The sequence below is a fragment of the Macrosteles quadrilineatus genome, unplaced genomic scaffold (assembly GCF_028750875.1).
Source record: "Macrosteles quadrilineatus isolate MER2022 unplaced genomic scaffold, UCM_ALF_1.0 Scaffold_3__2_contigs__length_128488019, whole genome shotgun sequence".
NCBI classification, from domain to species: domain Eukaryota; kingdom Metazoa; phylum Arthropoda; class Insecta; order Hemiptera; family Cicadellidae; genus Macrosteles; species Macrosteles quadrilineatus.
Window position 1 is genome coordinate 65,116,470 of NW_026542596.1, and position 144,179 is coordinate 65,260,648.

Sequence of the window (144,179 nt, forward strand, 5' to 3'; positions counted from 1 at the left end):
GTTATTTGTATATACATCTTTAAGAAAATGTAATACAAATTTAGTGGAACGCTGCAATCTTTATGACAGAAGTTTTATTTTGTTTTTTTTTCAAAAATAAAAATGTTGATTGTTACTGAAAAGACGATTTTTATACTATAACAAAAAGTAATAAACACAATTATTAAAAGTTATTGAATATAAATTACAGAACGTAACCAAATGTTATGTAAACCATTACTTTTATGAACACACAAATATGGATATAGCCCTTTCTTCTGCAGATTAAGCCTACCACAAACAAAACGGATGAAGAAACCCCTTTAGCTTCATGAAAATGATTAGCAAGCGTGAAGAAATCGAGTTTCGTTTCTAGTATTAAGACAAGCAGTAACACAAGTGTATGAATTACGTAAAACGGGATTTCTTGTCATAAGAGTCTTGTAGTGTTAGAATACACTCATTAATCAAAGATTGCACGATTTCTTCATAAGGAAAAGTACGTGCTAATAATATTTACTTGTGGCTCAAAGCAAATGTTTAGTACCTAAAATGCATTAAATACATAAAACGCAAGATACAACCGTTCAACTAAGGTTTACAATAATTCAAACCCAAAGCATGAGTAGTATATATATCGTAGCTAACAATATGCACTCTAAACAATCGTCAAATGAAATGTGCAAAGAATGGGAAAACGAAGGAACAAAAAATAAGCAAGATATCAGCAGTTGTTTTCTCGAAGATGAATGGCGTATTTAAAAAGTGTCATCAAGACGATTTACAGGGGTCGGTTTTGGCGCGAAAAGAATGGGTCTCAGTCAGACTCATTTCCGGGCATTTCCCGCCAAAAGGCAATCCAATCATAGCCCTCTGTTGGCTGTACTTCGCCGATCTGGCTCCTACATCAATAACGGCATTTCCTCGATTGTATCTATATTTTAAAACAAAAATAGAAACTTATTATGGTAGTTCGTCCCATTATTGGTATTCTTTTAGAAAATGTTTGGAAGCAAAACTTTTAGTTTAGTTTCCAGTTTTGAGTTTTTAATCAGCAGAAGAGCCCAATTAAATGAATAAACTGTTTAAATGATGTAAACGTATTAATATAAATAGAGAAAATATAAATAAAGTGGGTTATCTTACCATAGGTACCAATACATATTTACTTCGTTAAGTTTCACCGCAGTTGGTTAGGTAATTTTAGTTTTTACACGTAAAAATCACTTCACAAGTTTATCAGACAGAGACCACCTCTATTTTATAATAAACTCATCAAGTGAGAAAAGTAATAAAAACTATACGTTTAAATATTGGACCTAGGCTTACTTGTCGAAATTTATTATACAGAGTGAGGCAATGAGAACGCTACAATTAGTTTTACCAGTCACATGTTAATTGTTGCAACAATGAATGATCAGCTGTGCTTAAAACATCAATTAAACTATGCCATTTTAGTAAATATTATGCCTGAGGCTATTAACACTGAGATTTTGATGTGGAAACCTATTTATAAAATAGTGGTTCTTGTGCAAAAAACCAGAGATTGTTTGGACCATATTCCATCCTTGGTCAACATGGCGCTGTTCCAGATTGGAAAACAATGTTTAACTGGGTAAAATTATTTAGGATAATCGCTTAAACAAAAAAAAAATCGGTGGGTGCCGCAAAACTCTTTGTACACCAGCAAATGTTAAAAGAATATGAGTCCAAGTAACTCAAAGTCCGAAGAGATTTGCCAGGAAGCTTTTGTTGTTGAAAGCTTTACGTTGGCTAATTTGTTTGTGAGGGGGGGGGGGGGGGGTTGTTCTAATAAGCTACTTTTCAAAGTTACCCCACAGATTTGCTTGAACCGAAGCTAAGGATAGTCCAAAAACTAAAGTGATTCCTGAAGAAGTGCTGGAGGAGTATTTGATGGAGTTTCAAGTGGCTAAAAAGGAATGTCAAGTAGGACAATGAAGTCACTTGTAGGATTTTGTTCTCAAGAAATGGAAAAAATGACTTTGTTAAGTTAAAATGGCAAAAGATAAGCTGTGTTTTGGTGTGCTATTTATATTCATAGGGTGAATATTATTGAGTTTGTACTGTTTATAAATTGGGGCGCTTTCATTGCCCCACCCTGTACTTTAAAAGAATATCATCTTTCCTAACAGGAAATTATTCTATTGTAGTATTCAATTAGATCTAATCAATGGTTTTCAAAACTGACCATTGGCATGATATAGGAAAAAATAGTACTCATAAACCATAAAGCTAAGATGCTACATCACCTCATCATACCAGCTGAGCTGAGAGTATATAAATCAACGGATGTGGGGGACGAGAGACCAAAGAAAATTAACAGCTTTCTGGATCTCACATTTTCTACTTGAGAAGGCAACACACTCCATCCAATCTGGGGTCTGATGATATATAAGTCTACAGAACTTGTGAAGGGTCAACACAACAAATGTAGAGTAATAATTGGTCTGATTTAGTGTCTGCTCAGGGCTGCAGCTGATGAAATAAAATGATTTGGTATAACGGGCGGGTATTAATTGCGCCAACTGACCTAAGTCAGGTAGTCTGGTATTCCTGAGTTGCGCCAACAAGGTTAGGTTAGGTTAGGCCTAGATTAGGTTAGGTCAAGTTAGGTTAGGTTAGGTTAGGTTGGATTAGGTTAGGTTAGGACATGTTAGGATAACATGTAAACGATATTCCTTCTGCTGGCAACACATGAACCCCTACCTGATCGGGCTTGGCGCAACTAAGGAACATTTTCTGGGACCCTTTGAGGGTTTGGTACAATTAACAACATATTTGGCATAACAACACAAAATAACACTTGGTTTCTTCCCTAAAAAAAAAAACCGCCCTAATTCAAACTGCAGATATACATAATACACTGCCTAGCATCACATCCACACTATAACAATATAAATCAAAATATATTTTCAAACCAATAATATCTTACTGGTGATATCACTTTAGACTAGCTAGCGCTTTTAGGATAGAGAAACATACATTTACACTTAACACATTTTTGTATACATTTACATCTCACATCGACACATCGACACAATCCACACTTATAACACGCCCTCGCCAAATCTTGTTGAAACCAACAGCTCCCCATACAGCAGGAGTTTACTTATGCTTCAATCACAGAGCTAAAGTCTCACAGAAGGTGTTTTGAAGTGGAAATGTCTCCCCAAAGGTCCATATCTACCCGGGTATGACGAATGCATGCTGCATCAATTATGCAGTCCCAGACAGATACGGAGGTAAGCCTGCCCTTCTGCATCTACAATTAAATGACATGTTTACATGCCGACATAGAGGGGAGTCTTAGGTTTAAAAATTCATTTCATTCACTTTTATATGTGCTGCTGGGGTAGGGATTTCGATTGATTTTTTTTTTATTCTAATGGTTTAACTTTAGGTTGTATATGAGATTGTTGACGGAAAGAGGTCTACTTAATAATAGGTTTGGCATAAGGAGAATATAATTAGCACGTTGCACGTTGGACTTGTTGCTAGCGACTAGGATTTCGGTGCGGGAAGGACGGGTTCAATTTCCGACACATCCACAAAACTTTATTCTCACGATGACCTCTTGTAAAATACCACTGGCGTAGGAAAATTACGCATGTATTAAAATACAACATAAATAAAATACAGATCAATTAATTAGTCTGAGGAATACATTATTTTATAGTAATCGAAGTCTGCAGACACACAAGTCTGTTTGTGTCTGTTTGTTTGCTTAAGACCAGAGACTTTTTGTGATTGAGATAACTAAAAGTTTTATAGGATACCCGTCCAAACCTTAAAATGTTGTGGAATAAAACCCATCCCTCTACACCGAAGCCCAAGACGCTTACACCAGGTCATAAAAATATCCCAAATATTTTTTTGTATGATTATTTAAAGATTTATGGTTTTGCTAACGACCACAGAGCTCTAAGTTCAATGCGATTTATAGCAAACTTAACGCTAAACTCTATCTGTAACATAAAAACTTTGTAATTTAATTTTTATTTACTTTTTCTGTTTTATTTTTTACCTTTGTATTTGTTTTATATCCCATGTTGGTGATTAAAATGGTGCAGTGATAAACAAGCAAGAAAATCTTGATGTTTTCTTTCCTTTTTATTTAGATATTGCATTATACCTTTTAATACTCCATAGCTTAAACTGCACACCATCTGTACATGTATACATTACTCTTCAAAAAAGAGTTACATATTAGAAATGTACGTTCTTCCTCTAGCCTCTAACCCAGACTTCAAAGTAATCCGTTGGATGTAATTCTTCCAACAAGTGACAGACGAGTAATCCATCTGATGGAAACAGCTGATCACAGAAAAGCTCTCCGTCTTATCTTACTTCTATGAGAAACAAAGAACTTTCTTGTAATCATCTTAAATATACATAAGGAATATTAGATACTGTGACCTTGGAGCCAAAGAGTGTATGCGTCATAAAAAATATGAAAATGTAACACAATTACTTTGCTGATAGTTCTAAACACTGAAAATTATGTATGCAAACTTTATTTTCACTGGCTTCTGCTTGGCTTTTAAAAGGGCATTTTGTCATTGACAAGGCCTGTATAACTCTAAAAGAAGTATTTTAAATCATAGCTGAGACATATAAACATTATGATGGCTTGTTTTTATATAAAACCAGATGAATGTTATTTCGTGTATTTATACACACGTATACTTAAACGACAATATAGTTTTTAACATATTTAGAAATAATAGTACACATCTTGTGATTATGTTTCAGGTCAACCCATTAATAGAAAGCATAATTTACGGTACTATTCATTATTATTGGCAATTAAAGTTTGAAGGTATGAACGTGAACTCTTTAACCTCGCATTCACACGGGCAATAATACAAAAAACTAGTTTGTACAATTGAACAATCTCTATGTATTTCATACTAACTACTTTAGTATAATTCAGTTATGTATTTTCATTCTCGTATTTAAGTGAAGTCCTCATCTCGATTACCATGATGTCAAATTGGTTGAGTCTATTTTTTTTATTTCACATTTAATACAAAACTAATAACCAATAAAATAATTCGAAAAATTACATAATTTGCATTTTAAAACACATAGAAGTAGGAAACAGTTTTTGTTTCTGAGTAAACTTCATTTTAAGCACGAAAATTAGCACATATCACAAACAATATCTTCAATAAAAAACTTTTAGAATTTAATTGAGAAGAGGGACAAAGTTCAAGAAAAACTCAAAGAGCCAGGTGCCCGGACCCTCCCTGTCTAAGTAGTTTGCGATCTTAAGGGAGCGCCCTTGGTATAATTGGGGTTCCCTGGGGGCCAATTGTGTTAATTAATACGATCACTAAGGTAACGGAGTATTAGAAATGGTGATTAATTTAATTAGCGGCTCAGAGTGCGGGAAAAATCAAGAAGCACAAGGGAAGTTCTCCGCCAGTGGGGAGGAGAACTTTAGTACCAGAGGTGATCTTTAAGAGTAAAAAAGTTCGATGAAACAGTTGTTTGTAGAATGCATGCTCTTGGTACAATTCATCAATTCGTGTTCGTGTCGTTTAATTAAACTGATATAAGGGATAGCTAAGGGATTTAGTTTAAATAAAATCAGATTTTGACTTTTTGGGACTTTTATTTATAAGTAGCCGATAAAAAGATAACTCTTCCCAATGGCGTGGACCTTTAGGTGTGTATTTTTACTCACTGACTCACTGGATAGTCATTACATTATCTCATGGTGATTTTCCAATTAATTGACGGGAATGAAACCTGGACTTTGTAGACAGAAGTCCAAACTCTAACTGCTAAACTAGTAGTAAAAATAATTTTTAAGCTACTCAAACGTGATTATTCATCAATTGGTCAGTAATTTTACACATTTTGATGATACAACAAAATTTACCCTAATGATTCTTAAATATTTACCATTAAGTACACCAACCTTCATAAGCAAAACTTAGATTTTAACCCATAAATTACTACTAAAATTCAAGTGATTATATTGTTCATTCAATAATTCATAATCGAAGTTTACAACAGAGGAAAAATTAAATTCTGATACTCTCCTTTAATCAGTTACATTTTGCATACAACTAAACATTCCATGTTCAAGCTGACACTAGTTTTTGAACCAAAGTAGACGTAGTTGACATGAGTTGCCAACAGACTGAACTAATGTAAATAACTGGTTTATGTTGAATAAGGTAACTGTTAGTCTAAATCAAGCTGAGAGTATAGCTTCTGGTAACCTCTACTATCTTTTAAGTCACATAACCAAATCAATAACACAAACTAAGAAAATATATTTATATTTTGGACTGTAGCATACTCTATGAGTAGGACATTGATCCATGTATTTTTTAAATAAAAAAGTTGTACACCTGGACCAAATCAATTACATGTTTCAGTATCCAAAAGGACAATGATTTTACCCTAGGAATTAAAAAGGGAACAATTTAAGCCCCTTCAGTTGTTTTCGCTGCTGACGAAATATTGCTTTATTTTAATCATATATGTCCAAGAAAACACATTTTCTGTAATCATAAGTAGTGTGTAATTCTAGATAGTTTTGTCACCCATACAAACCTCTATTGAATGCTGGGCCAATGATAACCCAGCCCTGTACTGTAAGTTGCAGTTTCCACATCTCTATCGTTAGCAAAGACTTGTTATTACTTAAAGCAGTCCGGATTAAAGAAGCATCCGGCAGAGCTACTTATCTCTAGGGCTCCATCCTCATCCCCCCCTCACCACCCCCCCTCATCCCAACTGGGCTCTTATATAATGCCCCAGTTTAACCGCCCCAATGCTTTTAGCAAGCTTTAATATTGCACGCACTCCGCTCTGGCTAATTTTTCTCAACATTTATAATAAACAGAAGAAAAGAACCCGGGAGATTTTGTTTTCTTTCGCTTCAACGCTGTTTATTTATTTAACGTCCGGGGGTAGTTAACCAAATTGATCGAGACTTGGGCTTCGGGAAGTAAGCATGGGAAAATATTTATGATATTATTACTGTAATTGTTATGGGTTTTAATGTCCCTTCACATCCTACGACGCTAGAACTAGCCTGGAACTGTTTTACTCATTATTTCAAGCTAATCCTAGAGGGTTGCGGCATTATCACATAGAATCCATTAGTGATTGGCGGGATTTGAGCCCAGGACCTCAGAGACCGAAGTCCCGAGCTCTACCACTAGACAAGCTCACTCCCAAGAGTAATTAATTGTGATTGTAGAAAGTGAAGAACTCTAATGAATATGAGACGGCTTTTTCAACAACAATGATAAAATAACTAAATTAAAAATACTGAGTTGTAAGTCATTTATTTACAGACATCTAAGACTTCACTGAGTCGAAATCATTTTATTTTAAACCAGTAATACTGGTGTCAGTAATACTGGTGTCATGTTACCACTGAACAGTTTCTTAGGCATTTGTGTTAAACGTAGATTCTAGATGATTTAAACAAGTTTACTTATTCTTGTAATTAAAAAAATGTTTCATCGTCAATGTTAAAAAATGCTTTTGCTCTGAATACAATAGTTCTTGTTTATTTATTTGACCTTTACAAACTCTTTTCTTTAAATGGGTCGTTATTCTTGTTTTGCTGAAGTCTCTACATAACGTCAAACTAGGTCAAGGGATAGGTTGCACTTAGGGTTAGACATTTCAAAAATATTTAATAGTAGGCAATTTAATAAACGTGTTTAGTCAAATTTAGAGCTAAAATAAATTAACTAGACAGATAGGCTAGTTTAAATATTTATGGGTTATATACCATTAGTAAATGGTCCACTAGTTGTGTAATAAGAATAATAATAACAAAACTTATTTAAATTAATGCTTTAGATCTCTTCATTATCCGGAAGAAGTCGGATTATCCGACTTTAAATAATTCATTTGTGCGTAGCGTTTTTTACATTTAATAATGTTCAATCTGTTGTTTTTTTTTGTATAATGTTTTATTGTTTTTCGTACTATTTTAAGATAAAATAGTTGTTTAGCACAATGCAGCAACTATTTAAGCCAATTTTTTGTTTCATCTTATATTTTGACAAAATAAAAAACTACCATATCAATGCTAAATGATTATTCTGAAGGTGAAAAAGTGGATGTAGTAGAACTAAGCAAACTCACTGATACAATTTGATCCTTGTGGATCAGTGATGGAAATTTTACGCTACGTGTCTGTTTAGTATATCCACTTTAATTTTCTCCTTGTATTTCTCTTTACTTTACAACCATGGAAAATGTTTTAACAAATAAAAATACATGTTCATAAAGTTTTGCAATTTTTATTGCCAAGAGGAAAGCACGCGTTGTTAAATCAACCTTTAAATGAGACCAAAACAATCAGTTTACAAACATTAATCTAAATATTCTTCAATTGCGTAACTAACAGTCAAATCTCGTAACAAAGAGCACAATATGCAATGGTACATAAACTGATAAAATATATAAACAGGTTTATAGACAAATATCAAAGATTCCAGAGTTGAATCTTCTTCCAGAAATATTATGACTTTTCCTGATTTTTTAGCTTTCAGATTGCATTTAAGTACTAAAAGATTTGTGTAAATACCTGCGTGTATGCAATCCACAATGTTTTGCCTACGCCAAGTAGGCCTAGTCATTTTCAAGAATATTATTATTGTAAGCCTTGCCGTTTCGTTTGAAAGACGTCATCATGGTTGGTAAGTAATAAATAAATTCGTATTCATTCTCATTATAGAAGAATCAGTCAAAAGCATGTCCGTGTAAAGTATTTCAAGAGTACAGACTATCAAAAATATAGTCTAAGTCGGATATAATCGTAATTTCCCAATTCTATGTTACTTAAAACTCACAATAACCCTCAATCTCATACCCGACGATTTGGAAAACTACCATCTGAGTTCCTTAGTTATATTAGATTCCCAAAAGCCTACTCCCTCTGACGAAACCCTTCACTACTATTCACCGCTTGCAGTTCCCAATGTTCCTTACACCCCTTAGTATGACCAATATACTAAATCTCAAGTTCCCGCGGTTTTGTAGATTCTTCCCCGCGTTTTCGTGTATCTCGCGGTCTATCGACCGTCACCTGGCCTTGCGCCTCGTCCGCCAATCAGCGGCGTTGATTCTTTCCGCCCACAATCCGACCGCAACGCGACCACAAGATCGTGCGCTAAACCGCAAGTCTCCTTGGCTCTGATGATCGACCAACCACAAGCGTCTCCCCTCCACCGGGCCAGGTTGTATCGCGATATAAATACTGTAGTCGCTCAAAATCCACATTCCACACTGAAGAAACAAAGATTCGAGGGAATGTTTAGCTGATAGCAACGGTAAATAATCGGGGAAACGTAGAACCGGCCACCTCTGGCCCTAATACGCATATAAAAGTTTGGCTAGGTTAGGTTAGGTTAGATTATATAAATACGGCCCCTGAATTGACGACCGGTGGCCGGGAGCCCTACTCTCGAAAAATATACATTCCTTCTTTAATAGACCAGCTTTAGTCAATTTTCATCCAAATAGAATATATTTGTATGCATGTCTCACTGAGTATGTGTCATTTGTATGAATTACAAGAGGCCACCCTATCATCGCCGTAGCTAGAATGATAAAAATACATGGCTAAAAATACGCTTTGAAGAAATAGTAAGATTGTTCAGCTTAGTAACAATTGGTGCATCCGTTAACAAACAAATAAATAAATAAATAAACAAGTAACATGAAAGTATATACTGTACTAACCGATAAGGAGACACACCTTCTATAGACCAGGTTTAACCCATTTTTATCTAAATTGAAAATAGCTATATGTGAGCTTCTCACGGAGACTGTAAAAATACTAATTTCTCTTTCTGTCTCCTTTTCATCGCCGTCCACGGGGATTGAACGTTACAGTGTGGATGAGAATACAGCTGGAGCTCGACAGGACAAGAAGGATTTTCCTGATTGTTTAGATGGAAACAACAATTCAAAACAGTTCTAGAAAATAAACAGTCTGTCTGTGATAAGGAATCTTTTCAATACGTAGGTGTTACACTACTCCCATTGTTTCGTTGTTGGTTTCGTATAAATAATTAGATTAAAGACACTATCTTGTAGATGACCTTGAATCATCTAAATACTACTATAGGTTTGCTTGTTTCTAGGTTATGTAGTAGTCATTTCCCGTCAATTTTTCGTTCACCTGCCGATATTTGTTAGGTCCAAATAGTTATCCAATAATTAAATAATGGTTAGCGTTTGAGTAAAAGGTTCGTAGGCTAACCTAGTTCAAACACAAATCTAAAATAGGCAGCATTAAAGTATGAATATTATTGTTTTTTTTTCATGTAGCTTAACTTTAGCTCTCCATGTTAACATTGAATATACGTGTCCGGGAATTATTGCTTGCTCGGACCACATGATAAAAATGCACGTGTTTTTATACGGAAAAGCTCCAATTTCTCGACTTTATTGTATTAGTCCAATTTATGCACTAATATTTTGTATTTATTTATGGGTTTTAAGATATTTAGCCTTAAAAACAAAAACAAACGGTCACCATTTTGAAATGGTACAGAGGGAAACGTGATACTCAATACTGAAATACATCTTTTTATTATACATGCACATACCAAGTTTGAATTCAATACCTCAGGAGGTTCATAAGATATGGTAAATTATGTAAAGAACAAAAACAGACACGCAAACGGAAACTAAGCACTTTGTTAACTATGATTTTATGATACATTATGATTGCAGCAATTGTGCTCATTTTCTATTCTAATGCGCAGTAACCTTAGATCAATTAATTGTGATACCTTAAGATAATATTTTATTAACACATAGCCTGTTTTAATAACGTAGCAGATGGTATAAGGAAACAAAAAAATTGCTCCAAAACAAAATAACCTTATTCTTTCTTTAGCATACATATAAAACTAATTCGATGTTTTACTTCGTAAAATACATCAATAATTTCGATTGTTTAATTTTTACTACGGGTCTTTTTGTGAATACCAAAATTCCATTTTCTACTAGTGAAATGGGTAAACATATTTCTACTGCTAAACATTTCACAATTTATACGTAAATATTCCAATGCAACCGCAACTTCATACAAAAATTTTTACTCCCTATAGACCTACACCTACATGTACCATTTTATCGAGGAACAATATTTCAACCAAACAAAGACACGAACACTGTTAATGTTAGGATATTGACATCCCAATAAGTTATATTTTTGTTCTGTTAGTGGGAAGGGTTTTCTTTGTTGCTTCTGAATCGCACAGACCCTTCAAGTATACATATCCACGTATATCAAGACAATATTAATTTGTATTGTAAATAGCTTACAATGAATTTCTGCAATTTCTGATCTGCATGAGTCATGAAACGATATTTACAGAATTAGATTCCATAAAGCGAGTTCTCTAATACCTACGGAGACATTTAAGCCCTTTGGACATACTGTGGACCTACAACCTAAAGTTTTCTCCAAGCTAGATCTAAACTAATTTGTAATTAGCGGGGTTTGAACCCACAAATTAAGGGCAAAACTGAGTTTTCAGATTGCAACGGTTAGGGAGGTACATCTTCTCTCAAGAACCAGGTGAGACATTTTCTTACAAGATATTGACACAAGTCAAGATGCTGATGCCAGCGCGCTCCCTCTGACTTTCTTTGAACTTGTTGACAAAAATAAACAAGAAAAAGCGGCGTCTTAAGAAACTTGCTGTGGCGCAGCTGCTCCCCCTCCCCGCCCCTCTGCGTCGCGACCGTGACGTCATCGTCTTCTGAGTACCCAAGAGATGGCGTTGGGGCGCCAAAAAAGGGTGGTAAGAAATCTAAAGAGAGAAGGCGGGAAGAGGATGTAGTTTAAACCTCTTAGGGTCTAATTATAGTTTCAGAAAAGACAAACAAGGTGATTCCAAGATATTTTTTGGTAATTCTTTTTAATTTTTAAATATACCCTACGATATTTTTATTATACAAATTTGAAGGTGGAAGGTAAACAAAAATATGTCCGATAACAGTTGAAAACAATGTCAACAATTTTACGGTTTTAGCAATATGGCAAAATATATGGTACTTATGATCGACTTCGAATGGACATTTGGCTCCAATGATTATGCAATCCAATAGGCGTACCAATTCACCTATACATAAATCAGATGGTAATCGACCTATTTTTACTTACTTTAAGTAAAATTATAACGCGTAATATGCTGATTAATAAGTTATTTAAATGTGAAGGTGTTAAGCGTAATATTTCTGATTAGTGATTAACTTTACCAAATGTTTACGACCATACAGTGTGAAAAGACGTATAGCGCTGTATAAGTGAATGTTTCAAATGCATGTTTGAAAGTTCATCCGGTTCTGTTTGACAGTTTAAATCCAAACTAGGAGGTGCAATATTGATTAATTTGTATTGTTCTAAGTAAAACGTGTTTCGTACTTATTTGACTTATTTTCAAACAATATAACAAGAATCACCAAATTAAACCATGTAAATAAACTAAACTTCTATATTAAAAACTTTCAATTGCCAACCGCTTACTTCGTTCACTCGTATTTCATGTGCATTTATGTTTAGGTACCACCAGTTCATAAACTTGAAATTTTTGAACAAATTCCTTGTCTATCTTTCAAGTAAAGTTAGTTGTTTTAAACTTCACTTCAATATTGATGTCGAATTGAAAATCTAAATAAAAGTAAATTCAAAGCATAAGTAATTGAATATAATTTTAGTATAGGTTACTTATATGTGTTCATAAAACAGTTAAAAAATCATATAAATGCGGTCTAATTATTAGTATGATCATAAAGATTCTCTTATGTTGTATAATGTATACTTTGTATATTAAAATTTGGCATTCCAATTTTTTCGGTTACAGAGAGGTGAATCGCAAAGGTTTTCAATCATAGCATAGAGGTGAATAATCATAGAGGTGGACATTAAAAGTACTTAAGGTAATACCTTACAGTTTAAGAAATTCACGTAAATTTCACAGCGGATTAGGAACATTCTATTACAACAAAAAGTCGATCTCAGCGCACTCCGTCGTGTTTTCTTGGAACTTTCAGTAAGGAAATATAAGAAGAAAAGTGGCGTCTTGAGAAAGCTCTAAGAAGGCGTCGTGTCGCGTGGGAGGGTAAAGGGGGGGGGGCGACGACGTCGTCGATTTTCTTTCACTCTACTTCTAAGAGATGGCGTTGGCGGCCTCTTTCTAAGATGGGGAAAGAAGATGAAGAGTTTGAAAAGACGGCTGAGCGCGGGAAGTCATCAAGTTTGAAACTTCCAAAAACTTAAACGAAGCTCAAAAATAATATATTTGTGGTTATTAAACACTTGAATAGGTATTTCATTGTGTTTAATGGCACAGTTCTTAGATATGTTACGAATTTCTGCACTGGCAAATCAATTATTTTTTAAATTACTGTATATCCCTTCAGCTGGTTTTCAATGTGATGTACCAGTGTTATGATTTTTTATGGAATAGCAGATTCTACTCTCTGATTATTATACATTTTTAAGTTTATGTTTGGATTACAGTAGTAGGGCTAGTTAACTTTGTATAATATTAATATCCATTGGGGTTTAAATCAATGATAATATTTTAGAGGCTTCTACTTCAGATCAGACAGACAATCAGAGACAAGTGGTAAAGCAACCGAAAAAATATTTTAATTTTACGTTATCTGGAATCTGGTTTCCGTGATGTTTACTTTTGGCATCATTCTGTAAAGTACAAGTAAAGAGATAAATTTACCACTCCATATATATAATGTCATAATTAATAATTTGTAATTAAAAATTTGCACAAAGTATTGGGATAAATCGCTTCGTTAATCAGATATCCGCCATAATATATGTGTTACATCAACATATCTTTAGATTGTTACTACCAATCTTTAAAATACCTAGCATGTGTGTTCAACATAAATTAATGATTTGTTTAAGATTATTAAAAGATTTATTTGAAAGATTATTGTTTAAGAAATTATTTGTTATCTGGTCCAAGTGTCTGGCCTTGTGGCCCTAAATTTGCCTGTATAAATAAATAATTTCATTTGATTTATTTTATTTTACTAAACAAAACTACTTCGATGAGAAATCAGTAAGTATGTAATTTAAACATATCACTAAAATTAATTTAAAAATTTTCCCACTAGTTTCAGATTGATGAATAATGTTGATTTTTGAGATTAATGGATACAATTTTAAAAAGGATATTGGTTTATAAAACACTATAATACGGACTAGAGTACGGACTAGGTATTAGGACTAGGTAGTAGGACTAGGTATAGGGATAATATTTAATTTTAATTGTAAAGAACAGTAATTATAAATTAGTTCGGTACAGGAATACTCACAAACCCTCATTCTCATCAAATAAATCCGATATTTTCAATGTCTACAAGTAAAAAAGTGGGAAATTAAAATATTCTGTGAAGGAATCTAAAGAAATGTTAAAAAAATAGGATTATATCTTATTTATTCAATTAAATAGGTAAACACCATATTATATGTTTTTGGATTTATAACTTAACCCTCATGAACAACTGTTATCCTATTTTTAACCCATATTCTATATAATTGATCTAAAGTATTCCCTCACAGATATTTTAACGATGATATCAGGAAGTGACAAATTAAAAGTATATAGTAACGCCTAGCTACTTTCTTTTACTCTGCTTTGAAACGTTTTCTTTTACGGCATATAAGTAATTGTTTTTTGCTTTGATTTTCCCAAAATTGAGCAATCTATCTTTTATAACAATTTTTACAAAGTGTACAAAAAGTCCTGGGTTTGTTATCATTTTTTTAAATATCTCAAATGGAGCTTCAAAACCTTGCACAATGTTACTGGAATGAAAAATCCATTTTATCAGATATTTAGTGATCCACTACTTCCTCAGGGTGACGCCACTAGGAGTAAGAAGAAATTTTAAACGTAGGCCTAGGTTGATATGCGTATCAAATAAAAGGTCTTCATTAGTAGAATACAATGCCACAATCCCGAACTCAAACGGACGACCGAGTCCAAAATGATAGCTATTCAAAGATGCTGTAAATTTATACGCTACCTCCTCCGGGGAGCGCCCGCTAGGTGCCGCTTGTCGGAAGAAAATCAAAGCCGTATGCACCTATGGTCCATTATTATGTGCTCGTTGGTCCATATGCCCATCAAGTTAAAGGGCTTTATTAGTAGAATAAAATGCCGCAAATTCTGACTCAAAATAACAACATAGTAAAAAATGGCAGTCGTCTAATGATTAAAAATGGCGGATTCAAGAAATGTTTAAATATATGTCATTTTTGACTCGGTAGTCCATTTGTATTCAAGTTTGTGGCATTGTATTCTACTAAAAAGATCTTTGATTTGATATGCATATCAACCTATGCTTACGTTTAATATTTTCTTCTGACTCCTAGCGGAATCCCCCCTGAGGAATTAGCGGATCACTGAATATGGCATAAAATGTCCAGTAACTTTGTGCACAGTTTTGTAGCTCTTTTTGAAATATTTAAAAAAAATATTTAATCAACCCGAGACTTTTTGCTCGCCCTTTGTAGTTTTTGATTAGTTAACCACGCCAGTCTTTTCATACTTATTGATTGGTAGGACGGCCAATGTTAATCTATTGGACTACAAATAGGTAGGGAATGAAACAGCATTTTTTATGGACAGAAAGACGTGTTAAAGGACACAAACAAACTTTAACAGCTAATTTTATTATACTATATGTGGCTGAATGATCAGTGATAATTTGTATATCCAATATATTGTACGATATATTTATTTTTGTTTACTTATAACTAAAACCTTAATTTGTGTTATTTATATCATAAAAATAGTTAAGGAAATACTTATGCATCATTACCAAATTACATAAATATACCAATGACGCACCAATGGCGTCATCATCAGCGAACACAAAACTCCTGGGTAAAATCTTTCACTTAACAATGTCAAACACAATTTGTAAGAGCATAATTGTTAAAGGAGTGGCATGACAATTGAATAACAATATTTTTAAAAATGTATAATAAATTATATCAGGAGAAGTGATTTTAAAATACAAGTTTATTTTGAAATTTGCTGATATCTATAGTTTATTGTTCTAATGAGGAGGTGTAGTATCATAATCATAGAAGGACTGGGCAGTGGTTATAGTCCTCGAAGACGTGGGATAAAATCTTATAAATCATTAAAACCAATGAGCTATTTAAGAAAACAGCGAGGTTCAAAACCACTAAAAACTCTATGGGGGAACAGCTATCAGAAAAAAAACTATATTGAAAACAAAAAATGATTAACGAGCATGAGAACCTCACTCTGTACATTAAACAATCCCCTCACTAAATACCACTTTATCAGAACTATACGCAATGGTACCATACAATTAAAATACCAAACAAAGATAAATTTAACCAAGGTTGAGATTTAAGTGTAAAAATGCTAACACTATAAATTATTTTAAAAAACAACTAAATAGGCGAGTATGTGTAACAAATTCAAAAAGGTTATAAGTAAAAAAAATACTTTAAAATTAGTATTTTTAACTTTTGTTCCGCTGTTGAATACGAATGTCTTCACATCACTTTCGTTCTGGGGATCAGCCGGTAGATTTTGGGACCGGCCGAAACATCGCTTTTGTTCCACGGACATCTCTCTTGTTCCGCGTGAGAGGGGGCTGCACTCTCCTACCCCCAAATCCTCTCTTTCGCCCACCTCCTATTTCTTTTTTTAATGCTAGCTTTAAAACTTGTTAAATTGTAATTTTCTCCTTAGCAAAAAATCAATATTTTAAATAATTTAACCTAGCCTTACGTAATCTAACCTTACCTAACCTAACCTAAAGAGAGAAAGAATTTGGAGCAGAGCGAAAGAGAGGATTTAGGGGAGGGAGAGTACAGCCCCATCTCTCGCGGAACAAGAGAGATGTCCGCGGAACAATATCAATGTTTTGGCTGGCCCCGAAATCCACCCGCTGACCCCCGGAACAAAAGTGATGTGAAGAAATTAGCCTTCAACCGTGGAACAAAAGTGACACAAGCGGAAAATCTCTGAAAAATTTAGATTCCGTCTAAAATCCATATTTCGCAAAAAAAAAGAATATAGTATTAAAGACTTTTGTACTCAAACAAATCTAAAAAAAAAATAATTACAGTTTATCGTGCTTACTTAACTAACTTAGCTTAAAAGTTATTTTGAAAGCGATAAACTGGTAATACCCCAACGTAAACACTGGCAAGTTACTTGCCCTTCGTAGACTCACATGCATTCTTATATGGATTAATTATTAAAGGAAATACCGGAGTAATACTAACAGTCGTGAATAATACAGCGGCCGTTATGAGGCGCTGAAGATGAATTATAATTAAGAACATTGTCTTGAGACGGAATATAGGATGAAGCAAAGTTTGCGATGGTAACCTCAAAACTGGTCCCACGAGGGCGGTTTGCGCCGCTCCCCCCGTCCCTTCCATGTTCGATGCCTTTAATTGAATCTTTTCAGAATTCCGGAGCTGCTTACAAAGTTCATCTGCCTTAGTTTGTATAATTAAAAGCGCCTGTTACACCCTGCCGGGATTCTCTCCGTGTAAATACTGTTGATAGCTTTACATAGTGTTTATATTCTGTTGCTGTTTTTGTAATTTGTATGTATCGGAGGAAATTTAAATTTTATTTATGAGTTGCAGATTTTAAGCTAGCGAGATTATTTTCATGTTAAAGTACGATTTATTTTATAACACTGTCTATGTCTATAGTTGAAGACAACGTAATTTATATGGGTACTTTCCTTCTACACTATTACAATGATTTAATCCTTGAAAAGTAGACTAAACACAGATATTTAAAATGCAATTTCAACAAAATAAACTTCCTGCAATAATTACTATTGCATATCCCATAGGTAAAAGAAATTATGTTATCATTTTCATTATGTGTTTTTGTTATTGTCGTTATTTTAAATACTAAGTTTAACTCGGTTTTAGCTATGCAAAAGCATGCACAACTTTTAACAAAATTGTTTATGAGGTGTAGGTCAATAGAGTGTTAGGTCAATGTAGAGTATTTCTGTTTTTTTTTTTTTTTTTTTTTTTTTTTTTTTTATATATATTATTAGCTGATTCTAGATATCGTTTTGAACTACTAATGTACTAAAATATTATTTTGTTTATGCACACTTTTATTATTTTTTCAAAGAGGTAGACACACGTCAAGCAGTTTTACACTAAAATTAAGGATACAACTACATAGACATTCCATTTGCATTATAAAGTTGTAGCCAGATTTAAAAACCTAACGTACCGGTAGTCAAATTTGGACTTTGGCAAAATGATGTGTCAATAATTGTATATCACCAACCACTAAACCTTTTTATTTTAAAGTTCAATATGCCTATATTTCGTTCTATAAGATCAACATTACTATAAAAAATTAAGAGATAAACTTTAAAATTAACAATACTAGTGTACCTGTTGCTCGAATTCGAGCAATTGCGAAGCATTACAGGCGTTATTTTAAAACGAATAACAGTCATAATTTCCGATGACTTTATAAGAGTCGACTCAAAGATTATGGAAATACTTAAGATGTACACAGCAGTTAGATATAATCACAATTTTTTGTAAATATCTGATCTTTTTTCAAAAGCTGACCTTGTTTTTTAGTGTTTTCTAAAAATTTTCCCAACTCATAGCCGCATTAAGTTGTCTATAATAACGATTATAAATTAAAAAAAAAAAAACATTATTTCTATTTCTTCTACTGTACTTGGTTGTGTTCTATGACTTTCCTGTTTCCATTGTTTGCAAATCGGCTCTTTCAATTATTGCTCAAGAAATGTAGCACAGTGTTAATTCAGTTTTATTTCTAGTATATCAAATTGTCCAGTATTTCTAACTGTTTTCCATTGTAATTTTAAAAATTACACCAACCAAGTATCGTCTACTACAGATGCAATACGCCAAAGAATATCGTCTACGTGCAATCTCCAAGAAGTGGTAAAAGAGGCAGAAACCAACCCATACAATAGATTTAAGTTAACTCTAAAAGAAATAATTTTTAAGAGTTACTGTGATATTAGGATTGTCCACTGAATTGGTTATATTGCAAAACATGACACGATTCAGAAGAAAATCGATTTTAAAATCAGAAAAAAACTATTGCAAATAGGCTACTTCATTTTAACAAATTTAGTAAATCACAATTTAAATATTAACAGCTGTTTCATTCAAAAGTAGTGTAAATGTATGCATATGGTCGTAATGTAAACAAATCTGAAGAGGGAACTTTAAAGTCCTCTGGGGTAGAGCTCCAAGGGAATTTACCTTGTTTCTCTTTTGATGGCTCATCTACAGACCAGGGACCTTTCTTTAGAGACCCCTACCGAGTTTCTACACCGAGCCGTTCTCTCAAATTAGCTGTCACAAAGAAAAACAGTTTCAAATTAATATATAGATAACAACTATGTATTAGTTGAATATAAAATTGTCTGTAGCTGATCAATGTTAAGGGATTAAAACCCTAGTAGGTAACAATAATTACCCCTATAGGTAATTATATTATAATAATTTATAAAAGACAGTATATTTCAAATGATTTGATAGGAATGTAATGTTTTTTAAAATGTCGTTCTCTCCAAATATGTGGATAGTCAATGTCCATAATAACAATATTTTCCTTAAATTAATTGTAAAACATAATATCAAACATTTCTTTGACTTTATGAATACAAATTTTAGTGTATTCATCAGGAAAAATATAAATATTTGCCAATCAAATAAAGGATTATACTATGGTAGATACTACGTAGTAGTACTACGAGTTTGAAAGAAACATGTATTCCTAACCAATAGAAATTTACAAAGCAAAGTTAAAATTTGTTATAATTTAATCTGTTTTAATTAATTACATTATTAGTGTAGCCTTCTAAAATATAGTGAAAACAGCACTAAATTCTAAAGTATATCCTTGTAGCATGTTTAAACATGAAAAACATAGTTTACCAGCATTTCTGAAAGATTAATTTCAAAACGTAATATTTTCCAAGAGGAATAACTTACAACTCGATGAAACCGCATTATGTTAACAGCTGAGGAAGTTTCTCAATCTTTATCGCGTTTATTAACTGGAATACTTGGTAAATGCAAAGACGACGTGAAGGGAGCGAGCGGTCAGCGAGGCATCTCTGCATACTTGTAGCTTTGAAGGCGAACATATTTGCTTTGCGAATTAAAAGGCAGGAATCTGATATACAAACAGAGTCCGTCTTTGATTGGGGCGTCTGACCACGCGGTCCCTAAATTCCCCGATAAGTTCACTTTTGATAAACCGACGCTGTAGAATGTGTTCAATGACAGAAGAACCTCTCTTTGTAAACCTACACTGAGGCTTCCCCCCCCCCTTCACTTACGAACCCCCCCCCCCTCAACACATGAACACTTGGCTAAATGTTACTACAGCTACAAGACAGGAGTGACGTGTTTTTGCTTAAATGCTCCCCAGTGTATCCATTGTTTGTTTAGAACACCTAAAATGATTTCAAATTATATCCTTCATTTTGTTTCCATTTTGTTACTTATATCCCAACTACGTTTAGGTAAAAACCTAGTAGTAACGTTGTTAATGATTTGTACGTGATGTATTTACCATAACTGCTGGGTAAACGTTTAGAGTGATAGACCTACATTTTTAATCTATGTTTGGTCTCTAGACCTTCTCATACAAAACAGCTGGATAGTTGCTGGATTGTAGAATACAGCTGATTTGGTTGCCAATTCAGTCCTAAGAAAACTCTGTAATGTGTTGATGGTGCAGAACTAATACAGCTGCCTACAACCAGTTGTATTAATAGTCAAAGCTACAACTTAATTGTGCCTAATGCCTGTGATCATGGGTCTATAATTAAACAGTCCTTAGTGGGGTCTAGTTATATCGCTTCTTTCATTTGATTTATTCAACACTAGCTGATGTACCCGTGCTTCGCAACGGAGAGGACTCCGAAGAGAAAAGATTTGATGTTTAAAGTTGTTATATGAAATAGTTACACATCCGTCTATGGTTTCAAAAACAAATTTCTATTGGACCTCTTAGTAAAAAATATATCCTTCTTGAAATCTAGGCTAACTTATAAGGCTACCTAGTACGAATTATATGAGGTGCTGATGCATGTATAAAAATACTCTGTACTCATACAATTTATTTTTTAAATGATACGCATACTTAAATAAAAACAGTTTATATTGATTTCACTTAAAGTTGACATGTTTTACCCTGACTACTGAACTTTTCTCATGAATCTTTACCCGCAGCTCATCATGTAAATATCACTGTAAGCAAAACTAAAACTATGGAAAACTTTTATAACTTTTTGTTGGAAAGCCAACCCCTATTATTGTTAGTCAGAGCACAAATTTCATTAATGTAATTATAAATCAACAAAATATAATACACAACAGTTCTTATTTTTACTTGTGTTATATTTCATTGAATTTATATTAATTTACACAAAAAGTGGGTTGTAAATAAAAAAAAAGTTTTAAAATACATTTGTATCTGTACTCACTCAGGTGTTTCATGAGCTAGTAATTCAAAGTAATAGAAGTATAATACAGTATAATAGTATTTAATTACTAGTTACGTGTTGGCAAAGTTCTGTTTAGTATTGAAATGTATTGTTATTAGTAATCTATATTGAATACCAAATACAACGTTAAATACATAGTTCACTAGACAAAATTCAGTGTCTCTCTTATATTAGTTAAATTTTAGAAAAATATAAATGTTGGTACAATTACTGTTATAAATAAACCAATTTGTCAGATTTTTTTAAATTTTAACAACAGCTACAGTAATATTATCCTCTGTATATTTCAGTCTATCTACGTCATCAAAAAGGTTAAAGCTATACACAAACAGGGTTTGAATGAATACCAACTACGAAAAATTGTAAACATAATTTATTCTCACTTTTATACAATATTACACATCGCGTATTGCACATAGGGTTTATCATCAGAAGCAACTTATATACAACGAATAAACATAACAAAACAAACTTAACAATTAATTAAAACAATTACAGGCGTATAAATTAATTAATAACAAGTTAAACAAATTATCGTTTCGAAGAATGAGAAAATAAAGATATATCATGTTAAAGTACAACTTAAATATTACAATAAATCTAGTTTTTTTTATATATATAACAAAATATAAACTTAAACTTGCAGCTTACTTTTAGGATGCATTATAAATATTCGCCATGGATGTTAAACAAACTGTGGAATTCTGGTAACTTAAGTAAATGCATTTGTAATTATTTTATATTTCACGAAAGTGTGTTTTTTACTCTACATCAATGAACTAAGAATATGGAAATTTAAATTTTCAATAGAAATTTTAATATTTTCTTCGAGTTTAAATAAACATACCTTTGTGTTTTAACGAAAGCTTTTCTAAAACGATCTGCAGACATCTTGGCTTCGTATACATTTGTTTAATTTCGAAGTAAGAATGTTGTGGTATGATTTTTAACACGCCAAATGAGCCTAGACATGTTTATATGAAAACTTGTAGCAAAACAAATACTTTGGAATACGTATACACCAGGCCCATATTAGTTTAAAGCAACATAAAATTATAGATTAAACTTTAACCAAATACAAATATTGTTATTAAAAACTAAATTTGGCAGTATTATGTAGTGTTGCTATACATTTCGAACGAATCTCCGTTATTAGGCCAGAGTTTAAGCACAGACAAAACTAATTAAATATATACTGTCAGCCGTGCTGCGGTTACCATGGTTATCATAGGTTCTGGCGCACACCACTGGGAGCTCCGTGATGTTACAGCGTACGCGCTATGTAACTACACTGTGCTCCCAGTGGTGGACGCCAGAACCTATGTTAATCGCAGCAGGGCTGGTGGTCTATATTTCATTCTTTTTGTCTATGGTTTAAATAAACAATGTACAGAGTCAGGCATAACAGAAAGCAGTTATCTCGTGTAGAAGTCCGGCTGTGTAGCTGATAGGGTGACCAACCTGTGGTCCTGTTGTCATCGGTTACTCATAACATTTCTGGTTTAGACCAATGTGCCTAACATTGAGGATTTGCAGGGTAAACAAAATGTTTAAACAATTCAGTGAATGTGACGCAACGAGCCATCCGCCGATTGTTTTTGTTTCTCTCTTAACGACTATGTCCCTAGTGTGGACACAATGCAGTTGTTGGTCAAAAAGCTGGAAGAGAGTACCACTCTTAAAACTGAGAATCACAGACGGCTAAGATTTTTGAGAACACTGAAAATGTTAGTATTGGTTGGGGTAGTTAAGCTGTAACCAAGAAGCTTTAAGAAGAGGTATGGTTATTGCATTAGGAATGTTGGATCAAAGTTTGAGAATAATTCTCAAACTGTAAATGCATTTTAATCGATACAAAATAGTTTTTGCCTAAGAATTTAGAGAACCTTATTGTGATTAACACAGAAACTTTTTCGGGATTGATTTGCGCAAGCATTCAGTGATCTTGCCACTCAACCAACTCTGCTAATCTAACGAACTCAATATTTTCTGGTATTCTTGCTGATCTTCGTTTGTCCGTGTGGACCTTTTCCGTTAACTCACTGCCACTAGTCTTTAGAGTAATATATTATTAGCAATAGAAATAGTAGTAATTAAACGTTGGTTAGGTAAGGTTAGTATAGAGTTTGGCACAGAGTCAGAAAAACCTAACCTAACCTAACCACATTCCACTAGTGGTAGTGAATACGGAAAAGGCCCTTCCATGTTTCACAGTATTAAAAGTGATACCACTTCCTTCCAATTTTTGGCCTGTGAGTATATAGTAGTTCGGAACAAAGTCGTCGAGTAAAATAGAATAAAGACCCGCTGATGAAAAACCTCTTTGCTTCTAAAACCAGTGGCTTGTTGATTTGGAAATATGTAACCTACATAGCCTGAATATTGCCTGACCTAAATTATAATGTCTACTGAAATGGTAAGAGTGACTGATGACATCAAGCCCAAAAGCGCCCACATATCACCAACCAGAGTACCACAAAAAATAAAACTGCTTAATCCGTTTTGCCCACCCTGTCTTAAAAGAATATCGCAAGTATTAGATAAAACTCTACACGCCTCTGAAAAATTACAATAAACAATTACGGTTCACAATCGGATTGGATTTGGTTTAGAAGACGGGTCTATAACACTCATAATTTCCAAATTATCTATGGTTGTAACTTTGTACAAGCGGAAACAACATATTTTAATAACTTAAAACACTTTACAAAATTATTATCCAGACCATTTACGTGCCTGGGGTCCATTGTTTCTGGTAACGATAAAATTGACTGTGAAAAAGGTTTTAAATCCTTATCATGTATATTTACAAATGTATAACGAATTTTTTTCATGCCTTTAATATTTAACCGTGTTTCGACTTTAAATATTTTTTTGTAATTTGTATTTGAATATTTCTGTAGTTAAAAATTACCATAAATACCTTATGGTGCCATTCAGGTGCAAATAAAAAGTGAACAAAATAAAATGATGTAAAATTAAAGTGTGGAAGCAGAAAAAGGTTTATAAAACAAAACTTTGACAAATTATTGGATCGTATTTTACTTTCTAATTTTTGAATGACACTAAAGTCGAATCCACGATGGATGAAATGTATATATTACAGCAAGGATTTACAACCCCCTCAACAGTCTTTGGACAGGTCTAGGTCAGTTTTCACTGTTCCAATTGTCACTTTACTACACTGAACACTCTAGATGGCCAGAGGGTCACCCATGGTGTCCTGGGGTCAGTAGGGTCTCCAGACGTCCTGTCCTCGCCCGGAGGAGGGAGGGTCGTCCACTCTGGCTGGTAGTTGTGAGGAGGTGAGGAGGTCTGAGCCAGGCAGGGAGTGGTGAAGCTGGGAGTAGAAGAGGGAGGGAAGCACAGGATAGTGGGAGGGGTAGGTGGTGGCGGGGTTGTGATGATGGATGTGGTGGTGGTGGAAGGTGGTCGCCCCGTGGCCGTTGGTCTGGAGGTCGTCGTTCCCCACGGGTGATTCTGCGGTGGAGGAGTCGCTGAGTGACCGAGGGCCACTGAGGAAGTCTGAGGCGGAGTACCGAGGAAGGGTGGTGGAGTTGAGGTTGTTGTGGAGTTGCTGCTGCGGTCCGAGGAGGTGCTGGTCCAGGTCACCCACTGGGGCGGCGTCCCCCATCACTACAACATGAACAACTCAATATCAGAAACGACTACAGTTGGTTTCAGTTCAATTTCATAAAATGCGATGACCAATCAGCTCTTCACAACAATAGTTATCCTTGTATTTGAAAGTCCAAAAAATATTTGTTTTCAACCATCTCTTTTTTCATGTCCGTGAGACTACTGAAGCTTTGGATATTTTTAGCATTATTCAGGTCAGTTTACATCAATGTGTTTGATTCTGTGGTTTAGTCAACGTCTATAAAAGAATAATACTCTACTTGTTGTCAAACTAAAAAAATACTTACAATCTAATAAAAAGTATAAAACCAGCTATCGGTCCCTAAAAATGTAGTAATTCCATACACAACGCAATACGTAGAGCCCTTAAATATACGTCTGACTTATTTCAATTACTTCTTAAGTAGGCTATTTCACGATAGACATTGCTACTCACTGGACGATGTTGTGGAGGAGGTGTGGAAGGTGGTGTTGTTCTCGTGGTTGTTGTTTTCGGAGTGTTGCGTCGTAGAGAACCCTATAGCCGGCGTGTTGAAGCCCCCCGTGGCGGCACAGCTGCTGAGCGTCCCAGCGCCGAGGTAGGAGGAGTAGGGCGTCGTCGCGCCGTAGCCGAAACTGGAGTAGTGGTGCGAGTTGTTCAGCCCGAACTGACTCATGTCTGGAACAAATATGACCAGGTCATAAATGATTGATGAGTAAGCTTTGAAGCTGTAAAATCGAAATACTAAGGGTAAAGAGGCAGCGACAAGTGAAAAAAACTTTAAATGGTTGTGAATAAATGTAGTAACAGAATTATTGTGAAATGTATTTACAAATGCAATCAAAAGTCTCTCTGCATATCCAGTCCAATGCTCTATATCATTACCGACACTGCCTTACAAGTGTGAGACTATGGATTGATGGAGTTAACTGGAGCCAACCATTTAGTATCTCTTAGAAAATAAGTAGCACTTCACGATGTATAAATACTCTTTGAATATTTTGCAAATTTTAAGTTTATAATAATTGACAAAACTAAGATTTGATGTATTTTATAGAAGATAAGCTTTGTATACCTCTTGCGTATTTTTCGCACAGTAGGATTTAATAGTATTTAAAGGGAAAATTTAGTAATTAAGTAAATATAAAAGAGTGTACTCCGAAAACTAGTACGAGCCCTTCCCAAAGTATGAGCGCGTTGATTGTCAGTCGGCCCACCCACGTGACGTCACAGGATGTCATTTTAATCAACTCTGCAGGCCAGACCGACTGCGATGCATTTTTACCACGTTAAAAGCGCCGACCGTAGTTTTTAATATCAGCAAGAAATGGAATTTTCATATTGTCGTTGATCAGAATTCCGCTGATAAAATATAAGTGAAATTTTTAATCAGCGCCGGTGACATGTCCATCCGTTCACATCGGATTTTTCGCGTTTTTCCGTAACAGTTTTAATGAAAATATTCGGCGTCAGTGCAGTAAAGGATTTGGTAATTAATTGTTTTTCGCCCCCGGCGCTATCGACGCTGCAGTCTTTCTGCAACTCCTGACATTGATTTGTCCGCAGGCGTTCGTTCTGCTCGGGTTGTGTTGTTTATGTGCGGTTTCCATTGTTTGCATCCTGTTGTATATGTTCCAGTTTCGAATAAATCCACGGCCATTAGTTCCAAAATTAATCGCACGAGTGGTGTAACGGCTTATTTTAATGGCGCCTATCAAAGCCTTCTCGTGGTTGCGATTTGAAATGAAAATGAAATGAAAAATCCTTTATTTTTTCAGGCAAAGTTAGGGCCACATGGCCCTTTCTTACACTTAACCTGACATTAAAAATATAACATAAATAATGTAACATAGGGATAACTTAATCTAATTAAACATAAAATATTTAACAATTCAAGTACCTACATATCTAAAAAAAAACATAAAAATTTTACAAATAGAAAAACACATTCACACACTCTCGCATACACGCATCAGCAAACGCGCAAGGTAACAGTAGCCCTAGGACACGCCAGCCGAGACCATCTTCTCAAAATAGAGCTTTTTCAGTGCCGCCACAAACTGGGAACGTTTTTCAAGGGTCTTAATGCGTAGGGGTAGGCCGTTCCACAGACGACAAGCGGTAACAACAAAAGCCCTGCCATAAGCTGTGGTCACATGATGAGGTATCCGCAATGTAATCGAAGAATAACGAGACATTCGTGAACTACCCTGAGACACAAATTTAAAATCGGATTTGAAATATTTTGGGGAGCCTGTTTTCAAAATTGAAAAAACCAATGACAAAATTTTAATGAATCTTTGATCATTTAATTTCAGGATGTGTGCCTCAAGGTAGTATGGCGTGATATGCTCCATACGTCGCAGACCATAGACAAATCTCAAACAATAATTCTGTGACCGCTGGAGCATACCCGCCTGAGTCGCAGTCAAGTCATTGATCAATGAGTTGCAGTAACTGAAGTGGGGTAGTACAAGTGATTTGATCAAATGTAGTTTAGTGTGTTGTGGTAAAAAATTCTGTAATCTTTTCAATGAATGTATGGAGGCAAAAACCTTTTTTCGTGTGTCCGTAACTGCTATGTCCCAAGTAAGTGAAGAGTTGAAAGATATACCAAGATTCTTGACATTGTCGTAGTATGGAAGTGCTTTGCCATTAACTGTGATTGGGTTTATGGAGTCTAAGTCAATTGAAGGTCGAAGTCGAGAATGGCTAATGACAATCGGTTTCGTCTTTTCGTGATTTAGTCTCAGTCCATGATTCTCAGTCCAAGTAACAATTCGGTTGACATCTTCATTGATCCTTCTGACACAGTCGTTTTCGTTGTTTGCAGTAAAATGGTCATAGATTTGTAAGTCGTCAGCGTACATGTGGTGTTTACAGTTGACCAAGGTCGAGTTTATGTCATTGACGTACAGTACGAAGAGCAGAGGCCCAAGGATTGACCCTTGAGGCACACCGCATGTAACAGTCACCAAGTCTGATCTCGTGTCACCAATCTCCACACATTGCTGCCTATCTGACAGATAAGATCTCAGCCATTTAAGAGAATTCTGGGAAAACCCTATGGCCCGTAATTTCTGAACCAGCAGGTCATGATTAACACAGTCAAATGCTTTAGAAAAATCAAATAGAGTTAGAATCGTTCCTTGTCGACGCTCCATAGCAAGTTTTATGTCTTCAGTCACTCGAAGGAGTGCTGTCTCTGTACTGTGTGCTGTCCTAAAACCAGATTGATAGTCAGATAAAATGTTGTTTTCTGTGATGAATTCAGTGATTTGACAGTGAACGATTCTTTCTAGGCCTTTAGATAGAGCGGGCAAAATACTTATCGGCCTGAAATCCCCAACCAAGGTTGGGGCTGAGATCTTTTTTAGGGGACGGATAATGGCAGACTTCCAAGAAGAAGGGAAAGAATGGTGCCTTAAAGATGCATTAAAAATGAACGTGATAGTTGGAAGGATGGCATAGAGGATGTCTTTGATGAAACGAATAGGGATACCATCAGAACCGACAGCATTGCTTCGGATTCTGCGGATAGCCATCAAAACTTCGGACTGAATAACTGGTTTAAAATTAAACTCAGGATATCTCAGGTGTGGGGTTGGAGAGTTAACTAGTTCATTTAAGTAACTGTCAACTTGATGCTTGTTGGTATTTTGACTGCAAGAAGAAAAGTAAACGTTTAATTCATTTAGAGGAATGTGTACCGGTTGAGAATCAAATTGTTTCCCTAGCCCAAGACTTTTAACCTTGCGCCATAAAACATTTGATGGTTGCTTTTGATTTTCAAAAAGTTTCTGAATGTATCTGAGTTTTGAATTTCGTAGAAGCTGTTTAACTCGATTACGATGATTCCGATATTGTTGTTTTAGTTCTAAATTGCTGGAGCGTCTAGCTTTTCTAAATAAGCTATCACGTTGAGCCATCAAACTTTTAATTTCAGGGGTCATCCACGGAACAGGTCTTCGTTTTGTCACACGTTTTGAAACGATGGGAGCATGCTTGTCAAAGAGATTCAATATGGATGAATTTAGCTCATGAACCATTTCATCGACAGAATTTAAATTTTCAATGAAGTGCCACGGAGTTTGTTGAACATCTAACATGAACTGAGCGACATTCATATTTTTAAAATCCCGATATTTAATAAACTTTGCTTTGGGCTTGGGAGATTTGATTGAGTACACACAGAAAATGAGGTCATGTTTAGATATTGCAGGGATTGGAAGCTGCCCATGATGAATGATATCGTGGTCATTGGACACAACTATTAAATCTAAGAGGGTGTCAGAATTGGCAACATGATGTGTGGGATCGAGTGGTAGTACAGTTAAGTTGCACGATTCAAACATGGTAGTCAGCTGTCTGTGTTCAAAGTTATGAGTCAACGATAGTAAGTCAGTGTTAAAATCACCCATGATCAAAACATGACTGTATTTGAACATCTCGTTAAGCAGAGCATTTTCAAAATCAAGCAGATGCCCCGATCTTGGTGGGCGGTAGCACACTCCTAGTAACAGCGCATCTGCTCCAGGCAAACTGATCTCAATAAATAGGAATTCTGGCCCAGCCGAGTACTCCGATGGTGAAGAAAAGACTGTTTTAAACTTTAAATCCTCCCTGATATACACCGCAACGCCACCGCCCTGTTTACCAATCCTGTCATTACGTTGCAGCACATATCCAGGGAGGGACACCTCATTTTTATCGATTTGTATCTCTATCAGTTTACAGTTTTGAGAATCGTTAGCAATACTGTGTGGTTTGGTATTTTGGGAGTTTATAAAGTATAAAACACCGTAATGACTAATATTTATGGGTTGGATCATGCATATTGATATTTGTTACTAGAAAAAACTACACAACGTTAAAATAAATACAGTAGGCTACTTTAAACGTGTGATATTAATTTCTTAGCAAACCTGATCATTCAGACATTCTGTATTTTAGGACTGATTCCCTGTATGAGCTATAGTATTTCACTTAATTTAAATCATATCATAGCATTGGCCATAATATAATCTCATTGTAGTGAAACCCATACGTATATAGTACATTTAGCTAAATGTTCCCTCATCGTAATCTGATGGTGGAAGACACACGACAAACAAGCACACAAATCTTTATACATAATGAAATGAGGCTGAGTCAAATTCTCCATTTTAGAACGGCACAATCTAATGCTATTGACTGGGACGGTGGCGTCGTCTTGTGAGCCTACTACTAGGAGGTCACGAATTGTGGTTATTTATAGGCCTGCACTGTGGATGCGATACTTCTCGGTGTGGATTAACGTCCACTCTAGTGAGTACTACGACTATCCGTACTACTATCCTGATAGTTAGACCAATTTGATATTTACAAGGGAAAATGTGTTTCGGATTCCACTATAAACTGTAGGTTCCTTTAGTTGCAATTGGCTGTATGGGCTAAAAGCTGTGTCTAAGGATCATGGCCTTAGTCACTAACAAATCTACAAGATCGTTTCACTCATCCTTCACTCATATTTGGGTTAAAATACGCACATAGTGGCGTCCCCATCATAGATAGTTGATTGAATGATTGATTGACCTTATTATTGTTGCAAATATAAGTGCTATTTCCAGCTACTCACTCTGACAACTAGACATGGTGGGCATCCTGAATGCCAGGGAGTCCGTGGTCCTCTGCAGAGGGTCGAGAGCGCTGCCGAAGTGTCCGGAGAGGAACGGACGTTGGCCAAACGCGAAGTGGAACTGTTGTTGTTGTCCTAGAACAGAAAGCACTGCATCAGCCTTGCCAACTGTCCCCAGGTTACGTCACTAGGGGTGGATAGTGATACGTCCAGTGACGTCATCGATATACCAACTTACTACTTAGGATGAAAAAAAAACAATTATACCTGGATAACTGAGTGGTTAAGGTGTTTGCTTAACATTCAAAAGGTCACCACTTTGATCCTAGTTGTAGTAGTCCTCGAAATTTCATCATTACAGTGCGTTCAAACTGCCGTGGCACCTGAGGGATTAGGAAACCCCAAGGGGCAATCAATCATGGGGTCTCCTAATCCGTCAGGTGCCACGGCTGTTTGAACGCACGTAGTTCTTAATGGTTCGAAAGATGAGTGCATATAAATTTAAAATACACACCAAGATTGCGTTGCCATCTCAAGGGTAGGCCGGATTATAATAATGATGGTAAGATTTTCCAATTCAACATTATCAAGCTATGTCAATTTTGAGAACTGATAATAGTTCTCCAAAACATGATAAAAAATTGAAGAAATCTATGAAAATACGCAATACCTTACTGTATGCACCACGAAACCTTATTCCTAGCCCAGTAATTTGTTACAGTTTGTGTACCCGAATTTTTATGTTTCGAATCTGGACCTAGCTGACGTTGATCATTGGGCTTCCAAAAGATGGACATGACAAATTAAAGAGATGGTAGTCAGTAGCAAACCTAAACAAGGTATCTCACTCCATTCTACACCCCTCCTCGAGGCCCGTCCAAACCGAAGCGGGAAAGCGGCTGGAGAGGGAAGGTGGCGGAACGAATTCCCGCGCGGGATTTTAAAACACATGGTGTTAGATGTGAGCACCTACACTAGAGCGGTCCCGCAGCGTTTTTCGATCGTCCAGCTGGTTTGAAACATGTTGGATTTCCCCGCTCGTACCGCCGCGGGAACACATGGTTACATAGCTCATTTGGTGACGAGACGTTAGAGAAGATGCTTTTTTTGAATTTCCTCTTTTATGAAATCCAGCAGTCCATCAAAACATACGATGGTCATCCTCAAATAAATATAAAACCGCCTTTCGTCTTTCCTTAGATCCGGCATAAGGGTATGGTACTCGCCAGTCGCCAAATATATGTATATTTAGATTGATTTCATGAACCCAAACAGATCCCCGTCTTGAAGCTTCATCTTCATCTTCCGCTGTCGCTAGCAAGAGCACAGCTTCTTCTTTTACATTATTACGATTCATGACATGAACGCATAAAACACAAACATTCACTTAACACAACCACTCTGTAGCTAAGATGAAAATGAACTGAGAAGTCGTCCCGCTTCCCGCTGCCTGCAGCTTCGGTGTGGGCTACCTCTTTCCCGCCACGTATCGCTGCCGCTGGTTCCCGCCGGTCATTTACTCCCTTCCCGCTCCCGCACCGCTCCCGCCACTTTCCCGCTTCGGTTTGGACGAGCCTCTACTCGTATTTGGGTTAAAATACGCACATAGCCATCCATTCCATCCATTCCATCCATAGCCATCCATTCTTAAATGAATATGAAAATAATATGAATAATAATTTGATAAATTAAGGAAGTTTCTTCTTGTGATATAATTCTGCGTAATTCAGCACAATATTGATCTAGTCACAGAAATTGGATAGAGGACTAGAGTCTATCCTTAGAGACCAGGGTACGATTCACGCCAATCACCCACAAATGTCAATATTAGATGTATTAAAGCCGAGACCCAGTAGTTTGGAGACCATTCTCAGCTGTAGAAAGATATATCTATCATGTAGAAAAAATCAGTACTGTGAACGAGGATAACTGTCTAATATTGGATGAATCTAAATACGAGAAGCAATGCGATAACTCGATCAACTTAGTTGATAACCCGTGTGATGAAGCAGGTCCTCTAGAGAGGATAGAGGTAGAGTGGCTACTTGTAGCATCTGTAGCAGATCTCGGTAAACACTTGAACTAGCCAACCCAACTGTTGGACTGTAGCACACTCAAATCTCCGTTGGAGACAGTGAAATGATCGTCTAATAAATTCACACTTAATTAATTTTCGAGGAAGAAGTGAATTTTTTTTATCCAATGTTGTGATTGATAATCCGAAAATTGTTTAAAAAACATGTGTTGTGTATTAATACCTAAAGATTGTAGGGTATAATGTACGTAGATACAATAAATACGGCTGTAGGAGAAACGATTGTATCGTAGATGGGTCTTAAGAGCGAGACGAAAATATGGTGAGTCAGGTCTTGAGAGCCTTTTTAGTAAATGCATAGGAAAATGTGTCTATGGTAAATTTTAGGACTGTATGCATCTCAAATTCTTGTACAAATCATATTCTCTAGGTAGTGGACCTACCTTCCGTAACATCACAAAAGTCGCAAAAATACTTCAATAACGTCAACTTGTCATCACCTAATATAAACGTTACACAAGGGTCGTGGGTAAACCTATCCCGTGTATTTAGCAGCTACACATTTCCTCCCCCAGACAGGTACTCACGGCCAAGACAGAAGACCGAGCCAAGTCTCATAACTCACTCTCGCCGCATCATCTCACGTAAGCCGAGCTCATCTTACAAATGAGCCGTCGTGAGTGACGCGGATTACGTAGTCTAAGACTCGACACGCCGCCTCCGACACGCGCCCCACCACCCCCACCACTGCCTCCACCACCTCCACCACGGGATGTAACCGCTGACTGAAGGGTAACCTCTAACCCGAGGGGAGTTGGCGATCTCTTGTCATCGAGGTTCACCATGAAACACTATCATCAACTGACTAGAGGACCCCACCTCGTAGGAGGTCCCCCTTGGTTTGGGATCTGAGGAGGGAGGGACCTCTGCACTGACCAATTACTGGTATTTTCTAAAAAGTATTTTCCACTAATTTTTTATGATTACAGATGTATTCACATATTGCCAGCTTATGATATGATATGATATAGCGCACCTGAAAATGGCAATTATCTAAAAAGGGAATCCCCTTTAGGGCTTCGCCCCCTTCACGTGATTGGGTATTGCACGGGATTTATTTTGCCTGGGAAAGTTTTGGACCCAATTAAACTGCGCAATTTGTGCACTGGTCCTCTCCTATTAAACTTAAAATAATGGATATTATCTAATAGAAAATTAATGAGACGTTTCCCTCTGACGTTAGTGTATTGTATTATCTGGAATGTTTGTAAGTCTTCTAAAAATCGATCAATTAAAATTACATACTATTACACAGGGAAAGTTTTCGAAAAGAAATTATTTTAGGTAGGTGTATTATGCAGTACTTTTAAATCGAAACCGTTCAACGTATAGCCGACTGATAAAACTTATCATCAGTTTGTTCTAACATTATCTGTCATTGCATTTCACGCAATTTTTTCAAAGGTTGAGAGTATTGTTGTCTATAGGCTCAAGTGGTGTGATATAGTCTTGCAAAATTTGACATTAGCGTACCGGAAGCGATGTGAGTTCGAATCGTCACCTTTTATCTAAACGTGCGTTGTACCGTACACGTTGTGGTACATAAATACCTCACCCCTTAACACGTTTATTCCGAAACTGGGCTTGGGTAACCCACTGGTTTACTTCAAAGCTCTGTAGCAATCTCTTACGATGCATCCAAAAAAAGTCTTATTGCAATTAATTAAAAAAATTACGATTTGATAAATAATATAGACTATTTAAATTCATAAAACCTCCTGTTAAACGCACTCTGTCTCTATCCACCACCCGTTATGTGTAATCGTTGCGACAGCTGTTAATTTATCAGCAATGGCGAAGCTGGGGAGGTTCTCACAGAGGGAGGCGATTTCATTAGAAAGTTGTAGGCTTCAGAAAGTTGTGACGGGCCACCACAGCAACCAGCTGTTACTTCGCACCGCTCCTCTCCCTCTGTCTCTTCCGTAGTATCGAGCTGTTAATAATCGATATAGATACGAGACTGGACACCTTACTTGGAAACACCGAGAGTAGATATTGTGAGTAAAAGGCACCACACAAATCGGAGCTTCGACGGAGATGTTAGGGGTCGGATTGCTTAGGAAGATTTCGTTAAATCGATAAAACTTATTATAATCATATTTTACTGCACCAGGGTGTATTTTTGTAGTTTTTAAAGCTTATGAGAAACATTATTTTCCTGAAAACGTATTAAAAACCCCTGTTTCTATTATCAGTTGTGTCCAGATTCGAACCTCTAGTACATTTCCTATACAAAAATCACTTATTGTATACTTAGAGTAAGAAAAAACACCGTAAACAAAACCAGCAGTCTTCTATATGTATTTTTGAAGACCCAAAGAATATCTACATGAACGTAAAACGACTTGAGTGTTGAAATGTCCTCCAATCCTCGCAGCTCCTTTACAGCCGTAGCTCTAATCCTGCCTAATGCTGATCAAATCCGGTCAAGTCCGAGTGCTTTCTGCCGCCATTAATATTTAGCGTAAATCAGTCCCGCACTAAGACGGCTGCTTTGCATGCGCTCCAGCCTGAAGGTCCGGCCTAATTAATTAAACAAGCGATTCATTAGTGATTCACCCTTCACTCCAGCAGAGAACCTCACTTAATCCTTTCCTCCCTCCCCTCACGCGCCCTTAAACCTTAATAGTATTGCTAGCAACTGCTACCTTCAATTTGCTTACATTTCCTGAGCAAAGAGCCTTGAACCACCTTACTGCTTTGATAAGGAATTAATCCGCCTTTAACTCTACCAAAAAGATCCAGAGCGAGTGAATGCTTCAGATCGCACTTTAGGATTGAAATTGTGTAAACTATTTCAAATACACGTAAATATGAGCCGTTATTACACAAAGTATGTTTAAGCTTATTTTATTATTCGGTGGCTACCACATAGGGTTGATTTGTTAAACAAAAAAGATTTTCAGGTATGTATAATTTATTTTATCATTGGTCGGATAGACAAATGTTTTATCGAGGGATGACACTAATAATAATCGCAAAAAAAAGAGATATTTCAATTATTTTTTATAATAATATTTATGCAATATCGTTTTAATATAAGTTAAATACTATTTATTGCCAGTCAATATATATTTGGTTTTTTTATGATCGTTTACGTGTACTATTTTATTAGTTTTGATTTCTAACTCAGTTTGATCAAACGAAAGAATTGCGAAAATTAATTATTTGATCTTCTCCCAAAATATATCCTTTCACATTGGGATGTTTGAGGTTTTAATCACTAAATTGAATGTGCACGGCTACAGAGTCGTGCAGGTCTACTGTAGGTTTCACGATGTGGGTTAGAGGTTACCCTTCAGTCAGCGGTTACATCCGGCGGTGGAGGCGGTGGAGGCAGTGGTGGGGGTGGTGGGGCGCGTGTCGGAGGCGGCGTGTCGAGTCTTAGACTACGTAATCCACGTCACTCACGACGGCTCATTTGTAAGACGAGCTCGGCTTACGTGAGATGATGCGGCGAGAGTGAGTTATGAGACTTGGCTCGGTCTTGTGTCTTGGCCGTGAGTACCTGTCTGGGGGAGGAAATGTGCAAGGGTGGAAAGGGACCATATGTATTCAATGTTATATGTTCCCCAAGCACATTAAATAATCTAACACAGATTATTGCTGATAGCGAATTTCCCATATAGGGAATAAGCTATTAATGTACGTTTCATGGTGAGACCTAGGCCTGGGACCGGTTTACTTTTTCGTTTTGAGGTCCCCAGTGGCCAAAAACACCCTCCGCACAAATTCATAATGAAATGAAACATACTTCATTCCATCAAAAACACTATAATTTTGTTATACAAAGTTGTACAAACAGATATAGAAATTCTATTTTGACGTAACATTTTAAGCCTATTATATTATGGTATAAACGATCTTGTTTAATTCATACACCGATAGTATGCTGCTGTTGTAGCGTTATCTTTTTCCACACTTAAACTTTTAAACTATTAATAACTGGAAGGGAAAAATTTCGGAAACTACTGCGTATTTTATATCCTCATAGACTATTATCATAGTATGAGAACTTATAGATGAAATAGAACTTCAACAGCAGAATTATATACAATTCACTTCACTTCACTATTTTCTCCTATTAGCTGATCCATGTAGTTTTAGATTGAATATTTCAGTATCCAAATTTAAATATATACTTCACAACCAAAAACGAAAGATACTTTAGAGAACCGTACCAGTATCTTTGACAGGTAAATTAGCTTGCACACAATCACAACAAGTTCCACGAGATGTGCACGGAGTCAATCACAATAAGGTGGTACATATCTTCAAAGACCTTCCTTGTTGTTTACTAATTGGTTGACACACGCTGTGTATTAGTGTGTGTGTGTTAGTGAGCGTGTGTTGTATTGTCTGTGTGTTTCTGTGTGTTAGTGAGCGTGTGTTGTATTGTGTGTGTGTTAGTGTCGGCAACTCTCAAAGCACCATGTTTACTGTCGGTCTATTAATGTCTCTTTATTGCCTGTAGCCCCCGACAAGTGTGTTTCATTAGACTTACCCATCTCTATGAACGTACTTGCACTAGGGTAAATAGCCTAGTAACCAACATACTATCAATACTTATGGATCAATTGTATGAAAGCTTAAGTGGCGATCCAACTAATACCTAGTGGTAGTTGTGTATTTCTTTGTAAAATTTGTAATATTTTTACATTTAGTAAAGGGGTGCACAGATAGGTTTTGAAAAGGGTTACCAATTAATTTATATGCTTAAAATGGAACTCTTTCTACCTCCACGATACCAACTCAATGGAATTTAACTTGGAATGAAAACATAGACTGAATCTTCGATTTCAGATATGGAATTTTTTATACAAACGTAATTTACATTCCTATGTTAGAGCCTGAAAGAGTATATATCCTGAAATATAATTAGCAAGGTTCAAATATGCTGAATAAATAAACAAGGAAAATTGATTGAGAACGACTTCTATCCATTGTTCTAAGAGATATGCATAAAACACTGATTACAGCATCTTAGCAGAAGAGCATTCGGATATTGTTAGTTTAAATAATGTAAAATTGTTTAAGACATATCATTATGGTATTTCATACATAGAAATGTGCTGTATACAGACGTCAAACTTGTAGTGTAGAGCGTCATTCACTTTGAGTTTGTTAACAGTAGCTTTAAAAAAACGCCAGAATAATATTCCGCCACCTAGCTGTTAAGCTGGGTGGTGTGTTTACTGTATTTGTTTGGTATAGTGTTCAGTGAATAACATCTTCCCAATTATTGAAAAAACTATCTCGCCTATCAGGGAATAAAAATATGATTTTTTGAATGTGACACTCATGTACTTGAAGATCCTTTTTATCAACTGTTATCTAAAGTTTCTAAGTATAAGCAACCCATTTTCAGTCAAAATGTACCATGATTGATCCCAAAACAACTATTTTACAGTTACATTGTCATTCCAACTGCAATTTGAGTAATTCACCCAAGACGTATTTACTGTAGGAAATTAGTTTCTCTGGAATGGAGTATCTACCCTTCTAATGTCATTGGCGTATCTCGAAATGTTTAATAGCGGCCATCCCTCGAATCTGTGAATTACAAGGGTCTCCCTGCGTGTCGTGTATGTACGTGTGTGTGTGTGTGTGTGTACACGTTATACGCATGCAAGCGTGTTTGTATGTTTGTATGTGTGCGTGAGTGGCGGCGCGGCACTGTAGCCCTTGGGGCATGTTTGGAAACAAGCTGCAAGATTTACAAACATTCTTCTGTACAAGAATGTGCCGCTGTCCGCCCTCCTGCGTTGTAATAAATCCCCAGCTATTATAACAGCTAGGCTATTCTGTATGGTAAATAAAGGATTCAAATAAAATGAATTTATAGTGAGTTTTGTTAACTTTTTACTTTAGCACAACAAATACGTAAAATAACACTTGTAATAATAATATACAGTATAAGATGGTAAGTGGTGATCGATTTCGATTGGACACTCCGATTAAAACATTCCAATCGAAATCGATCACGACTTACTGGATTTTATTTATGTATTTACCGTCTTATGAGTAAACAGTATATTAATATATTATTAATATATTATAATAAGTAAGTATATTATTATTACTAGTGTGATGTGAATTATTTTTTTGTGCTTTCAGGTAATTTAATAACACGTACGATGCTGATAAAGAAGTTATTTAACTTGTTACTATTTTTCATTAACCTGGCAATATATTCCACTACATTTACTGAATTTTAACATCGCTTGGTTCAATAAAAGGAGGTGTTAACTCATAAAATAGATGCATAAAGTATTAGTTTAGCTAAGTATTATCCTAATATTTATAAGTAGCTGCAGCCATATAGAAAAATATGTTATGTTCACTATATACTAACATAGACTGAGCATACTCTCTTGAAAATGTACCATCCTTATGGATAAACTTAAGACAACTACAAGGTATGCTTATGTCTGGTATATATTGCATAGTCTTAAACCGATTTAGACTCTATTTAATTGAAAATCTTCTATATGTAAACAAAAATGCTTTGTGCAATGGTTGGCCAATTACAACCAAAAACTAAAAGGACTTCAAATATTGAAACCATTTTAGTGTGCATTAGCGAACTTAAATGTTGATACGAAACACCCAATAAAACATGGGCCAGACTTAACAATTGGATGAAAGGTCTGCTTACAAAATGCTATAATGATACCGAATTACAATTGAAATAAACACTACAAACGGATGTTGAGTAAATGCTATCAAACGTTGTAAGACTCGACGGGGAAGACATATAGTATTTCAGTAAGCAACTAACGTTTTACACTCTTCTAAGACTACTGTGTATACTGAGTATACTGTGTATACACCATGCACAATATCTGGCGCCAGATTACACTATAACAACAGCTGGACGATGAGGAATCAACGATGCAATTCTATTTTAAATGACACGCTGCACGCTGACGCCCCAAACAGCAATTTCAGAAGCTGAATATTTGTGTGTTGATTGTGCTGCAATTGGGTTTTCGCGGGAATCATCAGCTTCTTTGGCCGACCTCTAATATCCGGAAGGACCCGCAAACCCGGGTTATTTACCGACCGCGACGCCATATTGATAATTCGCGGCTTTTCGTCATCCACAAACCACGGTTTCCTAAATACTTTTCCCATTTTCTCGTTGGTTCGTTATTTGATTTTTTTCAATACAGAGAATCGTATCCTCACTTTGAAGTAGTGTATGTTTTTTTTACGTTATTGGTAGATGGACGTATTGTTGAAAAGGCTTGGGGTACTAAGTCGTGCAAACGTCACATTTATGAAAGTAATTGGCCATTGGGGGGGATTTGAACATGTGACTTCCAGTCATAAATCTCGCACTCTAACCACTACACTACGAATTCTCAGATTCAGTAGTGAATCCGTCCGGTAGACATGCGTAAAATATTTTTAATAAATTTTCATACTTAGGTATAGCTATTGTTTTAATCGGCAAAGGAAACAATTTCTCAACCAAATTTATGAATCCTGTATCGGCCTAAGCAACAACAAATAGGAACGAACACAATTCGTGGAGTTTTACTACTAAATACTTAAATTGTAGTGTTTTTTTTTTTTTTTTAATTTCTTTTATTCCCTGTTGGAACATTAACAATAATTAATTATTTAACATTTCATCCAATGGGGATTTTAGGCAAAGGACTGATAAGTATTGAATAATTCTAACGAAGCAAAAGTCAGTTAAATATTCTAGGCTATTTCCATAATTATTGTAAACTCACTGGTCTTGGACCTAGGTTCCCGGGGTCCGTCCACGGTGACCTTGATGGCCTTGTTGTAGGTCGTCACTTGAGGAGGGTTGGAGGATATCGTGATGGTCAACGTGAAGCTCTTCCCTGTAACACAAAACTTAAGTTTAAAAAAAAAATTAGAAAATTCAGTGACTATCTTCACTTTTCCAAAGGCGCTATGCGAAAATTTCAACGTGAAACCCATAAGACTAATATTAGCACAGAATTTAACAACATGTAGTCTAGGAAAGTACAAACTAAGGCTTGGAAAGTAGCCGAAATACTGTCGTTTCCTTATTTTGACTTGTTTCTTCTGTTCGTAATGAAAACGTTGTTTTAACGCTGCTATTTTCTGAGCAATGACTTATTGAAAGGTGGGCTGATATCAATATTCACCCTGACGGTAAGAACATGTACTCATAGTCCTACTCCACGAATAAAAATACCCCCGCCGCAGCAAACCTGCCGACTAAGCGAATTTCCATTTGTCTGAATTGATTTTCAGTTAAATATATTTTAACAACATTAGGTTTAACGAGTACCTAGGTTTGCTGCTACAAGGAAACTAATAAAGTGTGTTTTTGAGTAAAATATTGATAGCTTAGTACAAAATAAATAAATTTGCCAAGTTTGATCAAAATATATCCATAAACAAGCGAACTACAACATTTGACAATATTCTCCATAAGAATAACATGGGAATTTTAAATTTACAATTTTTTTAATTTTCTCCGTTACTAATAATTGAACAAAAATACTTTTATATACTAAATTATTTGTTTTTTTAAGCTCTTTAAAAAGGTCTAAAGAGAAATCGGGAAATTTTGTGTTTTGAGGGTCAAAAGTGAGAAAAACCAATTTTTACCCCATAAAACCCCCCGTAAAGCCCCGTTCCCATGGTCCGATTGTGCTGGTTCGCGAACTCATTCAAGTTTATCCGGCTTTACACCTTTAAACCAAATTTCATCAAAATCGGACAAAAATTACTCAAGTTATCGCGTTCACGGACGTATATATATATATATATATATATATATATATATGTCTATATATATATATATACATATATAAAAATTTGAACGAATGGTGTTTTTGGCCTCTGGGGACATCAAAATGAAAAAGTAAATCGGTCCCGGGTCTAGGTCTTACCGTGCCACCTACGGTAATAGCTACTTCCCTATAGGGAAATTCGCTAATAAAGTAAAGTACTTTTTACTTAACTTGAGGTAACCCGGAGTATCTACAAAGAACTTTTTAAAAAAGAACTTAAACAAACTTCAGTATATTTACTATCTTTTTAAAACTCACAACCCAAAAAGTGGCAAACCGTTCAATTCGGTGAAGGAACTTAAGTTCTCAGATGTTGTAATTAATTATTGTAGATCTTTGCTATGTTTTACGCAATTTTGTACTTTTTTCTTTGTGGCAGTAGTTAAATTCATCATTCTACAATGCATGCTAGTACAAAATAAGATTTTTCATATGTGGCAGGAAAAGCTTCTAAAATACTTGAAGCATGGCTGTCTTTTTATGACAAAAATTTCTCAGTAAAAAGTGGAAGAATGAAAATTAATGTTTTTTAATTAAAAATAGGCATTTACTTCCGTCCGTCCCTCTAAATGTATGATGATTTTTTTTACCTTTTTAGAGTTCCAATAATTTGCAGTTAGTACATTTTTTTCCCTAAATTACGTTAGAAAATGTAGACTACCTAGAATAATTCAATTTTGGTAGTATCTGAAAATAAATTTTAAAGCCGAACAAGAATTTTAATTTAAATACAACTGTTTCAAAGAGTTATCAAAAAAGAAATTCGTTTTCGTACCATTAAAATTTACACTTAAATATTTCAACAACAAAAAATATATATATATATATCTAGCAGCATTCATTTTAGATTTTTTAAAGTCAATTAGTTGTTAAAACATTTTTTCTTACTTTGTGTCAAAGAACTCTTTATTTTTCTATCTGTTTTTAAAAACAACGCGGGTGACACGAACCAATGACCCGCATTTTCACCCCCGATGCAGCCACAATAAACGATTGGGGTGCAATGTATTTGTTTGAAAAATGCTTGTTGGAATTCTTTCATCATTTCCTCTTTGTAAATTTGATTTATTCCGACTCGGATGTTCAAATTTCTTTCATACCCGAGTACTTCTGTATCAATTAATTATACTTGGGAACGGACTTACTTCACTCTATACTTATAATAATTTACTTTACTTAGTAGGCTACCATAAACATGTGTTCACCTGTTGACTGGCTCTAATTAAAAATATATGGAAATGATGGTTAGGATATAATTTTCTGGGATCTTTACCGATCAACAGGTAAACATATGAATGGAATTGTTTGGTTACTGTGTATGTTTTGGAGGTTGGTTCCGTTCGGATCATAATCCAACCGCGTATTAAATATCTACTATATGATTTACATAAGGAGTAAACATAATGTAAATGATTCAGTAGATGGTTTTAAATTAAAAATTGTGAACATAGTTAAAGTAACTTTAAGTCTAGTTAATTTTTTCATTATTTATTTATAGTGAGGTTTCGACAAAGGTTGATTGAGAGTTTACTACTTTTAAACATTATTTAATATTAAGCATTCTGATAATGTCTAATTATCTCTTATCTTAATACGTGAGGGCTGTTTTTTGTGAACAAAACTCCTGCGTTATTTCTGGACCGATTTGAAAGTTTGAAGTGTCAAATAATTCGTCTCAATTCGTAGTTTTGCATAAAGGTTTTAGAATTAAAAAAAAAACTCTTACCCTAAAAGGCAGGTTGTGTCCATTTTGTGGCCGTCCATTTACCGGTCAAGGGTAAAATCGTAAAGGGCACGAGACGCTCTCAAAGGTCGCATTTCCCCCATAAGAATTACATTGAAAATAAATTTAAAAAGAAAAACAGCTGTATATAAAAAGAAACTCACCAGCTTTATGGGAGTAAATATTGATGCGTGTAATATTTACGAGGTTATAGACAAATCTAAACAGTCAATCAGTTTTGTCTTGAAGAACAGGCAATTTCTTGAGTTTAAAGGAGAAATATTGAAAACAGGAGGATGATACAATTAATAGGAAATCTTATACGTATGAGAAGAGTAGGAGAGGCCTGGTCTCACAGTAAGGAATCCAGGTACACAATCACTTGGGGAGATGAATCATCTTTGCCAGTTATGCTAAGCAACTTATTTTGGAAGTAAAAAAAACCCATGAAGAATATACACATCATGTTGTCACAGTGGTAAAGTAAACCTACCTAAATTCAGATCAAAGAAATGCATGCAAGAAATGTTTACTGGTAACAGCTTTAAGTCGGGAAACATTTGTAGAAAAAAACCTAAAAAAACGCAAAAAATAAGGCCGGGTCCAAAAAAATCTAAAATATTTTTACAAGAAGCGTTTATTATTTCAAAGCGCTATTAAATAGCGTGAGTATTTCAATTAGTTACATAAGCATTTAGTCGGGTCTTTTAAACTTATCGAAAATTATGACTGTTATTACTGTAGTTTTAAAATAACTTCTCGGTACTTAACAATTGTAACAGGCACAGTATTATGTTTATCACAGAGTATGATCATTTCTTAACTATAACTATTTGTCTCATTCAACACTAGGTGGATTGTTCTGGTTTTAATACTCGATATTTATAACTTACCGCACCCAACAAACTGCACTTATTTTGAATGCTTTTTTTAATTTTTATAAATATATTTAAAAAATCCAATTCCAACTTTTAAAAGATAGTGTTTGAGTAAGGGCTATTCAGTTTCTTATGTCAAGTGTAGGCTACATGGTGTTTTTGCTTTCAAAAGATAAATTTCTGGCTATTTTTACTAAAGTAAAATCTTCAACACGTCCTATTTTTAAAACAAATCGGTGTAAATATTCGGCCTCCACAACGAACAAAACAAATAAATAATATTCAAAGCCTCATTAATACTAGATTGAGCGCAAAGTATTGACTGAATATTTCAATATTAAATTCAAATATTCAAAGTTTCGATTTTAGGTATGAGGTAAGATATTTTTGATCATGATTGTAGTATATATAATAGCAAACTAATACTAAACCAATTTTAAAGTTATTATAACTATTATAAATACTGTATTCATATTATAATCTTTAATCACTTTTAATGTAAGTATTTTTATTTTCATTTCAATTTACAAGAAGCAAACACTATTTTACATCAAGTGTATAACAAACTTTTCCACTTAGCCTCTACACAAAAAACATGACAATGTCCATTACCACTACATTTAAAAATATTTAATAACTGTACAAAACGTCAGCGAAAACCTCAAATAAAGTGCGAGCTGCGTTGATCTGTGCAGTCGGAGTTATTAAAAGAGTTAATCAATGGACGTTTTTCCATTAAAAGCCATTCGGCTCAATAAAAGTGTTTAGTGTTTTGTGTGAGAGTGTGGTCGGTGCAGTGTGGCGACGCTACGCTACACGTCACCATGGTTACCACCCCCTCCCCACCACTAGTAGGACATCACGAATGACACCGCTTTTCACACGGCCCCACTGTCGGTGTATTGGTGACACGGTTTATCAATTTTTGTTTGCCAATTTTTCACCGGTAACACAACCTTGTTTTTCAGTTGGTCAAATGGAAATAAAAATACTGGGGCCGTGGCGTCGTCCTCTAATCCAGCTACTAGGAGGTCACGAATTGTGGACATTTATAGGCATGCATTGTGGATGCGAAACTCCCTGGTGTGGATTAACGTTGCACTAGAGAGTACTACGACTATCCGCAGTACTATCCTGATAATTAGACTGATTCGTAAACTACAAGGAAAAAAATGTAGGATTCCACTATAAACTGTAGGTCCCTTAGTTGCCATTTTGGCAACTAGGGGTTTTTTGGCTGTATGGACTATCAAATAACAGCTCTGTCTTAAGGAAAAAATCGGTCTTAACAAGACTACAAGGTCGCACTGCTCTTCCTACACTCTTCTCAATTCGAACTTGGCTGAAAATATCTACATTCTTATGGTCGCCATTTCAGTTAAAAATATTAAAAAGTATTAAACTCATTATTGTATTAGCTAGTTGGTAAACTCCTATATTAATTGAAATGGAAAAATTAAAAGTGGTCAGAGCTCAATTTTGTAAGGTTATAAGCATAGTCTTAGTTTTGTTTTTGATAAGTTTTTGGTTTTATCCTTTTCCCAGAATCTAAGCTCGTAAAGCTTTAAATTAAATAATCACAATCGTGTTTAAGAAAATTTTGTCCTAATCCTCCTCCCATTTTATCATATTTCTTAATCATCATTATTATTTTACTTTTCCTTGTTACCTGAGATTGCCATCTTAAATATGAACCGCCCACTCAACACTCAAAACAAACAAAACAATCTTCCAAGTATATAAATTCTGTATTGTCATCACCTCACTTTTTTATTTATAAAAGTAATTTTATTTATAAAGGTAAAATGTTCATATTATTTAATTGATTTAAGTAAGTAAAATATTGACAAGACAGTTACTTTTTGATATAATTTTAGTCTAGATTAGAAACGTTACGTTAGAAGTTAAAAACTAAAACATTAAAGCACACATTCACTCTGAAAACAAATGACAGAAAACATGCCCTCTGAAAGACAATTTTCACAATAAAACAAACACCTGATAGACATGTGATTAAAGGTTTTCACCTCGATGAACACCTGTTGTCGCTCTTATCAGCTGTTATTAGACAAGCTCAGTGTAATATGTGCCCAGGGACAAAGGTGGCTGACACTGTGTCACCTGGCCGAACAAGCCCACTCGTTATCACCATTTTATATCTCCCCTTCCCCATAAAACCCCCATAGCCCTCCCCCCTGCTCGGTCAATCCCAGACTGCAGTTACTAACCGGCAACATCCACAAATTTCCACAAATGAAATTTCGTGGGTGACATTTTAGCGATTTCTTAAAACATTTGTTATTGTTCGTCGAATATAATCTCTTGAGCCTCTATAATTTTACAAAATCTTACTTCAAATATATTGTAAAATCATTTTCGCATTTGATACTGGTACCTGAAATTTGCGTTTTATTCTTAGTGATTTCTACACACAAACAAAAATTGTGTTGATCTTAATGTCGATGTCGTTCAATTTGAGCTGCACGTGTTATGCGTGCAGGTACATGTTGATTTAATCCTGTTTCCATAGCAACAAAGAGTTAAACATCTGCATTTTATTTTCATACTTTTATGAATTTAATTACTTTATGTATGCGAAAGATATACTAAATTCTCAAAATAGGGTCATGATAATCAACATCATGACTCTATATTTTGAACAAATGGCATCCCTTTCATCTTTGTTTCATGTTTCTCGTTTCATGTTTGTTTTCTGAAGTTCACCCAATACATGAGCTGTGTTTATTTTAACAGCTTACATGTTTATAAGCTATTGTTATAGGGGTCATCCAAGTCTCGTATTTAGTTTACGCAACGAAGGCTCGTAACTGAAATGTTCTACGAGTGTCGTCGACACTATTTACGCGAGTTGCGTACACTACTTTACCTACGTCAGTGTTTTAATTACTAAAAGTTACTACTAAAAGAGAGGTTATGTTTTCTTTTATAATCTCTCATTGCCACTGACAGTGATGCAACGAAGCATTGTATCAAACACTAACTGCACCACTCAACAATTGAATTGGCCTGAACAGCTGATTGGTAGAAATTTACAATTTTAATCCTTGAACCTCATTGGTCCGTTACCCGTGTTGTTATGAGTAAAACTATGCTGTTATGTGAATATTTCCAATCCTAAGAACTGAACTGAAACGGCTTCTTAAAAAAAAATGCTCGTAGGTAAAATGATTTGGACTAATTCAATTTTAGCAAAATGTTTACTTTATTATTTTATACAAGAAAAGTTTTTTTGCACTTGCAAATTATTTAATAACCTTAACCGAACACTCCATTATTACCTTTAAACACCCTGAATCCATCTCAATTACAAAAATGTTGACCGTTATAATTTACTGTGGCAGATTTTAATCTCCATTCACCCTGTTCGTCGCGTGTAACTCATGACACTGCGGAAGCTGGCGAGTGTAATGCTCTGTTTTTTACGCGAGCAAACAGGTCGGTTAAGTACACAGAGGGGAGGTAATCGAGGCTCTGACATTTTACTTTTGTTAAACGATTCCTGCACCGCGTCCACAAGTTAAACCGACGCTTTTAGTGTTTAGAATCGGGTAAACTGTTATGATTTGAAGCGTTTTTGTTTTTGCATACACAAACACACCCCTTAAACAAAGAGAAGATATCTATTAATAGGCAATCATGTTTCTTTGAAACCTTTAGATTGTGTCATCGCAGGAAAAATCTACGCATAATGTTAGAAAGACATTTTCCTGTAGATTTGCAGAAAATCTTTATAAATTAAAATAGGCTCAAAATAAAAAAAAATGAATTTAAAGTTAAAATAATATAACATTGACCTTTGGGTTACGAAATTACAACGAAATATAAACTGAAAATCAAAACAAATGGAAGAAATTCCAATCACATGTTTTATTTACAGCGTGGGGTGAAAATAGAGAAGTCTGTACATTACATATTTTTGGTAGAGTTTTCGACCACTGGACGACCTCCAATATATAATTATGCATTTAAAATTGGCACTGTACGAAGTTAGAATAAAAAACCGAATTACTTCTAAGTTTAAAATTTACTTTAAAACATATGTCAATACCGGTACTACCAATATTTTTCCATAAATAAAAAAAAAACGGTTTCGTTTTACGGACCAACTGCAGACCTTCTAGTGACCATTGTGTAACGCATTTTTAGTTTTTACTCTAATAGCAGCCAGTTGCAATAGACCTACTGTACTAAGTAGTATGTTCGGGAATTAAGGTATCGTAAACCGTTTAAGGATAGGTTACATAGACAAGCCAATGGTTTATAAGCCAAACACTAACACTACCCTACTGCATAATCCCTAGAATTTAAGTACCATATTAATAAGTGTGATAAAATTGAACAATTGCTTCAGCAAGATTTCAGATTGCATTGAATGATCTGACTCTTTACAAAATAATACATGCATGAACAAGCAGAATAAATAGTTACAGACTAACATTGCAAGAGACATCATATCATACTAATTAAAACGACAGAATAAATACTCAATACAAAATATTATTTAGGGTTATTTATAGTTATTTAGGGTAGTTTAGTTCAAGCGATGATTAATTAATTTGACTAAATCATAAAAGGCACTAATCCTGTTAGGAATCATGTATACATATGTTTAATAAAAAATGAATAAAGCACATTTAAATAAACTTGGCGTGGAAAACTTACATTTATTTGAGTACGGCAAAAGATTAACATGAAAGGAGGACATATACCCCGTTAGTATTGTTGACGCTGTTAGTGTTGGGGGGAGGGGGAGGGGGTGAAGTGTCTGTGATACATTGTTGATGTTGATCCCCTGATGATGATCACGGTGATGATGTTGTGATGTTTACCATGTCTGGACACATGTGGAAGGCTCATTGTCATTTCAAGGTTAATTGTGATACGCAAACATCCCTCTTATCACGATTCTCTGATTTAATGGTAAGGTTTATATTCCTTAATGACAGATTTTTCAAGTGACTTAAGCATAAAATAAAACTTACTATGAAAATATTCCACAGAATTTCGTCTACAGTGACACAATTATAAACGTTGTTGTAATGTATCCAAAAAGTACATTACCGATTAGTTAAATTTAAAATTACAATTCTAAATATCAGGATTAAGTAAAATATGGAAGTATAAACCAACCACTTTCTTATATTAATAATTTTTTTGTTATTTTGTCCATACTTCAAACAAATATTTTCAAATCAGCTGGTATTATAAGTTTTGGCAACACCGCACGGTCCTCATTGGCTCCTTCGAAGTGACATGGTAAATAGGCTCCTCCTTCAACTGCAGACTCTCGTGGACCGTACTTTAGGTAAACTTTATTACGTTTTTTCCGTCAATGGCCGAGACAACTACTAAAATTTTGGAAAGTTTTCGTTAAATGAAAAAAGTTCAACTTAGGCTACCGTTGTCAGTTGAATCTATTTTTTAAGTCTGCACGAAGCGCTAAGTAATTGTTAATTTGTTTTTATGTAAAAATCTTTTTTTACCCGAAAACTAATAAATCGGGCAAAAAAAAACATACAATCATAAAAGTAGGCTTTTGGATAATACATAAAAGTTAGAATGAACAGTGTATATTGCTTAGTTCTTTTTTAGTATACAGTATAAAATGAAATAAAATAATTAATTACGACAATCATATATGATATGGATAGGAAAAATAAAAAACTTCCAGTTATGTATAAAACTCCACTTATCGGAACTCATAAAATTATTTCATAGAATGCATTCATAATTAATTCATTTCGCACATTAATCAGTAGGCCTTTTTTAAATGAATTTAAATTTAAATTTACCATGAAATGAATTCAACTTAATGTAATTACATGTGATTCGTATATTAGCATAAAATGGAGTTATAACTATCGAATTTTACAGCGTTAACAAAACTAAAGTTGAAAAATGATGTAATTTGATAATGTCCTATTTAACACACAGCTGATCACATAGTTTGTCGGAGAGCTACAAAGCATTGCAAATCTCCAAATTATCGTCCACATCAGCTCTAACTATATTTTAATGCGCCACTTGTCATCGCGGCACGCAGCTCTGATTGTGTTCCACTCCGCAGTTCACAGCCCTGTTAACACCCGTCCACTGAAACACTATTCAACTATGTTGGTGAATGTTAGGGGATAATTATATAAAACTGAATTTATAACATTGACGATTGACAATTTATTGTACAAATGTATGTTTAAATAACTTCTTGGTCAGCACCGTACGACCGTACGTGTTGTTAAATTACCCGAAAGCATAAAATACGTCAAGTAACACTTGAAATAATAAATTTACACTTAAACTGTTTATCTTCAAGACGGTTATATAAAAGATTGTAAGTGGAGATTGATTTCGATTAGATAGATAGATTCGCCTGTTGGGTCTGATGATGATTGGAGTGTCCCAAGATAGATTCGCCTATCAGGTCTAATGATGATTGAAGCCCCAATCGAAATCGATCACCACTTACCATCTTTTTTTAGTATTTACCGTCTTGTGAGTAAACAGTATAAGTGTAAATATATTATTCCAAGTGTTATTTGAAGAATTTTTGTGCTTTCAGGTAATATGTGTTTGAATCCTGGAAGCCTGTTTATAGGGGACTCATTTAAATACCAAAAAAATTACGTTTGATACATTTTCTATTTTGAATTGAATTTCCAGCATATTTTGCTTCATCCTATAGTACATGGAGAAAGTATTATTTTCGTAGAAACATTTTCGATTTTTAGTTTTGAGGGGTAATATCCGTTTTGGTCCGGCTGAACCAAAAAGTGGTCCAATTTTAATGGAATTAGGTACATGGGTCCTAATCCATAGTATCTCTAGACTTTTTTGATTGTTTAAATTTTAAAGGTAATTTTCCCGTAAGATAACAGAAAATTGGATTTTTTTTAAAACGGCCCGAACGATTTTAGTATATTATGGTCTTTTTAACTTTCAACAAAATGGCACAAACTCAATTACTGTAAAAACTACGATAAAAAGGTTATTGCAATTTATGGTCTTCGCTAAATAATATCATATTTACTTCCATCGCTTGCTATTTGGCAAATAAAATACAATATGAACCGGTATGTAGCTTGGTACCCGGAATAAAATTACACCCACAATATTAAGTAGAGTTAAGTGTACACTCTAAATAGATTAAATAGAAGTTGACTTACATTAAAAAATCCACAATTTATTTATAGACTAGATATATATATATATATATATATTGTTATAACAGACATACTAACATACCTCATATTAACAAAACAAAGTTTACCATTTTTACAGTTATAGGTCAGTAAATGCCGGATGAACACATTGTTATGCATTGCTTCGTCTATATAACCTTACCACAGACAAATCCGTAAATACGCTGAGCTAATTTGCAATCATAAAATATTCAAACAAATTACCAGGATTGAATTAGTGAAATATACATGAAAATAACAAACGCGCGGAAAATATGTGGAGTTTTAGTTAACAATGTGGTTTCATTTATTATTCATAACGCGATGCAACTCTCCCAGTTGTGAGCGTTCGACAAACTATAATCATTATTGTGGATATACCGTTAAATAAATATTGGTTTGTATTGTAGTACCTTACATACATAATGTTGTAAGTATGTATGTATGTACATTGTAACTTTTATATTCATAGCTCAAGTTTAGTACCTGTATTGGTTCATATTGGGTTCTTTTTATACTTGGTGATAGTCAATAAGTGAATAAATAAAGAATTAAAAAATGATCAGAAAAAAATCAAACAGTTACATAAACCGTTGTAATTGTTGGATGAACGAAAAAATATTTGAGCAAAACAAAGAAAATGGTAAGAAAATAACGTTGATCCGAAATGGCATAAAATCATGCAAATATTCTACAGTTAACTACACATTACATTGTTTTTTTAATAACTCGTCTTTGAAACTGGGTAAAAAATAGAATGGAATGAAGTAATAAACCATAAGTAGCCTACCATAAGTAAGTAGGATAATTTTCCTGCGAATATTTATTTCTTATGCATTATGGACTTGAGTATTTTCTCCAATGACCCACCATTTATTTTGTGTTTAAGTAAAACGTTGTATTAATAGTCAAAGATGAAACATCAACGCAATAATATACAGTAATAAGAACTTTTTCTTCTATGTTTTTCCTACAACACGTTTAACGTGGAACACAGGATCATAGAACTGTAAAAAAAGTATAGCCAATGGCGTCGAACCACTTAAAAACGCCGCATTAGATAAAATGGTTAAGGAGTTTAACATTCAAACACTTAAGCAAAGAAGTTGTTTAGTTTTTGATAACCTTTTAATGTCTTTCCTTTAAAATTTACACTCCTCAGGAGATGTTATGGCACATGGAAGTTAATATTTTAGAACCAATGAAAATGTATTAAGTATGTACATAATTGATTTAAAAATTCAAATTTCTACAATATTAGAAAATAAACATACAAAATCAGCAAGAAAAAGGAAATGTATTAGGAACCTTACTACTTTTTAATACGTAAATATAAATATTGACTGTCATACATAAATATCTTGCTTTTAATAATTTATATTTTTGTATAACGGTCAGTAATAACGAGTAAGCGGCAACACAGCCAAAGTTACAGTCTGTTTTGCAAGTGTTTGAGGCGTCTGTCTGTTTGTGAGTCTGTCTGCGTCGTCAAACTTCGCCTAACAACAACAACCATTTACATTTAGAGTTATTACTCCAATAAAGGCTGGACCACCCGGCTGTTTCTATGTTTAGTATAGTTCTACGTATGAGACTCAGCCATGTTTATGTCATTTCAAAAAATAATTCAACATTTATGAACAAAAAATACAAATTATACACATTATTTCAACCCTGCTGTGTTTGTATATAACAGTTTCCCGAAAGTAAACTCAAGTTTGAACCTTGTTCGCCCAATCCGTTAGCAATTTCCTTCCATCTAACATTTCAGACCTGTTTGCGCTCCAAAAACTATAATAATGACTTTTAGATAGTACGGTAAACATTTCATCTATGTGACTCAGATGTAGCAAATTTTGCATTACATATCATCATCGTTAAGCTGATCAATTGTGTGCTACTTAAAATTAAACGTTTTTTCTTCTCGGGTTTTCTTACTATAAAAGTCAATCTGACATAAACGATGCTAGTTTCCAAATGTTCTTTTCCTATAGTCGCCTGACAAAGTGGGCTTCCTTGCACTGATTATAATACAGAAAGTTGCTAATTACTGCATTTGATTACTTTTTCCGCACTCCAGTATTCCAACCACACAACACAAAACAGCGGGCTTTTATTAGGCACGTATTATGTGTACGCTTGAAAATAAGCTGGCAACACTTCAAGATACGACTAGGATGGGCAGGGCCTCCCATTTCGTTCAACGCTTGGATTTAACCTAACCTAATAACGTGTTGTATAGTGTTTGAAGGCCTAATTATGTATATGCTTTATAATAACTGTAGGAAAAATATAATGTGTAACGCGAGTGCAAAGTACCTTTGCAGCACCCAGAAACTTTCAACACTCGCCTGGGGCTGGTGTGTAAACATTTCTCCAATGTGCAGCAAAGTGCCACTTCACCTACTAGTTACACAAATAAATATCTCGGTTTAGGTTGGATATAATGGTCATACAACAAAAGGTATACCACAGTAATCGGCATTTCTGCATTTTCTATCAATAGTTCTAATCACACATTTATTTCACACTAAAACCAGTGACGTCTTTGTTAGTGGGAAGTCTACCTGTCATAGTCAGAGCTATAAGGCAATTCCAAGTTTCATTAATGATTTTCAATCATGACCGGTTGTGGGGTTGCAGCGTGTATGAAGGTAGACTATGGCAGTGCAGGGCTCTCCCCCGTTGTTGATTGTAACAATGCTGTCTGGTCTATGTAGAGTGCATCCTGCTCCCTGCACTTGCATCCCCTATATGATAGGGGAGGCTACCCTCACAATAAAACCCATTACCCTTTCAAAGCGGTCATTACACTATTTGCAATCATTTCCACTGGTAGTTTCCGGGAAACGATGTGAATTCTAGTTTTTACTAGTTGTGATTAGGTTTTCTGTTTTCAAATGTGTATTTGGATGCGATTGATTGATTTGATGCAGGTTTTATGGGGATTAATAGAGAGTTGAATTTTCATTCTTCTTCTACCCTTTAACTAATTAATGGCTTTTGCGTTTCTTTTAGTTTCGATTTTTCATGGTTAAAAAAGTGATCAACGTAAAAACGATTGCACTGTTTTAGATTGATAATTAAAGAATGGAAAGTTCATAAAACTAAAATTTTATATATTTATGAAAGTCAAATGCCACTCACTTACTGATCAGTAACATCTAAAAAAACTACAAGCCATAAAAACTCAGGAATTGGCATCGAGGTTCCAATCAATCTCTAGGTGTGCAATAAGAAGCGTTTTCAAGAAATCCCACAGGGCTCTGCCCTAGTGGCTTTTAAAGTTCCCACGTTATCCTTCTGGGGAAAAGATATTGTTTACATTTGAACACATGAATACTTTTGAATCTGCACCATCAATTAAGGGGACAGCTGGTTATATTTTATTAAATTAAATTAAAACATTTACCGGTACAATGTGTTGTGGCTTGAAAAAGTGTTTTACTGCATAACAGATTTTTAATAGTTAAATAAAATCAAGAGGTGTAGGCCTCCTCAGGTTGAATATTTACCTTTTTAATTTTCGTGAGCACCACGACTGGTTTGCTAGTTAGTGGTCTAATGACTTGAGGACGTAAAAGACATCAACACAAAAACGAGTTGTCAGCAAGGTTTTTATCACCGGTTTTTTGTTAAACTGTTGATTAGAAACACCCCTGGCATTTTATTACTTCAAAATTGATCTATCGTGTGACTTTGGGCGAAAGGAGTTCCAATGCATCGCAGGTTGGGTCTCCTGAAAGACGTAGTCTATTATGTTTCATTTACTACGTGGACCTAAAGGTTAATCAAACTATCTGATCAATTATAGCTAAAAGGTCAATCTACCAATGAGGTTAGGGTTGCTCGGTAACGCAGTGAAAATGGGAAACGAAAGAATGCCTCTAAAACTATTAGATGGTCAAATGCACTGAACAAGAAATAGATCGTCCATGGAGAAAAAGGTTGCAGGATGTTGAAGATTTAAGAATTTTGATCATTGAGAATTGGACACAGAGAGCATGAAACAGATTTGAGACCAATCGTGCTGTAGACCAATGCTCGTCGTAGGCTGCAGCTCCAGAGGGTAAAGTAAGCTAAAAAAATGCTTAAAGCCGTTGGTTAATGGTGGGATCTTATACCGGGTAGTAGTAAATTGATTTGTTACTGTAGATGCATCTTGATCCAAGGTTGTATACTATAGGAACAGTATAAGACGGCCAAAATGATTATTATTGCCAAATTAAACAATACTTGGTGTCAGGAATGATTTTAGCAATATTTAATATACAGTATTTAAAAAAAAAATGTCAGTCTGATAATGATTCTGATTCTTATGAACCTGCATTTAATATTTCTCAGAAATAAATGACCTTTCATTACCCCAACGAAAAAACTAATGTCATACTAAAATAAAAAAATATAAAACACTTAGGTTTTTTTTACATTCAAAAACAAAATTGTACGATTGTTTACAAACTAAAATTTTGTTCTACATAAACGACGAATAAGTAGATTGATCACTACAATGAGAGTTTTAAACAATGCCATTGATTCTTGGATTGTGTAAACATTGTTCCCAACTACAATGGCATACAGAGAGTAGCTCGATAGACCCGGTGTTGAATACAGACCCAACGAGCCTGATCTACCAGTGGCTCTTTGATCTAAAAACAAACAGACCTTCCCTCTAAGCTGCCCGTATGGTCAACGTTAAGCATCAGGTCCTGGTAACTTTGTTGTTTTCTTATAGATTTATTTGTACTAGCTGTACTTCGTAAAAATATGAGGTACCTGTATGTTTTTTTTTTTTTATTTCTGTTGAGGGATAAATTAATTTAAACGGTGAGAAACATATTTTTGCTCTTAAGTTGAATGTCGATAAGCATTCAATGAACCTACTCTCTTGTGACTTAATTGGTGGCTGAAGTTACGTTTTGCTGGCCATACCAGCTGTCATCGTCATTTGGGGACCAAACAGGTTTTTACATCCCTACGGCCTTAAAATCAGCTGCCAGTTTACTTTCTTAAAACATGAATGAATATTAAATTCACAATCAGTATCCATATCATTGTAATAGAATTGTTTTATTGTCACCACTGCATAACAACTATTTATCATTATTTTTGCTGACTCCTCAAATTATTTCTTCACATAACCTTAAAGTTGTAATTTTGTTGACTGTCAGTGTGCATTATTATTGTGGTGAATAGTGGGAATAGGATATTGTGTGGTGGAAAATAGGGTTCGTACCACGAACCGAAATGGTTTTGCAGCTCTCGAAGGTTTTAAGTTCTCGACTTCGTCTCGAACTTAAAAAATATCTCGAGCCGACAACACCTCATTTTCGGCCCTAGGTACGAAATATACTTAACTACTTACAATACCACTCGAACGGTAAAAACATTCAACATAAATTAAATGCATGAAACAATAAATATTTGTACTATAACATAATGTTCATTAGGAGAGGACAAATCATTCAAAATCACTCAAATTCGTTTCAAAAGCAACACCTAATTTGTCCACAGTGATCTATTATCCGGGTTATATTGGTTAAAAACTTGTTTTCTAACGTTATCCCAAAATAATCTTTGTTTTTATACAACGACATTCGATATATTCAGTTTTACACGGAAACACCGTTATTAGTTGCGACTGACACTATCATGATGTTTGTACAGTGTACGTGACGGCCTGTGTGTTGTGAGAACTGAGCATTAGTCGGTGTGAACAATAGGGTGTTTGTGTGACACAATCAATAAAACACACACCTACACACGCACACGCACACGCACACAGCCTAATCGCAATCACAATAACTACTAGCGTCACCAATCACGAGCCGGATGTCGAGGCATAACTTTTGCAGCCCCTGGTGCATGCAGCGATGCACCCCTAGCTCCCGATTGCTTTTTAATATTTAATTTCCATTCTGTCACAAACACCCGAACACTGCAAAATAGAGATTGATGGTTCATATTTGCAAATTTTCGTTGGACTTGGTAGTGTGGCAATGGACTCACGAAGTTCAGTTTTTTGGCTAGACTAGAATTTGGGTGTGTGGTGTATAAAAAGATTCTATTCGAGTTCTACCATAGACAAAAAGAATTAAATATAGACAGTCAGCTGCGCTGTGGTTACCATAGGTTCTGTTGCACACCGCTGGGAGTGCCATGTAGTCGCGGCCTACGCGCTATGTAACTACACGGCGTGGCGCTCCAAGTGGTGTGCGCCAGAACATATGGTAACCATGGTAACCGTCTATAATTATCATGGCTGACAGTCTACAATTATTTCTTTTTGTCTATGCTTCTCCGAAGCTAGAACAGAGTGTGTATATTAAGCCGACGGTAAATAAACGTTGAGTGTTGAATGTATGGCAAATTTGTTACTAAAATCAGCTGTTTCCTGAATAAAACCTGCTGATAAAGTACAGCTGGGTCCGATTTGTACCACTACAAAGTTTTAAACTTATCTCAGAGTTGAAATATTCTATAGATGAGCTCAACATCTTCTCAGCTACAAAACTATATTTTATATATGACAGGACCCTTTCAGGAACATGTTTAATTCACACATCCATGACAATTCCTCCTTGTGATTTAAAATACTATAAAGGTTACTTGGCGTTTGTTGGTTGACACTTTTTAGATTTTTTAAAACAATTTCATAATACCATGGCTGAGTTAAGTTTTTAAAAAATAAGGTTTATTTTTAAGTACACACCAGTAAATTAATGTTAATCACCACACAGGTTTTAGTGAAGATATTTCCCAGTGCATAGAAACTTAGCCTCATTATATAGTAAACCTACTTTTGGTGGGCTCCGAAGAACTGTTTGATTGATATTTCATCTAAGTACGTGTTAGATCGTTCATAAAAAAAACCCTTCCACTTAAATCATCATCACATAATTTTTTTTTTAACCAGAGGAATATAAATAGTGATTATTTCCTAGTTATTCATACATGCGACTAAAACAAACCTCTTTATGCATACAAACACTATAGTCTCCAACATTTTACAGCGTCAAGTGCATAATTGAAATCGTAAAAACGCGTGAAAAAACAGTTTGTAAAGTGGCTATTCGGTAAATAAAGAGTGGCGGGCCACAGCACGCAGTATTAGCGTAATCACTAACAGGGGGGATCAGTCAAGGTGACGCGTTTTTTGCCGATCGTTTGCAGCTAATTCACCAGTTGATGACTCTCTCTTTCCCTCGTGTTTTTAATTGTTCCCTCTCTTTGTACGGCGCTGCGTTACACCATCAAGTTAGGATACTGAGATTTAGTGTACTAAAAACATTTGAATGAATTTAAATATCATGTTTGGTTATGTCTGAGTGTGCAAATGTAGATTTTTCTATTTGTATTGAATTTAAATTCATAAAACGTGGACGCTTGCAATTAATCCAAATGTTTAAGAAACTTTCAAATTCCACATATTTTTATTATGGGTTTGGTTTGCAAAGCACCACTGGTACAAGAAAGCATTCTTTACGTTATACACACAGCTCTAGGGACTAGATCGTACCGTTGACTTTGGAAACTGCAAAAAGACTTCACTATTTAACACAATTTGAAGACTATCTTATGTTGTTGAGTTTGTCAAGTTACGCTTAAGTGTGCTAAAAGTTATGATGACGATTAAATGTTTTCTCTTTTTATAAGGCAAATATTTACAGCGTAAACATTACTGTTTGGTTACAAAAAGACTATGTTAAGTGATAATGTACATACAAAAAAGTTGTTATAGTATTGGTAAAAAGTAATTTAAAGTTTTTGTATCAATGTATAAGAATTAAGCATCAACTATTATAGGTTTATTAGCCATAATTTATGATATTAACTAATCCTCAATGATGATAAATCCACAAGTGAGTATGTCACTCAAAGAACTCTTCTATTTACAATCCTATCAACCATAACTTCCAGAAACCTTTGAATAAAACACTTTATGGGATGGATTACAATTAATGCATTCCAAAATCTTTAGGCCTACCTAAAAACTTTGGAAGTCTACAGAAAGTAGCCCAAGAGAGATTGATAGGCCGATTTTCATTCGTATATAATTTTAGAACAGTAAAAATACCCCGAAAATAGTCTCACAGTTTGATATAACATATGTATAAAAACTAAATCTTCTTAGCAATACAATATACAATTATTTTCACTGTTCCTTATGTTTTTTACGATTCTGACAAATCTCTTCTCAGACACATTTAGTTCTGAAATTTTAAGTAATAATATCTTTGGTAACACTTTTCATTATAATATAAAAGCTAGACCACAATGGTATTCTTTAGTTTTAACGTTTCATCTTTTTAATGGGAGTTCTGATAGGCCTATTCTTAGTAATAACAATCTTAGGTAACCTTAGTAATCTTAGTAATCTTAGGCAACCCTTGTGCATTATAATATAGATAGATAAAAAGATAGACCACTATGCTATTCTTTAATGTCCTATCTCTTCATTGCTGTAAGATAAATCTAATGTTTACTGTAAAAACGGAGACTATACACTCATCTACACTTCAGGTACTAATCTAGCAAGTTACTAAATGGCGTTGAAGAGTTCTGATATTCTAAGAGAATATAACTAAGATCCACGAATATGACTCTTTCATAAAATAAAAAGATAGATTAAGGTCCTGCTCCTATTGTCAAGGTAATATTCCGACACTATGAGGTAATATACAGATTGTCCTCTCTTCTCCGTCAGACCCTGAGGAGTCAGATTCTAAGGGAGGAGGGTTCTGCTTCTGATGTTTACCACGTGTTGGAGTGCAGGAGTTCATGGCCTTATTGATCATCAAGTGTTGCGTTTAACGACGGTAATTAATAACTCCAGTAGTCCTAATTGTCGACATTATTCCAGTGTACAAATACAACGATAACCAAATAACCCTTTTTCTAAAGTTGCCTTCTTAGCAAATATCCACTTTTGTTTATTTTTGTTTTAGGTACCTTTGTACCTTCGCTGCCGCCACCCTTCACGCACTAATAACAACGTTTGAAGGTTGGTAACATTGGATTGGGGAGCTCATAGGGTCAGTTTTGGTTTTGAATACAACGCTAATCTATTTCCTGTATCAAAATATAGATTATTGAAAGTAACCGGTTTGTACAATGTATTTATAAAAGGTGTTAGGTTGAAGAAGGAAACTTTAGTATGTTTTAGTCGACATTTTCTCTATTTCATGGTTGAAAATGATCCCGAATACCTTTATGGGAGTCTTAGAACCCTAATTTTACCATGCCTTATACTTATAATAATTATAATAATTGTAGGAATTGTAATGTCTTGAAATGATGGTTAAATTATTATAGAAAATAAAATTGTACACTCTAAGTGTTTCTCATTGAGCTTTTCGTCCTATTCCGTTAATCCACTACCACTACTTTTTTATTGTAATTCCCATATTTATAAAAGATAGCCTATTCTTTGAATATATCAATTATAAAATGAAACTACTGTATTCGAAACTAGCCTCACCAACAAAAGTTGCTGATTATAAACAAATACTGGTAGTGAAAAAACTTAATTGCAATAACAAAATAGTGGTAGTGAATTAATGGAAAAGGGCCTGTCTCTTTTGATACTTGTCTTTCATTGAGTAATTTTTAATACACTTCCCATTATAGATATAACGATGTTGAAAATTCAGGTCGGTAATTTTTAGTGTGTGTACAAAGGGCAAGCTCTTCATATTCTTTTGTATATTTTTTGAGTATTTATAGCACAATCGAATTACATAATGGTTTACAGTTTGGAATCTAATCACACCATTGCAATGTTTACTTTAACTTTTAAAATGTTCGAAGGATATACATTTTTACGTGCCCATAGTTTCAATGTTTACATTATGTTATTTTAATGTTTTTTTTTGCAAAGGTTTATGAAAGGATATTGAGTTTTTACGGGGAAAAATAATTTAATTGCAATAAATATTTTTTTGTTTTGGTTAATTTTAAAGTAGTAAATGTAGTAAGTAGTAAAAAGTAGTCAATAGCACTTATCTAACTGGCAAATCAACTAAACTTGATTGCAAATATATGTATTAAATGATCTGATTGATGAATCAACTAAAATTGATTGAAAAGGTTCACCAAATGTTACGTATGTATAAAAAACAAACACACAAAATAACAAATTTTACATTTATTTATTGTGGAATATACGTAAGACTTTTTATATAATATTTCCACACAATATGGATAACTTACAGTTATCTTTAAATTGGCAACGTCACTAGGGACATTTTAACATAAGAATTTCCAACCATATTTCAAGTCGCATTCATATGTTAGTATAGCAGTTTATTAACATAAATAATGAATATACCACGATTGCGATTACTTAAAGGTCAATTAAATGTAATTATTATTCATTTCAGCAACAAGGTATTGTTAGATTATCTTTAGTGTATCAATAATAGATTATCATACCATTAAATTGTTATTCAATCGAGTTCTAAAAGAGCATTTAAATTGTTTAGTAAACTAAGTTAAAACTTTGGTATGCATTGTTACATGTTTAAGCTTGATGTATTTGGATTTCATTTTAAATTAATTAAAATTAAAAACTAAATGAATCATACCTATCTTAATAATCAATGGGTCTTGAAAGGTCATAATACAAAACAAATAAGATATTTGTGGCACGTAACTAATTTATTAGTCTAGCCTGCTAAGAAAACCAGAAACCATAGAATGATGAAAATGCTTACCTTGCGTAGATTATACAAGGTTTTCCATAATTAAGTACACAAGATCTATGAATAAGTTTATAGGGGCAAAATACAACGATAACCAAATAACCCTTTTTCTAAAGTTGCCTTCTTAGCAAATATCCACTTTTGTTTATTTTTGTTTTAAATTTATGTATGTCAAAACCTTTTAAAGATACCTTAACAAAATTCGGTAGACAATTCTATGAAGACAATATTAATAATAGTTAAAAATAATAGCTCTTTCTCTTGGTTTCACATTGGTGGCCATTTTAACTATCATAACTTAAATCACTAATAAATGGTTGATTTTATAAAAAAAATCCACAAACACTTTCATTTATTTAATGTTAAAACATTCTAATAATATATAGCTGAGAAATCAATATTCTTGTGCGCAAAATGAGTCGGGTCCTGACTGCTTGGTCTTTTTCCTGACCATTACAATTAAAAGATCTCTTACAGCTAGTAAAAATAACACCGCACAAGAAATAAACATCACTTAGTCGAATGCTTTGCTCATTTTGTGGAAAATGGTTTTATCAACTTACCAAACTGTTTATACTGGGTTTTCAGTTGTTCATTGTGTGGCAATAAGAAAAATAAATAATTTGATTGCTAAAGCATGTTTAGTGGCTTAAAGAAATCAAGTTTTTAAGTTTGTTTATTTAATTTTTAAGGATGAATACTACAACTGGTATAATATTTAGAGTTTATGATTATTCGAATCTTAAGGAGCTTAAAGACAAAAGAGATGACGATTACATTGTTTTAAAATGTGATAATGGCTGATATTTTCGTTTTATCATCGTGTTCTATTTCTTATAATTTAACGAATATTTAAAGACTAAAAAATAGAAGTATATATGATACAATGTGGGATTCAGATTAGGGAATTTTTCGCATAGCAAATAAATATATAGATAATATGCGGTACTCTAAGAAAACTCGGACAAACAACACAGATTTGAACAAAACCCATTAAAGTAAAATAATTAAGCAGCCCTTAATATAAGATTAATTCAAAATACATAGTAGTTTGAGCATAATTTTACTTAAACATTTATATACTTATATATTGGAAGTTCATAAATTCCAAATTTTATTTACTCAAACCAATTCTTTATTGCATCTAATGTTCGTGCAAATACTTTTGTTTTAAGTATTTCATTTACCTAAAAATTTAAATCACTGTTGAATATGGTATTGAAATAATTATTACCATACATGCGTTTATATTACAAGAATATAAATTAAAACCTTATTTGTAGAAATTAACTTTTAAATTTTAAATGATTAATAAGTTATAAATTCTATGAAATGTTTGATTATTATACCTACAATGATTCTTTTTGGTTTTGTATATAATCTTAATGCGTAAAATTGAACGAAATAGTTTTTAAACCATTTTATATTTTTTTTTAAATGTGTTAGAGATATTTTATGTGAAATCTGTTTTAACTAAGAAAAATACAAAATGAATTTGAAAAGCATTATTTCATAGTAACGTTAATCGGTTTTTGCACAGCTGCTCCATAATAAATTACACTACCCATGCAAACTTTAATCTTTTAGTTTCAATTAGTATTCCGCCACAAACGTTTAAACTGGTGGTATCATTCATTCTTGCAAAGCGTTTCATGTAGCATTTGAAGTGGCGACAAAACACAAATCCACCAATAAAATAAAAATAAAACTGACTGGCCGACGAAACTCAACGCTCAAAGATAAATCTATAGGCTAGATATAACTGTGTCTGCAAACATTAATATTTTTCGTCATCACAAAATTTTGTTTATGAGATCGATCTCAAATCTAACAATCTATCAACGGGCGGACCTTAAAAATTTCGGTGAATGCTTGTAATGATAGTATGGTATATTCTAATTTTTAAGCTTTTAACAATAGTACGGAATCCCTCGAATTTTATTCAATAAAATATTGTAAAAGGGAGGCTAAGTTTGCATTTATGATATTTTGCTATAATATAGGATTGAAATAACGTGTCTACAGCTTATTAGTCCAAGGTACAAAAATTAAGAGCAACAATCAAAATTGTGTTTCTAAGTACTGTATCCGTAATAAACTTTAGGAAAAGAAATGATTTTCAACAATAAGTCTTTAAAATCATGCTTTTAAACTAATTTTTGAATATAATATTTTTTATAGAAGCTATTTTATTTGAAAGACGTTTAAAGTATTTTTTTAAGTAGACACTTAAAACAGTTAACAACAAATATAAAAAATTTAATGTCTCTTAATATCAAGCAATTTGAAATCCTAAATTGATATCACTTAACGTGCTCGGTTTCAAAATGTGTTAGTTGGTTTCTAAGTCAATGGCAATTTTTTCACGAATAATCCTAATTCCCTATGTGGAGCTGCCCTAAACTATATCTTATCACATTTATAAATACTATATTTTCGGACATATTAGGTTAAAAGTGCCATTAAAAGTTAATGGTTTAATTATTAACGATTAAAACATACACTATCATCGAGTTAATCTTGAAATGGGTGTAAAAAATTAGGATTTCCAACAAAGTTGTCTTGCATCGATTGATAAAAAACCCATCGTTAAAAAGACACAGATTAAAACAACAATTACATTACGGCTGTATCCTATACTAATTGTTATTATACTTTTTATTCGCCGTAGCAACTCATTATTTATGTGACCTATACCATTTAAACCTATAAAAATGTAAAAAATGGGTTTAAAATAAAATGTTTTAGCATTCACATCTTACGGATGTATGCCCTTTTTAAATTATATACGCTTTTAGACTTCTACAAATTCTTTTTTTTTTTGCCCAGTGACGCCCAAGTTTATTTGTATACGATTTATTCTGGACTAGTTTATTCTATATTTTATAATTATAGATATTAGAGATAATTCAAAGTTTCTTTGACACGATTTTAAGGTTATTGATTTTGTATATTCTAAAGGAATCATCTATATATCTATACTGTATATGGAATAGACCATATGTAGCTTTTATCAATTCAAAACTAACATTGTTGAAAAGGTCACTGACAGTGTTTTTGCAGTCTAGAATTCTATTTCTCCCCTTGCTATTTTCTTATATCAGTTAAAGTAACATAAAATACATAACATAGTTCACAATTAATATTTAAGTTCGGTTTGGTCGTTGATTTTTCCGAAGCTTTCAGTATTTGTCATCAGTGCACTCTTTTTGCGGATATGATTATCCACGCTTATTTGATATAACCAAAGAGATGAATAAAACATATATACTTCGAAACCTCATGAGCTTAATTTGACACTAAACAATTTTAGCTCAAAACCTAACAAGTTTGACTTGGGCTATATTTGATCCCTAAGCGCGTATCCCCAAGTTGGATATAGATCAATACCCTGTTATCAGCTGATGTATTGAGCCTAGGGGAATCCCTGCGTGCGTGACAACCCTTCTACGTTGCAAATAATTAAAATAACCCCTTCCAAGCAACGTAGCAACTACAGTAGCAGCCGCGCGCTGTCTGTCTTGCGGGTATCTGCACTTGCCATAGGGGGGTGTTGGAATATTATAGGGTTCACTTATTGATTCAGTACACACTTTGGACATTGTTTAATGTAGGGGATGATGGATTTGTTTTCACAATAATAAAACTATGATAAAATGGTACCATTAACTCGGAGAGTAAAGTGTTTAAATTATGTAATACAGTGTTAATAATATTTGTAATTAATTCTTGTACCAAATTAGATCTAACTATTTTTTTAATAACAGAATTGGATATTTTATGTATGTATCTATTAAATGCATTATATAGGGAATATTACTTAGTTATGGGTAAAATATAAGAAAAAATATTCCGTAATACTAGCGTAGAAGATTTACTAGCTATTCTTACTTTTAACACAGGTTTAAAATGGACTAAGTGTTTTGAGTTTTCATGGGTTATTATTACCAGCTCCTGTTTTACCAAAATAACATAATTATACATATAAGAATTGTCGGTACAATCATACAAGCTTATTGACAGTCCCCTTTAAATAAAATAAAAAAAAAATAAAAAAAATTAAATTAAATCTTTAATGCTAGAAAACTAATATTTTATGAGTTTGAAAATGTTGAACCCTTTCTATATGGTATGTTAAAAAGCGTATAAAGGATTAATGAACTTTTCTGGAGTTTTAATTGTCGTATTCGTTCAAAATAATAATTTTTTGCATTTGTTTAGAAAAAGAAAATTTTTAAACTAGCTAACCCTAAAATTTCCAAAGATTAGGCAATTCAATTCAATGAATATTTATAAATTCTGAGGCAGCCCAAAAGTGATGATACACTTAACGTTTTATCATGTACAAATATTTTTATTCCATCAAAATAAACATTAAATATTTTAACTGATATTTGTTTGACGGAAATAAATTGCAGTACTACTACTGCATTAAACTACTGTTATTCAAAAATATTCATTGTAAAGATATTTTTATTGCAATACAATTTACGTCAAATTACGATATTCAGGACGATTGATATTTTTTAAGCCTAAAGTTTACATCTAGCATAGATCAAAAAATTAATGTTGGACATTATCCTACCTTTTTCATGAATTAGTTTTCTATTAGTTTTCTGATTTTAACATGGTTTCTTCAGCTGAATACAAATCAAGAAAGGTTCTATGATTTTATTTTAAAACAATGAAAATGACAATCAAAGCACATTCATGTATTTAAATGAATAGTTTTATTATTTGATGGTAGTTTTAGTTTGCTCTCAAAATATTTAAACAAATATTTAACTAGAAAATGGTTGATTACGCTTGAACAAATTTGAAAACACAGAAAAGACCATTTCTGCTTGACTTTTTTACATATATATATAACGTCTTCGCTAATCAGGACGATACTTAGGTTTATTTGAAAGAAATATAAACTGACAATTTGTTGACCATGGAGTTTTTAAACCCTAATAAATAAATTATTCACACCCTAATGTTCGCTGAATTCGTTATAAAGTGATTATTTTTTTATAGAGAAAGTGCTTAAGGGCATTTTTTCTTTTAATTTCCTTAGAGGAATCGTTCTATAAAACTAAACTACATTTTTATCCACATAAAGTAATTAGTATAATCGAAATACTCAAAATCATAAAGCAGAAAATTACCCCTAAATAAGTATTCCCTAACCCCTCACAGTGTATTAAAGGTGTCATAACCGTTTGACGCCCACAAAACACAATTTCTCCGAGCGGAAGCCGCCGCCGCGAGTTACCGGGGGCTGGAGACATCTGTTAGGGGCTGTTAAAAGTTTAGTGTCACATAAAGTTTGAGCGACTACCCCAACGTCTTGGACCGCGTTAAAAATGTGTCATGCGCGAAAAACTTTGCACGAAGTTTTGGGTGGCGGGAGGGCAAGAAAGGAAAAGTTTGTCGTCTTAAAACGTCGCGAGGCGGCCGTGCGACGCGTCTCCATCGCGCCTACGCGGGGATCAGCGCGCCTTTCTTTTACTTATTTCTCGGCTTTTTTGGGTCTAATGGCAGTTTGTCGATTAGAGAAAATCTTGGGGTGTATGTATGATATTTTTAGAGTTTTGCTGAGTGTAAATTTTGCTTTGGCTTTCCGTTTGTATGTGAACCAAGGTGTCGCAAACATTTATTTGGTAAAAGGGTATGGTTGCTGATGCGTTCTTACCTTGTGTTTTAGTTGTGCTGTTAGTTATCCGCAATTCAAGCGTACATTTGAAATTTTATGAAAGAATATTGTACAACGATCGAACTCTAAACAATTTAAAACCAAAGTAAGTATTTGGTTTTGTTACATGGAATCAAATATGTCCCTTTACATTTTTTGAATGTAAATTTGTAATGATTAGTTTCTGTCTTTTACACAGTAGGCTGCAATTTCTTTGTATGTGTTGTGACGAGTTTATTTGGACATTAATTTAACCATGATAATTAATATCTGTGGGCAATTTTAGGGTTGTAAGTGAGTGATGACAAATTTTTTCGGACTTTTAATGCTGTTGACGGGGTTCATTATTTTGATTTGGAATAAATTGGTTGTTTATTGTGTTATTTTAACTGTGAATTTTTATTAATATTTGTTTTTTACCATTATTATAAAAAATAACATTTTGCTAAGAAATCGCCGACATTCTATCGCGTTATTGTGAAAGTATTAAATTCAGGTCGAAGTAATATTTGGACACATTTTCTTGTTTACACCACTCTACATTACAACTCACTTTCCACCTCAACTTGCCTCACAACCTCGTCACAGGGAACATCCTTACCTCTGCCACTTCTGCCGACGAACCTGAGGTCGTTGAACTTGGCCACTTGGTTCTTCATGACGGCGGTGCAGTTCCTCAGCTCGGCGCAGTAGTTCTCATCGTTGCCCGCCTTGACGGTGACCACGGTGCCGTCCACCACGTCTCCTAGAGCCACCACCTTGAAGGCCACGGGCAACGTCTTGTTGGACCGCCAGTGGGGCGGAAGCTCTGTGCAGACGAACAGCGGACTCCCCGTCCTCGTAAGGCCTCCGTGGTGTTCCGAGAGGAAGTCCCCCATGGTTCTCTCGGTCAGGATGTCCGTGGTCATCTTGGTGTAGGTGTCGTTGATCATCGCCGTCCCGCCATCCTGTGGGGACACCGTGCCTCCCGTCAGATGCATTGTCCGCACTATCGCACAACCGCACTCCTCATAATACAGCCATCCTCCACCGCACTGTTATAACGCAGAAAAGGGGTTTCACTCCACACAATTTTATTCATCAATGAGTAGCGACGGGTGTCAACAATGATGGACAACAATGCGGTCTATTGTTGACAATGAATGTTTTTTTCACCTCGCGTGTGGTCGCCGTCGCGGTCGCGCGTGTTGTGGAACCACGCGTCCGCACAGAAACACTAGACACGCGGCCGTTTACAGTTTACAGTTTTCGAGCGAATGAGGGCTTTTTGAATGAGGGGGGGAGGGGCGGCGCGGGAGGGCGGGGAATCGACGACGCAAACTCTAAACGTGGACACACATGTTCCGCCGCCCCGCCGCCCCCGACGCCGCCAACTTTTTTAAACCGAAGGGCGCCCGAGTGATACCGAGCGCCTTATCACGCTGACCCTGCCTTGGCTTCCCCAAGAGCTTTGTCCGGTCCCCTCATTGTCCCTTATTTCAACCCTTTGTTTCCTACCCTTCACCCTTCCTAACGTCCTTTGACACCGAGTTTTTACCCGCGTAAATCTCCCTCGGCTCCAGAAAGTTATTATATTTTCTGGACCTTCTCCCGGTCTCGGTGAATAACGTGACGACAGCGACTCTGCTTCCTCCTTCTGAATTATATCCTTTTATATTGGAGATGAAACGATCTGTTTAAAGTGATATTTTATACACTGCGAAACCCGGACATTTTAAAGCTTTGAGCTAAGTTATGAGGGTAAATGTTTAAAGGTCCGTTAAGTTTCATCACCAGTACTTTATGAGAAAGGTTCGCGATGTCTTGTATGTGTTCAAAACAAGGACTTATTCGGGAATAATGTTTTACAATGTTAGTGGATAAACAATATTAAGATTCATTTGAAAGTATTTGATGACTTTCTCATCAGTATTATAAATCGTTATTATTAGTGCAACAGTTGTTAATTGTGCAAACAATATACGAGCAATATGCCATAGTAAATCGCATCAAGTTTCTTTTTCCTTGACATGAAACGTATATGCTAACACATTTGTAAGTGGTTGCGCTATGAAATCCTCTATCAGAATATAATCAAATTTAGGTCTGCAATAATCCTCGTAAGCTTAAAAAAATTTTACATTCACTTAAAATAATTTTGTATGTCCCTAAAAAGGGATGTATAGTACTAAAAGTAGTATTTAGTTAAAGTAATTATTGCTCCTAGTACAGTTGTAGTAATGTTGTGTAGATATACGAGACATAAAGGATTGTGTCTCGGACTTCAGACTTTGGATTGAGGGCGTAAGGATCAATTTATGGCATGTCTAGTTTAAGGGGTATTGGACCGACTTTCAAGTGTTAATCTTATTTACAAAAAGCCTCTGGGGTAGACAATATAAAAATAACAATCAATATAATTGCAGTATGTTATGTGTACTTCACCCTACACACATTCCAGTTTCAAGACTGTATTTATCAACATTATCCTATCCCGTAGCCTGTAGCCCAGTATCAGTGGTGGTTATCAAGCCATTGTCTAATCTTGAATGCGGCAGTCTTGCCGGAAGAAAGGGGTAGAACAATAGCGGAGCCCTGTAACGTATGGGGTCCGCCGTCCAAACTGGACTTTACTCCCCCGTAAATCCCAGCCTTCTAATCCAATTCATTTCTATATAACAGACATTTTTAGCTCTACCCTCCAAAGGGCTAGTTTAATTACACAAGACAGGGGTTGCGTTCATCAAGGGTGCTCGCATCATTTGTCCGCACCCAACTTTGGTCGTCACTCCCGCTAAACTAATCTATTAATCCGCATTGCTTCTCGGGTAACTTTCCCTCTGTGGTATGGACGGACCGTGAGAAACGATTTGTTATCGATAAATGTTTCTCAAGTAACTAAGAGTTATGGAGGTATGGATGGTCTTGAGAAAGGTTTTTTTTGTAGAGATCTGAAAGGGTGGCTAAGAATAAGTTTTTTAAACTAAAGAGATGTGTCGTAGGAAAATGGTCGTGAAGATTTGTGAAAAACTTCTTTTTGGTGCAATTTCAATTATTCGGTCTCGTCCTCATCTTTATAACAAAACCATTTTCTTTGTCCACAACGTGTGTTTATTTAGCTAGTTTTTATTTATTTAGTCCAATTAAATATATCAAATCAATATCTTCCTCTCGGTAATGTTATCTCACTGATGCTTATCAACACACTTTATCAATATTATTTCGTTTTGTTTAAGAGAAATGCCAAGATCTGTTTGATCGAAACCCCAGTTTTCTTGTTATTTATTATTGTTTTTATCTTTGCACAACTAAAATATTCAATTTTTAATCTCAACCAACATTAAAAATATTTGCATAAACCTTTTGTTTACCCATGTCAAAATAAGATACAGTTTTCTATAACTTTATAGAGCTATATTGTACCAGAGACTGAATCTTTAACAGTAGCTAAAGCCACTACTAACTACCACCATTAACACCACCACTACTATTAAACCACTACTAACCTATTCATCGTCGATGAATAGTTTTGTTTTAATAGTGGTTATCCATAGAAGCATTTAGTTCCTGGACTATAGAGGCCTGGAGCATAGAGGCCTCGACTATGTTGCATGAACAGTAAATGATGGCTTTGAATAAAGTTTCTTTGTGCAGCCAAAAATTTATTAACACTACTATACTACTTAGAAATGATAACAATAGAACATAAAAGTACATACATATATGTACTACTTTGAGGCGAGGGTATACAAAACTTATCAGTTATTCTTCGTGACTGACCAAAAAAGTCGTTGAAAAAGTTCGTGATTGAGTAAAAGTTCAGCCCAGTTGGTTCAATATTTGCATTACCCTGAAACAAACGCACAGGTATACAGAACCACAACTTCTATCATCATAGATCTTAGATGGATGAGTAGTAATTAAACAATCGTCCAATTAAACTAACCGCAAATTGACCCTACTGCTAGCAAACTACACTTATAATAAATTATAAATGTAGCTATCACAAAACCAAATGTATAAAGCAGAACAAAGACGAAACAAACAGCTCCAAAACCAGGTCATCAAGAGGCCTGGGATCTAGGAACATTCAACATTTGCCATTTGCCAAAGATAAAGGCTGTCAGGGACAAATGAGGATCCAAGGAGGCATTTCGACCCAAAAACAAATAACGATGAGGGTCAATGCCGGTGTCACGTATATTTATGGGGGGCGGAAGTATGTTGGACACGTGCGCTCCCAATTTGTCTCAGTCGGGGCGAAACCGTGAACATGCGGACAGGCGTCGCCAAAATGTGGGGCTGCGGCGCGGAAGTGGCCTACCCGGGCCGCAGTGGACCACCTACCACCCCTACACTGGCAATCTTCTATAGTATCAGATGTTTTAACTACCTTATCTAAATATCTTCATCGAACTTTGTGGACAATAAGGCTTTTTATTTTAAGATTTAACCCCACATTTTTATGTATACACAGTACTTTAGAAGTGGTAATTTTATAAAGGGTGTTTAAAAAAAGACATGAAAACAAGGCCGAAGTACAGCTTGTACACAAGAAATGTATACAGGATTTTATGTTTATGTACATACAACCAATGTAGTTTTCAAAGATAATTTATGTGCTGTGAATTTTAAATTAATCACACAAGTGTTCTATTACTGACTTACCTGATTATTTTACGAGCTTAATGGTTTCATTCATACAAGAAGAATGAGCAATCTTATTTTTCTGCGAAATAACACAGGTTTCCCTTTATACAATACCATTTATTTTACTAACAAAAACAAAAAGAACAATGGAATTTCAATATTAGTGCCTTCTAAAAGCGGCTCATTCAAATATTTACTTTCAAATTTTTAATACATAAAACTGGCTACGGGTTGTCTATCTAGATCGGGTGCTTACTTCTTAATTCAATGCTACTAATAGATTCTCAAAAGGACGACCGATTTTCTGAACTTAATAACGTGCTTGGATGTGAAGATAAACAAAAATCAACCAAAGTATGACACAGCCATATTTGCCTGCATAACTGGAAATAGAATATAGTATTTTGTATTTCACTTAATTTTTTTTTCGGCAAAATAAATAAAAGTGTTTACCAATCTGTATCAGATGGTTTAGCTAAATCAAAAACACATATAATTTATAAAGTATTAAAAAAATGTTGATAATAAGAAAGAATGAAAATATTTGTTCAATGCAATCTCCTTTGTGGATTACCAAAACCAAAATAAATATGTTTTTAATGTTATCTCCCAAAATACATTATTAGTGCAAATGCTCACATGATGGGATTTGTTTTGCCATGAAACAAGTCAAAATGTGCAAGAGCTCCATTTCGATAATGTATTTAGGAGACTTAAACCTAGTTGGTAAAACCTGAACAAACCCGCTGAGCCGGACTGTACATACAGAAATCACATTATTCGTTATTAAAATAATGCTCCGTAACTACTAAGCTATGAATTTAGAGTTAACTCATTTAACTCTAAAATTACAAGATTCGTTCCAGGTTAAAAAATAAAAGTGTAACCTGTCACTGGTATATCATATTTTGAACAACAACAAATAAACAAGGACGGAAAACAATGTAGTATAGTTAGCGTTAATCAGATGCTCACTTTTCGCAGCATTTGGCACCAGCTGATGTTTGCGCGGCATGAGGCGGCAATGCATAATGTAACAGCTGGGGAATTTGTAAACATGGCTAGTGAATATCTGATTTAAAAAAAATGTAATTTGTCAGTATACAATTTTATTTTAATAAAAAAAAGTAGAAAATAATTAATAGGTCTTTTTACGACAGACAAATATCAGATATTTTGTATACTAAGTTCACCATAAAATGGGATCGTTTTAGGAATGGCATTTTATTTGGTTATATTTAAGAGATGAAGACCTTTCATTCCTATGTTAAGGTTCTACGCAGTATTACGACAAAAATAAACCTATAGTTGAGCTACGTTAATACCTCATAAACATTAACAAAGACACAGCATAAACTATAAGTTTATAAGTTTATTTAGCATAAGTTTATTGTAGTAAAATAAATGAGCATGGTTAAGTTTGTATGTACTATCTACAACTTTACAGTTGTATTAACGCCAACAGTTGTATTAACACAGTTGTATTAATTCCAAATGAAAGCACACCATATTATAAAATTCAACATCTTCAATTATGCTATGAACATTATTTAGTTGGATATACGAGTACATGTTTTTTCATCAACTATCGTAGCGTCTAACTTTAACAAGGTTGCAATTTTTTTTTAAAATCATCCAAATAAAGGCGGTATATTTATCCTGTTATATTCTATAACATAGCATAAACAGGTAAAAGGTAATATAAAGTATTTCTCTTTACAAAATAACAGATTAATAAACTAGTGAAGCTTGCGCACGTAATCGTGTGCAATCTAGACATAGGAGAAGAAGGATTTGTATTGATCTTTATTATTTGGCGTTCCCAAGTTTCTTGTTTTTGTTGTTACAGCCCAATTATTGAATACAAAACATTGACTCAGAATCTAAGTTTTCTATTTTTCTTTAATAAACATGAATTTTGGGGAAAGAGCTGATCAAATGGTTGAACACAGAAAACCAAAATAAATAGAATAAAACCCCTGTGAATTGGTTCCCTAGAGCGCTTCCTAGAATGCCAATGAAAGACAACTTATATATAAATAATTATACAGTTTAAAGACTTAGAGCAAAAAGCATACTACATCATAAGAGAAAGGTACAAAAATGTACAAAATGTTTACTCAGGAAACTGACATATTCTTCTCCTATTAGTATGTCAACAACGTTTATAATGCTTAAACTGTTGGAATAACTATGATATTCAATTGGTAAAATCACTAAAACTGCAATAACTTTTCAATTGTAGTCTTTATAGCATTGATGGTCGAACCTTTTTGTTCAGAGTTAATCCATATCATACTATAAATATATATAAATCTATATATATAAATCTATAAATATATATATATATATATATATATATATATAAATATATATAAATCTTAATCGTTCAAGCCATCATTTTAAAATTAGATTTTATTGATATTTGAATGGAAATCACCATTAAAAATCCAAATTTCAAATAAATGAAAACAAATTATAGAGATACCATGCAACATGGCGTGTATGTACTATTTAAGGGAACTTAGCCAAGTTTACTTCTATTGTACGTATATACTCGCTGTGTCGTCACTGTGTGCTAATTTATTATGCGTGGTGTTGTCCTTCTTAAGCTTAACTTAACTTTTAGGGACAACAAGTTGAGGTTTTTTTCTTTTTTTAATTGTTTCATTATTTATGCAAAACGACAAAACAGCTACTACAAGTACACAGAATCATTTGACTAAAGCAAAAGTAAAAATGAAATTATGATTTTTACTTAACCAGGGGCTATTCACTGAAGGAACTTGCCAATGTGCTTGAAACTGTTTTATAACATTTGAAATATATTAATTTTAGTAACTTTAAATCTTTTTCCCCACAAAAAAGCCAGTCTTATTATTAAACCCGATTTATCGAAGCACAATCCCAAACATTACGCATAAACAATTCAATTGCCCCTATTTTCCATTTGGCGGCCCGCTTTGCAACTCAAATATCACTACTATTTTATATTGGAAAAGTGCAGCTTTTAATGCACTCGCGCATAGAATTTTAATGAACGAGGAGTTTTTCGCCCTCCCAAAACTGAGCGCGACTATGGGTTATAACATTTTAACAAATTGATTGTTTATGCAATATCCATTTACATGCTTGTGAATAACGATTTCGCCTCGTTCGTTTTCCCGTATTATTTGTGGTCGACGCGTTTTGCCGGCAAACTGGCCATATGCCTAACAATAAATAATGATTAATATTTAGTAGTGGAAAAATACTAATGGCCTTTTGGTTTTAGTTGCCCCGCAGATGTTTGCTGATTTTCACTTTGCTAATTTTAATGGGTTCGCCACAAAGTGAGTAAGTGTTCGGTTGACTTTCAATTAATACTTTTTACCTCTGGTCGCATTTTACCAAAATGGATTTACAGACCGGTAACGTTTGTGGTGACTGTTTGTTTTAGTGGTGCTTTGCGTTTTGGCTATTAGTGCACGGGACAGCTTTTATATTGCATGCGAGCAGTTTTACGAGTAGGAAATGTATTTCGATATCAGAGTAAATGTTTTGTGGTTGGCAATTGTTTTAAATTATTTTATGTATTTAATCAAACAAATTTGACATGCCGTGAAAAATATTCAGAGTACTTTATGTATAAGACATTTGTAAGGTGTCAAAAACAAAGAGAATGACTGTATATTCTATAACTTTATTGAATGTATATTGTAAATTCGATTTCAATTTGAAATTAATTGTTAGAATCTTTACTAGACTTTTTAAGAATACCCTCTTATATAAGAGTAATGTTGTATTCATAAACACTTGGATGTTATTAATTAAACATGAAAAGATTTTACACAATTAATTTAGATAGTTTATTGAACTATTGTTATTTTTTTTCTAAACGAAATAAATCATAAAAAAAACTTTGACAATGAATAGTACCAGTAAGTTTGTAATCCTATTTTAAACATTCAGCCCTGTAATTGAAACCATGTGTTTAAGTTTTTATTCGTGTGTATGAAGTTTAGAATGAGCTTGTCATCTATAAGTAAATGGTATATTTTAGCATATATACTGTATTTTACAATTTGCGCTTTATTGTTTGACTAATAACCAGCCATGTTTATTATTGTATCGTATTATTTGGTTAAAATAATTTAAATAACAAAAAATAAAAATACTAAAAAAGAAACTTCTCTCTGCATAACCCCGACTAGACTATAAATCCTTAAATTTGTCTTTAGCCATTCAATAAGGACGATTAAAAAATAAGGGAAAATACTAAGCCTTAATAATCCTGGATATATAATAATCACTATTTTAACGAAATTTTATAATATATTCGTCAACTAGTGCTAGTGCCTAAATTCAGGTCTCTATAGAAAAAAAAAAACATTAGTGGAATCAATCATCACCATCATTAACTCATATTGAAATTGTCTTCAGATTATACAGTAGATATGTGGTTTATGTTAGCAGAGTTTTATATCAATTACGTAGCTTATTAATTGAGATATAATCTAGGGATGAAATATCAGCTAGTTACTTGCTCAACACCTTTATTATCAATGGCCATTAATAATTAAAAATAAAAATATAAAAATTATACGCAGTTTTTTAAAAAATGGGAAGAAATTACGCAAGAGGCAACAAAACACTTTGTCTCATTTTATTGTTATAATTTAAATGTTGATTTATGTAATGCATGTCTCGTCAATCTGTTGTACATAACTGATAAAAGGAATCCTAATTGAAATCAAACTTAAAAATTATTGTATGCGGGATATTTTTTAACATACAAATACGAAGGCAAATTAACAATAAGGTAGCCGACCAACCAATTTTAGTGTCAGGACAAGAGCAGTGTTACCTTTCTATTCAAATACATTTTATATATTTATACATTTATATATGCACCTTCATGTAAATTCAAACTTTAAATGCTTTTTTCAAATAAGGTAAAGACAAACATGTTGGAAAAGTTGGGCAATAATAAGATAAGCTTGAGAAAACAACTTTACTGAACAGATTTGACGGCACTGACTTAAGAAGTAAAGTCTTTATAAAGATTTAATATGCAGAATCATACGTATCGGGTTTTTCATACGTAAGAAAGGTAAACACAAAAACGTCTAAGTGTGACGTATTTCCCAATGATCATGCATCTCTGAAAAATAGAACTTGATTTAACGAAAATTCAAAACAGCTCTGTAACTACATGCGCGTTTGACAGAATATCAGTAAACGTTGAGAGCTGCGAAGGGACAAAAGAGACTGAAAGCTCAGGGTGTCCATTAAGAGCAAGGAAGGATTAAGCAGGGCTAAGGGCTCTCGACCTAACTAATGTATAAGGGCTTTTGACCCTCACTATGGCTAATTTATCTGGTAAAGTGAAGTGGACGAGTGAAGAGCAATCTTGGTATATTCATAATGTGTGGCTATTTCCAAAGTTGTCCACTTGTTTCGCTTGTTTTAGCAATGAGGCATTAAATAGTTTTGGGAACCTATAGTGTTTAATTTCAACTTTAAATGGATATTGAACTTTTGCCGATTGTAATGAGTACTGCATATCTACCTAATATTTTATTTCTTGAAAATACTTTGTAATGAGAACATAGCCAAGATGATGAAATCTGTTTAGGTACTTTGCAAGAGTAGACCTCAAGCTATATCATTGTTAATTAAAACTACAATCTATCTATATCATCGGTAGAATGTTGACTAATGTTAAAATCAAGATGAATATACTGTAATTTATTGAAATTATTACAGTAAATTCAAAGTATTTTATAAAACCAATACATTGTTACTATACTGATTTTGTAGTTGTTGTATTTTTATAACAAATTAAATTACATTGAACCGATTTAAATAATTTACATTCATACTTTTCTAAAGTATTTGACCTACTAATATTTAATTCTATAGTATTTAATTCTACTATTTTAGTAATTTAGATGAACAACCTAGACAGTGACATATTCAAATAAAGGTACTTGAGTAGGGAAGTGCAAACGAGTCTGACAATGTTGAACACTAAAATAAGTTTTTTGCGTGTTATAATCAGTTCAATATAAGTTTTACTTTCTCCCCCTAGACCATGCCATAGTATATGGAGAAAGTATTTTTTTTTTTGTAAAAAAACAAAAAAAATCGTTTTGGGTCCCCCTGGACCCAAAATATGGTTTTCGAAGTGATGTCTGTGTGTGTGTGACTGGATGTGTACAGAGCTACAGAATACACCTGTGGTCAGATTTTGATGAAACTTGGCATGTAGGTACTAACCATGACATCTCCAGGTATTTTTATGAAATTTTTATTTTTAAATGTTGATTTTCCCATAAAAACCCTTAAAATAACGGAAAAATCTGATTTTCTCAAAAATGGCCCGAACGGTTTTGATAAAAATGTATTATGTTGTAGCCCTTTAAATTTTGAACAAATCGGTACTCCTATTTCTGTAAAAAATACGGTTCAAAAGTTATTGTAAATTATGTTATTTCCCCATAGCAACCCATAAAGTAAGAGAAAATCGTATTTTAAAAGAAAAGGCCGGTTTAGGTTCTAATTCGTACGTGATAATCATTATCATTCTTAACAACATAGTGCAACGCCCAATTGCTGTAAAAATTGTGGTTCAAAAGATATTGTAGCTTATGTTATTTTCCCATAAAATCCCATAAAAAATAATAATAATATAATTTTGATTTAAATTTGTCTGTTATGGTCCTTATGATTGTAAACAAAACAGGGCAACCCCCCATTCTTGTAAAAATTACGGTTCAAAAGCTAATGAAATGAAATTATTTAAACTCGGTTCTCCAAAACTTAAATCCCGCGCTCCAACCGCTGGACCACCTGCACGGAGGCCTGTGAAGTGCATTTCTAAATACTTAACACTTCAAACTGTTAGCACCCATGGATCTAATTGAATGTTTTCTTTATAAGGTTTCAAGCAGAGAAGGCGTTTTAGACTCCCGTGGGGCAAAGGCAGGTGATTGAGTGTTTCTATTCAACTACTAGGTGTTTCCAGACCAACACCCAAGAGTAAGGTCCCATAGGGTGTCATTTCAAAGAGCTTTTCAAAATAGCATAACGTACTTGGTGATGTGAGTATCAAAATGTGCATCTAACTTAAGATCGGATAGTTTTTTCATAAGGGTAGGGTATGTAGTTAGCACACTCTTTAGCTTACTGAACACCTGGTGATCACTCACTCATATCTTTACTTCCATTTATTCACACCGGCGTTCAGTATACACAATGGTACCGGTTTTTATTACGAATGCACTTCATGCTTAGAGTCGCTGTGCAAGGAACGATTATGAAATCAGCAGTTGTTTCCATGAATACTAGAATAGACACGGTATGGATCATAAACATAAACAAATTATGTTAATTGTCCGAAAGTAAAAGCTATTTAACATTGCCTAGATGGAACTGTCTAAACCAAGGTAATGTTATTCGTATAGAATTCGGGTCAGTTACGTCGTTTGTTTATGTTTATGATATATCAAGTGTCTGTTCTAATATTCGTGGTTGTTTCCATAGAACGTATTTGCAAACAATTTAACTTATTTTTGTACACATAGCACCGGCAGTTAGTTATGTGCAAGTAATGAGAATGATCCATAACTAAGTAGTTGAGTTGTTACACTATTAGCTTAGGTTGGCCGGTTTGATCCTGATTAATTAGTTGGTTTTTTGGTTAAAAACTTAAACATTGACCTTTTATTAAATGAACCTGGCTAAAGAAAATGTTGATCTTAGTTTGTGAACCAAGCTGCACTAGTCATCTTACTTTTACCTACCACTCACATTGCACAATCCGTTCAAAACAAACACCTCATGTTCGCTTGGTGGTAACAACTCTTAGATATAAAAAAAAACTTAGCTTGTAATTTATTTATTTAGTAAAAATCATTTACATTACTTCCTTATTCTCATACTCTCTTATTTTTGCAGAGTAAAAAATAAAAAATAAATCAAAAACATTCATTTTACGACCTTACTACTCTGTAACTGTTATAGGTTTCTATTATTTTCATGTATTTGGAGAGGGTAAAGAGTGTTAAGCTCAAATTATGTTTAATGAATAATAATGTGAATATCATTTTAAGTATGCTGTAATCGTTTTAATGTATATTTTAAATGTATGTCCACTATCATTATTCTACCTATTAGGATAGAACAGCACTTTCGTGTTAAATTTAATTATTAGTGCAATACAGTATCAACATATTCTTTTAAGCTTAGTTCATTTTTCTTTTGTTGGGCATTTAAGCAGCAGATGCAATTCTGTAATAATGTATACATTTTTGTCAGCATATCGTAGGATTTTAGTAACAAAGTCTTGAATCTTTAATGTTATTGATCAAATTTATAATAAGCCGGAATTTTAAAAGGATTTTATATTGTAATTTTTATCATATTTTATTAATGTTAAGGTTTATGTATTATATAAATACATGGAAGTAGGGATTAGTGATTAAATATATAAGCATTGACCTGGTGAAAATCACAATTTCAATTTAATAGCGTTTCTAAAATAAAATACCGAAAAAAGTTTGAAAGGCTTTTCTAAATTGGTTCTTGTAGAATTCATGTTATTTGTGTGTAACTAGAAGGAACAGTTCTTGAACTAAATAGTTATAAATAGTTTCTTTAAATAGTTTTGAGGATTTGTAAATACTTTTAAATTATTTTTAAATCTACTATATATGAAAAATATAAATCATAAGGGGAGTCGCTACTGAAATCGCTAAAAAAATTATTATAACAAATTTTTGTAACTGGCTCCTATACCTAAGAAAGACCTAAAACCACAATAAAAATTTCATAAAAAAGTTTTATGCCTTAAAATTGAGTTTCATCATTTTTTTATTTTCAAAGAAAACTATAAAACTTACAAAATGGAAGCGGTATAGTTTTGTTCAGCATGAAATTCACTTTAATATCACGTATTTTTATGGCATTAAAGAAACATTTACTATTTTTTAAATCAAAGCAAATTTGAAGAATTTATTTACATTTTTTGTAAAATTTATTTATAAAAATATATTTTCCAAATAGATTTAAAATACGCGTATTTTTAAGTTTTTTTTTATGAAAAGCCATGTTCAAAATTTCAGAACAGAAGCTCAAGTAGTTTTTTTGGTATATCAAATTTTGTAGGCTGAAACATGGAAAAACACAACTTTCGGGAAGCTGAGGTTTTCCGGCAGGTCCTTGGATTCGAGGACTTGTAAGAAATATACAGGGTGTTCATAAAAAACGTTTCAGGACATTAGGAAATGAATACTCATACTAAAAGGAAGAAAAAAGTTTATGTAAAGGTATGTCCAAAAATTCATATTTACCCAGATATCTGCCATTTTGTTTTTTATACAACTATTTTTATCTGTCAAGTTTTTCATTCGATGATTATGAAATTTGGTAAGCATGTTAAAATACACAAAATAAAAAAAAAATAATAAAGTTGGTTCGATTGTGAATTTAAATAATGCGGCCGTTTGAATTTTTATAACTTAACACAAAAACAGCTAAATCTATGAAAAAATGTCAAGTATAGTTTTTTTTAGCATTTAAATTTTCCTACCAAATGATACCAAGATCAAAAAGATCGGACTGAAATAGAATAACTGAAATAGAAAATTTTTAATTGTAAAACTAGTATATAAGATTAAAAATTAAATGTTTCCCGACTAAATTTGCCCTACACCAAAAATTTTATATTCCAATTATTTGTTGTATGATCTTTTTTATCTTGGTATTGTTTGTTAGGGAATCAAAAATGAAAAAAAGTAATCTTGATATTTTTCATAGAAAAAAAATAAAGAGTTTCAGGACTTTAGGAAATGAATACTCATACAGTACTAAAAGGAAGAAAAAAGAGTATGTAAAGGTATGTCCAAAAATTCATATTTACCCAGATATCCACCATATAGTTTTGTATGCAAAAATAGTTTTATCTGTAAAGTTTTTCATTCGATGATTATGAAATTTGGTAAGCATGTAAGCATACAAGACCTATTATAGAAAAAATAATAAAGTCGGTCCGATTGCAAATTTCAAAATGGCTGCCGTTTGAATCTTTGTAACATAAATAACTCAAAAATGGCTGATTCTATGAAAAATATCAAGATTACTTTTTTCATTTTTGATTCCCTAACAAACAACACCAAGATCAAAAAGATCATACAACAAATAATTGAAATATACAATTTTTGGTGTAGGGCAAAATTAGTCGGGAAACACTTAATTTTGCCTTATCCAAAGGCATATGATTAATACTAGTTTTACAATTACAAATTTTCTATTTCAGTTATTTGTCGTCCGATCTTTTTGATCTTGGTATCATTTGGTAGGAAAATATAAATGCTAAAAAAACTACACTTGAAATTTTTTTATAGATTTAGCTGTTTTTGTGTTAAGTTATAAAAATTCAAACGGCCGCCATATTTAATTTTACAATCGAACCAACTTTATTATTTTTTATTATTTTGTGTATTTTAACATGCTTAAAAAATTTCATAATCATCGAATGAAAAACTTGACAGATAAAAATAGTTTTGTATAAAAAACAAAATGGCAGATATCTGGGTAAATATGAATTTTTGGACATACCTTCACATAAATGTTTTTCTTCCTTTTAGTATGAGGATTAATTTCCCAAAGTCCAGAAACGTTTTTTATGGACACTCTGTATATACCTATATATATTTTCTCATATGCACATGTATGTAAAAATGTTTCCGGGCGGTTTTTAACATGTTAAAAGATATATATATTAATTTACAAACAAAAATTATTTTTGAATTTTTAATGATTTTTCACTATTTTAGTAACGACTCCCCTTAAAGATATTTCGAAGGTTTAAAATCATTTAGCCTAATTCCAAATCTATTTAAATACCTGACTTTTCGATTAGAAGTATATAAGGCAAACAAATAATGGTTTAAACAACGTTACCTATTTATTAGTTTTGCTTTGACTGTAAATGTGTGTCATTCTTTAGGGCTTACCAGTTGCATTTTGCTTAAAAATATTAATAAGTTTTAAAAAGTCGTTGCAAAGTGTAAACCCCGTTTTCAGAGTGTCTTATAACACAGTATGATTTGCACACTGCAATTAAAATTCGATTTAACAGATCCAACAGCATTTTTTTCGCCCAAGGTGCGTAAACTACTTTCTCACACTATACAATCGACATTAAGAAATAGGGACAAAGGTAACATTCAATGATTTTATCCAACGTTTAAGGTTACTTAGCAAAAATGTTGAGCTATGTTTATTATTTTAACACTGTATAGCTAATGTTATTACTATGACTTTTAGCTTCGCCCTAGATGATATGACTACTTTTTACCAACACATAACGTCCCGAAAATGATTTAAAACATTAAATAGTGTGATAACAACAATTTTTAATTTTGCTCCAACTACCCAATCTTATCTTATTGACTGGGACGGTGGCGTCGTCCTGTAATCCAGCTACTAGGAGATCAGGAATTGTGGATATTTATATGCATGCACTGTGGTTACGATACTCCCTGGTGTGGATTAACGTCCGCACGAGTGAGTACTACGACTATCCGCAGTACTATCCTGATAATTAGACCTATTAGTCAATACCAAGGCAAAAATGTTGTTCGGATTCCAATATAAACCGTTTTTATTAATTGGTATGGTCTAGTAATTAACAGGAATATGTCGGCCTTATTCGCACCCTTTACGCCCTTTGTACTCCATAGATGATTTAGTGAGTTATTATGATTTTACTATGCTTTTCTTAAACTTGTGGACATAAAGATTCCTCAGAGGTTTTCAGTTGACATAGGGGAATAAACATTTCCTAGCTTTTCAAAACTAATTTTTACAGGCCAAGAAAGTCTTTGATTGAGTTTATGTTACTGTTTTCTCCCATAAATTGGCCACTGGCTCAAGGGTTTGATTGAGTGTAAGAGGATGAAAAAGAAAAAAAAACAGTTTGGACCAATTTGTATGCTCTTATTACATTTAAATAAGATCATACTTTTTATTGCAACTATTATCTCCACGACTCCACTACTGCAGTGCTTCCCCCCTTCCACAACCCCTTTGGGGGGGGGGGGGTACAGAAGGGGGCGTGTTGACGAAGGTTCTGTAGATGACGTCACCCAAGGGCAAGTAATTGCTGTCACCTATTGTTGAAACCTCAAATGGCCGAATGTACATAGGTACAGTTACGTTTGTACGCGTCAATGAAAATACTGAATATTGTGTCTACGAATAACGAAAAACAAAAAACTCCATCAATAAACACATTCCTTTTTTTACAAGTTGGATTTTTAAGTACTTTTTGACGAAAAAATCACTAAGGGTATTGTATAGGCATACTACTTTCATCCCATAACATGAATGAGGATTTATTAAATGCATCTTAGCTTTAGCAGCTGGATTGAACCGATACAATAGAGTCGAAATAGTAAATCATTGGTTAATAATGATGATTTTAAAGATTTACCTTCGTTTACCTTAATAAAGAAGGAGATCGCCTCAATAAAGGATTTTAATTTCATTTGATTTACCTTATCTTAAAATCAGTTTGAATATCGCTTTGTGTAAGATGGAAACTTGTATGGGAAAAGAGTTGAAACTATAATTTATTTAACAATCGAATACACATGTAAAAAAAATGCAATGCCAGCAATTTATTGTAATGAATCCATTCTCGACTGGTTACAAAAATACGATTGCCAATTAATTGTTGGAATATTTTATTGTATTTCTTCAGTATAGTTATAGCAAAGGTGAAAAAGAACAACTATTGTTTACAATGGAATGGAAGGTGTTTTTTTTGTGCTTTCACGCCTGAGGACGGTATCAGATTCCAGATCCCGAAACGTCGTGAACACATTTTTTATCGACATTTTTTTATCAATTTCGATGGAAAATGTCCGCAATAATTACTTAAATACCAGTAGTTTCTACAACACCAAAATCTTCCTAAGACTGTTTGCTTTGGGGACACAGTGGTCAAGCGGAAAGATTCGTGGCCTTTGAAAAATATTTTTCAAACTAACGGTGGTTATCATATTATCATCATAACATACTATATTATACCATTATTATATTCATCATATTATTTTACTGGCCATTTAAAAAAAAAGTACAACATTCGGCAGGGAAAACTAATTTCAATCCAAACGTAAAAATAATGGACTAATATGTTTGTTGAAAAAAAACTTGTTTAAAATGAACTAAGATGCATATTTCCAGGAGTCAGTTCTATCTAGGGAAATCGCCTGAGAGTATAGATTACAAAACTATTTAAATTACTGTATTATTGATTTCTAACACATGTCTAAATAAAACAGTTGACTTATTACATATAGAGTTTATTATTAATTTCAAACAGTTCAAACCCCAACAACTTAATTTTAATAAAAACAAAAAATTAAATAGATGATTCGTGAAAATGGATTTCTCCTTTTAATCAAGATCGTTTTTAGTTGATTTACTCTAGTACAGCTAGAAACTTAAAAATTACTATAAGGGCAGTCTGTGTAAAAGCTACATTTTTTTTCTGGAAATCATTTTAATTTATCATGAGAATCAAGTTAAAAATATTTGGGAACAAAGCTTGAATTGTTAGTGATTATATTTGTTATTAAACTTAATAAACCTAAGTATCATAACAATTAATGGACCTTGTTCAAAGGTTTATTGCGGACATTTTCCATCACGAATGTAAAAAACAATACACAATGTTTCGGGATCTGGAATCTGATCCCGTCGTATTTTTTGACTACTACCCTCTGTAGTATATTCCAACTAAGGTTGGGCGTTTGTGTATTGTTAGTTGTAATGTGTTAGTTAAGTTTTTTTCACCTGAGGACAGGATCAGATTCCAGATCCCGAAACGTTGTGTATTGTTTTTTACATTCGTGATGGAAAATGTCCGCAATAGACCTCTGAACAACATTCTCACCATCACCAACAATGAACTTCAAACAAAGTAACGTACCTTCTTGATTAAACATTATTGTCTCGTATAACGACTACCTTTTTGACGTATCTTTTACTAAAAACTTTAACGTCACATAGCGTTATCGGTTTATATGGTTCAGTGTAACATTGATACTATTTCAATTAGATATTATCGTGGGTGGACATTTACCATTCAAAACAATTTAAAGCAAAACCAAGATAAAATTATATTATTCAAGGATTTCACAAATTCTAGGTATAGTTCTAAGATCTGGAATCTGACTTAGATTCCACCCGTTGTTATGTCTAGCATGAAGACGATATCATAAATGAAAACATCAAGAAAATAAGTTTTCTTTTGGTTCATCTTATCTTAATCAATTTGATTACCAGATAAACGGTATGCTTAAAATTGAAACTCTTATCGGAAAAGAGTAAAAATAGATGCAATCATTTTACAATCGAATACTGATGTAAAACTAATCCAATACCAGCTTTAATTGTTGTGAGAATAAATTTACTTCCACACTCACATAAATACATACAACTAAATAAAATTAGAATGTTATCTTATTAAAATAAAACATTTTACAATTTTATAAGAACCATTCAAGAATGAAAAGCAGTCTTTGAACGTGAAAAACAGCTGAGATTAAACTAATTGTAAAGTCAAAGGTTGGATGAGATTCATTAAAAGTTGCAAGACAAAGTAGCCAGCTGTTTAACGATTGCTGGACACCGCAGCCGTGTTAGTTCCAGCGTGCACCGCGTGGTAGCAGCACGAGTGGTGAACACAGTTCTACCACCCCACGCTAGAGTGTGTTCGTAGTCTCTTTGCTGAATTTTTAAATCGCTACTATGACGGGTAATGGAGGTGAGTGTTATTGAAACACTTTATATTCCTAGCATTTAAAATTTAGTGATTGCATAGAGTTTAATTGTTTTTAATGATGGCAAAACAATTTTGTATCAATAAAATTGTTGACAAAATTAAGAATTCATTCAATAACATTTTTTTAATTGTGACGGAATAATTTTTTTCTATATTCATATTTTCTGTTTCCAGTAAAGTTAAAATATCTCTAACGTCCTTTAAACTCTGAAATAGTGATAATAGCATTGCTATAACAAAAATACTGTAGTAAGTAGAGTTAAATTATAACACGAATAACACAAATATTAACTTTGTTATATATGTAAAATATTAGAGTATTTTAAATACAATTTTACCCAAAAAAATTGCTTATGTACCAAAAAATAAAATAGGGAAATTTATGTATCCATATGTTTGTATAAGGTATATTCCTTTTAAACATTATAAGATAACTTGAAGTGTTTTGTGATTGTGAATCTATCCATGGGAATTATAATAAAACTTTCAAATTTGTTAGTTTTTTCCCTTATCAAAGTGACACACACACACACTTGACGTTTTACAGTAAAACTATATTTCATAAACAATAAATTAAAATGATTCTCTTTTTTACAGCAGACATTGACTTTACCACTGCGGAATTTCTAGCTGAATCCATGAATGAATTCATCAATCGTTGCTATGCTGTAAAGATTAACCAAAATACAAATTTGTAAGGCTCTTACATAAAAAAAACAAAAAAAAACTGTTGAACTGTTTATTTAGTGTTGTAAGCAACCAGATGACACAATTTTTACGATATAGGAATATTAAATTATATACCTATCATTAATTGGTTTTTGCGTTATGTGTAAAATGTGTTTAACTTATTTTGACGATGACTCAAGAAGTGATCCTATTGTTATTTTGCCAATGGCGGACCCGTGGGGTTGTAAAAATGCACCGAAACATAGTATGTAGCAAGTTTCAAACTATTATACTCATTGAGGATTCCCTGACGAGGTAGGGTATATTTAGCCATTATTTGTTACAAGAATATTAAGTATAAAATTTGTTTATGTATAAATAAGCATTCCCGTATGTTTTTTTCTTACTATAACGATAACACCATTTTGTACAAGTAATTTCTTTTAGATTGCATCAACATGGATTCAATAATGCCTTCAATAAAACTTGCCTTGTCGTAGAATATAATGTATAGAAGATTGTTAAGAGTTCATAATTGTATTATATTAGCCAAACTGGACGAATTAAACAACAAAGTAATCATGCGAATTATTGTTCTGAATAATTTTTTAAAGTTCGATACTGTCCCTAGTTTTATTGTTCGTTGGACATAAAGGCGGGCTTGGTTACAGAAACAGTTTACCCTAGTCATCTCACTCCTTGCTACCTCACCTTTCAGTTGTATCTCGCACTAATTACAATTCTCTCACACATTATAAAGGGACAAAAATATTTAGATAATGACATGTCTCAAAGCTTGAGAGAAATTAGACACAGTTCACCTGATTAGAAAAACGTTAATTCAACACACATGAGCTTAAGACAAATGACACACTTATTAACAGGAACAGGAAGTAAGGGTTTACCTTTGTAATGTCTCAATCATCATTTGCGTTCTGCAATTTGGAAAGGATTAATAAAAATGTCTCAGAACCATGTGGTGGGTTCCTTAACGAAGTTCTCGCTTAGCATATGTTGTCTCGGGAGTCGGGACCTATACTCGCCTTCGTCATCAGAAGTTGCATAACCCGTTATAGTTTCATAGATAGGTTTTACATTCAAATTTACAGCGGGGCTAAGACTCGTAACTTATTGTTGTGCACATTACAATCATTATACATCATAAGTTACACGACATTTTGGTGAGACATCTGACTTTGTGTTCAGGGCTGAAAATGTGAAGGTTAGAACACTCATTTTAGAAGAACACTCATAATAGAAATAAAAATGGCAAACACATTAATCGACACTTTTTACAAACCCACAATTCTAACTCAGTACTCTGAGCACCCGATCTATGCTTTACTTTTTCATGGGAAATGTTCAAAATAATCTTGGTATCTGCGTCATTTAAGGTCATGCATTAATTGCGACCAAGAGTTCCTGAATTGCACCAAGCCCTCAAATTGCCCCAAAAATGTTCCTTGGTTGCGCCAAGCCCAAGCCAGGTAGGGGCGAGTGGCCTGCAGAGGGAATGTTCTTGTTTACGTGTCATCCTAATCTATCCTAACCAAACATAACCTATTCTAACCTAACCAAACATAACCTACTCAATTATAGTATAGTAAAAGACGGCCAATCGATAATGAACGTATCGGGTGGTTACCTGGAGTAGTTGGTGCAATTCAGGAATACTCGACTACAGGTCAGTTGGCGCAATTAACACCACCCTTATTGAACAATACCAATAATTAACTTAATAGAAATGCGATTATAAGCTTACTTTCTTCACTTTCTTTGTTTTTCTCTTTCTCTTTTGAAAAATTAATTACTGATAACAAAAATATATTAATGTTAAGGTTGTTGCGTGCCTAGAAGAGGCCCAGCAGAAACTCATTGGTCACTCCCAATTGACTAGTGCGGTGCCAGGATGACATGAAATAAAATCCCAAAATAGAAGTAAGACAAAAGTTTAATACATCAATCAATAACCAATCATCAATGTTGAACAATATTCAGTAATCAATATTCAATAATTAATCAATTAATTATAATAATCAATAGTAATTCAATAATAGGCCCTACATATCACACCCGCTACTCAGGTAATACATTAATAGACCAGAAATTAACAAGTACGCTTTCACTGGTTGTCCTTGATCCTTTTAGAAAAAGAGAACACAAATTTACAAAATTACAAATTAGGCATTTACAAATTATTTTGAAAGCAGTCAACAGACAAGTTCAAATTAAAGTTACAAAAACAAGAAAACAAGTTACATGAAATCAAAGTGTAGCTAGAAATACAAGTTGCATATAAAAATACGAATTCCTAGGAAGTGATTACTAGCTCAGAAAGGTGAACAACTTCACAAAATATCCAGTTAGATTTGATATTAAAGAAGATTGAGACAATGACAGTTCAGCCTGCCATAATAAGAAATATTACAAAATTTAAAACAAGAATCAAGGGTAGGCCTATTTAATAGCCTGGTACAAGTCTGAGAGCATGAATAATTAAACTTAACAATTGAACATGAAATCATATCAGACAAATTTACAATAAACACAGTACACAGTTACAATGAATTTACAATTAAACTATAACCTAGCCACCAAGAGAACATCCCTTAACGACAATCCATTTGTTAAACTTATTATTAAATTTGCTTTCAGTTTGCTGATTCCGTCTTCTCAACTGGAGTGTTACCAACCTAGTAGAGTGAATAGACAACTGTTCGTGCCGTGAGCGACGAAACTATACTATAACACGGCACAAGGTTCCGCTTCATTCTCGGTAACCAGTCCGTTCTTAAGTTACGCTGACATTACGCTTAAATAGCTAGTTAGATAGGTGGATATAGGAGTTTGAATCTGAAGGTTTTAGGATAGATTATGAGAAGTCTGTACTTTTTGGTGGTTTAAAACTGTACGGTACGTGAGCACTAGACAAAATCGTCTTCGCTAAAAATATAAGTTTACCTTAGTCAGTGACAAAGCTACTCGTATCAGACCAACAATTTAACCACCATCACTCGTACATATCGTTTAAAATGAGCAGCCTATAGGTTGTTAATTCAATATAACCAACATCTAGGAGTCCAAAGCAACCAGCTTGCTTGACATCAGATTGTTGCTGCACTTATAAAATGATGGTGCTTTGTTTGTAAGTAAATGCCTATAAAGCAATGTATTTGCAATAAGAAATTCAACTAGGATTCAACTGCACCTTGTCTCCTATAGAAGTCAAGGTGAAGTGTCAAGCCAAGACAGTTGCAGCGGACCGGAAAATGACCGCTGACCCATAAACAGTCTGAGACACGACGGAAATGAGCACAGTTTTATTTACATCCGGTGACCACCTCCAGCTGACCGACCTATCAGGCAACTGTTGAAGCGTCGAACATTGGGTCTATTAGGTGTTCCCAAGCCCAACCTGTCTGGGCGCGCGAGACTGATGGGAAAATTAGCTAGAGAATTACACTATGATTAATTTAATTTAGTCTGGATGTGGGTGGAGGGAGGACTATGCCACATCGCTATCATGAGTAGGAGAGGAGACCTAGTCTTAGTTAACGAATCTTGTGTAAACGGTGGACATAGAATGAGAACGATAATAGATTATTGTTGACTTGTCTTCATCGTATCTTCCTTTTCGTCCTATACCAGTTTAGTTTACAGTATGTCTATGTACAAACCTACGATAAGACCCACACCCAATCAATTATATGGAAATCAGAAATTACAGTGCTCTTATTCAGTTAGATTCCGAGCTGGATCAATTCAAAACTAAAATAAAATAATTTTTATTTGTTTATAAAATAAAGATACAATTGAACAACTTTTACTTTAAGATGTTAAATGAAAACAAGGTCAGTTAAAAACCTTATATGCTTGAATAATTATTTAGATAAATTAAATATCCTGTAAACACACAAACACAAAAACATCATTGAGACAACACTGCATAATCAAATTGCAATCCAAAAGCCATGTTGAAGTGGTGGGAGATATTGCTATTATATAGACTGTTTTCATTGCAAGAGACATATTCTTTAGCTAATAAGTAGACTTACAGTTCACTGGCTGATGACTTATAGATGCAAACCACATAGTGTAATACTGATGATGGTGGTGTATGACTTTGTCACACCTAAAGAAGAACTCTTGTTGTCTGAAACAATAGTAGTGTACAGCGGTACTACAATACTAACAAAGGATCACACGACGGGGCATTAATCCATTTTGGATGCAAACCATTGGGTAACGGCATAATCACATAGCTAAATTTTGTTTCACGATGGTAGTTGCCGTAGAGGCCTTTAGCGTAGTGGCCCGAAACCCCATGCATACAGTCAGTCACATATCCACTCCTTCGTCAATTTTGTGAACCAAATCATTTATTCAAATTAGTGTCAATGCCTACTTTAAGGGAGTGTAACTTAAATATGCACGTCTCTTCTCGTATATAAGATTTCCTAAGCGATCTCACAAGATTTTAAGACATTTTATGAAACAAATAACTCCTCAGCAACTCTCTCACCTTAACTCAAAGTCAAGAGTCAGTTTCTACTTGATCGATGTGAGTTAAAAAGTGCGGTTAGTAACAAAATGGCGGGAGTGGCGTGGCGGCGACCGGAAGCCACTCCCGAGAGCGTGCAGGTAATTGTTGTAATCGACGCGGTTGACGCGAGCGCCATATTGGTGAGTGAAAGTCCACTTCCGGCGTTTTCCACAAGATTTCCCTCGGCTGCGAAACAATGGACAATCAAACAGGGTGTGAACCAGAAGACAATCGAGGTCGTCCTGCTGTGAAATCCTTCCGCAACTACGACTGTTCAGTCTGGCTGAGATCTGTCCGGAGTTCAGGATTGGCAAATGACGGAAATGTTGAAATTGTTTGGCGTGGTCTGATACATCTCAGATCAGACTGAAGAGGACAAAAGCCCCGAAACATAAACTTTTCTCATCCAATGAAACTTCACAAGAAGAAGGGAGAGTTTGATCTTTCTTGAGTAACATCCAAAGCTAGTTCACGAGAAAATGGAAACATAAAAACGTGTTTTCCTCCTGCAACCCAACCAAGCTAGGACTAATACTGTAGTATTAGTATAAATCGATGCATTATTTAAATAAAGCCAAACTGTAATTTACTTTTCAATTTAAGATGCCCATGTCGTTTCTTAAATTATAGCTGTCATAGAGATTGCCTATCTTGAATATAAATTGTATATTCAGACACCTTAACCTAAAGCTACCCATGAGTATAGCCTGTTAGATGTTCTAACTTGACGGTGGAATACAAATTAGAATCGTGCCTAAGTCTATCCTCGACTACAGTAAAATGTCAAGAATTAAAAAATACCCCCGCCGCAGCAAACCTGCAGACTAAGCGAATTTCAACTTAACTGAAACATTTTTACTAAAATATTTCCACAAGTAAGACATATTTATTCCCAATTTAAATAACATTAGATTTAACGAATGCTTAGGTTTGCTGCTACGGGGAAGGTAAAAAGTTCCTTTTGACCAACCGTCAATAGTATAGGATGAAATAAATAAATTTGCCAAATTTTATCAACATATATCCATAAACAAGTAAACTACAACAGTTTTCATTTTCTCCATAAAAATAACATAGGAATTTTAAATTTACACTTTTTTTGATTCTTCTCCGTAGCCACTAGGCATACAACAATGCTTCAATATAATAAATTATCTATTTTTTTAAGCTCTACAAAATGGTTGGGGAAGAAATTTTATGTTTTTAGAGTAAAAAATGGGAAAAACTAATTTTTACTCCATAAAACCCCCCATAAACCCCCGTTCCCATGGTCCGATCATGCTGGTTCGCGAACTCGTTCGAATAAACGTAGGTTTACACGTTTATACCAAATTTCATCAAAATCGGATCAATTTTGTTTGAGTTATCGTGCTCACGATATATATATATATATATATATGAATTTGAACGGATGGTGTTTTTGGCCTCTGGGGACCTCAAAATAAAAAAGTAAATCGGCCCCGGGTCCAGGTCTTACCATGAGACCTACGGTAATAGCTTATTCCCTGTATGGGAAATTCATAAAAAAACCTTGATGAAAGCTTAGGTTCATATAGGCTTAGCGTTCGTTTTTAGAAGAGTTTTTAAGAAACACGTCTGACTATTCTCCTTCAAAGTCGAAGGGTGAAATAAGAATTTTCCTATTTTTTTAAGTAGGTAATTTTGAACGGGTTAAAACTACTATATGAGATATTTAAATAAATAAAAATTGGGGTTCACAGTTGTTAAAAACTATAGTTAATCATAGGGGTTTAATCAGAAATACAATAAATGTTAATGATCAATTTAAATAGAGAGGGTTTAGCAAAAACGTAATTCGAATTTTAGTTTTCGCTTTGTTGTGTTCTGAGTTAATCACATGAAGAGGTTCCAACATAGAAACACACGCAAATGAAATAGTTAAACTATTTAAAAGTGGTTGGCAAATTACATCAGCTTCCCCTGTTCAGTTGTTTAATCATAATGAGCTCATATCGAAACACTATCAAATCCTTACTTACTGCTGCGGTCTTTATTAAATTGTTTACTCAATAGTCATAGAGAAATTATAAACCATGCGATGAACATATAAGCGGCTTATATAGTTTTCTGAAATACACTACAAATTTTGATTTATTTTTTGAGATTAGCATAAGTCTATTTGTATGAATGCACATTAAATAGTGCTCAAGAGATATTAAATCGAACAGTAAAAAAATCATATCACTGAATGGTTCAACCCATCTCAAGGAGGTATATATAACATCGTTGTTAGTTTTGCATCTTAGATTCAACAGTAATTGGAAGTAAATATGTTGTTCTATTTATAAAACTTGCACACGTAATCACGGCAGAAATAGAATATACGAATAATTGAAGATAAAGTACATGTTATATGACAGAGTAAGAGTTACACTGGTGTCATACAACACGACTTTTGGCTGATGACACAATCTATTCACATATAAACGTTGGGACAGTCAACTGGCTACAATAACTACCCTTACTGTACAAACAACTAGAGAATGCAGTGCTCACTGCTACAATGTTATATGAACCAGTTTGAGTTACACTGGTGTCATACAACACTACTGTTGGCTGATGACACAGTCTATTTACAGATAAACGTGGTGACAGTCAACTGGCTACAATAACTAACTACACTCACTGTACAATCAACAACTGAATGCAACTGTCAATGCTACATTGTTATATGACACAATAAGAGTTACATTGACGTCATACACAACACGACTGTTGGCTGATGACACAGTCTATTTACAGATAAACGTGGTGACAGTCAACTGGCTACAATAACTAACTACCGTCACTGTACAATCAACAACTGAATGCAACTGTCACTGTTACAATGTTATATGACACAATAAGAGTTACACTGACGTCATCCAACACGACTGTTGGCTGATGACACAGTCTATTCACATATACACGTTGTGACAGTCAACTGGCTACAATAACTAACTACCCTCACTGTACAATCAACAACTGAATGCAACTGTCAATGCTACATTGTTATATGACACGATAAGAGTTACACTGACGTCATACACAACACGACTGTTGGCTGATGACACAGTCTATTCACATATAAACGTTGTGACAGTCAACTGGCTACAAAAACTAACTACCCTCACTGTACAATCAACAACTGAATGCAACTGTCAATGCTACATTGTTATATGACACGAAAAGAGTTACACTGACGTCATACACAACACGACTGTTGGCTGATGACACAGTCTATTCACATATAAACGTTGTGACAGTCAACTGACAACAATAACTAACTACAATCACTGTACAATCAACAACTGAATGCATCTGTCAATGCTACATTGTTATATGACACAATACGAGTTACACTGACGTCATACACAACACGACTGTTGGCTGATGACACAGTCTATTCACATATACACGTTGTGACAGTCAACTGGCTACAAAAACTAACTACCCTCACTGAACAATCAACAACTGAATGCAACTGTCAATGCTACATTGTTATATGACACGATAAGAGTTACACTGACGTCATACACAACACGACTGTTGGCTGATGACACAGTCTATTCACATATAAACGTTGTGACAGTCATCTGGCTACAATAACTAACTACAATCACTGTAAAATCAACAACTGAATGCAACTGTCAATGCTACATTGTTATATGACACAATAAGAGTTACACTGACGTCATACAACACGACTGTTAGCTGATGACACAGTCTATTCACATATACACGTTGTGACAGTCAACTGGCTACAATAACTAACTACCCTCACTGTATAATCAACAACTGAATGCAACTGTCACTGTTACAATGTTATAAGACACAATAAGAGTTATACTGACGTCATACAACACGACTGTTGGCTGATGAGACAGTCTATTCACATATACACGTTGTGACAGTCAACTGGCTACAATAACTAACTACCCTCACTGTACAATCAACAACTGAATGCAACTGTCACTGTTACAATGTTATATGACACAATAAGAGTTACACTGACGTCATACAACACGACTGTTGGCTGATGACACAGTCTATTCACATATACACGTTGTGACAGTCAACTGGCTACAATAACTAACTACCCTCACTGTACAATCAACAACTGAATGCAACTGTCACTGTTACAATGTTATATGACACAATAAGAGTTACACTGACGTCATACAACACGACTGTTGGCTGATGACACAGTCGATTCACACATAAACGTTGTGACAGTCAACTGGCTACAATAACTAACTACCCTCACTGTACAATCAACAACTGAATGCAACTGTCAATGCTACATTGTTATATGACACAATAAGAGTTACACTGACGTCATACAACACGACTGTTGGCTGATGACACAGTCTATTCACATATACACGTTGTGACAGTCAACTGGCTACAAAAACTAACTACCCTCACTGAACAATCAACAACTGAATGCAACTGTCAATGCTACATTGTTATATGACACGATAAGAGTTACACTGACGTCATACACAACACGACTGTTGGCTGATGACACAGTCTATTCACATATAAACGTTGTGACAGTCAACTGACAACAATAACTAACTACAATCACTGTACAATCAACAACTGAATGCAACTGTCAATGCTACATTGTTATATGACACAATAAGAGTTACACTGACGTCATACACAACACGACTGTTGGCTGATGACACAGTCTATTCACATATACACGTTGTGACAGTCAACTGGCTACAATAACTAACTACCCTCACTGTACAATCAACAACTGAATGCAACTGTCACTGTTACAATGTTATATGACACAATAAGAGTTACACTGACGTCATACACAACACGACTGTTGGCTGATGACACAGTCTATTCACATATAAACGTTGTGACAGTCAACTGACAACAATAACTAACTACAATCACTGTACAATAAACAACTGAATGCAACTGTCAATGCTACATTGTTATATGACACAATAAGAGTTACACTGACGTCATACACAACACGACTGTTGGCTGATGACACAGTTCATTCACATATAAACGTTGTGACAGTCAACTGGCTACAATAACTAACTACCGTCACTGTACAATCAACAACTGAATGCAACTGTCACTGTTACAATGTTTTTTGACACAATAAGAGTTACACTGACGTCATAAAACACGACTGTTGGCTGATGACACAGTCTATTCACATATACACGTTGTGACAGTCAACTGGCTACAATAACTAACTACCGTCACTGTACAATCAACAACTGAATGCAACTGTCACTGTTACAATGTTATATGACACAATAAGAGTTACACTGACGTCATAAAACACGACTGTTGGCTGATGACACAGTCTATTCACATATACACGTTGTGACAGTCAACTGGCTACAATAACTAACTACCCTCACTGTACAATCAACAACTGAATGCAACTGTCACTGTTAGAATGTTATATGACACAATAAGAGTTACACTGACGTCATCCAACACGACTGTTGGCTGATGACACAGTCTATTCACATATACACGTTGTGACAGTCAACTGGCTACAATAACTAACTACCCTCACTGTACAATCAACAACTGAATGCAACTGTCAATGCTACATTGTTATATGACACGATAAGAGTTACACTGACGTCATACACAACACGACTGTTGGCTGATGACACAGTCTATTCACATATAAACGTTGTGAGAGTCAACTGGCTACAAAAACTAACTACCCTCACTGTACAATCAACAACTGAATGCAACTGTCAATGCTACATTGTTATATGACACGAAAAGAGTTACACTGACGTCATACACAACACGACTGTTGGCTGATGACACAGTCTATTCACATATAAACGTTGTGACAGTCAACTGACAACAATAACTAACTACAATCACTGTACAATCAACAACTGAATGCATCTGTCAATGCTACATTGTTATATGACACAATAAGAGTTACACTGACGTCATACACAACACGACTGTTGGCTGATGACACAGTCTATTCACATATACACGTTGTGACAGTCAACTGGCTACAAAAACTAACTACCCTCACTGAACAATCAACAACTGAATGCAACTGTCAATGCTACATTGTTATATGACACGATAAGAGTTACACTGACGTCATACACAACACGACTGTTGGCTGATGACACAGTCTATTCACATATAAACGTTGTGACAGTCATCTGGCTAAAATAACTAACTACAATCACTGTACAATCAACAACTGAATGCAACTGTCACTGTTACAATGTTATATGACACAATAAGAGTTACACTGTCGTCATACACAACACGACTGTTGGCTGATGACACAGTCTATTCACATATAAACGTTGTGACAGTCATCTGGCTACAATAACTAACTACAATCACTGTACAATCAACAACTGAATGCAACTGTCAATGCTACATTGTTATATGACACAATAAGAGTTACACTGACGTCATACAACACGACTGTTAGCTGATGACACAGTCTATTCACATATACACGTTGTGACAGTCAACTGGCTACAATAACTAACTACCCTCACTGTACAATCAACAACTGAATGCAACTGTCACTGTTACAATGTTATAAGACACAATAAGAGTTATACTGACGTCATACAACACGACTGTTGGCTGATGACACAGTCTATTCACATATACACGTTGTGACAGTCAACTGGCTACAATAACTAACTACCCTCACTGTACAATCAACAACTGAATGCAACTGTCACTGTTACAATGTTATATGACACAATAAGAGTTACACTGACGTCATACAACACGACTGTTGGCTGATGACACAGTCTATTCACATATACACGTTGTGACAGTCAACTGGCTACAATAACTAACTACCCTCACTGTACAATCAACAACTGAATGCAACTGTCACTGTTACAATGTTATATGACACAATAAGAGTTACACTGACGTCATACAACACGACTGTTGGCTGATGACACAGTCGATTCACACATAAACGTTGTGACAGTCAACTGGCTACAATAACTAACTACCCTCACTGTACAATCAACAACTGAATGCAACTGTCAATGCTACATTGTTATATGACACAATAAGAGTTACACTGACGTCATACAACACGACTGTTGGCTGATGACACAGTCTATTCACATATACACGTTGTGACAGTCAACTGGCTACAAAAACTAACTACCCTCACTGAACAATCAACAACTGAATGCAACTGTCAATGCTACATTGTTATATGACACGATAAGAGTTACACTGACGTCATACACAACACGACTGTTGGCTGATGACACAGTCTATTCACATATAAACGTTGTGACAGTCAACTGACAACAATAACTAACTACAATCACTGTACAATCAACAACTGAATGCAACTGTCAATGCTAAATCGTTATATGACACAATAAGAGTTACACTGACGTCATACACAACACGACTGTTGGCTGATGACACAGTCTATTCACATATACACGTTGTGACAGTCAACTGGCTACAATAACTAACTACCCTCACTGTACAATCAACAACTGAATGCAACTGTCACTGTTACAATGTTATATGACACAATAAGAGTTACACTGACGTCATACACAACACGACTGTTGGCTGATGACACAGTCTATTCACATATAAACGTTGTGACAGTCAACTGACAACAATAACTAACTACAATCACTGTACAATAAACAACTGAATGCAACTGTCAATGCTACATTGTTATATGACACAATAAGAGTTACACTGACGTCATACACAACACGACTGTTGGCTGATGACACAGTCTATTCACATATAAACGTTGTGACAGTCATCTGGCTACAATAACTAACTACAATCACTGTACAATCAACAACTGAATGCAACTGTCACTGTTACAATGTTATATGACACAATAAGAGTTACACTGACGTCATACACAACACGACTGTTGGCTGATGACACAGTCTATTCACATATACACGTTGTGACAGTCAACTGGCTACAATAACTAACTACCCTCACTGTACAATCAACAACTGAATGCAACTGTCACTGTTACAATGTTATATGACACAATAAGAGTTACACTGACGTCATACACAACACGACTGTTGGCTGATGACACAGTCTATTCACATATACACGTTGTGACAGTCAACTGGCTACAATAACTAACTACCCTCACTGTACAATCAACAACTGAATGCAACTGTCACTGTTACAATGTTATATGACACAATAAGAGTTACACTGACGTCATACAACACGACTGTTGGCTGATGACACAGTCGATTCACATATAAACGTTGTGACAGTCAACTGGCTACAATAACTAACTACCCTCACTGTACAATCAACAACTGAATGCAACTGTCAATGCTACATTGTTATATGACACAATAAGAGTTACACTGACGTCATACAACACGACTGTTGGCTGATGACACAGTCTATTCACATATACACGTTGTGACAGTCAACTGGCTACAAAAACTAACTACCCTCACTGAACAATCAACAACTGAATGCAACTGTCAATGCTACATTGTTATATGACACGATAAGAGTTACACTGACGTCATACACAACACGACTGTTGGCTGATGACACAGTCTATTCACATATAAACGTTGTGACAGTCAACTGACAACAATAACTAACTACAATCACTGTACAATCAACAACTGAATGCAACTGTCAATGCTACATTGTTATATGACACAATAAGAGTTACACTGACGTCATACACAACACGACTGTTGGCTGATGACACAGTCTATTCACATATACACGTTGTGACAGTCAACTGGCTACAATTACTAACTACCCTTACTGTACAATCAACAACTGAATGCAACTGTCACTGTTACAATGTTATATGACACAATAAGAGTTACACTGACGTCATACACAACACGACTGTTGGCTGATGACACAGTCTATTCACATATAAACGTGGTGACAGTCAACTGGCTACAATAACTAACTACCCTCACTGTACAATCAACAACTGAATGCAACTGTCACTGCTACATTGTTATATGACACAATAAGAGTTACACTGACGTCATACACAACACGACTGTTGGCTGATGTCTATGACTGTTGGCTGATGTCATTGTATGTCTATTCACATATACACGTTGTGACAGTCAACTGGCTACAATAACTAACTACCCTCACTGTACAAACAACCAGAGAATGCAGCGCTCTCCGCTACAATGTTATATGACACAAAGAGTTACACTGGTGTCATACAACACGACTATTGGCCGATGACACAGTCTATTCACATATAAACGTTGTGACAGTCAACTGACTACAATAACTAACTACAATCACTGTACAATCAACAACTGAATGCAACTGTCACTGCTACATTGTTATATGACAAAAAGTGATGATTTATTTTTAAATTTTCTAACTAATTGCATAGTCATAAAAATGACTTTTGGTCTAAAACATTTTTATTTTTGTTTTACGATATAACCCAGTAACCATGTTATAAAAATCAGGGTCTACCTTGCATGAAATAGGGTAGTAGGTTTCTTTTTTTTATGTTGTTTGTAATAGTACCGAGATGCTAAATCCAAATTTTCGACCTCGGCGACCTTCCGGATCACCTCCAAAAAGCTTAAAAATCGGCAGAATTACGCACTATTTTTACGTTTGTCCGATTTTGACCCTAAAGCATCAGTTTTTCATAAAGAACAACCATAACCATTTTTAAAGTACATTAAATTACCTATCATATAAGACCAAAATGGTTATTACAGGCCTAATAGTTTTCAAGATATGACTCCGCAAACAACGGCTAAAATTACCAAATTTTGAATTTTTTTAAAGTTTGGCTAACGTTATCCCTTTATGCATAACTTTATCGTTATTTTTCATTAAAACAACCATAATTACTTTGAAACTGCATTAAATTACTCACAATTTAAGACCAAAATGGTGATTATAGGCCTAACACATTGAGAGATATGCCTCTTCAAGGTTTATAAAATCTTCCATAAATGTTTGTATTTTAAGATTTAACTTTCAAGCTATTCAATTTTGTCAAGTTTTATAAAAAAACCATAATAAGAAATAAACAAATTTATTTCATTTCAAGTACAGATTGTGTTATAAAAATTTATTTTTAAATGGAAATAAATCTATTGTATCTATCTACATAAACACACGTACATTGTTACAATAAATGGTTCTCGGGGATAGAACACAGGCCTGTGACGAACGGTATTCATTTTTACGTTATTTTTATTTTAAATTCAACTGTTTACAACATAGAAATACCTAATAATGGCTTAAATACTATGATTTTGAATACAGATATGGCTTTTGTAATAGCATAAAGGATGTATAAAAGGATTAAAATCGTATTTTTTCCAAATAAACCCCATTTAAGGGGTCAAAAACATTACGTAAATAAATTAATTTGGCCTAACACATTTTGTGTCTTAAACTTTAAAATGCTTAGAATTGGCTTAATATTATAATCTAGAATACAATTATGGCTTTTTTTAATTGCATAAAAAGTGTATAAAATGAATACAACTATAAAATATACAAATAAAGCTCATTTAATAGGTGAAAAACATTACGTAAACATTGATTTTGCGTAACAGATTTTCTGATTTCAACTTTAAAATGAAAAAAAGCTTAAATTTAATAATTTTGAATAAGATTATGGTATTATAAATTACACAAAGAGTATATAAATGGAATACAATTCTAACTTAGACAAAAAAAATCATAGTTAATGAGTGAAAACATTACGTAAACAAAATACTCAAATTATTTTTGCTAATATTTTACTTAATTTGTTTATTTCCTTGCAGTTTATATATTTTTAACGCTTGAAAATGCTTTATTACATTGAAGGACTATATACTCAATGGTATAGAACCAATTTAGACTATAAAAAGTCAATAGTTTGCTTCATAATTCAAAAACAAAGTCAGATTTACAAGAATTTAAGCGAGTTTTGTTGTGCAAACCATACATTATTTGTTAATATTTTTCAAATTAATCACTATTGACTTTTTAAAACCTCATATATCAAAAGAGTACTAGTTGGAGCAAAGTATGAAACCAAAAAATACCAATAAAAACCTATAGTTTACGCAAGAATTAAGTTTTAACACAGGAAAGAGCTAAAGACCACCCACAGTGACAAGGGGACTATGGACACCTGTGGTCACTATTACCTACAAACAACCATGGTATGACTCATGATGACATATAGTTTTTTTGGTCAGATATTGTAAATATTTTAATTATATACATCCTGCAGTTAATCCCATACTGATGGGTTGAAGCGTTCAAAAATTATAGGACTTTGAAATTTCAAATTGAGAAAACTTTTTTCACCCAAAAAATCATATTATTAGTCTTATTTTCAATTAAATTCTTGAAATTTGTTACAATTTGTCCTCTTGATTTAATGCTTAAAGGTATAGCATACCTAAAGGTTGTTTAATCTTATTCATTATCAAGAAATTGTGAAAATTTATAAGCATGCAGGCAGGCAGATCCAGTGTAAGAGTTCCTTATCTATTATCAGGCTCATGTAAGGATACCTATAACCATGTCCTTCTAGTGTCAGTGCTGTAGTTTGAACAAGTTAATCCTTCCCCCCACTACTGCTCAATTCATACAGCACAGACAGGACAGGAGGTCCTGAGGAGTGCCAGTAAATCCTGGCATAAAAGAAGTAATACATTGCATGGCAGAACGACAGCAAAGTTCAAACCTTTTTTCACTGTTGCATCTTCATTCTTTATATAAAATCCTCTTGATAGTACTGTATAAAAATTTTAATTACAATAGATTTCTTCCATAAAAAACTTATAATATGTTGTTGAAATTAAATAAATTTGTTTATATTCTTATTATGGTTCTTTTATAAAATTTGATCAAATTGAACAACTTGAATCTTAAAATACAAACATTTATGGGAGATTTTATAAACCTTGAAGAGGCATATCTCTCAATGTGTTAGGCCTATAATCACCATTTTGGTCTTAAATTGTGAGTAATTTAATGCAGTTTCAAAGTAATTATGGTTGTTTTAATGAAAAATAACGATGAAGTTATGCATAAAGAGTTAACGTTAGCCAAACTTTAAAAAAATTCAAAATTTGGTAATTTTAGCCGTTGTTTGCGGAGTCATATCTTGAAAACTATTAGGCCTGTAATAACCATTTTGGTCTTATATGATAGGTAATTTAATGTACTTTAAAAATGTTTATGGTTGTTCTTTATGAAAAACTGATGCTTTAGGGTCAAAATCGGACAAAAATAAAAATAGTGCGTAATTCTGCCGATTTTTAAGTTTTTTGGAGGTGATCCGGAAGGTCGCCGAGGTCGAAAATTTGGATTTAGCATCTCAGTACTATTACAAACAACATAAAAAAAAGAAACCTACTACCCCATTTCATGCAAGGTAAAATGCGTTAGGTTACTGGATTAATATGTCTGTTTAACCTCAAAAGAAAAAAAAATCATTTAAGTGTTTTATATTAAGATGCTGCTAGTATCATATTTTAATGATAACATTCTGGGTAAAAATATCTATGATATTAAAATTTTATCATTACACCGTATAAGAAGGTTCCCGCATTTATTCTGTTATTGGTGAACAATGGTGGAACGGCTTGCCTCTAATTTACGGGTGGAAACATTGTCCAGTGGGGTGTGGGCTGGGCTGTCGATGTCCTTACAACGCAACATTACTTTTGTACGACCCCGGCTATATATACTGTCTGCAACGTCGCCTTTTTAACGAGTTTAATTCAATTTATCACACCTTTTTGTTATTTTTAACTTAGCTTTTACGTATCCAATTAATTACAAAATTACGTTAGTTGTAATTTACAGTATTCATTGGACATCTACAGATCCTGACCCTACATGAGAAAACTTGAGTTTAAATTTGTTGGAAGAAGCTAATGGAATTTTACAGGGTATTCAACTAGAGCAATAGCATTTGTATTAATTACTCTCACACATATTAGAAGCGAATTTTCTATTGTAATATTCGTGCTTACTTCCCAATAATCAGCTGTTTGACATCAAAAAAATCGGGTCAGAAAATCTTTTAAGATTCGCCATTGAACTTAAAATTCTCTCTGACATACTACTCATGGTAATATTGACCTGTGTAAAGGTTTATACAGGGTGTGGAGGCTGGGGCAGATTCCCCCATTGATAAAGCCCCAACGACCGCCAGGGATTTCCGTGGATTGCCATCGATAAGCAATCTGCGTTTCCCTTGCGAATGGATTGAAATATTCCTATCTCTTTTAACAGTGGTCGTTTTACAGAATATTGTGCATTTTGTATTTAATTGTAAATAATTTAAGAGATAAAATAAAAACAATTACACAAATATTTGGTTTGAAATCCAATTGCTGGAACGTAATTGGTTTAAATCATAAACGTATTACCATAGACAAAAAGAATTACATATAGACTGTCAGACGTGCTGCAGTTACCATAGGTTCTGGCGCACGCCGCAGGGAGCGCCATGTAGTTACGGCCTACGCACTACGTAACTACATGGCACTCCAAGTAGTGTGCACCAGAACCTATGGTAACCACTGCACGGCTGACAGTCTATATTTGATTATTTTTGATTATGATATTACTGATATTCAATTATTTAAGTCAACACCAGTTATGACCTTTTACCTGACAGAACTTAATATACAAAAATACCCCCACCGCAGAAAACCTGCAGACTAAGCGAATTACCATTTGCCTGATTGGATTTACACTAAAATGTCTCCTTAAAAATATCAAATTTATTCCCTATTTAAATAACATTAGTTTAACGAGTACTTGGGTTTGCTGCAACAGGGAGGGTAAAAAGGTGTTTTTTGTTTTGTTTTTTTTTGTAAAATGTTAATAGTTTAGTATCAAATGAATGCATTTTCCAAATTTGATCAAAATATTATCATAAACAAGCAAACTACAACAGTTTACTTATTCTCCATAAGAATAACATGGGAATTTTAAATTTACAGTTTTTTTTATTTTTCTCCGTAACCATTAGGCGCATAATAACGCTTTAATATACTAAATTATTTGTTTTTTTAAGGTCTACAAAATGGTTTGGAAAGAAAATGTTAAATTATAAGTTTTTAGGGTCAAAAATGGGAAAACCCTATTTTTACCCCATAAAACCCCCCATAAACCCCTGTTCCCAAAGTCCGATCATGCTGGTTCGCGAACTCGTTCGAATAAACGTAGGTTTACACATTTGTACCAAATTTCATCAAAATCGGATGATGTTTGCTCGAGTTATCGCGCTAACGGACACATATATATATATATATATATAAATATGAATTTGAACGGATGGTGTTTTTGGTCTCTAGGGACCTCAAAACGAAAAAGTAAATCGGTCCCGGGTCCAGTACTTACCATGAGTACTACGGTAATAGCTTATTCCCCATAGGGGAAATTCGCTAAAAATATCAAAATTTGAACATTTTAGTAAAACGTTTGAAAATGATAATACTAATCACTTAATTTTATATATTTAAACACAAATTTTCCCTTTGTAATGTTCACAACTAAGTACGGCGAGATGGACTGAGAGGATTACTGAGGTGAAGCTCACAACGTCGGTTCCTAGATTGGCCAACATTATTTTCTCTGACCCAATCGTTCTTTTTCTCTTCCCAAACAATTAATAAGTGTTTTACAAAATAGTGTCTTATAGGAGATCGATTTTTTAAGAGAATTTCTATCAGGACATAGGGTTATGAGCTAGATTAAATTAAAAAAATGTTAATAGTAGGTATAAAAGTTTCAATATTTTTCTAACACGTTTCAGAAACAAAACTTATAATTTATGATCCCACAAAAATTAGGGCGTACGTGTAATTTCTCTTATAATATGAGAAATCTCCTGGTTTATGATAAAAAAGCTTCGTACATTTGACAACGATTTCCTTGCAGTTATGCGTGGTATAACAAGTTTGATTTCAGTATATCACTTCTGGAGGCTTGGGGAACACAGAATACATCAATATATATCGATATAAATTATTTAAGATGGAAACTCAACTATGTGCGTATAACCCAAATATGAGTGAACGATGAGTGTAGGCACAGATAATAGAACCCTACTGTAGTAGGGTTCTATTATCTGTGGTGTAGGATGAGTGGCACGATCTTGTAGTCTTTTTTGTGTCTAAGGCCGACATATTCCTTAGACACAGCTGTTAATTAATAGCCCAAACAGCTAATGGCAACTAAGGGACCTACAGTTTTTAGTGGAATCCGAACCACATTCTTGCCTTGGTATTAACATATTGGTCTAATTATTAGTGTGTCACTAGGTATTTTTTTAATTAATGACAATCAAATGACACTTAGTGTTTAAAGATCGTACAACAAACAGCTGAGTTATTACATTTTTAAACAATTAAAATTGGTTGTTTTGTATTCAATATTGGTTTTCCTGCAATAACATATCATTGTTAATTATTTAAACATTTAATTACTCAACTGTTTGTTGTTTGATCTTTAAATACTAGGTGTCGTTTAATTTGTCATTAAATTTACTACATTTTGTTATTCTTTTTCAACGAAATTAAATTTTACATGCTTGTGTACTACAGCAAGATTCACAAATGTATCATATTTAAAGTTTGTACCTCAATTCAAACCCATGTTTATAATGTAAAACATTCTTGTATTAACCCAAGTAACAACCCTGTGAAGTTTTTCAAGAGAGTTCACAAACAACCTGTATATTTGAGGTTGATATTAAAAGGAGGGTGTGTATTAAACACATCACCACGTCAGTCTTCCTGTACTAAGGAGGCGAACTTCCAAGTTTGAAACATTATGCAACTTTAATACGAGTAGAGCAGAAGTTAGCATCGATCGGGCCAAGACAGCCGCGAATTATAATTAGATTATCGCCTAGACAACAAGAGTCGACGGGACCTCTCGACGTTGTACGGGATTGGATACTGTTGCTTCTCAAACTCGTGTACTCTAAAACTCACCACTTGGACTCGTCAGGCAAACATTCAGTATTTTGTTGAAATTACGTAAAATCTGATGTTAGAGATATAGGTGGCGACAAAGAGTTGAATGTGTTACCTTAAAAACTGTTTTTAGGAAACAAACAGCGATGGTATTAGCATTGTTATCTTAAGAGGGTTCCACACGCCCGGCTGATTACCACATAAACATGGTCATGCAAAAAAGAACCTCGTGGCATTATTGAAGTGTTTATCGAGTTGAAATGAACTGTATAATATTGAATAAGATCCAAACTATGTTCTGGATGAACTGAAACTTCGTAATTGTTTCTTTAAGTATTTACAAATAATGTTTTTAAATCCGAAAATTAGTATTTTTCACATACAATTTTAAATTCTAAATAATAGTTGAAAATTATTTTTGCTCCAACCACTGCAATTGTTGAGAGCACAACACGCACAGAATCATTGGAAACAAATTACTTTTAGAGTGTTTGAGAGCTAGTACCGTAGAGACATGTTTAGCCGCTATCTTGAATTGACCGGATAGGGAAACGTATGCTTAAGATTGGCTAAATTATATGGTAAATAACTATTGTATTACTAACCATTAAATTTTATACAACCAGTAGTTGATTAGGTACCGGAATCTCACCTGTTAACTAAATTGCATACCTTTTTTCGCATAAAACGAATGATTTACTTTTAATGTATCCCTTACTGGTCTTATGAAAGCACCATGTTGAATTTTAGGCCAGTCAAATTAGAACTTTTCGAAGAATTAATTCCCAGCAAGGTGGAAATCGTTTTAATACCTTCATTTGGTCCCAAATAAGTGTAATCTGAGTTTGCACCGTCCTATGAGGTGAGCTTACATTATGGCAGCCTAAAATAAATTAAATTTAAGCACTTTTTTCAGTTTTTTCCAAGTTGCTTAAAAACAGTGTGTCGGACGCAAACAACGTCCTAATAATATCAAAGAGGATTAAATTCTGCATAAAATGAGTATATAAATATCCAAATTCGGTTAAGTAGTATAGCCAAAATATTAAGTTTTAAATAAATATATATTTTTTTTCATTGCATTTTACATTTTGCGACTTTCCAGAACCCCATACTATCTTTGAAAGAAACACACCCATGACAATTTCCTTCTTCATACGAAGTAAGAGTGGGGAAAACAGCTGATCAAGTATTCCCAGCTGTTTGCAGTTGTATAGTACAGCAATTTCATTGCTAAGTGGCTGTCATCAGTTACTTTGGAAGTAAAGTTATTATAAGTATTTTAAAAATAATTAAGGGCGTTTACCAATATTTGTATTCGTTCAAGAAAGTGTTATAACTTAGTGATCTGTTATCTTCATGATATTAAGTGTCGTGTTTAACATGTTCGGACATGCAATCCTGAGTATAGACTTTTACATGTTGAGGCCTCAACTTCTGTGAAACAACAAGGAATAATGATAATAATAATCAAGCAATCCTTAGCAAACGTAATTTTTACTAAAATGTTGACTGCAACAATGCTGAAAGAACAATTTCTCTCTAACTACAACAACAAAGGACGGCTTATCTCCATGCTGAGTGAGCAAGTGCTCCAAGGGTTTGAAGTCGGACAAGCTCTTGAGGATGCTGATACCCTCATTGTCAACACTGCCATTCAAATGGCTGAGAACTTTGCGAAAGTCATAATAATTGAATAGGACACAGATCTATTGGTCCTATTAACCGCCAAAGCACCAAATTCCTCAAATCTTTACCTCAGGAAATCTGGAATGTGGACCTCTTAGAACATACTCTGAGGCATTTCAACTTCTATCTCCTGTCAAAGAGAACCTTCTGTTCCTATATGCAATCAGTGGGTGAAATACTATCTGTATTCTATCGCCAAGTGAAGTTGAAGATTATAAAACCCCTTGAGAAGAACACGTTGCTGGGGGCTGTAAAGCTTTTCCACCATACATATGCTCATCCTGAGGGCCTAATTTTAGCAGGTCAACTGTTTGTGACAATCATCTAAAGCCAATAATACCTCACTGGACAAAATTCCTTATGGGATGTTCTCAAAATCCATTTCAAAGTTAACTTTCTATATATAGCTTCCCTACCACTAACAAATACAGTCGCCGCCCAACACTTTCTACGAGTCTAACACTAAATACAGAGCTGGTATGATAGACCAGTGGATATGCTCAACTGGGGTTGGAGGATGGCGGAACATGGTTTACTCCCAACTATAAACACAAAGAATCCAGCTCCAACTTAAATCCTCAACATAGTGTCATGCGTGTACAGGAAAGTGCAGCTGCCGAAAAGTAGATGGAATGCTTAACAATTTGCCTTAGCTACCATGGTCAGTCATGCTTAAATTCAGCAGTTTCAAGTTGAGGGTGTGTCTCACATACCAAACACCGTAGAAGCAGAAACATGTGAGGACAGTCTCTTTGACAGTCCACTGCAGCTTGAGATAAATCCTAACATGTAGGATGTGCAGCCAAGAGGACAGTTTATGGAACCCGATTTTAAGGTTTATGCAAAATTAAGTCTTTAAAAATGAGTGAAATTTTCAATTGAAATACCTTTTTAACGTGTTATATTATACTATACAACTTTAATTCTATCGATTTTTTCTTATGGTGGTCAGTGGTATGATGGGATGTCGACTTTCCAGGGCTAAATATAGTTTGCAATAAGATGAAAAAGTTATCTATTTCTTAACAAAGATATTGGCTGTGCTACTGTACCAAATTTGAATATTTATGTATTTGTCTGGTGCACTATTTTTTAGCTACAAGCAAAAGATAAAATAAAATTCTGAAATTTAATTTATTTTAGGCTGCGATAGTGGTATGAGTTTAACTCCTAGGATGGTTAAAATTAAACAGATTAAATACTCAGGATTGCATGTCCGAACATGTTAAACACAAAACTTAGATAACAGATCACTACGTTATAACACTTTCTTGAACGAATACAAATATTAGTAAATGTCCTCAATTATTTTTTAAATACTTATAATAACTTTACTTCCAAAGTAACTGATGACAGCCACTTAGCAATGAAATTGCTGTACTATACAACTGCAAACAGCTGGGAATACTTGATCAGCTGTTTTCCCCACTCTTACTTCGTATGAAGAAGGAAATGGTCATGGGTGTGTTTCTTTCAAAGATAGTATGGGGTTCTGGAAAGTCGCAAAATGTAAAATGCAATGAAAAAAAAAAATATATATATATTTAAAACTTAATATTTTGGCTATACTACTTAACCGAATTTGGATATTTATATACTCATTTTATGCAGAATTTAATCCTCTTTGATATTATTAGGACGTTGTTTGTGTCCGACACACTGTTTTTGAGCAACTTGGAAAAAACTGAAAAAAGTGCTTAAATTTAATTTATTTTAGGCTGCCATAATGTAAGCTCACCTCATAGGACGGTGCAAACTCAGATTACACTTATTTGGGACCAAATGAAGGTATTAAAACGATTTCCAGCTTGCTGGGAATTAATTCCTCAAAATGTATTATTTTTATCTAATTTTACTGGCCTATTTTGGTTTTATTCACAATAAATAATTCACAACAATACTAAGTAGTGTATACAACAATGCCACAACAATTAGCTGATCAATAATAATATATGGGAAGCAGAGTTGCAAACGCATACTTATGGTGACTGTGTTCCTCAAAACCCCTATAGTCTACACTACTACTTATACAAACCCCCATAACGCCACTGATAGAGATGTAAGAAACGTGAGGGTAGCCTAAGTGGCCGGGGGGTTGTGAAGGGTCCAGGTGCGCCTCTGATGCCCGTAACGCGGGGTATTTACGCGGGGGATGAAAGCTGCCCATTGTCCCGTAATGGAATCAATTTCATGGGGCGGTCAAAACATCTCAGTAGCTGGCCGAGATGGTCGGACAATGGCCATCAGGGTGATTTGTGTGCGGGGGATGACGGGGCTGGAGTAGGGATACTGGGTGTCACGAGAACATCTGGAAACGCAGGAAAAGTGTTCCTTGAACGGAAGGAGTTCAAGAGTTGGTTGTGACAAATTGTGATAAGTGCTACACCCAATAAGCACTTGACAATTCTTATGCATTAAGTAATGGATTTATCTATACAGGGTGGTTCACGTAAGGTGTCTTAAGTTGATTTCAAACAAACCGTTGGTGCTATAATGATGGAAATGAAATTATTTCCTACTAAATCGAACTTAAGGAATAACGTAAAAATAGTTTTAATGTTTTTTTTTCATAAGTTACAGGGTGTTAAATGTAGTGGAATTTTATTTATAGTGTCTTACTTCTTTGTGGTTACAATTAAATTGATTAAAATATTATTAGAAATTTAGTTATATACACATTTTTTATGATTAAAGCGTTGAATTTATATGCTTCACAAATCTCCCCACTTTCACACCCAACCCCGAATAAAACCCGAATACGACGGAAACCGCTCATTACATGGTAATGTCCATTAAAAAACAGCTTAGCGTGCTTTTTAGCGGACCGATCGACAAAAACCGAACAATCCACTAATTAGGCAAAGTGTGCGTGTTTGAATAAAATATGTCGTTGCAGTGCAGTGTTATGTAGGCCGTGGGAGGGGAGGGGAGGGGGTGTTCGTCATTTCAATCAGACAGTCGTGTGTCATTTGGTAATGGTGAGCTATGTACAGCGATTGTTGCGGGCTACCGGACCGGAAGCGCGCTCTATTGTGTGATGTTCTGGCGCGGAGAGATATTTTGCATCCAGCTAAAAACGCCATTGTCGCATTGTCGTCGCCGACAATGCCTGTGATTGCACGGGATACGCCCGACAGAGACCTCATCATAAAATGGACTGCTCTTAAATTATGGCATTGTCCGCCTGTCGATGAACTTTCACAGCGTGTTTACATTTTCCACTTTGTCGCCGAGTTTCCCTTTTTTCGGTTCGCCGTTGTTTTCTGTTTGACAGAAGCTCCTCCGGGTAATATCTGTAATGTGTTTCTTTGACGTTTCATGGCTTAAGTGGTGACGCGGTTAATTAATTTGTAAATAACTTCTTGATCAGAATTGTACGTGTTATTAAATTTACAGAATGTAAATGATAGAAACGTATTGTAACACTTCAAATATTTTTTTTAAGTGTTATAAGACGTTTCTTTTATTTACATTCCGTAATTATTTTGTTGGGAGAAAATTTATTAAATAAAATTGTTTTAATGCTAAATATGTGAGTCAAATAATGTTTAGATTCCTTGAAAATTTTTTAAATTGTATGACCAATTTATTTAAAGAAAATTTAAATAAATTGAATAATATAAGATCGATCTCAAAATAAAATTTTGTTTACGCTACGAAACAAACACATAAAAAACATCTAACCACATCCAACTCTTGAGCATAGCTTGGCTGCTGAATCGTTGTATTAGTCGCATTGAAGCTGTTGATTTGCACCTAATGAGTCAATTGGTTTGAAAGAAAAACTGGCTCAACTGCCCTTGATGATTCGGTTTAATATGAATGTTTTAGCCAAAAGAAGCATCTGATCTTAATAATTAACGATGGTACGTCAGCGTCTTAAGCCATTCTCCACTCGTCCTCCATTCTTAACAAGATTGGTACGCACTTTCGCGTCCCAAAACATAATTTGTATCATATTGTTAAGTTGAATTACGGGTTGAATGTTAGTTGCCAAGAAATCACTTAAAAGTGATAACCTTTTTCAGAAAAAAATATAATGGACACCAACCCATTACAATGCGCGGTCTTTTAACAAGCTTTTAAACGTCTCGAAGGCTGAGAACCAAACAGTAGCCGTGATACAAAGAACGTTTGTGGCCCATTAGGTTCCGAAAAGCTCAAGAATGACTCAAAGCATTCTCAAAGGTCCCGCCAAGATACTTTGTACCCCTCTAGATCCGGTTACTTTGATACTCAACCCTGAGGTGTATTGTGGAGCCCCTTGGTCTTCTTTTGTGTTTCTTAATCGTTTAATGTAATCGGATATACATGGGACTCTAGAGGTGTGTTGCTCGGTTTGTCGGGTTTGTAATGTCTATCGCGGAATCTTCGATACTGTAAAAGGTGTTCTAGCTGGTATTTATAAAATAATGCCAAAAATAACAAATTCAGACATAAACGAGGTAAATGATTGAGGTAAAAAATATCAATTGGAACCAAAGGTTCCAAGACGGGTTATTTTATTAAGAGTAGGTGTGCAATTTACTGAGCAAAAATTAGTTTTTTAAATGTTCACATTCGAAATGCTATAGTGAAGTAATATAAAGAGGAGTTGGGTTCTATAATAGTAGATTATTTGAATGGACTGGAACTTGATACAAGTAAATGTATTTGGTTAAATAAACCACGGATAAATAAAATTCCAGATTTATGTAATTCAAATATTTATTTATAGGCTGTTAGCTAATCTTTTGAAATCAGCAATCACAAATCGTCATTGGAATGTGTTTATGTTATCTTTAAATATTTCCATTCCCCTTGGATTATAAGGTTTTGTTATGTTGCAATGAGAGTTATTTTCTAATGTAAAATATTCATCTAAAATGGTCCGTTAAGGGAGGTCTAGTAAGAATTATGTGTAAAGGTATTTAACTAGTGATGATATTGATTGTATTTAAAATTGAGTTTGCTTCTTAAAATAATAATTTATACATATGTAGTGTACCTAAAAATATTCAAATAGTCTATTCTTGATGCAAGAGAAATCCCAAAAACACTTAAGCTCCAATAGACATGAAAAATATTGTTAATAGTAGCCTACCAATTGGTCAGTAGCTGCAGTGTAAAAAAATTACTAGAGTTTCAGAATTTAACATTCATAAATCTACTCATAACCTGTTAAAATACGCACTCAAAGACATATGTGTTTGCATCGAAAATCTCTAGCTTTTGTCAAAATGTATTAGGGGTAATAGACTTATTCCGATTTTAGAATACAATTTTTTCACGTTCAATGCAAAGAAATGTTGGTCAAATATCGCAAATATTAGTTTTAAAATAAATAACCATGAAAGACTATCTTAAATAGAACCCATAGATATATAGTAAAGGTTTTATATCTAGCGCTTAACCCCTTTATTTCACACCTTTAAATCGCTTTTACAATTGACTACAGCAATTAATATCCATACCCCATTTATAACGTTTAAACTGGTCGATTGGATATTAAAAAAACACCTTATAATATATATGTGGTTTATATATGTGGTTTGATTCTAACAAAGTAATTTGAAAGAATTTGTATCCAGGCTAGTTAATCAAATAAAACGTTAACATATTGGTCAATAAGGCTTTGTTGTCAGTCAATAAATTGACACTCGCCGTACGCAGCCTGAAGTGATTTGCAGTTTTGCAGTGGACGTTTTAATTTAACGCAATCAAACAATTCCGTTTGATTGTGGGCGAACGCCGATGTTCGCAATTTAAAATAGTCCTGTTAATAAATCGCGAACATGACAAATAACAAAGTTTATTACTGTGCGTGATCATTGGCGCTTGTGTGTTGAAGTGTACGTTATTAGCGTGGTTACATGTTTGATTATTAACTTTAATCAGTTACAACGAAAAAAATGTATTTGATTATTGAATGTAACTTCCAATTGCAAATTCACAGGTACGATTGTTAAATTTGATCAGTAACTGCAAATTGAAGATTTTTAGGAAAAGTTGAACGTTTCATTCAGGAAGAATACTAGAATACTGTAGCTGTGGGGGAGGATAAAATGCGTCTAAACATATTTATAATTATTTTGAAGATTGGTTTGATAATTTATTTTGCTTGGTTGATCAATATAAAATTAGGCTATCTCATATGAAGAAATAGTATATTTCGTACCTAGGGCCGAAAATTAAGTTTTGCCGGCTCGAGATAGTTTTTTAAATCGATCGAGAGCTGCAAAACCATTTTGGTCCGTGGTACGAACGCTATTTTTCACCACACTATACCCTACTACCACTATTCACCAATATAATAATGCACACTGATAGTCAACACAACTACAACTTTAAGGTTATGTGAAGAAATAATTTGACGAATCAGCAAAAATAAAAATAAATAGTTGCTAGGGAACGGTGACAATAACTCAATTCTATTGCAATGCTATGGATTTTGATTGTGTATTTAAAATGTATTCATGTTTTAAGTAAGCAAGCGGACAGCTGATTTTGCGGCCCCAGGCTGTAAAAATCTGCTCGGTCCCCAAATTACGATGACAGCTGGCATGGCCAGCAAAACGTAACTTTCAGCCACCAATTAACGTATGTAATACAACCAAAAACATCATAGCGTGGTGAAAACAATGTTTTTGACTCATTAAGGAGTGGCTGTATGAAGGTTTTAGGATATGTAAGGCAAGAAAAAATACTAGTTAAAACATTTCGTTAAATTTATATAAGAAGTAAATCAACAAAAAAGTCATATGAGCAATTCTTAAACTGGCCTAAAGGAGTAATCTTGAAGTATGCTTAATGTACTTTTCATCTTCAAGTCGAAGGATCATCAGAACTTAGAAAATCAGTTACAAATCTAAGGTAGCATCAATGTTTAGCGGAAACCCTATAGAGTGGCTATGGTAAAGTACTCTAGCAGCGAGGGAGGCCGTGAGTAATGATATCATTGCCGGGGATCCACACACATTTGTACCCCGGTCCCAACAAATCGGCGGCCGCTGCCCTTCGCAGCATCATCTATATAGCACGGGGATGTGGGGCGATTGTGAGAGCACCGAGCCACCTGGCTCACATACATTAGTTCAACTCTTACTAGAGCCTTGGATGGTTCAGGTACAGTAGTTGTGTGTTTACCAAGATTGTTTGCAGTGATGATCAACATGAATTATTTCAAAACTGTAGCAAACACTTTTAACCTCGTCTCTAAGAACGAAAATCTTTAAATCCCACTATGGTTGTAAAGTACTGTAGTTTCAGGGTTAATTGTATAATTCTTGACAAATGTAACGAAATTTTCAATTTTTAAGTACTTTTAATTTAGCTTATGATCTATGCTAATTAATCTAAAAAGGTTCCACATGAAGTCTATAAAAAGGGGTTTTTGTTATTTTCTTGCACAATTTTAGCTTAGTGGATTTTAAGCATATTTATGAGAATGGGTTAGGAAATGAGTGATCTAAAATGCTACAAGTGCACCAGTGTAGTCAAAACCTATGTCAGAAATAAAAGCTTGTAAAGGAAATTCACGCGCTTTCCTGCAATATGAACATGCATATGCATGTGGGCTGTGTAGACTCACAATATGAAAAACACGGGGGGTTTAAGTCACAACAGACATTCTATTTGAATTTTTGTTTTTCAAACTCAATCGAATCTCGAATCTGCATCGCCGTCTTCAAATATGAAATGGTTAAAATAACATCCACGTCGTCGTATATATGACGAAATTATCAATTGAGTATCTTTATATTTTATAATATCTCTAGATTAATTTTTTTCCAATTCCATAGAATATTCAATCTGGAAAAAGTAAAGAAAGTCGAAGTAAAATGCAATAAGAATTGAAGAAAAGCAATACAAAAAATCCATGTAAAAATCATACCTTTAAAATTAAAACATTTCAAATTCGGAAGTTTTACACCAAATACAAGTAACATTGTACACCGACGCGCCGCTACCAGGTGTCGTACACAAGTAGGGAATTATCCGTTCATTGTCCCAATCAAAATATCGACCAGGGGCGGCAGTCCCACACACATTCACACCTACAATTACACACACACACACACACACACACACAGACCCGCTCAGGGCCCATTTTCATTAGCCGCTGTGGCAAATAAGCACCGTAAAATCTACACCATGATTGTGTTAGCGCGTACAACCATTACGGTATTCCCTGACGGGTCGTTCTGTGACCGGAGCAAATTAAATGTTGCATAAAACAGTTTCGTTGCACTCTTCACAACAACCTGATCAGCTGATTGGAGTGTCTAAACAGTTTACTGCCGGTACAATGTGTCACGTGATTAACAAGAGGGGGGAGAGGGGGGTGGTTCATTAGTGACGGAAATAAGTTAAGTTTATGAGTAGTAACTATGTGCGGTGATTAGTTGATTTATGCGTGGATTTATTGGTCTATGTACAGTTGATTTTGAGCACTTACATTGTAGTATTAATTGGTTGAATTTTTTTTCGTCATACTGCTTTAAAAACAACTGTTTTTCACACATGCGTTGAGATTTGAAAAAATTTTAGTCTCTGGATAATACACATGTTTAAATGATAATTATCGTACTAGAACCATAGAATAAATAACTTCATCTATGCTAGAACTAATAAGATCATTGTTGATGATACTTTTGATTCTAGGTCGTCATAAATCGATTAAAATGCATTCGGTTATAAATAATCGAAACATTCATTGTTGTATTGCTATTATTTTGCGTTTGTTCAACGTACACCACTGGTGAGTGACAACTGTGAGTGACACGATGGACAGAGCCCAACGAGTCGTATCGAAATATAATAGAAAAAGCGCAATAAAATAGTTTGTAGTACTTGTGTACGTACTATTGTTAAGTGTGTTTTGTATTTTAATAAAATTAGTTAAGAGAGCAGAAGAGTTTGTAGTAGCGTATAAATAAACGTTATAAGGAATTCAAGGTAAATTTATTTCCACTACAACCGTGCCCTAATCAAATGTTCGTTTTGAAGAACAACCGATTGATTTGAACTACAATGATTGGTTTGACGTTATCAACGTAACAACCGATAGAATGAACCGAAATTATGAATGTGCAACAACTGATTGTTACAAGAGAAAAGCTGAAAGAAACATTTGAGTTAATGAGGACACAGCACGTAAATTTTAATTTTGTTTTTATTAAAACCTAAGTTTTTTGGAAGTATGACGAAAAAAGTATAGTTCGTCACTCGGGAAAAAGTGTCTTTTTATACTCACTCATTTCTCAGCGAATTCCTTAAACTAGAGCTCGTATTAAACAGATCCACTTTTGATCCTAGTGACAAAATATACTATTATAGAGGTGAAATGTGTAATAATTTCTACTGAGAGGCTATGTTTGAAGAAACAATTAAATATGTAATGGGGTATGTTTTGATACTTCACTATTTATTATGATCGTGGCTATAGTAATCGTGAGACAAAGAAACAAAGAGGGTAATCAGTGTTGGTCTTGTAATTGCCATATTTTAGGTTCTGCTTTACTAAATAACTGCTTTAATTGTTGAGAGGGTGTATGTGTTTTGTAGGGTATATGCAATACCTTATTCACTACTGCTAGCAAAATTGTTGTACCACCTTCTTGTTTGTAAGCAATATTTACAAAACATTTCTTCGCAAAGATTTTGTTTCTTGTATCATTGTTTTATATTTTTCAATTATCTAAGGTCTAAACATTATTTTTTTACAAAAATGGCCAAAGTTAACAAAGTTTGAAATGGTTATATGTTAAGTAAAAAATATGGATACTTTTAAACAATCCCTACATTAACCTAATCCGACCAAACATTTACAGTTAATTCAACAATTAATTGTGTAGAAATTATTAAAAATTGCCCACTTTTTATTCCAGCCAAAGATTAGTTCCGACAGTTTCACCAACAGCTGTGTCTGCCTCGTGGTGTTGGTTACAGTGTTACAGACTTGTTGATCCCCACACCTGGAGGTTCCCAGATATCAGAACTATTGATCAATCCACAAACCCCGCCGGTTTGACAGCCCTTGACTAAAACTGACGTCTCTATTATATCTCGCGGCCGACACGGTTTGGATGCAACCGAACTTTTGGGGAGAGTTTTAGAAAAAACACACGAAGCTGGCACCTAGTACCTCACTTCGCCTTGCATTAAACTATTCTTGTTTGATTGGAAAATGTGTGCCAAGTAGAGTATTAAAGTTGTATTTAGTTTTGGAAACTAATATGTTATATATTGACCATTACACCTTATTATTGACCCAACAAATTGGTATTTGGTGTCCACAGTTTATGAAACATAAGAAACTACAAGTAATCCCAATGTGATGAATATTTTTTTAAATATAAATGTTCTGGTCATTATAATCATCGGATTGAGTACATTATCTTCTATATAATTATTACGCTACATGAAACTTTGTTGGTTGAACTCTTAACCGATTTTATCTATTGACGTCTCATTGGAAAGAGCGTGTCACGTAGATTTGCAAACTGGCCTTACATTTTTGAAAAGGTCCCTTGGGCTCTGCCCCAGTGGCTTTGAAAGTTCCCATGTTATCCTTATGAAGAACATAATTGTTTACATTTTGATCAGCTGTTTAATTTAATTGCTGTCATTTTTTTCAATTCAATGAAACACATTGGGTACATTATTTACTGATTTTTTGAAATTAAATATTTACTACTTTAATTTACAATGTAAAAAATCGAGATGATATATTTTACCTCCTATATAATAAAGAACAACTACAATACGAAGATTCCCACAAACAATGAAGAAGGATGTTAGCCAAGGTATTACTATTTTGTAGGAAACACGGACTTAACTTTATGATGATTGGCAAAGGAAAACACTCTAAGGCTGAATTAAACTGGTACGGAAAGGACATTAATTATATGTTTTCTTAAAAGTCAATTGATATTAAAATAAAATTACTAAATCCAAGAAACCTTAATAAAACTTTCACTGAAGGATTTGCATTATTCACATTTAATGGAAACAAAAACCATCTGAACAACATTAGGCCTCTCAATTCTGCATTTTTTCAGGTTAATATAACCATTGAGTTGCCTACACGTATATAATTGAGTATATGTGTATACTCAATGATATAACTTACGTTATAACAGTAACTAGCCAAATTATTGCCAAATGAAGCAAATACAATATGTGATAGAGAGGTTATTCAGAAAATCAGGCAGTTCTTACATTATCATTGACGAAGATCAACATTGACAACCTAATGCGGCTATAAGTGGGAAATATTTGTAGAATACACTAAAAAACCAGATCAGCTTTTGAAAAATGATAAAATATTTACAATAAATGTTGATTATATGGAACTGTTAGGTACCTACATAATCTATGAGTTGAGCCTTTTAAACTCATCGGAAATTATGACTTTTATTGGTTTAAAAAAACGTTATTTGTTTTTAAATAACTACTTTACTTCTTTCCAAATGCTCGATTCCGAGCAACATGTTCACTAGTATGTTATTATTGACGTAAAAATATATCATTCTAGAAATATATTGTATGTTTTACTTGTTCTTCTTGGATTATCCAAGTCATTTTGTGCATTCATGGAATTTAGACCCCTCTGTTAAAAAGATTTCAAACTTTATAAAGCGATTGAAAAATTGTTTGAATATGTTGCCTTGATATAATAAACTTAACAAATTTACCTTTAAGTAGAATATTCAATCCTCGAGTAAAAATATAAAATCTTAATAATGTAAAAACCGGTTCTTACCCTGTTTGAAACAAAGTTACAAAAATTGCTTTCTGTTCTCTTTACGTTTCATCTTCACCATCCAGTCCCAAATCTGACTAGACTATAAGCACTGCTTGAAATTATCTTAATTATCTGAGGCTAGTTAGTTTATATTCAAAATCTACATTAATATTTACGTAACTGATTCACACAAATATCTCATATCTCTGTTTAACGTACGTAAATTTATGGTACGAACTTTAAATGCATTGTGTTTTATACTACTTTCATTTGTAATTTGTGTGTGTCGTTTACGTGATTGTTCTAGAATTTAAACCAATGTCATAACTGAGTTGTGTAGTTATTTCACACGAATTACTAAGTTTTTCTCCAACGTATATCACTTGTATGTGTTAAGAATTGAAATCATAGTTAAAATGAACGCTTCGCAAATACATTTAAAAAATTAAATACTTTAATACTTTTCAATGAAATGGCGGTTATACAAAGAAGGCATTTTAAGCAATGAATGGAGATGAGTGTAGGATGAGTGGCGTGATATTGTAGCCTTGTTAGTGACTAAGGCCGACATATTCTTTAGACACATCTGTTAATTAATAGCCTATACAGCCAATGGCAACTAAGGGACCTACAGTTTATAGTGGAACTCGAACCACATTTTTGCCTCGGTATTAACGAATTGGTCTAATTATTAGGGTAGTACTGCGGATAGTCGTAGTACTCACTAGTGCGGACGTTAATCCACAACCAGGGAGTATCCTAACCACAGGGCTTGCTTATAAATATCCACAATTCGTGACTTTCTTAGCTGGATTACAGGACGTCGCCACCGTCCCAGTCATATAGGAATATCAAAGTCATTTTGATCCAATTTACTATATTGGGGTGCATTACCTTACCTTACTATATGGTTACATCCCATAAGCACACCTCTCCATACCTCATAAAGGCCATTCACCAGATTCCACAGCCATAGAAGAGCCTGTAGATGAAGACGCGGCCAAGTAACCGTATCAAATATTTCACCCGTACATATATCACTCATTGTTGGTGTTGTCACGCCTGCAGCCAGTCTCAACAGCTTTGTGCGCTGTAGAGTGTAGAAGGCACGGGGCGGGCGGTGATTGTCACTGATCACCGGCCTGGAATCACTCCAGCAGCTGGAGTCACCGGGCTGGAAGACGCAACATGGTCATGCCCATTATACCGGCGGCTTCCTTTAACCTGGTTCTGGTTTGCCGTTTTTTTCACGTTTTTTCTCGGATCGTTTTCATTCGGCTTAAAAGATTATGCAACGGACTGGACTGTTGTGGAATGCTTTAGCACGTGAACCACGACGGGCTGAATCGGAAATGTGTTAAATATACCCGGTCCTTGAAGTCAATAAAAAAGCTACCTGCACAAAAAGTTTAAATGTATCATAATACTTGTTTTTAAGTTCTGTAGGACGATAGAGTGATTCTAATATGACTTAAAACTTAGAAAAGATAAAAAGTAACATTTTAATAATTTTTACTCATGATAGCAATCCATTATGTCTAAGAGCTACGTTTATTTACCAACAATAAATTGGTTGGTAATTACAAAAAATACATTTTTACGCATTCAATTTGTCAAATAAAACGTTCGGCAAAACTCTATCCTTTCCACTCCAGAGCTTGTTAAGTAATTTAACTATGCATATTTTTGATGATTTCACTCATTTTATGAACACAATAATAAATTGTTTCCAAATAGGTTTTTGGTGGATACAAACACATTAAGGATAAGCAAAAGTATCTAAATGCCTGGTTAAAGGGGTAACTCATACGAAATCCATTCGTCCCGTCAACCTTAATCAAATTTGTACACCATTCCTCTACTGTTAACTAAACTTTATAAAAACTAACCTATTAACTAAAACTTAAGGGTTAATGCATGTAAACACTTTCTTTTAGTTATTTTATTTTCGTAAAATTTTAAGGTAGAGAACCCCTCTAACACATTTATGAATTTATGGGGTGAGGGTACGTCTTTCTATTTTCTATAAATGTTTAACTCATTGTTAAGGAACAATTATGGAACTTATTTTAATCTGCATCCTACATTTCTTGCCAAACTCACACATATCCAAGACACAAACAAGATCCAGAGCTATTAAATTCCCTCAATTAATTAATAAAAGCAATTATCGTTGTTGGCCACGACGCACCGCATTTGTGGATTGATTGGGCGACACCGCAGCTAAATAAAGCCACATCCCATTATATTGCGGATGAATCCACAATCCACTGTCCGCAATACGCCGCTCTCCGGGCGTCAAGCTTATCATCGGACGCACGCTTCTTATCAGCAACAGCCGCAACAATTACTCTATATCAGAGGTGTCAGGTGCAACTGGATGTAGAACTGACAGTAGAGAGGCTATCTGTGTTTGTGTAGTGAACTTCATTAACTGTATTGAATTGGTGATTGCAATTGTGTACGTAGAGTAGTAAGACATGTGTACAATTTGGTAACGGAGTTTATGAAGATATTTAATAATTCTGCAAGGTGATTTCGAAATTGAGTGGTGAACCTTTGAAGTTTCGTAAATTAAGTATACTGTAGCCTTGGACAGTAACTACCTAATTGCTAAGCAAAAAAAAACCATTCGGTAAATTTTAAAAAGTCCATGTTATGAATTTGCATTCCATACAAATTATTTAGTATGATTAACTAGCTATTGCCCATAGGCTTCGCCCGACATACTTTCAGTTTTATTATGAACCGGCTGAAGTTGTGATTTCACTACGAGCTAACAAGACATTTTACATGTTATTTTTCTGTAGTATTAATTTTTCTGTGTGTATTCATATTTCTGTGGATAGGCGATGAACAATAATTATAACTACAATCTTCTTGTGTCACACTCCACCCTATACTTAATATGTACTATCCTTACCATGTTATAGTTTTCCAAAGAAAATGTAAGATTTCAGATTCTTAACGTTTTGCAAAGTCTCTAAAATTTAAGAATTAGTGGGCAAGACCTAATTAGCATGTATTATTAAAGATATCAATGAATCACAATTTATTCTTTTGCGTTTCATAAAAATATGCACACGTGACAACGTTTCTAATAAATCTGTCAAAAAATCTAATTAGATGCACCCTACGTATGGGTAATAAGGAAGACAAAATTTTTTATATATGAGGAACGTTCTTTACTTTTAGAATATAATAGAATAGAATAGAAACGTCTTTTATTTGAAGCGGTTTTGAGTACAAAAATACACTGCTTTTCAAAACAACTCAAGTCAGGTACAAAGTCTGCAATACAATAATAAAAGAGAACAAATAATTTAACTAAATCTAATTTTCATGACCTTTGCTCTAGATTCGTTTTAAAATCTGCTCCACTAACTGTTACTAGTAACTTAATAAAAACAAAACAAAACGCAATCCAACCGTAAGCCTGCTGACAGCTTGCAGTTTCAAGCTTAACTGGAATCACTCTGATATCGTGTCATAAAATAAAACAGCGCAGATTGGCAGATTGGACCGCGGACGGGTGAAGAGTTCAAATAAAACTAGCGGTTTATTATCCCGTCAATAGCGACGTTTTATTTACGGGCGGAAAAATGAAACTGCTGATTCGTGCGGGACTTGTCAATAAATCTATTCGTCACCGCCACCGGAAAAACCCGACAAAACTAATGGCCCCATCAATAATGGCCAGGGAATTGCCATTATTAATCTATATAATATAGGCAGGCGATCCGCCGCTTTTTCCAGTTTATCGCAATTTCGCCAATCCGGATCAAACGTTAGCCTCGGTGACGGATTCCTCTATTATTCGCACACAATAAAGTCGGTTTTTTGCAAGTATCAATTTTTGAGGGCGTCGACCGCGGGCATATTGCTCGGTGTCCACCCCTGTTTTAAATATCGCCGCGAGCCTTGTGTGCGGTTCGTGTCGCCTAAATATTGCATTTTTGCGTTCAAACTTTCAATATTGCATTGGAAGATGTGGAAAATTCCAGATTTGTAATTAATAAAAAATATTAACAGTCGGTTGCATTTTTTATCAGTTTTCTGTTGCGGTCGTGACTCTGCTGCTTGAATTAACCAGATGTTCAATTTGTGAAGGCCGCAGAGCATCGTCGTGCTGACTGCTGATGCAGGCGTTGTTGTTATTAGTTGGGAGTACAATGGAATTGAGGCTTCGAAACCTCTATGAAGTACAAAGACATGTCAATATAAGACTTCTTTGTTCTAGTAAAGAATTTCGTGTACACATTAAAATATCGGGACACGACATTACTATATAATTTATGGTCAACTAAGATGACTCCAAGCTAGTTTAATTCACGAACCAGATTTCATTTGTCATTTAAAAACGTTGTTGGCTGTTTGACAGATTTGAACCAAGGACTCTAGATAAAAGTGCTGCGCTCTAGTGGCTTAACTATTCGTATCTTCTTTTATGTGAGGAATAGTTGTAGACAAGTCATTTTTCAATCATTGGAGTATAGGTTCCAAAGGACCCATCAGAATCAAGTCCAAAGTAAACAAATAGATTCAAAGTGTTAAAGTCTATATTGGTCATAATTGAAGTTGATATGGTTATGTAATGTTTCAATCATTTACAGACAAGCAAGTGTTTGACTTCTTCCTTCAATTAGTGCAGGTATTATCGGAGACTGTGGCCACTGCTAGCGCTCCAGGTGGCTGACGAGGAACCTCCTAGAGTTGGTAACCGACAGACAGACAGACAGACAGACAGACAGACAGACAGACCCGTCATTACAGGATCACACGCCGAGGGAGAGAGCTAATACCATGGTTGTCACGTCTAGAGTGCCGGAGGAAACAGGTGATCGCGGAAGTTTGTCTTCGATTTGCAAATTACTGGCTAAAAATACGGTCGTGTATTAATTGCGCCAAAGAGTTCCTTAATTGCACCAAGCCCTCATGGGGTCCCAAAAAGTGGTCATTTTGGCCAAGCCCGAGCCTGGTTGGGGTGAGTTGCTGGCAGAATGAATAAACTTGTTTACGTGTCATCCTAACACATCAAAACCTAACTTAACCCAACATAACCTAACTTAGCCTAACAACCTAACCTAACCTACTCAATTATACAGTCAAAACCCCTTGGTTTTGGCCGAATTTGAACCCGGTACAAAAGCTCCGCGCTCCTGAGCCTCGTACAATTACATCGTACTTAAAGTGTTAACAATCTTTTTATCGAAAACCATTCATGACAAACATTTCCTAGTGTTATTAAAGGCAGTGTTTTTGGGAAGTGAGGTTTGGTCTGGTGTGTTTATGTATATTTTTCTATGATAAATGCTCCATTATGGTGTATTTATTTGCTTTTGTTGTTAGAATTTTTGTTTTTATACGGTAATTTTACAACAATATTATTAAAATAAGCGTTAGTTATTATATCTTACATTAAGTCATAATGCTTGTCTAAAATTAAATCAATATCGAAACTAATAAAAAAATAAAATTTTACCCTACTTAAGTATATCCTAAATGTAAAATATTTCACAGAAACCAAAAATGGCATAAATATTTTTAAGTTATCACCATAGTCTTCACTATACAGGGTTAGTAAAAAGTGTGGAGACCCCCTGTTATTTTTTTAACGGCCCATACTAGAAAAACTAAACTCAGCACACCATTATGACATGTTATGAAGTACTTTTTGGACATAACCGCCACTTGGTGTTCATCCCCAAAATGGGGGATTTTGGGGAAACTCAAAAATTTCAAATACAAAGACCCATCGAGTGACCCCTCATTTTGAAGGTCATAATAAAAGAAAACTAACAACGCAAACTATAGGTCTTAGCACAGTAAAATATGGCAGCCAATTGAATATAAAATTGCAAGTTATTTCCGATTTCTAAAGATTTCAATCAGCTTCCATTTTTTACTGGATTGAGATAGAAACCTCTAGTTTGCGTTGTTAGTTTTCTTTTACCAGGACCTTCAAAATGAGGGGTCACTCGATGGGGCTTATCATTTAAATTTTTTGAGTTTTCCCCAAAATCCCCCATTTTGGGTTTGGTAAGCAAAAGGCTATTAGGCTTAAAAAGTACTTCATAACATGCCAAAAAGGTGTGTAGAGTTTAGTTTTCCTACCTAGTGTGAGCCCCTACAAATTTTACAGGGGGTCTCCAGACTTGGAAAGCTGTAAGTTAAATTTAACTTCTGAGAATTTAAATTGACTGCCATTTTTTACTGGATTGAGATAAAGACCTCTAGTTTGCGTTGTTGGGTTTCTTTTACCATGACCTTCAAAATGAGGCGTCACTTGATGGGTCTTTGTATTTGAAATTTTTGAGTTTCCCCCAAAATCCCACATTTTGGGGATGTACACCAATAAACGGGTATGCCCAAAAAGTACTTCATAACATGTCATAAAGGTGTGCTGAGTTTAGTTTTTCTAGCATGGGCCATTAAAAAAATAACAGGGGGTCTCCACACTTTTTACTAAACCTGTATATACGTTTTGAAACATAAAGTTAATTGGTGAAGTTTTGTAGAAAATATCCATAATATTAATTGATCAATCTATCATAATAAAAATGACAGTTCAAAAGTAGGAAGTTAGTTTGTTAAATAATAGACAAATTTAATTTCTAGGGTTCTAACTACATGTTTATTTCGTGATAAAATAACAATCCTAATGTTTCTTATGAAAAATAAAAGAGTATAACGATTTATTAAAATTTAGTTGATAGTTTGTTCAACATACGATTAAATAAATGTTGAAATTGTTGCAAGCCTTGTTTACAGGTGGAACAGTTACATTTACTTGAGGGTAAACAAACCAGTGGTGTAACATCTACAAACGTTGCTGCTATCGCTTGTAACAGGGCGGCGAGTGATTGCGTCCTTCTAGGTGAACGATCACGTGACCAACACAAACATGGACTTTGTATCACATGTGGCCGAACTGGACGAAATAAACACACAGTGATGTGATATGTAACTCATGTGGTCCAAACAAGGTGAAACATGTGGTCTAAAGTGGGCGAAATTAACACACGATTTTGTACCATGCACTACTTGTTGTCAGAAGTAGATGAAATAAACACTATTTTGTTATATGAACTAATTGTTGTCAGAACTAGGTTAAATAAACACAAGATTTTGTTCCATGCACTATTTGTTGTCAGAAATAGGCGAAATAAACACACTATTTTGTTCTATTCAATACTTGTCGTCAGAAGCAGGCAAAATAAAACGCACGATTTTGTTCTATTTTCTACTTCTTGTCCGAACTAGGTGAAATAAACACACGATTTTGTTCTGTGTTCTAATTATTGTCAAAACTAGGTTAAATAAATACAAGATTTTGTTCTATGTACTTATTGTCAGAACTAGGTGAAATAAACACACGATTTTGTTCTATGTACTTATTGTCAGAACTAGGTTAAATAAACACACGGCATATTGACATGTTTTACCTATGGTCACAACTGGACGAATTAAACACACGATATGATGTCATGAGGTAACCATGGGTGAAAAAACACATTTATGATTGTGCTTTGTACCAATTTGTCTAAAACTGAACGAAATGAACCTACGCTATTCTGCTATTTTCCATATTTGATCAGCCTCAGTACAAAATAACAAAAACACTTCTGTGCTTTGTACCACATTTAGTCAAAAGTGAGTGGAATAACAACTGAATATTGTGGTATGTGCCAAAATAAACAAAAGTTGTTTAAATTAAAAACTAAATTCTGATACATCACAATTGAACATTATTGTACTTCATACTGCATGTTGTCAAACTGATCGAAACAAACAAACGATATTATACATTTGAACATTTTTTTGCTACTGTTTTTAGACAAACAAATTTCAAAATACAAATTTAATGTCGTACTTTATATGATCAAACAGAGGGGAACGGAAACTGAATATTGTGCTTGTTAAACAGGACACACAAAGGTAAATAGACACCTAGTGCTGTGCAATATACAAAATATAAGGACAAATATTTACTATAGTACTTTGTGTGACATGAGGTAAAAAATGGGTTGTAAAAAACCCATACTTAATTTGTTATATATATTTCAAGTATTGAAATAAACAACAATAATAGGTCAGTTACATCTTAGTTTGGGCCTTGCGAAACTGCATCATTAAAAGCCTTTCTTTGGTATATTTATGAAAAATGGCCTAAAGTTTGTTTACTACTCAATGTTGTATTAAATCAGACCACAAATATCATGCGGTATAGTGTTTCAGTTTGTCTATGGGGGACAATACCATTGTCACCCGAGCAGGTAGACTAACTGTGGGTTTTTGGTTTTGGAACTCGGTCTCTAAATAATCAGCTATTGTAGTTTTGGTTTAAACTATCCTTCCCTAACTAAACATATACTTCTAAGGCATGCCAACTAACCAGAAACGGGGTCGAAACCGTTAAATAATGTTATTTGAGCAAGGAGTAATTCAGTGTGGTAATTATGAATTTAGTTGAGCAGAAAACAACTTTAATAACTTAAGTATAAACTATTTTTTTATCTTGCCAAGATTTATTTTTGGTTCACAACCAAAATAAGAATGCAAACCACTACAATTAATTGTCAAAGTTTTGTTGGTCTTGACAAGCGAGATAATCTTGTTCTTTATCCTAAATGTTCTTGTTGTATTTAATATCACGTATATTAAAACAATAAATTGTTATATATATGAAAACAGGAAAAAAATCAACTTGCTGTAAAATCAAACGGTTGTTGGCCTTTATTGAAACGTTGTGTGGCAGCGCCTGCAGAATACACGTATGCAATCTAATAACTGTACTCATATTGCATCATTGCCCCTTCCTTTCTATACTCAAGTTGTGCAGTGTTTTGGAAAAAGCCTTCAACGTGGCAAAAGTCAAGGACGAGGTGTTGTAGCCCGTACTCACGTTGAAACGTAGGTAGATAAATTCCTAATCTATGTAAACAATTTTTTAAGTAGGCTACGATTATAATACCGGTAATTAAGTGATAATGACGGCATATCCGTATTTCACGATTTGAATTACTATATAGACAGGCACCGAGGATAAAAAAAATCATAATAAGGTAATTATGAAAAAAAAAACTAATAACGATACATAATATATGAAAAAGCCACCAATTATACAGTGTTACTAAGAAGTAAACTACCCTTCAATAACTTAATATTTTTTTAACATTTTAAATTGTTTATGGTTTTCCAATAATTTATTTTAAGGGGTTTTACGCATGCATCTAATAGTTTGATAAAAAATGAGAAATAAAATTTTATATTTTCCAAATTTGTATTTGCCCTTCAAAGAATACCGTTGACTTGACACCGTTTACACATAAAAATAGTGAAACAAAAAATTAAACACTGTATTAGCTCTAAAGATTTAACACAGTTATAATTCATTCACCCACTCTTTCCTGTAGGCCTACTGTGTTTTGTGTTATATGTACCCATCTTTTTTTATTTCATCAATACATAAAATGGTTCAGGGGTTATGTAATATCTATGTAGTTGGCAGAGTTGGGTGATTTTTATGTAAAAAGATTTAAAAGCCATTGTTCTCCGTGATTTTGGTTTTTGTTTTAGTAAAAAGTTTATTTTTGAATCTTTACATTTAAAAACTGTTCGTAGACTTACGTCAACACTGGCATCATTAATAAATGGCAAGTACCTTAATCATTACTTAGTTACATGGCTTTCTAACACTCTTTATCATCATGATAAGAGATTGTTTAACGTGATATGGCCAATATTGCAGTTTTGCAGATTTTCGGTAGTTCTAATTTTAACAAACATTTTTGATTTTAGAAAATACGCCATTAAATTAACTAATAAATTTAATGATTAGGGCTACTATAATGGTAAATGTAAATGAATAAATGTCTCTAGAGTTGGATATCATATGATTATGTAGGCCTATCTTAGACCTATTCAATTGGATTGGATTTTCCGTTTTTAAGTTTTACCATTGACTATTGGATACAGATTCCATCAGTTTGACTTGGTAAAAAACATCATGTAATCGGCAGAAATCAGCAATTTAGATCAGCACAATCTGAAGGTGGCTCACATCAACTAAGAATTATTTTATTAAAAACCTGGCTACAACTTTAACATGGGGATGGAATGTCTAGTTTTACCTTGAAGTAGAATGTGAACAAAGAATATTAAATTTTAAAGTTTGTCCAAGATTAATTCAAGTACGTATTAGTTTTAATTGCATTGCAAATTTAAGTAGTTCCTCAATCTTTGAGGGAAAATATTTTACAGCTATTGAAACACGAAACCCCTAAAAATGAAACAATAAACCAGCGAGCCAATAACCGAGCGAGCACCAACAAAAACAAATCAGGAAATAAACGCTCACTATCGGCTAAACAAATAAAACCGGAGGTATACTAGCGCCCTGGGTAATCCCAGAACAATAACAAAGCTAGTTTATGCGACACGGGCCACAAACAAACAAGTTTACGCGTAAGGAACTTTGCACGGTGTGGTACAGCGGTGGTGGAGTGGGCTGAAGTGCAAAGTGTCAAGTAAAGTGAAGAAGACCAGGTCGGGGGACTGTCGCTGTCACAGTCGTCACCGCCTGGGGAGGGGAGCTAATGAGGGGAGGGGCTTCTCCCTCTTTGGCGCTTTCTTTTCACCGGATACGCGGCGTCGAGGGAGAGGGAAAAAGGTTTTAGTTCGCCGGTTGGCCGCAAAACGCGGGCGGGTGGTCACGGCACTAACCGCGGTACCCGGATTGGAGGGGAGAGTTTTCTGTCTCGCTCGCACTCGCGGGCGTGCGGAAAAAAATCGGTGGAGGGGGAGAAAGAATATTGACGAAAAAGGAACAGGGGTGGGGAAGCGGGGTGGGAAAAAAGTGGCGATTCTGAGCAGTTTTTGAGCGACACTCACAGTAGTGTGTGGAGTGGCGACACTGACGCATCGCACCCCCCGCGCTACCCTCGCTACCGTCTTGGACAAACTTGTGCGCAACTATAAACAATCGCAATAGTGCCAACATTGTTTACTATCCGGCTAAATTATCGTGTTCGCTACAGTGTTGAATAGGTTTATCGGGTTTTAAAACGTCTTTATTACTTCTTAAGTTTGTCACCGGCAAATAATGCAAATATTTTCGTCGTGACGACTAACTACAGTTTCTATCTGGTGAACCATCGTGTCTGTCGACATTTCCCTCCTCGGCTCGATGCATCTCCCTTGTTCGGATCTCGGCGGCAAAGGGATGACGACTGACCTGTTCGCCGGGGTGTACGAAACCCTGCAGGAGTACCATGGTGAGCTAGTGCAGACCGGGAGTCCTGCGATCCTGTGTACAGCACTGCCGACACACTGGAGGTCTAACAAGAGTCTCCCCATAGCCTTCAAGGTGGTAGCTCTGGACGACGTCACGGACGGCACCGTGGTCACCGTCAAGGCGGGCAACGACGAGAACTACTGTGCCGAGCTGAGGAACTGCACCGCCGTCATGAAGAACCAAGTGGCCAAGTTCAACGACCTCAGGTTCGTCGGCAGAAGTGGCAGAGGTAAGGAGTTTTATTTTGTGTTAACAATAGCAGATTTCAGTTTCAGTAACGTAAACTATTTTATAAAATAATAGCCGATCCTGAATGGATAGAATAGCAATGCCGTGGTGCAGAACTCGGGGGTAAATTTGGAGGTTAGCTTTGCATTTACCCCATTTCGCGGCACCAAATGCAATTAAAAAACTAAATGGTTATAAGTAGGGTAAGAATAGGCAACCAACAGAAATTTTAAGTCCGTTGATTGTTTCTGGGAGTAAACCTCAACCTTAAAACTGAACCAATATTCAAGAGTTAACATGTATACATTTTTGAAGTATGAAGGAATATCTACTTGTCAAGAATCAATCGAAATATTCATTTCATGTCGTTTTATTTATTTATTTATTTAATTGAGTAATATGGCAACTTTTTTGTATTACTACATAGGCTAATAAGCCAAAGTTCTGGCCTTTAATTATACAGTGGGCATTTTCTATCGACTTTCAACTTTTCTTAGCACCAAAAGTAACTACTTATTGATGGACTCATACAGTTTAAAAAGTATGACTACGCACCCTTCAATAATAATAGGTCTAGAACTTCACGATTCATTTATTTTGCTATTGCAATCGGCCTACTCGTTTATCTGTAGGCTCATCGTCTAAGAAAGATACATTTTCCAGCATTGTCTTGCCGTTCATTTCAGTTTGATTTTCTTTGTTATAATTAAAAGTTGCCTTCATAGTAACCGCAAAGCCCGCCAAATACCGAAGTTAAACACCAAAGTAAGGTTTGAAAGTTGGGTTAAACTCGGCAAGTTTGAGGTCCGCGCAGCCCGTCCGCGCATAGCCGCTTCCTATTGGTTGCATCGATTCGAGGTGATTTTTAGTGGTTCTTTATTTTACGTGGCAAAAAATAGGACACGAGAAAATAAAAAATAACTAAATCTCGACCCAGAGAATGTAGGGGAAACCAATAGCTTCTTTCTGAGTAATTAGAAAATATTTAATACCTTGTCTTTGTTTTAAAGAATAATTAATTCTTAAGATGGGCATCCATTACACTAGAATAGAGTCATTAAAGTCTTCGACGATATACAATAGAGAATTACTATTAATATACACTATTAATATAATATGTATAATATATTTGAAATTGTACTAACATTCATAAATAAATATAAGAATACTCCCGAAGAATATGTTTTGAAAGGGAAATTATATTGCATTGACATAATTTAATAGGTCCAATGTCTATACAAAATCTTTTATTTGAATTTAATTCCAAATTTGAATCTTTGGGCCTATACAATATTTGTATTCACCAATAATCAATGTCTGTTTTATGGTTTATAACTTTAGAAACTACTTCGTATACAACTTGGTAATTTATGCACATTTGAAATGAAAGTAAAACCAAATTAACTATAGGTCAGGTAAAAATCAAATCTAAGAATTTCAATAGAATGAATAATTTATTCCTTATAGAATCATATTTGTAAAATAGGCTACAAAGGATCCTGTATTGTTTAATGATTACAATATTAAAATACTACATAATGAAAATATAATATTTCATAAGCAGGGATATGTCGTAGTCTTGCTTATAACCATTTGGTCTTATCTATATAGTAAATACTAATAATTGTTCAATATCACTTATTTCAAATTCGTTTATTCAGTACAGTAACATTGGCAACTACAGGCTATTTATTGAAATGCTGCCGCAGCACCTTGTAGCAAATGTACCACATTCAATCATTTAAACATTTTATTTACTTTTACTTAGATTGTTTAGTATCTGAACACCTCCTGTTAACGTACTTAAATTAACGTATGATTAATTTTTCATTGGTGTCACATAATCAATGAATCAGAGCAAAAAATATAACATTCACAGTATACAGTGTATGGTTTAGTTAGTAACCAACGTCCATTTAACATCCCGGGGACGTGTATTGAATATTTCAATTCTTCTTCTTGTAGAGTAACCAAACACCAATTATTCAACGCTTTAAATTGTAAGAATATGTTTAAATGGCTTGTGTAAAAGAGTCCTTTTTGAAAAACTAAAACGTATATTTAGTCTAATACCAAAAAGTCTTTTTACTCTAATCAGGTCTTAGTTTATCATTTTTGTTATTAGAGCTTTAGTGAGGTGGTTTATATTACATATTTTTAAAACTTTTAAATCGATAAAAATGTATTTTAAAATATTTTCTATAAACATAATTTACTCGTGCACCACAAAACAACACCCTTACGGAGTGCTAACACCTACACATAGTGACGTCCATTAGGTAAATTAAAAGTCACCCTAACAATAAAAGCCGCCTCCAAGTGGGCGAAATAACAATGAAATTAGACAGAATTGAGTGTAAGTTTTGGAGGTTCGCCAAACTGGGGTTGGGTGCGCCACGGACCCGCAACTTGGTGGATCTGCCAACTAATGTGGAACCCAACTTGGGCAATTTAGTGCCACTAATAGTACAAAATTAGTGAACCCAACCAAATATCATCCCGAAAAAGAAACGCGTTATTAATTTGTATTTATATTTAATTTACTTTAAGGTATTTTTGAGTCAAGTAGTATTTTATTAAAACTCAATTTTTTAAACGATTACAATATTAAAACAAGTTTTCTGCAAAATCTTTGTATTATTTTACATGTTAAAAACGTACGTCTTGATATCAATAATATACTAAATTGTTCAACAGGTAAAAGATTTCTCCTTTTCGTCCACTTCTTTAGACTTTATGCACTTTTGGCTATAACGAGTTACATGAGGCCTGTTAAAGCTGTTCATGATTCAGACTTATTCAGTTTCCTTAATAGGCCTAAGTTATGTATATTTATTTTTCTTCTACAAACAAAAGTTATTGTCTGATAGGCATCATACACTTTTAATATGAAAATTTACTATATTCACAATCGCTATTGTTCGTTGTTATTAGTTTTGAATCAATGATTTTAACGCTAAGAACACTATTTCATACCTGTATCATGTATTGACATTGTTTTAATGATGTATATGTTAACCAAGTATATAAATATTATGCAGTAGGCTATAATGTTGTGGTACAAGTATATATCGAACCATGCGACCATAAAAGATGTGTTAGAGGTCTTAAAGATACAATAAGGTACAAAGAGGTTACTTGAATTAAACATATCCACTAGAAAAACCTCTTGTTGATCGTCTCCATAGTGTTATTAAAACGATGGTCACTTTAAGACATAAATGGCTTATATTTACTCTGACGAAATATACGCTATTATTGTTGCAGTAAGATTTTTTGTATATACATTTATAGTTTATTCTTTTACTAATACACACTAGATTCGATTTACATGTAGATAAAAAGATTACGTATGGACCAATTAAAAATGTTAGGTTTTGATTCACTAAAGTGTAAATTAAATCCTCAGTAATCATACATATAGGCCTAATTGACTACAGTCGATTTTGTCAATCTACATTCTGATAAGTCATTCAAAACTATGTACATAAAAACAACAATTTTTTTAAAGTAACAAATCAACAGATTACACAAAAAGCTGCTAAATAATACAAAATAAATCATAAGTTCTACTTTACAGTACTAACATGTTCACTCCCCTATAGAATCCTAAATAAAAACCAATATGTACTTTCAGCATACATTATTGATATTCTTAATATTCAAAATAATTGTTACATAGTAATTTCTTGACAAAATTCATTTCAGCATACCAATAGTGTTACTTGGGAAAATTTTTCAATGACAACTGAAACTTGAACATCGTCACATTTGACTTAAGCATAAATAGACCGGAGCTAAAGCCATTATGTTTAAAAGGTTGCGCTGGATGTGACCACAGCGGCATTAGCTGCTGCGGACTAAAAGCCGAGGCGACGCTAGGGACGTGTGTTGTGTCTGGGTCCGGGGCTACGGTTAGTCTGTGGCCTCACAGGGGCGGATTATACTTTACTCAGCTCAGATGGAAATTCTGTTTTTTAAACGTGAAAAAATCCACCCCTGTACCTTGTGTGTAAGGTGGAAAATTGTGGATTTGGAAAAAAACCTTTTTTGCCGATCATTCAATGATAAGGTCGAGGTTGGTGTGGATAAAGTGTGAGACAATCTAGGTTTAGGTTCAAATTACGCCAAACAATGACTTTTATCTTTGTGGTAATGCTATAAAGTGTTGGTTCAGAAATATTAGTCAATCTAGAAAACAAAACAAAAGTATTAGAATGTATTTCTCAAAAAAGATATCCGTGTTAGGTAGGAAGAACTCATTTCTCCTTTAACATTATTATTATAAATACGTTGTAAATACCATAGAATGTAAATAAAATCATTTCTTGAAAGGAAACCAGGTAATCTCTACATCCTAATTCCTTCAACATAAAAACTCTTAAAGATTTTACGTTAAGATTACAAATTCTTAATATTATACATTATAATTGTCAAGTTCTCTTTTTAATAGATTCCTGCAGCCTTCAATGATGAAGACTGTTGACTATCGGCGTTTAAATAATACTGAAGTAGATATTGTTTGGATTTTGTTGTTTTAAACAACGAGTGAATCAAAACATTGTCTAATTCGCATATACAATTATTTTTATTATACATATGTATCCTAATTCAATTAGGTCTAACAACAATTATGTATCTACTCAGAATAATTTAGGTAGTTCAAGTGGGCCTATCACGAAACTTAACATTTGGTTTTAAGTTCTACCAGTCTAATTATGGACTCACCAAGTTAGTGTTTTAAGCGTTATTAAAAAAAAATCATACTTAAAATCTTAAGTGTTTACCTTAATATTTATCACTATTAATTTGACATATTACAAGTAGACTTTTCACTACATTATAAAATATGAAACGGGTTTTAGAGTGATTCGTGCCCGAAAAGACTAAATTGTACAGTGCGTACGTTACTCTTGGTTTGAAATGCCTGTTGACAAGAAGTTGTTTTTAAGAATATCCTTATACTTTCTTAAGTAGTGTAATAGTTTCGAAAACAGGTATGATTCTGTCAAAGAGTAGACTACCTCACGCGGCAGCGGTCGAAAACATACTTTAACATTGTATGTAATAACTTACTATTATGATGAACCTGAAAACTAAATACATAAAAACTGCGAAAATATATACTAACAATGTGTTTATTGTTGCAGGAAAGAGTTTCTCGCTGAGTATAGTGATCAACACCTCCCCCTACCAAGTGGCTTCCTACTGCAAGGCGATCAAGGTGACAGTGGATGGTCCTCGCGAACCACGGAGTAAGTCGAGTAAGTGCTTACCCAAGTACTTCTTACTCTCTAGTCTTAAGCTATAAATAGATTAACTCTGAACACAGCTGCTTCTTATCACTAAGCTATGACCTCAGAGAATAGCTTACTTTTCGTGTGTGCATCATGAACTTTGACATTTCACAATACAAAACATTAGAGTACGGTGTTCCCATGCTCATCGAAATTGATTCCGCGGTAGGCCTACCTAACACTAAACTTAACAATTTAATTTCTCCATAAATAAAAGTCAAGACTTTTGTGTTCTGCTTATCAGTATCACGATACACGATTAATTAATCGGTGTCGGTGTCGCACTGCTAAAACATAAACACAATAAAACACAATAATTCTGTTTTATGAGTTAACAGTCACAGTATCAAATACTAATTGTAAATAATTTCACAACCTAGTGTTGACAGTACACTTGAAGAAACATTTGAATTCAGGGTTGACGTAAATTAAGCTAAATTCAGATTTCGGGTTCGCAGTACAAAAACACTGAGTTCACCATTATCAACAGACACGAAACACATTATTTAGATTCTTACAACACAAAACACTCAGTATTTCCTCGACACCAATCAAAACACATACTCGGAGTAAAAAATAATACAAACACAAGAGTCGAAGAGTCCGCTGCCGTAAATACGAAACACAAGAGTACGGTGTCGCACACAACACAAAACACTCATATTTCCTCAACACCCATCGAGACATATTCTAAGTCACAACTAATTCAAACACAAGAGTCCGCTGCCGTAAAAATCACAAAACACTCATTATTTTCTCAAGACCCATCAAGATACATACTCGGAGTCACAAATAATGCAAACACAAGAGTACGCTGTAAAAAGCACAAAACACAAGAGTACGGTGTCGCACACAACACGAAACACTGATTTTGTCGCTAACAATCTCATCGAGAAAGGAGCGAGTCGCTTCTGTTCTGGCCGTGTTTTATGCAAATCCCGGCGGTATCAAAGAGCGGCTGATTGCTGTGCTAATCAGCGTCGCTGGCCAATTACTCTATATTGCCGGTCCGGGAAAGAACCTCCGATATTGCCGTGTCCACCCTTTATTGCAGGACATGCTTCATAAAGGCATTGCTCTTGGCCCTTGTGACGCCTGTGCTCTTACACTCGTGTTTTCTGTTTATTAAACCACGTTCACGCCTTGCTTGTGGGCTGCTTTTTACTCTAGCTTGCTTTGTGACCGGCTTTGATGTAAGGTGGTAAAAAGTGTGTTATCGAAGAAGTATTTTCTGAAGTAGGAAAAACACGTTGTAAACCTTCCTGATAAGTTAATTCTGACGGTTTTTCGGTCACGTAAACTTTCCCACTTTATCCCGTGGTCGCCGATTAATCGCGAAATGAAAATTTTGTTTCCGATAAACAAATCTCCTACCACTTCAACTTAGTACACTTCCGCTTTATCTCGAGGCTGTAGCTTTTTGCGCAAAAAATTCTTTGGTGTGATACAAGATTAAGCATTTTAACGGAGTAACACCTGCGAATAATCTTTCTACTGTATAAACAGACATCAATTTGATCGAGTTTGTTTCACACTGTAAGCCTGGTGGCTCGGTTTAGTGTCTGTGATGTCCCGATGTGAAGCAGCCAACAATACTTGCTCGGTCGGCACTTTGAGCCTTGGCCAGATGCTCAAACCGTAAACCAAAACCGTAACCAGCGAGACGCCGCTCCGGCACTAAATACGGTTTCCTCGGTAAATAAACATCCACTGGCTCGGTGTTACAGGCCTGACGCGTCTTTCAACTCTCACTGCGGCATGTGATTAAATAGAGCAAGTAACAATGTTGGATTGTATACCGAGTAAAATAGAACAATGGTTACCTAAACAATGTTAGAACAATGCTAAAACTCAAAATTAAAAGTTGAAACAATCTTGATTGTATCTTAGTTATCATTGGAAATATTTCTTACCTCCAAAGATTTCGTGAGAGCATTGAATATTTTTATACAGTTACTACTGTAGTCCTAACAAAATTAAATTTGGATTCAGTATTAAATTGATGCGAATACTCATTTTTATTTTAAACCAAATTCAATAGGTACCAGTACATTACAAATCAAGTATTACATAAAAGGGAAGAATTAAATAACCGACGTTTATCCGTTTATGAAAAACCAACAGTGGAGAACGACAACTGAAAGTGCTTCCCCTCTCGGATAATTTTAACGTCGATGTAAAACACGAGGAAAGGAGGCAAATTACATCCGGACTTTATAAATCCCCCGATAAATCGCGCTCCAATTAGCCAAAGGGGTCTGGAAAATGGCGCTTTTTATCTGACCACGGACCGGAGTCGCGTTCGGAAAAACAACCGCTGCGGGGTACACGGTTTATCGATAACAAAGGAATCGAAGAGCTAATATAAGGCTCAAATGGCGATAAAGCACAAGAGTGTAACGGGAGTGCATTCAGAGTTTATATCGGACAAATAAGCGAGCTTTATAAAACAGAAGTCTGCGATTCAAAGTACACACTCTCTGTTTGTTCCATTCCATTTCAAACAATCCGAATTAATTAAACGAGTTTTGTTTAAAGTCGAATCGCTCTATCGGGGAAATCCATAAAAGAGGCCGCGTTGGCCGAGCGCCTCTCGTGTACAAGTGGCGTAAGTCACTCAGAGAGATGGGCAAACGTTGGCAAATCCCCGGCCCCGGTTGTCGAAATCGAATAAAAATGAATACAAACACTCGTTCGAGGACGCTTTTAAACGCTTCGGATTTTAAGTGACGTTTTAATCTGTAAAAAGTTATCTTCTCCAATTGGTCTTTGCATGTTTACCGTAAAAGCCGATGGGCGATTCATCTGAGCGTGGCCAGCGCGGATCCGCTTACAAAATCCAACGTCAGTGGCGATTACGGCGGTAGTGGCGATTACGGCGGTAGTGGCGATTACGGCGGTAGTGGTGGACTTTGAATTACTGTGTGACGATATCTCTTACCTTGTTATATTCTTACTCAAAACTCTGCTACTTTACTTGTAACTTATTCCAATTTTATTATAATTCTAAAATAGGAACGGAATATTTAATTATCAAAAACTTTTATTACTTTGTCATAGAAAAATTAGGAAAAACTCGTTTAATGCAGTTTCAGCTTAAGAATGAAAACTCGAGTGCCTTTTAATACGTAATCGATCATTTCGAATAAATACTTCACCTGGTGCAATATTGTCTTACGCCAAAGTACTTTAATTGTCAGTATAAGTAGTTATATAGCTATAACATTTTTCTTTTTGTCAATAATTGTTCCTTTACGTCAAAAGTACTTCAAGTTACTTGTAATGTTTCAATAAGCTATTTGCTGATTAATTTCCTTATAAACCAACCTTGTCCCAAAAGTAAACCAACGAAAAACAGTGTTTACCCTTTTAAATATAAAATACCATATTCTGTTTTCTTGAAAAACCTCATCTTATGAGAACATTTTACGAGAATTACCTTAAGTTATTTTTTAGGAGAATAATAGGCCCTACCTACATAATGTTGTAAATCAGCAACTCTATACCTCACAATTTTTTTCACTAAACAGTTTTTATGGTACAATCCTCGGAATGGACAGTTGTAAATAATAAATCTTGCATTTCAAGAAACCTTGAACCTAAGTAATTTTATACTTCCATTTTCGACGGTAAAATTATTTTGTAAGAACATACAATGGAGATTTGATTTCAAATCGCAGTCACAAAAAAACTACACACGTCGCTCCGGAGTAAATCATTTCGCCACTTTAATCCATTTCCCGAACGTTATAAGTGTCAACACAATCCGACGGGACGGAACCTGGCGTTTTGTAACCAACACTGAAAGAAACCCTCCTTTGAAAGTCTGAGAAAGGAGCGGATGAAAGGGCTTATAAAGAGTTGCATGCGGTAGCCAGAGGTAAACCAGCGGCTTAAACACGGGCTATAAAGGGTGAAGGGCTCATTCAAGAAAGGCCCCGCCCCGTGGTGCAACCTTTTTAAGCTTCGTAGGGTCTTTGGCCCTTTATGCTCAACGGTTCCAGGTCCGATTAACTTCATTAATTCTGTGCGGTCTTCGTCGACGTCGTCTCTCCAGTGGGGTAATTGGTCTCAAATTATCACCTGCCAAACCTCAACAGTTGCCGGTTTTGGAGGTTCTCAGGCTGTCCAGTGCGGGGGTTCAGTTGCTGTTCTTAAAACTCGATCAGTGTGGAAGAGTGAATTCATCGATATACATTTCTGTAATTATCGTAAAGTAAATTATAATTTTATTCGCCATTTGTTTAAAATATTAAGATATACAGTATTTAACACTGCCTGTCTCTTTTGTATTGTTTACTAATTTTCTTAATAATACATTAGTATCACACTCGTATGTTGAAAAAAAATAAACTTCACAAATTTTTGACTTGAATTATTTGCAAATGTTTTAATGATTTTACGAAGAACTACTTTTATTTGGTATTGCGATGGGGAGTAAAATTACTACATAAAACACTGGAAAAGTTAAAAAAGTATTGTAACTGTAACCTATCTCCATAGCCTTCCCATGTATGTGAAAATCTCTGCTTTATTCCCCTACTTCAACAAATAAAATGTTTGTTCTAAGTTATCGATCGTAATTTAAAAATATTTAAGTAGGGTATTCATTTACACTATTTAAAGCATAAATCACGATATAGAAAAATTAGAAATAATATCTTTTGTTCAAGATATCGACTGCATTTAGGAAAATCAGTTATCGACAAAATAAATCTTTGGATACTCGAGACTTTTAATATTGTTAATTCAACATTAGGCTGTAAGGCCTTTTGGGTTGTGACATAATGTAGAATATCACATTTATTTATTTCTTGGTTCCATCATCATTTGGTACCTCGTTACTGATCACACGGAATTATGTCATATATATTACGTTTACTTAGTTCCCTTCTTCAAGAGATCTTACAAGTTCTGTATTTTCCAGATTTCCACTACCAGCACCCTGGAGGCTTTGGGCCGTTTTCTCTGATACCTCCCCAGTGGCTTGACGCCACATACATGAGCTACGCCTGGCCAGAATACTTCAGGAGACCCCAGGACCTCTGTAAACTGCCACCTCCACCCATCTGCCACCTGCCCAAAGGTAGGAATTGAATCTTATACTGCCTCCAGCTATATTGTCCAAGAGATAAATTTATTGCAGATAAAAGTGAAGAAGAAGATGGTTTTGTTTCAGTCTAAGGAGTGGTCATGCAGATGTTCACCTTTTGTGGTAATTAAGCGGAATTTACTTTTGGATGAGTCGAAGAATTTTTGCTAAATCGTAATTCGTTCTCTATCGGAAACGCGTTCTCAAAATGCTCAATTTTTACCAATTGATTTTGGTTAATTTATAGGAATAATTGGTAGTACAAGATGAAGCACATTCCCTTAAAATCAAGAGG

General features: G+C 34.4%; 2 protein-coding genes across 3 annotated transcripts in view; one reads left to right on the forward strand and one right to left on the reverse strand.

The window, feature by feature from the left end:
* Positions 1-24,583: 24,583 nt before the first annotated feature.
* Positions 24,584-69,120, reverse strand: LOC128989698 (runt-related transcription factor 3-like). The gene is made up of 5 exons (XM_054411699.1): positions 68,490-69,120; positions 40,650-40,763; positions 30,810-30,944; positions 25,649-25,870; positions 24,584-25,209 (listed from the first exon to the last, which is right to left on the reverse strand). The coding sequence occupies exons 1-5, from the start codon at positions 68,866-68,868 to the stop codon at positions 24,803-24,805; spliced, it is 1,257 nt and encodes a 418-aa protein (XP_054267674.1). The 5' UTR covers positions 68,869-69,120; the 3' UTR covers positions 24,584-24,802.
* A 63,722-nt stretch (positions 69,121-132,842) lies between these two features.
* LOC128990227 (segmentation protein Runt-like) overlaps positions 132,843-144,179 on the forward strand; it is a 14,832-nt gene continuing 3,495 nt past the window's right edge. The window contains exons 1-3 of one of the 2 annotated variants that reach the window (XM_054412526.1): positions 132,843-133,496; positions 138,646-138,759; positions 143,720-143,878. In XM_054412526.1, coding sequence (XP_054268501.1) covers positions 133,160-133,496; positions 138,646-138,759; positions 143,720-143,878 — 610 coding nt within the window. In that variant the 5' untranslated portion in view covers positions 132,843-133,159. The remainder of the gene's footprint in view (positions 133,497-138,645; positions 138,760-143,719; positions 143,879-144,179) is intronic. The other variant, XM_054412527.1, reaches the window with a different exon arrangement.

Excerpts from the sequence above, each read along its gene's own strand:
- LOC128989698 (XM_054411699.1), bottom strand. The coding sequence starts at position 68,868 with ATGCATCTGACGGGAGGCACGGTGTCCCCACAGGATGGCGGGACGGCG. Across the intron at positions 40,764-68,489 it reads CGTCGGCAGAAGTGGCAGAG|GGAAGAGCTTCACGTTGACC; the intron begins GTAAGGATGTTC and ends TTTGTGTTACAG. Across the intron at positions 25,871-30,809 it reads CACCATGTCTAGTTGTCAGA|ACATGAGTCAGTTCGGGCTG; the intron begins GTGAGTAGCTGG and ends TATTTGTTCCAG.